Source organism: Sorex araneus, chromosome 1 (genome assembly GCF_027595985.1).
Source record: "Sorex araneus isolate mSorAra2 chromosome 1, mSorAra2.pri, whole genome shotgun sequence".
NCBI classification, from domain to species: domain Eukaryota; kingdom Metazoa; phylum Chordata; class Mammalia; order Eulipotyphla; family Soricidae; genus Sorex; species Sorex araneus.
In genome coordinates this window covers 447966136-448110314 of record NC_073302.1, presented here as the reverse complement: position 1 = coordinate 448110314, position 144179 = coordinate 447966136, and the positions used below count along the sequence as shown (strand labels likewise).

At 39.9% G+C, this 144179-nt stretch overlaps 1 protein-coding gene and 3 pseudogenes across 1 annotated transcript; all 4 read right to left on the bottom strand.

Moving 5' to 3' along the window:
- Positions 1-14866: 14866 nt before the first annotated feature.
- On the bottom strand, positions 14867-15754 carry LOC129403283 (GTPase IMAP family member 7-like). The gene has a single exon (XM_055129925.1). It carries the CDS (start codon positions 15752-15754, stop codon positions 14867-14869), a length of 888 nt encoding a protein of 295 aa, XP_054985900.1.
- A 33132-nt stretch (positions 15755-48886) lies between these two features.
- LOC129403281 (uncharacterized) lies at positions 48887-71570 on the bottom strand (annotated as a pseudogene).
- A 5246-nt stretch (positions 71571-76816) lies between these two features.
- Positions 76817-90071, bottom strand: LOC129403279 (craniofacial development protein 2-like; annotated as a pseudogene).
- Positions 90072-136874: 46803 nt separating this feature from the next.
- LOC129400810 (uncharacterized) lies at positions 136875-137623 on the bottom strand (annotated as a pseudogene).
- Positions 137624-144179: the final 6556 nt, after the last annotated feature.

Genomic DNA, 144179 nt, shown 5'->3' with positions numbered 1-144179 from the left:
GACACTTCATTTGACACTTCATTTTAAAATAAGTGTTAAATTATTCCACAGAAATAATTTAAAATCTAGAAGTTTACAAGCAAGACTATTTAGTGTTCCTTCCATATGAGCCATGCTTGGCTCTTGTCCAAGATATTTCACAACTCTTAAAGGACTTAGGAGAATTTTGCACATATTTTCATTTAGTAGAATGTATAACCCAAACCACATTTTGTGCATGACTTGGACACTAAACCTATATTTTCACCATAAATAACATAAGTGAGGTCAATTGACCTAGAAAGGAAAGGAATCATAAAACTTTAATAGTCTTACTAATTACAGTATTCCAAATAAAGATAAAAATTAAAATAAGAAAGAGTAAATGAATTACATATGATGGGTAGCAAAAGATGAAAGTATTTAAACTATAAAAAATCACACACTGTTGTGGATATAGCTTAACAACAGAAAGTTTCTGTTCAATCCCATAATTCTCTCTCTCTCTATCATACACACACACAGACATACACACAACATGCTTATACCATGACAATTTAGAATTGTAGTTAAAAGCTCTGTAAGTGACCAGAATGGCTAGAGTCTGGGTGTTACAAAATCAAAGAAATAGTTTCAAGAACTCAGTACATGTTTTGCATGCAGGAGACCCAGGTTCAATCACCAACATCACATGGCATCCCAAGCACCTGGAATTACTCCCAACCCCTGTATTCCCATATGCAGCCTCAATCCTCCACAAATTGGTGTTACTTTCTCTCAGAAATTCTCCACATTCTCTCAAATCCATATATATACTAATTCTTAGTAAATTATAACATCTCTGTAACTATGTAACCTAGAAATTCATGTCAAAATGGTGCTACTCCAAGAGCCTGAGATCTCTAGGGAAAGACCAACAGTTTTAGCCATGATGAGGTATTCCTGGAACAGCCTCACCACATTTAGTGAGGATCTTCTCTGTACAGCCACTGGCCATGCTGCTATTCCCTCATTTATTTCTTGTAGCAGTGTTAACTGATATTAAGAGGAGCATGATATGTGGCTTTCCTATATGCAAATAATGAGAGAGAAGAAAGTGACCTGAGAAAAGCAATCCCGTTCACAATTGCGCCTCAAAAAATCAAATACCTCGGAATCAGCTTAACAAAGGAGGTAAAGGACTTGTATAATGAAAACTATAAAACACTACTTCAGGAAATAAAAGAAGGACACATGGAAATGGAAAGACATCCCCTGCTCATGGATTGGAAGAATTAATATTGTCAAAATGGCAATTCTCCCCAAGCATTGTACAAATTCAATGCGATCCCTATAGGGATACCCTTGACATTTTTCAAAGAAATGGAGCAAGCGCTCCTGAAATTCATATGGAAAAATAAGCCCCCACGAATAGCTAAAGCAATCCTTGGGAAAAAGAAAATGGGAGGAATCAACCTCCCCAACTTCCAACTCTACTACAAAGCGGTAGTCATTAAAACAGCATGGTACTGGAACAAAGGCAGAGCGGCAGACCAATGGAACAGGATTGAATACTCCGACATACACCCCCAAATATATGATCATCTAATCTTTGATAAGGGAGCAAGAAATGTGAAGTGGAGGAAGGAAAGCATGTTTAACAAATTGCGCTGGCAAAACTGGACGGCTACATGCAAAAAAAAAAAAATGGGCTTAGACCTCCATCTATCACCATGTACAAAAATCAGATCAAAATGGATTAAAGACCTCAACATCAGACCAGAATCCCTAAGGTACATTGAAGATAAGGTCGGCAAAACCCTCGACGACATTGAAGCCAAAGGTATTTTCAAAGCTGACACGCCACTGGCTAAGCTAGTGAAAACAAAGATAAATAAATGGGACTATCTCAAACTAAGAAGCTTCTGCAACTCAAAAGAAACAGTGACCAAAATACAAAGACAATCTACAGAATGGGAAAGGATATTTATGCAGTACCCATTCGATAAAGGGTTGATAACAAGGATATACAATGCACTGGTTGAACTCCACAAGAAGAAAACTGCCAACCCGATCATAAAATGGGCTGATGAAATGAACAGAAACTTTTCTAAAGAAGAAATCCGAATGGCTAAGAGGCACATGAGAAAATGTTCAACATCACTAATCATCAGGGAGATGCAGATCAAAACAACAATGAGATATCATCTCACACCACAGAGACTGGCCCACATCCCCAAAAACAAAAGCAGCTGGTGTTGGCGTGGATGTGGGGAGAAAGGGACTCTCCTTCACTGCTGGTGGGAATGCCGACTGGTTCAGCCCTTTTGGAAAACAATGTGGACGATTCTCAAAAAGTTAGAAATTGAGCTCCCATTTGACCCAGCAATACCACTCCTGGGAATATATCCCGGAGAGGCAAAAAGGTATAGTAGAGATGACATCTGCACTTCCATGTTCATTGCCGCTCTGTTCACAATAGCCACAATATGGAAAAAAACAGAGTGCCCGAAAACAGATGATTGGCTAAAGAAACTCTGGTATATTTACACAATGGAATACTATGTAGCTGTCAGGAAACATGAAGTCATGAAATTTGCATACAAGTGGATCAACATGGAAAGTATCATGTTGAGTGAAATGAGTCAGAAAGAAAGAGACAGACATAGAAAGATTGCACTCATATGTGGAATATAGTGTAACTGAGAAGTACAAGTTGGCAACGATGCAACTTCTGGCAGATGTCTCTCTGGACTTAGTTACTAAAATACTAAATTATAGAAACCCAAAACTGAGAGGCCGCTAAGTGTGGTCACTCGACCTCATACCTCTTCATCTTCAGCAATGGAAAACAAATTATCTAATGCTTCCTTTTCAGCAGGTCTGACTTTAGGGGAGAGACTCTCCAAACAATAATAATGAGTTTTGTTGAAATATTGTATGCAATCAAAATGAAAGTAAAGTGAAATTTATTAGTTACACAGGCGGGGGTGGCTTAGGGTGGGAGGGGCTAGGGATGTGGGGGGGTTTGGGGTGTGAGGGGGCGGGGTGGAGCTATACTGGGATTCTTGGTGGTGGAATATGATCACTGGTGAAGGGATGGGTATTCGAGCATTGTATAACTGAGATTTAAACCTGAAAACTTTGTAACTTTCCACATGGTGACTCAATAAAAAAATAAATAAATAAATAAATAAATAAATAAATGTTCATAACAAAGGAAAAAAAAAAGAGGAGCATGATATGAACATTAGTTAAGCAAAATTTCACTGAAACTCTGCGATTTTTTTCTCAAAGAAAGAAGTAGAAAAAATAGGCTTTGGAAGAAAAAAATGAGCAAGATTTATTATAAATACTTATATCAGCCATGGACAGTGGGCTGGCCATAGGCTGTGGAAGTTCTAAAATACCAGTGACTAATGAAGGATTTGGTAGATGAAATAAAAAACTCAGTGGGTACCCTCAACAGTAGAATGACTACAGCCAAAGACAGAATCAGTGAGCTTGAAGATGAGCTGCAGAAAGCTTACAAGCAACAACAATGGAAAAGACCTCAAAATAGCTCTAGGGCAAATCAGAGAACTAGGGGCTGAATCCAAGAGGAACAAGATAAGAATCATCAGAGTACCAGGACGGAGAGGCAACATCAATGAAAAAACCACAATTAAAGAAATCATTGCTGAAAAGTTCCCAGAGCTGGAGAATGCACGGATCCAGATCCAAGGAGCCCGAAGGATGCCAACTAAAAGAGACCCTAATAAAAAGACTCCAAGACCTATCATAGCCACTGATAGAAGCACAATATTACAAGAAGCAAGATCAAAAAAGGAAATCACATACAAAGGAGCACCCCTTAGATTTATAGCAGACTTATCAGAGGAAACCTTCCAAGCCCGAAGACAATCTTGGGATATAGTGAAAAAAATGAAATAAATGCCTCACCAAGAACATTTTATCCGTCTAAATAAAAAAGGCAGGGTGGCCATACTAGTATTCAAAAACATAGATTTCAGGCTGAAAAATATTAGAAGAAACAGCAAAGGCCATTTTTTATAATCAAAGGATATGTACAGCAGAAAGAAATCACACTCCTAAACATATACACACTCAATGAGGAACAGCTAAATACTTAAAACAACTGATAATAGATTTTAAGGAGGACATTGGTAGCAACATAATAGTAGTTGGAGACTTCAACACTGCCTTATGACCTCTGGACAGATCAACAAGATTAAAATTCAGCAGGGAAACACTGGCTTTGAAGGAAGAAATAGAAGAGAGAGGGCTAATAAATCTATAAACGGCTTTACGTCCCCCCAAAAGAATACACGTTATTTTCTAGTACACACGGAACATTTTCCAAATAGTCCATGTCTGGGTCACAAAACATACCTCAATAGAATCAGGAAGATAGAAATTGTATCAACTATCTTTTCAGACCACGATGTACTGAAGAAAGACGTTAATCACGCACAGATGCAGAGAACCAAATTAAACACCTGGAAATTAAACAACTCAATGTTAAAAAAACAAGTAAGTCAGGAAGGAAATAAAGTAATAAATCAAGATATACTTGGAAACAAATGAGAATGAAGACATGAGTTACCAGAACCTGTGGGACACAGCAAACAGTCATGTTAAGGGGAAAATTTATAGCTCTGTAAGCATTTCTCAGGAAGGAAGAAAGGACCCACACAAATAACATGACTTCACAGCTCAAGATCTTAGAAAAGGACTAACAAAAGGAGCTCAAATCAGGCAGAATGAAAGAAATAATAAAACTTAGAGCAGAAATTAATGGGATAGAAAGGCAAGAAACAATCCAAAAGGTCAATAAAACCAAGAGCTGTTTCTTTGAGAAAATAAACAAGATTGATAAACCACTAGCAAGACTCACAAAGAAAGAGATAGAGAGAACCCAAATAAACCGAATCAGAAATGAAAAGGGGGACATCACAACAGAAACCAAAGAAATTCGAAAGATCATCAGAGACTATTTTGAAAGTCTGTATCCCACAAAACAAGAAAACCTGGAATAAATAGATAAATTCCTAGATTCCTATAATCTTCCAAGGCTGAACCAAGATTTGGAATACCTGAGTAGACCTATTACTATCAAGGAAACTGAAGCGGTAATCAAAAGTCTTCCCCCAAACAAAAGCCCCGGTCCAGATGGATTCTTCCAAACATTAAAGAGGACCTATTGACAGTAGATACAAGGGCCAGGAGGATTGCCCCATAGCTGGAGGACTGCTTCATGAACGGAGGGGAGAAGGCAGATGGAATAGAGAAGGGATTGCTAAGAAAATGATGGCTGGATGAATCAGTCAGGATGGGAGATGTGTGCCGAAAGTAGATAATGGACCAAACATGATGACCTCTCAGTTTCTGTGTTGCAAACCATAATGCCCAAATGGAGAGAGAGAGAGAGAGAGAGAGAGAAAGAGAGAGAGAGAGTTTATGGGAAATATTGTCTTCCATGGAGGCAGGGGGAGGGTGGGAAGGGGGGTATACTCGGGATATTGGTAGTGGGGAATGTGCACTGGTGGAGGGATTGGTGTTTGATCATTGTGTGATTGTAACCCAAACATGAAAGCTTGTAACTATCTCACGGTGATTCAATAAAAATTTTAACAAACAAAACAAAAAAATAAAAATAGAGAGGACCTATTACCAGTTCTTCTCAAGCTTTTTTAGGAGATTGAAGAAACAGAAATTCTCCAAACGGTTTCTACGAGGCACATATATCCCTAGCACCAAAAGGAAAACTACAGAGTGATGAACATGGACATGAATATCCTCAACAAAATATTAGCAAATAGAATCCAACAACTCATCACAAATGTTATACACCACGACCAAGAGGGATTTATCCAGGGATGCAAGGATAGTTTAACATTCAGAAATCAATCAACATAATCATATCAGCAAAAGAAAAGACAAAAACCGTATGATCATATCGGTAGATGCAGAGAAAGCATTTGACAAGACCCAGCACCTATTTATGATGAAAACTCTCAGCAAAATGAGTACTGAGGGAACTATCTTCAATATAGTCAAATCCATCTACCACAATCATATTATTTGTCACTTGTCATCCTCTTGATCTTTGATTTGCTTGAGTTGGTGCCAGTAATGTATCCCATCATCCCTGTCACATGCTAGTGTAGCCCAGTGGTAACTGCTTGATCCAGGAATACAAAAAGCCTCAAATCGATCATTCAGGGTTTTGACTAAGAAGTCTGACCATCTCGTAGGTGGGCAGCCACGCGGTTTTCTGACATCCCATGGAACCCAGTTGGTAAAAGCTTTAGTCCAGCAGTCGTCTCTAAATCGCATTATGTGTCCAGCACATCTCATTTTCGATGCCTTAGCAAATGAGACAGTGTAGCTGACTCTTGATCAGTGATGGAAGTCAGAACTCCGGAATCCTTCCCTCACTTGAGTGAAACGTGATATTCCAAGCATAGCTCTTTTGATTCCTCTTTGGGATACCCGAATTGCATTTCCATCCTGTTTTCATAGGGTCCAGGTCTCTGAGGCGTATGTAAGTGCAAGAAGAATCGTGGAGTTGAAAAGATATGCTCAGAGCCAGAGGTTCTTCATCCTCTTAACAACTTCTTTGATTGTCTTGAAGGTGATCCATGCTACTTTCTTCTTCCTGCGCAGTTCTTGTGCCAATTTGTTCCTCATGTTGAGTTCTCAACATAGGTACACAGAGCTGTTGCATTCAGAGATGTTTGTTCCTTTGAGAGCAAATGGGATGTCAAGGACTTGTCAGTTTCTCATTAACATTGTTTCATGAGATTCAGCTGCAGTCTGACCTTTCCATACTTGAGGTCAAAGTCCACCAGCATTTGTGACGCTTGGCTGTTTGGTGTTATGAGAACAATGCCATCAACAAAGCGAAGGTAGTGTAGTTTCCGACCATCTATCTTCACTCCCATGCCTTTCCTTTCCATTCCAGTCATCACATGACGTTCTCTAAGGTGGCACTGAAGAGTTTCGGTGTAATGATACCACCACACTAAAGTCCTCACTTTATGTCAATGATCACTTCCTTGTAGAATGGTGAAATCCTGGTGGTGTATCTGTAATACAGCTTGCAGAGAATCCTGATGTACTGAGTGTGAACTTCCTATTTGGTTAGGGCTTCGATGACTGCTTCAGTCTCAACAGATTCAAAGGCCTTCTTTAAATCAATGAATGTTAGACAGAGCAGCATCTTGACCTCTTGTGAAACTTCAATGAGTTTGGTCACTGTGTGGATATGGTCCATCATATGGAATCCTTTTTGGAACCCGGCTTGCTCACATGGTTGTCCTTAATCTACTATTCTGCATATTCTATTCAGGATGACACGAGTGAACAACTTGTAGATGACGAACACCAGGCAGATTGGGCAATAGTTGCTGATGTCATGGATGTCTCCCTTTTTTGTACAACAGAAAGGTCCTGCTGGTTTTCCATCAGGACTGAGCCTTGCATTCGAAAAGGTAGTGTGTGAAGAGCTGAGCCAGTGTATTGACGAGTACTGGCAGCAGATTCTTCAGGTGTTTGGGTCTGACTGTGTCTGGATTGGGTGCTGTATGTCTTTACTGATGAAATGCCATGTCGGATTCGGAAAGGAAGGACATTGGGAATGAAATATCCATCTTGGAGGAGTTGGTTTTTGGGCAGGTGGACGTGGCTATCAATGATATCCAACTAGAAGTCATGAATAATCCTCTTCATTGCTCTTCTGGATGATGTGATAGATCAATCAGGACATCAGAGGGCAGTCATCTTGGTCATGTATCTGGCAAAGGACAGGCAAACTTTGCAAATATTTCCCTGGCTTCTGCTACATCAGCCAACACTGCTGCTCTTCACTGTTTGAGGTCTTCCTTTGTCAATTCTCCACACAGCATTGCGAGCTCGGATATTAGCTTGTTATTACCTGAGGCTCGTTCCAAGCCACCTTGGCGAATTTGCTTGAGAGTTTCTGAAGACAGGCGTCTTTTGTGCCTTTCCCAATCTCAGCATTCCTTGTGCAGTCATGGAGGTGCTGAAACAGTCAATCCTATTCCTCGTCGATGTTGTCAATGATGGCATCTCCCCCTACTACCGAAATAGTGCCAAAGATCTCCCAGTTGGTTGTCATTCTGCAGTTCTCTCTTAAACTTAAACTTTGCAGACACTTCTCCCCTCTCTCTGAAGTCAAATTTTGCATGAAGGAGATGTTGGTCGGATCCCATTTCCAATGTTGGGACAACAGCGACATTAGTCAGTCAAAACCATTGATTGAATATGGTGTGGTCAATTTCATTGTAGAACTGTCCACCGGAGACTCTTATGTCCAATGTTTAGATTTGCCTTTCTGGAACTGTGAGTTACCATGGATGGCCTTGGTCAACATGATGAACTCAGAGAGTCTCTCACCCTGTTTGTTCCATTCTAGGCCATGGGTCCCGATGTGAATTTCTTTGGATGACCTTCTTGGTCCTATCTTGGCATTAAAATCACAGACGATGATTTTGTAGAATGTGTGGTATTCTTCACAGAACTTCTTCAGATCCACGTAGAACTTCTCAATTTCTTCTCAATCATAGTTAGATGTTGGTGCACAGACAACGAAGATAGAAACTGCTGGCAGTGAGCCACATCTGTTCAAGCATAATTGTCCGATTAGGGTTTTTAGGCATTTGAATTAATCAATGCTCATGGCCAAATTCTTGTTGACAAGGGCACAGATACCACCAATGCCTCTATTGTTGCATGTTCTGAGAAACAGTTTTCCAGTGTCAAAAATGACGTGATCGATGCCTTCTTGTCTCAGTCAGACCAATGATGTCGTACTTGATCTTCTGTGCTTGCACCATCAGGCCCATGTTGAAAGCTTCCGATGCCAGCGTATGTGCATTGAAAGTACAGACAGTTATTTTAGTTCTTCTTTTTGGAAGTCTAGTTCAGCCTTGAGATTTTAGTGTAAGGGGAATATGGCCCATTGTTGTTACTGTTTTTGGCATATCAAATGCGTCACGCGTAGTTTGCCAGGCTCTGCCATGCAGTCGGGATACTCTCGGTAGCTTTCCAGGTTCTCTGAGAGGGATGGAGGCTTTGGAAAGCATTATCCTCATGAGGAAAGATTAAGAATCTTCCCTCTAAGATCAGGGATGAGACAAGGATACCCACTCTTTCCACTTCTGTTCAATATAGTACTGGAAGTACTTGGAATAGTAGTTAGGAAAGAAAAAGATATTAAGAGCATCCAGATAGGAAAGGAATAAAGGAACTAAAGAAATCAAGCTTTCACTATTTGAAGATGATATGATACTATATTTAGAGAATCCTAAATCCTCCACCAAGAAACTCCAAGAAGCAATATACTTGTATAGTAAAGTTGCAGGCTAATAAAATCAATACTCAAAAGTTCATATCTTTCCTATATGCAAATAGTGAGAGAAAAGAAAGTGACATGAAAAAAACAATCCCATTCATAATCATACCTCAGAAAATCAAATGCCTTGGAATCAGCTTAAGTAAGGAGATAAAGGACCTTACAACGAAAACTACAATATATTACTTCACAAAAAAAAAAGAGGACAGAAGGAAATGGAATAACATCCCCTGCTCATAGATTAGGAGATTTAACATTGTCAAAATGGCAATACTCCCCAAAGCATTATACAGATTCAATACAATCCGTAGAAGGACACTCAGGAAATTCTTCAAAAAAATGAATCAAACACTCCTGAAATTCAGATAGAACAACAAATCCTCATGAGTAACTAAAGCAATTCAGGGAAAAAAGAAGATGGGGGACATCACCTTCCCCAACCTCAAAGTCTACTACAAACTTGTAGTAATTAAAACAGCATGATACTGAAACAAAGGAAGAGCTGCAGACCAATGGAACAGGGCTGAATATCCCTACCAACACTCTCAAATATATGATCATGTAATCTTTGATAAAGGAACAAGAAATGTGAAATTGAGCAAGGAAAGCCTGTTAAACAAATGGTGCTGACAAAACTGGACAGCTACATGCAAAAAATGAGCTCAGACCTCTATCTAACACCACCTACAAAAGTCAGATGAAAATGGATTAAAGATCTCAAAATCAAACCAGAATCCATAAGGTATATTAGAGACAAGGTGGGGAAAACCCTCCACGGCATTGAATCTGAAGGTATCTTCAAAGATGACATGCCACTGGCCAAGCAAATGGAAACAGAGATAAACAAATGGGACTACCTTAAGCTAAGATGCTTTTGTACTTCTAAAGAAACAGTGAACAGAATACAAAAGCAGTCTACAGAATGGGAAAAGATATTGACCCAATACCCCTCTGATGGACTGGAGCGATAGCACAGCAGGTAGGGCATTTGCCTTGAACACAGTCGACCTGGATTCATCTGACCCTCTCATACAGCCCAGCAAGCTACTGACAATATCTGCCTGCATGGCGGAGTCTGGCAAGCTACCTGTAGCATATTCGGTATGCCAAAAACAGTTACAACATGTCTCACAATGGAGTTGTTACTGGTGCCATCTCAAGCAAATCGCTGAACACTGGGAGGACAGTGCTACTGTGCTACCCCTCTGATAAGGGGTTGATATCAAGGATATACAAAGCACTGGTTGGACTCTACAAGAAAAAAACAGCCAATCCAATCAGAAAATGGGGCAATGAAATGAACAGAAACTTTATAAAGAAGAAATTTGAATGGCTAAAATGCACATAAAAATGCTCTTCATCACTAATCATCAGGGAGATGCAGATCAAAACAACAATGACATATCATCTCACACTGCAGAGACTGGCCCACATCCAAAAGAAAAAAAGTCACCAGTGTTGGCATTGATGTGGGGAGAAAGGGACTCCCCCTCACTGCTGGTGGTAATACCGACTTGTTACCTTCTGGAAAACAGTATGGACATTTCTCAAAAATTTAGAAATTGAACTCCCATTTGACCCATCAATACCACTGCTGGGAATATATCCCAGAGATGCAAAGAAGTATAGTCGAAATGACATCTGCGCTTGTATGTTCATTGCAGCACTGTTTACAATAACCAGGATTTGGAAAAAACCTGAGTGCCCCAGAACAGATGACTGATTAAAAAACTTTGGTACATCTACACAATGGAATACTATGCAGCTGTTAGAAAAGATGAAGTCATGAAATTTGCATGTAAATGGATCAACATGGAGAGTATCATGCTAAGTGAAATGAGTCAGAAAGAGGGACAGACATAGGAAGACTGCACTCATTTGTGGAATATAAATCAAAAGAATGGGTGACTAACACCCAAGGATAGTAGAGATAAGGACCAGGAGGACTGCTCCACAGTTTGGAAGCTGGCCTCACATGCTAGGTAAAAAGGCAGCTCAGATAGAGAAGGGACCACCAAGTAAAGGGTGCTTGGAGGCCCATGCATACTGAATGTAGACTATAGACCAAACATGATAGCCACTTAATACCTGCAATACAAACCACAACACCCTAAAGGAGAGAGTGAGTAAAAGGGAATGCACCTGCCACAGAGGAGGGGGTGGGGGGTGGGAAGGGGATGGCGGGGGAGATACTGAGAACATTGGTGGTGGAGAATGGCACTGGTGGAGGGATGGTACTCGATCATTGTATGACACTCTATCTTACAGTGATTCAATTAAAAACGTTTAAATAAAAGATATAGTGTCACATCACAATATAATTTTTATTGACCACCTATCACAGGGAGTGAAAGGAGAGCAAGAGGATTCAACTTGAATAACTATCCATTTCTTACCTCCTATTTAGATGGGTGTTAGAATCAGAAATATGTTGCAGGTTGTTTTTTTGTTTGTTTCTTTGGGTTTTGAGTCATACTCAGTGGTGTTCAGCGATCACTCCTGGTGGGCTTGGGGGTAACATGTAGGGATCAAACCCAGTATCTTGCAAGGCAAAGGCCTTACCTGCTGTACTATTGCGCTGACCCTTCTAGTTCTAACTTTTGGTACTTGAGAATGTGATCTTATTTGGAGTAGGGTCTTTGGCAGGTACTCAAGTCAAGATAAGGTCTTCAAGGTGGGCCCTCAGTCAATGACCATTATCATTGTAAAACAAGATAACTCTGGTATAGAAGTTTGAGCCACAGATCTGCCAGGGTTAAAGGTGGATGGAAGACTCCAGTGAGGGGGCAAATGGTCAAAACAAACCAGATAAACCACATGAAGAACAGAAGTAGGGTAACAGAAACAGCACAGAAGTCACAGATAATTAGTTGAGTTATTTTAAGTGAAGTCAATGATCACAGTAGAAGTATTAATTGATAAACTCGGGCAGCCTGTGAGTGGCGGGCACTGTAGAGCTGACTGAGAGCTTATTCCTGGCTCTGTGCGGAGGTCACTCCTGGCAGTGAGTGGGGGCTGTATGCTGGGCCAGGGCTCAAACAGAGGTCAACCCTGTGCAAGGCAAGAGCGTTAAATCCTGTGCTGTCTCTCTAGTCCCAGTCTGACATTTGGGATGGAGCCCAATTCTGCTCATTCATGTTTTTATATTTTTTGAGTCACAGAAGAGTTAAGAATCTCTTTAATATAGTTCCTCAATTTATCACCTTAATTACAACAATAATGGCTAATTAAATAATACTTGCTAATTAATTATTTCAATTGTATTTTCTGATTTTTAAGGCTAATTTGCTTTCAAAAACTACTGAGATCAGTTTTGCCTTCAACAACACTTACAAGAAAAAACTTATAGCAGCAGCCCTTCCCTCCCACAGACTACTTTTTCCTTTTTTTATGTTCTAGTACCCATCCCTCTATGGTGCCTGTTCTCACTATCAATGTTTCCAGTATCCCTGGAATGGAATATTCCATATTCCATATTCCATTCCACCAATCTCTGTGGCAGGCATATTCTAGTATTCTCCCTGTTTCTCTCCTTCTCGGTGTTATGGTTTGCAATACAAGTATTAAGCTGCCATCATGTTTGGTTCATAGTCTACTTTCAGCACGCATTTACCACCCCTAATGAGCCCTCCAACCATCCTTAGTGCTCCCTTCTCTATCCTAGCTGCCTTTTCCACCAACACATGAGATCGGCTTCCATCCTTCTGGCCCTTATCTCTACTATCCTTAGGTGTTAGTCTCCTATTATATTACTTTATATTCCATATATGAATGCAGTCATATGTGTAATATATATGGCACATACTATTTTTAAAATTGAAATATTCATCATTTCATACAGCACATAATATTTTATATATATATTAGTATTGATCCAACTATCACATAATATTAAAATTATATAAATGCATGTTTCTGTGAATAATATGCACATATGTAAGTGCATATAATCTCACATATACTGGTTTGTTTAGCCATATGAAATCAAATGTTACTAATTAAGAACTGAGTTATTTACATTTATATTATTTGTGTGAATGATGCTGTGAGCAACACAAAGGAAGGAAAATTTCCTAAACCATAGCACTATATCACCAAACATTTATGTAAAGACTTTGGCAGAGAAAGATCAGGCTAGAGAGAGAGGATTAGAGCCCTCCAGTCACTGTGCAGCCCTGATGCTAACGAGAAAGTATTCATTGTTATGGGAAGGTAAGATTCAGAGCCTCCGTGAGTTCAGGTAAATTACGTTTCTGTTTCACTCACTGATCCCTCACATTCTATGCATGTGCCATAGACTGTCCATTGCATTGGGTATTGACATACATGACATACATGATCTCTCGTTCCTGGTGTGGGAGCACATCTGGCAATACTCAGGGGCTACTCCTGGCTGAGCACTCAGGGATCACTCCTGGCCATGCTCAGGGGACCCGATGGTAAGTGCCTTACAACTGAACTTTCTCTCTGGTCCAGTCTCTTCATTTTTCAAAGCCTGTACCTAAGATTTATGGCACCCATCTGTGCTAACTTTGTAACTCTGTTGCCTCTAGAGGCCCTGGCCAGACCCTGGATCTTGCTAGGACCTTCCAGACTGAATCCCTGGTTAAGTGACAGCAAAGTGCGCCCTGACCCTGAGTGTAGAAGAAATCATCCTCTCTCTTGATCCTGTGACTGTAACCATGACTTGTTCCTCTCGCATCTCCTCAGGATGGGGGCAATGCTTTGTATTAGGACAGAGTGCTGGGAATCTTTTGTGCTCTTGTCTGACACAATGGAATGGGGTTTGTGGGTATAAATGTGATTATAGTCTGAGTCATTTGACAAGGGTCTGAGACCCCAACCCACAGTGCAGTGAGTGGGGCTGGTGTCATGTTTCCTGAGCATCTCTCCTATTTGGTTTTGGGGATCTCACTGAGTTCCGGTGGACATAAGTGCAACAACATGCGCATCTTCCCATGATCATAATAACAGTCAAAAGATGTAAATGCATGAGCTGTGAATATTATGCCTGTATGAAAAATACACTTAGTTGCCTATTTTTAAGTTTGTTTAACCATGTAAGCTCCTCAGTGACTGATGATTACAGGATGAGTTATCATCTGTATATGGATTAACTTAGTGAATGATTGTGTCAACAACTTAGGAGATAAAATTTAATAGTATATAACACTGTGTCAGTAAACATGTTTTTCCACCCCCAACGCACTCCCACCATCAACACGGGATCTTATATTGAAGGTAAGTGGAATTTTATTTTAGTAAAGAAAATAAAATTTTAGAAGTCTTGTTGAGTTTGGGAAAATTAAATTTCTTCTTTTCTAGATTAATTGATCTCTTCAGTAAAATACACATTTGGTAGAATGTTCAAGGATGCAGGATAGATGCAGACAACAACAACCTTTTGTTGCTTTATTCTCAGAAATCTACTACGGATATTAACTTCATATTGGGTCATTGAGTAAAGCATGTCACTAAAGAAAATTCACTCTAATTCTAGAACAAACAGAAGATAAACTGAAAATTATGTTACTTCTTTAAAAAAGGAAATAATTTTGAAACTATGTTACTAATCATATATAAAATATCATGAAATATGTTAATCCCAGCTTCCTCCCTTATATTTCTTATACAAGCAGCATGTTTTTCTTTTAGCAATTGTATATTTTGCTCCTTTTCTTCCTGTGGCTTATTGACATATTCTTTTTCTAGTAGTTGAATTTCGTTTTTCAATTGATCATCAAAAATTCTTATCAAGGACCTAGCCATCTTTTTCAGCCTTTCCTCTACATCCTTGTATATGTTGTCAGTGAAGTGGGTGTTGTTGTGGATCATTTTCTGTATCAGCTGCATCAGCTCCTGCACCTGAGCTTCCTTCTCAGCCTTTGCTGCTTTGTTGCTGAAAGCACAGTAGCGGCTCCCACACTCCTTGAGCATGTTTTTTAGGCTCACGTCAGCTTCATCTATGAAGTCAGGTAGGCTTCTGTCCTCTAACTCGTCTTTGCGGGTGAACACGACGATCATGTGCCTGGTGACCGACTCCCCAAAGAGAGCCTTGACCATGGCAAAGACTTTCTGCTCTTCCTCAGTGTAGCGGCCCAGGCTCAGCACCAGGATGATGGCGTGAGGGCCCGGGGAGGAGAAGATGATGCACCTGCTGATCTCCCTGCAGGTGGTGTCCAGCTTCTCCTTGGTGTCAAAGAGTCCCGGGGTGTCCACGACGAGAATGTCCTTATCTTTCCATTGCACGAAAGCTTTGTGGCATTTCTTGGTAATAGAGTTGGAAGATATTGTTGAAACAAATTTGTCTTCCCCAAGAATGGTGTTGGCTGTGGCGCTTTTACCACATCCGGTTTTCCCGATGAGGACAATCCTCAGGGCGTTGGATTGATGGTCGTCCAACAGAGAGTCATCCATGGTCCACGGCAGGTGTTGCACCTAAACATCACTTGACCTGAACAATAGAAGGAGAGATAAAAATGGTCCATCTTGGAAGATGAAAATTCAATCATCCCCTTTTCTAACTTATTTTCTTTCCTGAAAATTTCCCAAAATTGTCTCTAATATGCATTGATCCCAGTAAAGATAAAAGTAAGGCACTGGTCAATAACTATGAAAAAATGTAATAAAGTAGGGGCTCAAGAGATAGTACAGTAAAGTGTTTTCTTTGTATGTGTCTGACTAGGGTTTGATCCCTGACATCACATGTGGTCACTGAAGTTCTGTGCATAGAGCCAGGGTTAACACTTCCCCCAGCACAACCAACCCCCCCCCCAAGAAAAAAGTAGCTAACAAAATTTTCCACAAAACTTTTTTAATCCAGATATTTTCATGGGAAACTTATTTAAGCCACTAAATAACTGATCATTTCAATGCCACCTTATTGATCAAATGAAAACTAAGAAAGACATCCCACACATTCTGTGAAGTTGTGAATTATTGATCCCCAAAGTTAGACAAGTTTTTACCAACCAGGAGACACACACATGTCTCATGCTCAATAATGATACCCAAAAAATCCCTAAGGGCCAGGAGAGAGTACAGCAGTTTGGTTCCTGGCACCACAAACACTGCCAGGTGCAGCCCTGGACTGTGGAGCTGAGCAAGCCACTGTGGCCAGGAGCAGCCTCTGTACTGAGAGCCCAGACAGTGTCGCATCCTTGAGCGTATGCACTGAACCACCAGCCCAGTTAGTCCAGAGCATCAGTGAGGTACCCAGGCCTACTGAGCAACTCTCGGGAGGTCCCATCGAAAAAATCATTGAAAATTGTTAGACTAAAAATTCATTCAACTTTCTTCACTGTAATCTAGTTCAAAAACAGTAGGGTGATTCATATTGGAAAATTTTATAACACAATGCATTCCATTAATTGATTTTAATAACTTAGATTATTAAAATTAAAATTACCTAGATTACCTAGATCAGAAAATAAAATTGAGCTCCAGGCACCATCTCAGAGCATCAACAGCCTTGATCCAGAGACATAGCAGTGAATCCCGGAAGACAGCAGCTCACCAGAGATATCTCTGGAGCCCATACCGAGCCAATTCCACCTGGGCTCCTCAGATGGAGCGGGTGTGTCCTCTCCGCCTACTCCAGATGAAACCCCGACGGCCATGAGCTTCCAGAAGCAAAACCCAGGTAAGTGGGTTCCAGAACTAAGACTCCAGGCCACATGGCACAGTGGAAACCGGCCATCCTTCTCCATCTCCCCACCCACTTGGGGTCTTGGCTGTCACTGTCTCTGGGCACCATCTCAGCGCATCAACGGACTTGATTCAGAGACTCCAAAATGAGTCTCAAAATGGATTAGCTTTCTACAAAGATGTCTCTGGACCCCAACCATTTACATGTTTAGAATTTCAGAAGTGCACGGCAGCTTTTGCGGCTACACAACCTCTCGTGATGTTCATAATAAGCAATAAAAAAATAAATTATCTAGCACCTGCCCCCTGGCAGGCAGGTTTGAATGGTAGTGGGAAAATTCCAGCAAATCATAATGCCCCAAAGTATAGAGTTTTGGGTAAATTGTCTGCCATAGAGGCAGGGAGAGGACTGGGATGGGGGCAAGAGGGATACTGGGGACATTGTGGTAGAAAATGTGCACCGGTGGAGGGTTGGGTGTTCTATCATCGTATGACTGAACTCAAACATGAAAGTTTTGTAACTGTACCTCACAGTGATTCAATTTAAAAAAGAAAAAGAAAAGAAAAGAAAATTGAGCCAAATCAGTTTAATATGTTTTTGTGTAAATCACAATAAAATTTATACATAGGATCAATCAACAGTTCTCTATAAAATTTTATAAATATGCAAGTTAAAAATTGTGTACTTTTTTCAGAAGCTACACAGTCTCGTACAAAATACATGAGGAATAATATAAATCAATTTGGACAGTCAAGAAAAAGAAGCGCAGTGAAGAAAAACTAGATGCTGACAATAAGGCATTCTCATTTTTCTCAGTAAAGCAGCAAGTTGCTGATGCTTCAAGAAGAGAGACTGAAAGTCAGAAATATAATAAATTGCTTTTCCCATGTTTATTTCTGTTTGATTCTACCCAATTGTGTTACACTTACATTCACTGGGGCAGCAATGCACATCTGCAGGAAACAAGATTCACCAGACACCTCTAACCATGAATAAAAGGGGAAATTGTGGGAAGGAGCCAGAGTCATAGGACAGCAGGGAGGGCATTTGCCTGGCACACAGTGGACCTGGGCTGGATCCCCAGCACCCTGTATGGTCCCCTGGGCCCTCCAGGAGTGATCCCTGAGCACAGAGCTATGAGGAAGGTCTGAGCACCACCAAGTGTGGCCAGAGAACTCCAAAAAATTGTGTGAACTTCCTCTTTCCTTTCAAACCCTAAATGGATTTGAACGTAAAATGTAAAAATGACTCCATATAAATAAGAGAAGAAACAAAGGGAAAATTTTGGTAACTTGGGTATGAGGAAGTATTTCTAAAATATGATATAGATAATTAGGAAGCTTATAATTTGGATTATATCAAATTATAAAAAATGTAATGTGGCAAAAGCACAATAAGCAAAACATAAATTATAAACTAGAAAGAATGTTTTCTAGCTCAAATCAATAAAGGAAATTTTTTAGGCAGGTACTATAAATATAAAAAAATAATATACCAACACTGTGAGAGAAAATAAAGTTATTCTGATGGTAAGAGGTGGTTAGGAAAGTTCAAGAATGGAAACTGGAGCTAGTTTGATTTTGGAATTGTGTAGTTTGCATAATTACACAAGAAGAATTCCATAGAATTCTAGTAAAAATTAAAAGCAAATGAGAAAAGGTAATAATATTTTGAGTTATGGATTGCTTCAAAAGCATTAAAATGTAATGGTTCTGTTGCCCATCACTAGAAAATATGTAAGAAAAAAGTCTTCAAAAATTCTTAAGTAGTCTGTTTGTGTGTGTGTGTGTGTGTGTGTGTGTGAAATTTTTTAAAAAGGCTTAAAGCAGAGATCCCAGTAACAATGTACATCCCTAGTAATCTTCAAATGCCATTTCCCAAAAATTTACTCAAGCTCTTAGGAGCAAGTACTGATTCCAGGTCAGGGTCAGGAAAATGAGTTAAACCTAGATCATATTTCGGTCATACAGAGTTCCCACACCCATCCCTGCACCGGTGTATATTTCCCACTACCAGTGTCCCCAGTTTCCTCCCACCCACCCCCCAAGCCTGTCTCTATGGCAGGCACTATCCTTCTGTCTGTCCCTCTCTCTCTCTCTCTTTCTTATCCCCGCCCAAATCCCTCTGCTTTGGGGCATTATGGTTTGCAATATAGATACTGAGAGGTTATCATGTTTGTTCCTTTACATATTGAATCCATGTTAGAATAAAAATTCATCAAGAGAGGACAAAAAGTAATATTTGCACATTGTGGAAATGTAAATTACAACATTCTCTTACCTTGCCTTCCCTGTGTATTTCATATATTGGATAATAAAGACAGGACTTAAGACTTAAATGGAAGATCTCACTAAAAACAAACTTGGTGGTGTTGGAAGGTGGGGTTCAGGGCAAAGTGATACAAGTGTGAGTGCCCAACGCTGGTAGTGGGGGACGTGGATGCTGTCTTCAATATTGTAGTGGGGTCGGATGTACCCTATGTCCTAAAAAATGATGTTGGGGAAAGACATTTAAGAATGTTTAAAATAAATAACATTCAATTTGTGACAAAAATATTTTATTTTATTTTTTATTATATTTTTATTTTGATAAAGTTGTTCATGATTTATTACTTTCAATATTCCAACACCAATCCCAACATCATTGCTCCTTCCCACCACCATTATTTCCAGTATTCCTAACCACCACCCAAAGTCTGCCCCATAGCAGGCCCTAAATAATTTATCTTATGTTACTTGTTTTTTTTTAAATTTTTTTATTAGTTTATTTTTAATTAGAGAGTCATCGTGAGGGTACAGTTACAGATCCATACATCTTTGTGCTCATGCTTCCCCCATACAAAGTTCAATAACCCATCCCTTCACCAGTGCCCATTCTCCACCACCCGTAAACCCAACATCCCTCCCCCCCTCCCCAGACCCGTCTCCCCCCACCCCACCCTGCCACTATGGCAGGGAATTCCCTTTTGTTCTCTCTCTCTGATTAGGTGTTGTGGTTTGCAATAGAGGTGTTGAGTGGCCATTGTGTTCAGTCTCAAGTCTGTATTCCGCCCGCCTCAACCTTCCCCCACATGACCTCCAACCACATTTTACATGGTGGTCCCTTCCCTGAGTTACCCAGAATGAGAGACCAGCCTCCAAGCCATGGAAACAATCTCCTGGTACTTATTTCTACTATTCTTGGGCGTTAGTCTTATAGTCTATTATTCTATATTCCACAGATGAGTGCAATCTTTCTATGTCTGTCTCTCTCTTTCTGACTCATTTCACTTAGCATGATACTTTCCATGTGATCCACTTATATGCAAACGTCATGACCTCATTTTTTCTAACAGCTGCATAGTATTCCATTGTATAGATGTACCAGAGTTTCTTCAACCAGTCATCTGTTCCAGGGCACTGGGGTTTTTTCCAGATTCTGGCTATTGTAAACAGTGCTGCGGTGAACATATAAGTGCATATGTCACTTCGACTATACTTTTTGGCTTTTCTGGAATATATTCCCAGCAGTGGTATTGCTGGGTCAAATGGGAGCTGCATGTCTAATTTTTTGAGAATCATCCATACTGTTTTCCAAAAGGGCTGAACTAGCCGGCATTCCCACCAGCAGTGTAGAAGGGTCCCTTTCTCCCCACATCCTCTCCAACAGCGGTTGCTTTTGTTCTTTTGGATGTGTGCTAGTCTCTGTGGTGTGAGGTGGTATCTCATGGTTGTTTTGATCTGCATCTCTCTGACGACTAGTGATATAGAGCACTTTTTCATGTGCCTTTTGACCATTCGTATCTCTTCCTTGGTAAAGTTTCTGTTCATTTCTTCGCCCCATTTTTTGATGGGGTTGGATGATTTCTTCTTGTAGAGTTCAACCAGTGCTTTATATACCCTTGATATCAACCCCTTATCTGATGGGTATTGTGTAAATATACTTTCCCATTCTGTAGATAGTCTTTGTATTCTGGTCACTGTATCTTTTGCGGTGCAGAAGCTTTTTAGTTTAATGGAGTCCCATTTGTTGATCTCTGTTTTTACTTGATTGCTTAGTTCCGTGTCATCTTTGAAGATACCTTTATCTTCAATATCCTGGAGGGTTTTGCCGACCTTGTCTTCAATGTACCTTATGGTTTGTGGTCTGATGTTGAGGTCTTTAATCTATTTTGATCTGACTTTTGTGCATGGTGTCAGGTCGAGTTCTAAGCCCATTTTTTTGCATGTGATTGTCCAGTTGTGCCAGCACCATTTGTTAAAGAGACTTTCCTTGCTCCACTTCACATCTCTTGCTCCTTTATCAAAGATTAGATGATTATACATTTGAGGTTGTGTGTGGGGATATTCCACCCTGTTCCATTGGTCTGCAGCTCTGCCTTTGTTCCAGTACCATGCTGTTTTAATTGTTACCGCTTTGTAGTAGAGTTTAAGGTTGGGGAGGGTGATGCCTCCCATCATCTTTTTCCCAAGAATTGTTTTAGCTATCCGTGGGCGTTTATTGTTCCATATAAATTTCAGGATTGCTTGCTCCGCTTCTTTGAAGAATGTCATGGGTATCCCTATAGGGTTCGCGTTAAATCTGTATAATGCTTTTGGGAGTATTGCCATTTTGACAATGTTTATTCTCCCTATCCATGAGCAGGGGATATGTTTCCATTTCCTCATGTCCTCTTTTATTTCATGGAGTAGAGTTATATAGTTTTCTTTGTAGAGGTCCTTTACTTCTTTAGTTAAGCTGATTCCAAGATATTTGATTTTCTGGGGCACAATTTTGAATGGGATTGCTTTTTTCATGTCCCTTTCCTCTGTCTCATTGTTTGCATATAGGAAGGCCATGGACTTTTGGGTATTTATTTTATAGCCTGCGACTTTACTGTATAGGTCAATTGTTTCTAAGAGTTTCTTACTAGAGCTTTTAGGTTTCTCTAGGTATAGCATCATATCGTCTGCGAATAGTGAGAGCTTGATTTCTTCCTTTCCGATCTGAATCCTCTTAATATCTTTTTCTTGCCTGATGGCTATTGCTAATACTTCCAATACTATATTAAAGAGAAGTGGTGAGAGTGGGCATCCTTGTCTTGTCCCCGATCTTAAAGGAAAAGCCCTTAGTTTTTCTCCATTGATGACAATGCTTGCCCTAGGTTCGTGGTAGATGGCTTTGACTATCTTGAGAAAAGTTCCTCCAAAACCCATTTTGGTGAGAGTTTTTATCATGAATATGTATTGGATCTTGCCAAATGCTTTCTCTGCATCTATTGATATGATCATATGGTTTTTATCTTTACTTTTGTTGATTGATGGATTATGTTGATTGATTTCCGAATGTTAAACCATCCTTGCATCCCCGGGATGAATCCCACTTGGTCATGGTGTATGATATTTTTGATGAGTTGTTGGATTCTATTTGCTAGTATTTTGTTGAGGATCTTCGAATCGGTGTTCATCAAGGATATTGGTCTATAGTTTTCTTTGTTAGTGGTGTCTTTGTTTGCTTTTGGTATTAGGGAGATATGTGCCTCGTAGAAACTGTTCGGAAGGGTTCCTGTCTTTTCAATTTCCTGGAAAAGCTTGTGGAGAACTGGCAACAAGTCTTCTTTAAATGTTTGGAAGAATTCGCCAGTGCATCCGTCTGGACCTGGGCTTTTGTTTTTGGGGAGACTTTTGATTACAGTTTTGATTTCCTTGATATTTATGGGCCTATTGAGGTATTTCACATCTTCTTGGCTCAGTCTTGGGAGATTGTAGGAGTCAAGGAATTCGTCCATTTCTTTTAGGTTCTCTTGCTTCGTGGCATACAGACTTTCAAAGTAGTCTCTGATGATCCTTTGAATCTCCTTGGTTTCTGTTGTGATGTCTTCCTTTTCATTTCTGATTCGGTTTATTAGGGTTTTCTCTTTTTCTTTCTTTGTGAGTCTTGCTAGCGGTTTATCAATCTTATTTATTTTCTCGAAGAACCAGCTCTTTGTTTCATTGATTTTACGGATTGTTTTTCGGGTTTCCATATCGTTAATTTCTGCTCTAAGTTTTATTATTTCTTTCCTTCGATCTGGTTTGGGTTCCTTTTGCTGGTCCTCTTCTAAGATCTTGAGCTGCGAAGTCAAGCTATCTATATAGGCCCTTTCTTCCTTTCTGAGGAAGGCTTGCAGAGCTATAAATTTTCCCCTTAACACAGCTTTAGCCGCGTCCCATAGGTTCTGGTAGCTTGTGTCTTCATTCTCATTTGTTTCGAGGTATCTCTTAATTTCTTTCTTGATTTCCTCCGTGACCTACTCATTTTTCAATAGTGAGTTGTTTAACTTCCAAGTGTTTGATTTGGTCCTCCGCGTCTGTGCATGATTAACTTCCATCTTCAGTGCATCATGGTCTGAAAAGATAGTTGATACAATTTCTATCTTCCCAATTCTATGAAGGTATAGCTTGTGGCCCAGAACATGGTCTATTTTGGAAAATGTTCCGTGCGCCCTGGAAAAGAATGTGTATTCTTTCTTTTGGGGGTATATAGCCCTGTATAGGTCTATTAGCCCTGTCTCCTCCATTTCTTCCTTCAGGGCCATCGTTTCCTTGCTGAGTGTTGTTCTTGTCGATCTATCCAGAGGTGATAAGGCAGTGTTGAAATCTCCAACTACTATCGTGGTGCTAGTTATGTCCTCCTTAAATTCTGTTAGGAGTTCTTTTAAGTATTTAGCTGGTCGTTCATTAGGTGCGTATACGTTTAATAGTGTGATTTCTTCCTGTTGTACATATCCCTTGATGAATATAAAATGACCTTTGCTGTCCCTTCTGATCTTTTTCAGCCTGAAATCTATGCTATCAGATACTAGTATGGCCACCCCCGCCTTTTTTTTGAGGGGGCTGTTTGCTTGCAGGATTGTTTTCCATCCTTTGATTTTGAGTCTGTGTTTGTTCTGACTATTCAGATGTGTTTCTTGTAGGCAGCAGAAAGTTGGGTTTAGTTTCCGAATCCATTTTGCCACTCTGTGCCTCTTGATTGGTGCATTTAGCCTGTTAACATTAAGAGAAATTATTGTCATGGGATTTTGTGTCATTTTTCTGTAGGGTTTGTTGTTCTTATAGGTCTTTTTCCTTGTCTTATAGTAGCCCTTTGTGTCCTTCTTTTAAGTTTGGTCTCTAGTCTATGAAGTTCCTGAGCTGTTGCTTGTCCATGAAATAGTGTATGGTTCCTTCAAGTTTAACTGAGAGTTTAGCCGGGTAGAGTATTCTTGGTGAAGCATTCATTTCATGAAGTTTTTTCACTATATCCCACCATTGTCTTCGGGCTTGGAGGGTTTCTTCTGATAGGTCTGCTGTGAATCTGAGGGGTGCGCCTTTGTATATGATCTCCTTCTTTGATCTTGCTGCTTGCAGTACTGTGTCTCTATCCACGGCATCCCTCATTCTGACTATGATATGACTTGGGGATTTTCTAGTTGGGTCCCTTTTAGCTGGCACCCTTCGGACTCCTTGTATCTGGATGTCCGCATTCTCTAGCTCTGGGAATTTTTTAGCAATGATGTCTTTAATGGTGTTTTTTTCATTGGGATTGGTTCCGTGTGGTTCCGGCACTCCCATGATTCTTATGTTGTTTCTCCTGAGGTCATCCCCTAGGACTCTAACTTGCTCTAGAGCCAGTTTGAGGTCTTTTGCCATTATTTGTTGTTGCCTATATGCTTTGTGCAGCTCATCTTCAAGCTCACTGATTCTGTCTTCGGCTGTAGTCATTCTACTACTGAGGGCTCCTACGGAGTTTTTCATTTCATCTACTGATTCTTTTAGTTGTGTGACTTGTGTTCGTAGCTTTGAAATTTCTGCTCTCATTTCTTCCTGGATTATCTTGGTGGAGCGTTCCAACGCTGCATCCATATCCTCCCTTAATTTATTGGATGTTCTTTCCATAGTTGTGTTGAGTTCGTGAACCATCCTCACAATTTCATCTCTGAATTCTTTATCTGAGAGGAGGATGTGTTTCTGGGAGGTCGCTGGTGAGGTTAGTGAGATGTTTTCTTGGTTCTCTACTGGTGGTGGGGATTTTCTCTGTTTCTTCATGTTGTTATGGGCTTTACTGTCTGGAGCTCTCATTAGCTTGGGAGGAGCCTCAACTGAAGATTTTGCGCTATGCTCCTTTGACAGAGGACTGCAGGATGGAGATTTGTCAGGATCCGACGGCGGCGGTGGAAAGGTGCCAGGCAGGGTCTTCAGGAGAAGCCCCGAGCCGAGGCGGGCAGGGGGCGGGGAGGGGGCTTCTCCGCGCTGAGGCAGGCTCTCCAAGGGATTGCCTGTTTACCTGCAGGATGGAGATTGGTCAGGATCCGACGGCGGCGGCGGAAAGGTGCCAGGCAGTGGCTTCAGGAGAAGCCCCGAGCCGAGGCCTCTTATGTTACTTGTAATGAATAATTCACTAAAAATGATCAGAGAAGGTCATTTTTTGATGACCTTAGAAAAAGAGTGTGAAGATTGTTGTATCTCACCCTGGAACTATTAAGCCCTTGTGTAAGAGATTACTAACATGTTGTTACAGGGTAGGCCTTGTGTGATAATATTTTCTTAATCAAGATTGGTTAGTTTACATCCCATCCAATGTGTCTGCTACTCCTTTAGTATATTGGTGATGAAGAATTAGAGACTATTTGTAGTTGTGCATTCTAGGAATTCTAAACACTTTTTAAATTATTTTAAATATTGACTAGTGTATTAATAAAAAGTGCTTTTCTTGTATATTATTTACTACCTGATCTTTATTGTTTATTTTCCAATAATAAAAAATCATGTTTCACAATAAAAAAATAACATACAACATCCTGTCAAACTAATCCCCTTCCCTCCTAAACTATCTCTCATCCAGAAATTTGTAAGCAATATAAATATATTTTTGATGAATGTAATTTTTTTTTCTTTTTAGGGTCACACCCAGTGATGCACAGCGGTTACTACTGGCTCTTGCACTCATGAACTACTCCAGGCGGTGCTCAGGGGACCATATGGGATGCCGGAAATCGAACCTGGGTTGCGTATGTGCAAGGCAAACACCCTACCTGCTGTGCTATTGCTCCAGACCCTATCAATTATTTTTAAACATTGTCTGATTTTACTCAGTATTAAATAACACGTACTTCTAGTTTTCTTATGTTGTATCATAATATTTATATCAATAGAAAGCTATCTTGTGTTTCATGAAAATGTAATAGAAAACAAATCTTTCAAAACAATTTCAAGTGTGACGTTAGAGACTTACTTCCATTTCCTCAGGTATAACTGGAGTGAGCACCTCTGCAGAGCAGTAGCTGATGTCTCTGTGAACCTAACATATACAAAACCCTTTCCCTCACTCCCCTGCATTGTTCCTGATCTTTGTGCTGGACTGTTGACCATTGTTGCACAGGACTGCCACCTCTTCCTTTTCTCTCAGGACTTCAGAGACAAAAATTCATGAGGGGGGATTCACAAATGTATTTGCTTTAGGAAAGTTTATTCTTGAACAAAGCACCTCAAGCCCTCAACCCATATGGTGAATTCTCTGAGACTAAGCTCTTCTCTGCTTAATATTGGGGGGAATGAGGTTCCTAGAATTCTGATTTCCTCTGTCACTAATGACCTAGCATCAACAAGCTGTGATTCTGACACTTTTTTATTTTTATTGAATGAGAAACTCAAAAATAAATCTCTTAGAAGAGAGCATAGAATAACACTCCATAGATATGCCTCCAGACTCCTTGCTAGGCTGTCTCATCTAGGGCAACTTGGGTGGGGCTGTGGGGGGTTCCCACCCCCGTTCCCACCCCCGCCCCAACGAAGCCCCTCTTGGAGTCCAAATGCCTCCAGAACTCAATTTCCTCCATGCTGAAGGCTGCTTGTACATGCCCAGACAAGCCTCACCCTCACCCATGAGCAACATCTCTTACTTTATATCACTGATATTTCAAAGTAGCAGACCACATTTGATAGGTTTTTTTTTTTTTTTTTTTTTCTTTTTGGGTCACACCTGGCGATGCACAGGGGTTACTCCTGGCTCTGCACTCAGGAATTACCCCTAGCGGTGCTCAGGGGACCATATGGGATGCTGGGATTCGAACTCGGGTCGGCCGCGTGCAAGGCAAACGCCCTACCCGCTGTGCTATCGCTCCAGCCCCCACATTTGATAGGGTTTAAAGTAGAAGACAACCAGTCCAAGAGGTAAATATATACATTTATATATTTATATACATATACATATATATGTATGTATATAATATACACATATATAAAAAGCACACAAGACTCAATCTTTAATAACATGTTAGTGATCTCTCATAGGGGACTTAATTCTCCTGGGCAAAATGCAACAATCTTTACACACTTTTCTCTAAGAAAACTTTTTTGGGTCATTTTAGTGGATTATTTATAACAAGCAATACAAAATAAATTATTTTGGTTCTGCTTTGGGAGCAGGGTTTGGGGTTCAGCATGGAAGCATTCAAAATATGGTGGTGGGAAGGTGTAATGTGGTGGGATCCGTGTTAAAATATTAAATGTAATCAATTATTGTGAACAACTTTATAAAAATAAAATAAAATTGAAAAAGGAATATTCACCATAATTTTTAAAATGTATCAAACTTTCCTGAAATTTCATATGGAACAATAAGCCCCTAGAAATAGCTGAAGCAATCTTTTAGAAAAAGAAGATCAGAAGAATCACCTTCCTCATTCATATTCCTCTCATTAACTACAGAGCATTAATAACTAAAGCAGCATGATATTGGAATAAAAAGAGACCAGACTGGTAGATCAGTGAAATAGACATGAATATTCTGATACAGAAACTCAAATATATGATGGAGGATTAAGCAATATTGAGCAGAGCAAAGAAAGTTTCTTCAATAAATGGTGCTGGTGACCAACTAAGCTACAGTACTACCGATTTACACAATGGAATCATACACAGCGGTGAGGAAAGATAAATTCATGACATTCACTTATAAGTATCAATGGAGAGTATTATGCTAAGTGAAATTACTCAGAAAGAGAGGTACAGACATAGAAGTACTGTACTCATTTGATGAATATAAAATAACATAATATGAGCCTAACACCCAAGGACAGTAGAGACAAGGGCCAGGAAGATTGTTCCATGGTTGGAAGCCTGTCTTATGAGCTGGGAGAGAAGACAGCTGGAATAGAGAAGAGATCACTAAGTCAATGATTGTTGGAGAGATAGATCGGGTTTAGGAGATATGTGCTGAAAGTAGACTAAGGACCAAACATCATGGCCTCTTGGTATATGTAGTGCAAACCATAATGTCCAAAAGTAGAGAGACAGTAAAAGGGAAATTGTCTGCCATAGAAGAAGGGGGAGGGATGGAATGGGTGGGGAGGGATACTGGGAACATTGGTGGTGGAAAATGAACACTGGTGGTAGGATGGATGTTAGATTATTGCTTGACTGAAACTTAATCATGAGAGCTCTGTAACTGTACCTCACAGTGATTTAATAAAAAAAATAAATATTTAAACAAAAAACAAATGGTGCTTGGAAAACTAGGCAGTTACATGTAAAGAAAAATGAACTCAGACCTTTAACACCCTGGACAAAAGTCAGATAAAAATGGATTAAAGATGAAATAACCAGCAGAGGAACCCAGGTATGTGGGACCCATGGTTGAGATCTCCAAGCCTCACGAATCAGGACTGGGCCTCCTCCACCCAAATCCCCAATTTTCCAGTTGCTTAGCAGTCACTCCCACAAACTGCCCCGGTGCCATGTAATCTCATCAAAGGCCATGATCCAGAGACTATGAAACAAAGATCCAGGAAGCGAGTGATGTAGTATTTCCTGGAACATGCGGCCTCAATGTGCAACCTCTTATACTCTAGCCCACTGATGTACCTAAAGCAGCACACATGTGTTTGGTTTTTACATACTTGCTTGTATATGGGCTTAAATGTCCCCAGAATAAAACCAACAACATTCACACACTTCCCTCTTACTGTGGTGGGAAGATGCTCACTGGATATGGGGGGTATGAGAATACTATCTGTAATGAACTATTGTGAACTACTTTATGAAAATAAAATGTACAAAAATTGTAAAAAATAAATTAAAAAAATTAAAAAATAAAATGGGTTAAAGACTTTAACATTTAGCTGAGTCTATAAGTTACATGGAGGAAAACGTAGGCAAAACCCTCCATGACACTGAAGCTAAAAGCATCTTCCAAAAGGAAACATCACTGATCTAGCAAGTCGAAGCAAAGTTAAACAAGTGGAACTACATTTAACTAAGAACTTCTGTACCGCAAAACAAGCGGTGAACAAGATAAAAAGATAGCACACAGAGTGGGAAAATTATTTATTCAACAATACTTTGACAATGAGTTAATTTAAAGATACATACATAAGGCACCGGTAGAACTTTATAAGACATCCAACTCCATCAACAAATTGGGAGAAGAAATGAACAGAAAATTTCTCAAAGAAGAAATTCAAATGCACATAAAAATGTTCTACATCCCTAATCATCAGGAAGATACAAATGAAAACAATAGTGAGATATCATGTCACATGAGACTGGTGCACATAAAAATGATGAAGAACAATAAGTGATGGTATGGATGCAGGTAGAAAGGAACTCTGATTTACTGTTGGTGGGAATGCCATCGGGTCCAGTCTTTTTGTAAAACAATAACTCGAAATTGATATTCCATTTGGCCCCAAAAGACGACTTCTGTGAATATATACCCTGGAGGCCCCAAAACACACAATTATAATGTCATCTGCACTTCTGTGATCATTGCAGCTCTATTAACAGTAGTGAGAATCTGGAAACAAGCCAAGTGTCCAAGAACATATGACTGGATAAAGAAACTATGGTATATCATACAATTTAATACTCTGCAGCCAGAAGGGAAAATGAAGCTATGAAATTTGCTTACAAATGGATAGATGGAGAGTATCATGCAGAGTGAAAAGAGTCAGAAGGAGAGGGACAGGCATAGAATATCTGCACTCATTTGTGGGGTAAAAGAAAAACACAGTATGAGACTAATACCTATTAACAAAAAATCAGGGGCCAGCAGGAATGGTCCACAGTTGGAAGGTTGTCAAAAGCAGGGGTGAGTGGGCAGTTATGTTAGAGAAAAGACCACTATGATAATAATATTTGGATATGATCTGTGGTTAAACACTGAGTGCTGAAATTAGATAAAGGGATATATGTGATAACCTTTCAGTATCTGTGTTGCAAAGTTTAATGCTCAAAATTAAAGACAGAGAGAGAAGGAAAGTGCCTGCCATAAAGGCAGGTTGGGGTTGGGGCTAAGGGACAGGAGGGAAACTGGGGACTTTGCCAGATGGAATTGTTCATTGGTGTTGTGATATGTATTGGAACATTGTAGGGTTGATACCCAATTATGAACAACTTTGTAGGTGTGTATCTCATGGTGATTCAATAAAAACAAGAGAAATTATTTTCTGCATTTGTATCAGTCCTTATTCAAGTTTGTGATGACTGTTTATTATTTCCTCAATTTAAGTGAACTTCAAGAGCAGTTTTGCTCTGAAATCATCTTTGGGCAGTTAAAAAAGTTCTGTGCAGTTGAAGATTTTTCTGAATTTCTCTCTCCATTCATTGATGTAATGAATTTGTTCATATTTTCATTATTCCTCATAATATGCAGGTGCTAATGGAGGATCTCAGAGTTCTTGGGCTCCAAGCAAAAATATGGTGCTCCCACTTATGGTAGTAAGGTGGTACCCTGACTCAACTGATTTCTGGCAGCCTTATATGCTTTGAGAAGATTTCTTAAATTTTCACTATATTGAACTGATCTCTGTGGCACAGACTTTTGTGCATCCAGATAACAGCATGGGACGTTTTTGGTAACCAATGCCCTAGAGTTGCTCTAGTACTAAAGTATAGCTGCTCTGGGTTTTAGCACAGAGTTCATAGTTACTGATGTCTGGCAGCTGATGTGGTGCCATAATTCAACCAATACATGCAGTGACTCGATATTGTGGTTGTGGTTGCTGAACAGTTATTCAGCAAACTGATATGGATAAGTAATAGGTTCTTGGTTTTTTAACTGGCCTACACTAGTTTGTGTATGCATGCTTGGTTCCATGACTTGAAGGAGAGAACTCATATCAGGTATCTGTTTGGGTCTCAAGAATATTTGTTCCCAACAGCATATATACTGGAGACAAATTTACACCATGATAGATAATGCTACTTCCCAGTCTCTTTCTGACATAGTGGATGCAGACACAAAGCTGAACCTCTGAACACTTTTCACTCAATGACCTTCAGATTCAATCTTAAATTGGAAACACATCTTTAGTTCTGAGTTGACTATGGTTATAAACTTTTCAGATTATACCTCAGTTCTGAATCTCTGTAATGATTGCTCACTTTTTATTTAAAAGGCATAGTCACAGTCTTTGGATGATTTTACAAGTCCTAGAATTCTTTTTCAACTCAATGAGCTTTAGTACAAAACTCTTTTTGTTAAAAAAATGAAAAGAAACCCTTTGTGCTCAGCACACGGATACAACCCTATTGGGTGAGGTGTGACCATGTTTCCTTAGGCAATGATCCTGTTATGATGTAGTTGAGATTTTAACCCTGTTATTAGGGCTACCCTTCAGAATGACTTTTCCTTGTTCATTTTATTCATTACAGGAGCAGTAAGCTATCGTGTTGGTTTAGCAAGGCCTAAAGTGCCTATGTGTCTTCAACTCACCAAGTTCCAGGATAAAGTTAAATTTCTGTAAAACTTTTGCATTCAGCACCTTCCTGTATTTTATATCTAGTAAAAGTTTATCATTCCCTTTTTTCTCTTAGCCCCTGTTGATTCTATCTCCCTCCTAGGAGAAGTGTTCAATAGCCCTGGCCTTCTCTCTAATTCTGTATTGTACAGCATCAAATATACCTGAGGTGAAGGCTATGGTCACTAGAAAAATTTCTTAACAAGGCTCCTCATTGTATGCTGTGTTTGGTTAAATTTTATTCATTCTTTGGGGAGTGTGCACTGGTGGAGGAATGGGTGTTTGATCAATGTGAGATTGTAATCCAAACATGAAAGCTTGTAACTATCTCATGGTGATTCAATAAAATTTTAAAAATTAAAAAAAGAAAGAAATTTTATGCATTCTTTATGTTAATGCAACAATATTGATATTCTGTTGATATCACAGTATTGTCTTTTTTCCCATCTTGGTCCACTCTCACCCTTCAAAAATAAAGTACTCAATGTAAGCATACATTTGAAAGTTGTTATGTTCTACTTAAAGTGACATGCTATTAAATTAAGGTAGAAATTAATAAGTTAGGATAAATATTTTAGTCCCTAGAGAACCCATCCCAAAATAAATAAAACAAAGTGGGAGCATGTAGACAGAAGCAAAGTGTTATTAAGCCTGGGATTCTGGGTTCCCAGGCAGCAAGATGGACAGAGACACAAACATGATAATGCAAAAGCAGTAGGAGTTATATTCCAGTATACCAGGGTCAACTATCTCACCCACAGAGTGGTGTCTTGATAGCGACCCCGACTTCAGGCAGCAAGCAGTTTATATGGGGTATTATTACATAAGCAGTGCATGCCTTATTGTTTCAGAAAAAAATCTTACTTAGTTACCAAAAAATGTGTCTAGGGTAACAGTGGTTAGGCAACAATTAAAAAATAACTTCCAAATACCAGCCCTCCCTCTCTCCAGGTAATCAGACTAGTCCCTGGCCATGCCTTCCGGGGTTCCCCTAGTTCCCACGCGGCTGCCTGGGCTTCGGACATCCAGCAGCTGCTGCACCCCAAGACAGAATCAGAGACCTTGAAGATGAGCTGCAGAAAGCTTATAGACAACAACAAATAATGGCGAAAGACCTCAAAATGTCTATAGAGCGAATCAGAGTCCTTGGGGATGACCTCAGAGGAACAATGTAAGAATCACTGGAGTACCAGAAGCACAGGAAAGTAAAACCTATGAAAAAACACAGTGAAAGGCATCATTGCTAAGAAATTCCCAGAGCTGGAGAGGCAGGCATCCAGATCCAGGGAGTCCGAAGAGTACCAGCAAAAAGAGACCCAAATAAAAAAGACTCCAAGGCATATCATAGTCAGAATAATGGATGCTGTGGATAGAGACACAATTCTGCAAGCAACAAGGTCAAAGAAGGAAATCACATACAAAGGAGCATCCCTCATATTTACAGCAGACCTGTCAGAGGAAACCCTCCGAGACCGAAGACAATGGTGGGACATAGTGAAAAAACTCAATGAAATGAACGCCTCACCAAGAATACTTTATCCGGCTAAACTCTCACTCAAACTCAAAGGAACCATACACTATTTCTCGGGTAAACAGCAGCTCAGAAACTTCATAGATGAAACAAAACACCATCACAATAATCTCTCTCAATGTCAACGGCCTAAATGCACCTATCAAGAGACACAGAGTGGTAAAATGGATCCAGAAATTAAACCCAACATTCTTCTCCCTGCAAGAAACACACCTGAACAAATAGAGTAAATATAGACTCAAAGTCAAAGGGTGGAAAACAATCCCACAAGCAAAGAACTCCCTCAAAAAAGCTGGAGTTGCCATCCTAGTATCCGACAACATAAATTTCAGGTTGAAAAAGATTAGAAGGGACAGCCAAGGTCATTTTCTATTTATCAAGGGATATGTACAACAGGAGGAAATCACACTCTTAAACGTAAACTTACCTAATGAACGACCAGCTAAATATTTAAAACAACTCCTAACAGACTTTAAAGAGGACATCACTAACAGCATAATAGTAGTTGGAGAATTCAATACCGCCTTATCACCTCTGGATAGATCGACAAGAACAAAACTCAGCAAGGAAACACTGAATCTGAAAGAAGAAAAGGAAGAGAGAGGCCTAATCGACCTAAATAGGGCTTTACACCCCAAAAAGAAAGAATACACATTCTTTTCCAGTGCACACGGAACATTTTCTAAAATAGGCCATGTACTGGGCCCCAGAACATACCTCAATAGAATTGTAAAAATAAAAATTGTATCAACCATCTTTTCAGACCACAATGCACTGAAGATAGAAGCTAACCACACACGGACACAGAGAACCACATCAAACACCTGGAAATTAAACAACTCAATGTTGAACAATGAGTGGGTCAGGAAGGAAATCAAGGAAGAAATCAAAACATACTTAGAAACAAAGGAGAATGAACACACAAGCTACCAAAACATATGGGACACAGCTAAAGCCGTGTTAAGGGGAAAATTTATAGCTCCCCAAGCATTCCTCAGGAAGGAAGAAAGGGCCCATGTAGATAGCTTGACTTCACGGCTCAAGACCTTAGAAAAGGACCAGAGAAATGAACACAAACCAGATCGGAGGAAAGAAATAATAAAAATTAGAGCAGAAATTAATGACATGGAAACCAAAAAAGAATCCAAAAGATCAATGAAAAAAAAGAGCTGGTTCTTCAAGAAAATAAATAAGATTGATGAACCGCTAGCAAGACTCACAAAGAAAGAGAGAGAGAGTGAGAACCCCTTTAGGCCGAATCAGAAATGAAAAAGGGGACATCACAAGAGAAACCAAAGAAATTCAAAAGATCATCAGAGACTACATTGAAAATCTGTTGCTACAAAACAAGAGAACCTAAAAGAAATGGTTGAATTCCTTGATTCCTAAAATCTCCCAAGTTTTAACATAGAAGCCTTGGAATACCTGAATAGACCCATTCATATTAAGGAAATTGAAACTATAATGAAAAATATCCCCCAAAACAAAAGCCCAGGTCCAGATGGATTCACTGGCGAATTCTTCCAAACACTTAAAGAAGACCTTTTGCCAGTTCTCCTCAAGCTTTTCCAGGAAATTGAAAAACCAGGAACTCTCCGAAAAAGTTTCTATGAAGCACACATCTCCCTAATGCCAAAAGCAAAAAAAGACACCACTGAGAAATAAAATTATAGACTAATATCCCTGATGAACACCGATGTGAAGATCCTCAACAAAATATTAAAATAGAATCCAACAACTCATCAAAAAGATCATACATCATGACCAAGTGGGATTCATCCCAGGGATGCAAGGATGGTTTAACTTTCAGAAATCAATCAACATAATCTATTATATCAACAAAAGTAAAGATAAAAAACTGCCGCGGACCACCCAGTGGAGACCACCGACCACGGGGAACCAGGGTCGAAGGAATCAGGAGAAGTCAGGAATCGGCGGGGAAATGACAGACAGCCACACTATAAGCTGGTGAACTGCTGCAACTTTATTCTGCAAAGCTGTGCTTATATATTGTTTCTCCAAGGAAATAGCAATAAGCAGGGGATTACAACATCAGGTTACACCATTAGACCACTGCTTTGATGATTACAATACACCATTAGAACACTACTTTGATGATTATAATTCAGCAGAAAAATTATTAACGAAGTACAATACAGTATGAGCTAATTCCGCATATCGCTTCTGTGACCTCTTGTGATTTTCCTGGTTCTTTGAAATGTCTGTTTCGCGCCAATGATCACATCCGTGTCAATTTAGCATTAAGTGTTTAAAGCCCTTTCTCCCGTCAGAAATTTGTTATAATATATTGCAAAAGGTTTAAATAAACACCAGGGTTTTCTTCATCTAGCTAATCTAGCCATAAATGGGAGCTCTGAAAACAACCGTCGTTTCCCTTCATAGTTTACCCATCTATTCCCAATGTTGTCGTTAGTTCCTGTAAAAAAGGGGGGTGGATCTAGGTAATCTTTTACTGCAGGGGGGAGCAACGTGGCGGCAAAGTCCGCCATCGCTCTCCCACAAAATATTGTGTCCCTGCGGGGAATCTTAGCCAACTCTTCTTTCTGGGAATGTTTTTGTCTCACTATGCTGTGATTTCTGCAACACCTTTGTTTTTACTTTCATTTCATCTGTTGCCTTGATTTCCAAGAACAACTCTTTTTATCCTCAACCTTGTTTAGAAAAAACCCAATGAGGCGTCGCAGCATTCTACTATGCTTCTGAGACAGGTGCTTGAACAAAAGGAAAAGGGGGTTCCAGATATTAAGTCATCTAATTCTGGCCGGCCTGTGGTGTTGGCAACATCCTGACCAGGAAACGCTCATACTGTTCCAATACGAATGCACAGATAAGTAATGCACAGAAGAAAGGCACAGATAGTTAAGCTAAGGCAAAACCAAGGTTGTCTTGTGCTCCAGCAGTTTCTGGTGTCATCAGGATACGTGATGACCACAGATTGTAGGGGAACTGCCTGAGGCCCCGCTCCGGGGAGCTCCCACCTAAACCTCTCATCTGCAGACCTCCAGCGCAGCAGCATTTTGCTACAGCTACACAGGTGTCACAGCTGTGGGCGTAGCAAAAAACATATGATCATATCAATAGATGCAGAGAAAGCATTTGACAAGATCCAACGTCAGTCCATGATAAAAAACTTCACCAAAATGGGTTTTGGAGGAACTTTCCTCAAGATAGTCGAAGCCATCTACCAAAAGCCTACAGCAATCATTATCCTGAATGGGGAAAAACTAAGGGCCTTTCCTCTAAGCTCAGGCACAAGACAAGGATCCCACTCTTACCACTTCTCTTCAATATAGTACTGGAAGTACTTGCAATAGCTGTTAGACAAGAAAAAGAGATTAAGGGCATCGAGAAAGGAAAGGAAGAAATCAAACTCTCACTATTTGCAGACGATATGATACTATACCTAGAGAAGCCTAAAGCCTCTACTAAGAGACTCTTAGAAACAATAGACTTATACAGTAAATTTGCAGGCTACAAAATCAATACCCAAAAATCCATGGCCTTCCTATATACAAACAATGAGGCAGAGGAAAGGTACATGAAAAAAGCAACCTCATTCACAATCGTGCCCCAGAAAATCAAGTACCTTGGATTCAGGTTAATCACAGAAGTAAAGACCTCTACAAAGAAAACTATAAAATGCTACTCCATGAAAAAAAGAGGACATGAGGAATTGGAAACATATACTCTGCTGATGGATAGGGAGAATCAATATTGTCCAAATGACAATACTCCAGAAAGCATTATACAGATTCAAAACGATCCCTATGAGGATACCCATAACATTCTTCAAAGAAACGGATCAAGCAATCCTGAAATTCATATGGAACAACAAACGCCCATGGATAGCTAAAACAATTCTTGGGAGAAAGACAATGGGAGGCATCACCCTCCCCAACCTCAAACATTACTACAAAGCGGTAACAATCAAAATAGCATGGTACTGGAACAAATGCAGAGCTGCAGACCAATGGAAAAGGGTGGAATAACCCTACACACAACCCCAAATGTATGATCATCTAATCTTTGATAAGGGAGCAAGAGATGTGAAATGGATCAAAGAAAGCCTCCTTAATAAATGGTGCTGGCACAACTGGACAACCACATGCAAAAGACTGGGCTTAGACCTTGACCTGACACCATGCACAAAAGTCAGATCAAAATGGATCAAAGACCTCAACATCAGACCACAAACCTTAAAGTACATTAAAGACAAGGTTGGAAAAACCCTCCACGTTATTGAAAATAAAGGTATCTTCAAAGATGACACAGAATTAAGCAATCAAGTAGAAACAGATCAATAAATTGCGACTACATTAAACTAAAAAGCTTCTGCACCGCAAATGATACAGTGACCAGAATAAAAAGACAATCCAAAGAATGGGAAAGGATATTTACACAATACCCATCAGATAAGGGGTTGATATCAATGGTATATAAAGCACTGTTTGAAACTCTACAAGAAGAAAACATCCAATCCCATCAGAAAATGGGACAAAGAAATAAACAGAAACTTGCCCAAGGAAGAGATACAAGTGGCCAAAAGGCACATGAAAAAGTGCTCTACATCACTAATCATCAGAAAGATGCAGATCAAAACAACCATGAGATACCCCCTCACACCACAGAGACTAACACAAATGCAAAAGAATGAAAACAACCACTGTTGGAGAGGATGTGGGGAGAAAGGGACCCTTCGACACTGCTGGTGGGAATGCTCACTGGTTCACCCCTTTTGGAAAACAATATGGACGCTTCTCAAAATATTAGAAATTGAGCTTCCATTTGACCAAGCAATACCAGTGCTGGAAATTTATCCCAGAGAAGCAAAGATATATAGTCAAAATGACACCTGCACTTATATGTTCATCGCAGCACTGTTTACAATAGCCAGAATCTGGAAAAAACCCGAGTGCCCTAGAACAGATAACTGGTTGAAGAAACCTTGGTACATCTATACAATGGAATACTATGCAGCTGTTAGAAAAAAAATGAGGTCATGAACTTTGGATATAAGTGGATCAGCATGGAAAGTATCATGCTAAGTGAAATGAGTCAGAAAGAGAGAGACAGACATAGAAAGATTGCACTCATCTGAGGAATATAGAATAACAGAGTAGGAGACTAACACCCAAGAATAGTAGAAATAAGTACCAGGAAGTTGGCTCCATGGCTTGGAAGCCGGTCTCACATGCTGGGGGATAAGACAGCTCACATAGAGAAGGGAACACCAAGTAAAATGTGGTTTGATACCAGGTGCAGGAAGGGTGATGTTTGCTGAATGTAGACTGGAGACTGAAAACAATGGCCACTCAACACCTTTATTGATAACCACAACACCTAATTAGAGAGAGAATAAAAGGGAATACCCTGTCAAGGTGGCAGGTTGGGGTGGGAGGAGATGGGATCAGGAAGTGTGGGAGAGTTGCTGGCTTTATTTGTGGTGGAGAATGGGCACTGGTGAAGGGATTGGTTCTCAAACTATGTATGAGGGAAATATGAGCACAAAAATGTATAAATCTGTAACTGTGCCCTCCCGGTGACTCACTAATTAAAAAATAAATAAATTAAAAAAATAAGTTCCAGTATCAGTACCGATTTTATGATTACATAGACTTCTTTTAGGGTAAACAAAAAGCAAGTTCTGGGGCATTATGAAAATTTATCAATTGTGCCCACTTGCTGAGCCAAAGTACTTTCCCAGGTGGTTTTAGGTTTATTAGTTATACGTTGTTTTATTGCTTGGAAAACCGAATCTGTTTCAGTTCCAGGAACTGAACCTGAGGCCTACTTGATTTTTCTCATTTCTGCTGCTTATCATGGCATCAGTTTCGCCCATGCAGTGTAAATTTAACTCCCTCCATAACTATGATTGCATAATATTCAACTTATATTGACAGAGGATAATAACAGTGCCATAGATAAAGGGTAATCTTAAAAATAAATAATCCTAGAATATGATGTTAGACATGAATGTGTCAAGAACATAGAAACAGAGATCCTTCTTTTCACAAAATTTAGCTCATGATAAACCATGTTTAATAGTATTCTTTTATAGAATCTCAAAAAATTAAAAATTCGCTCAAAATTAATCACAGGTATTGATGTCAAATGCAAAATAAACACTTAAATATAACATTGAAAAAGTAAAATATATAGGTGATATGTTGCTTAAAGTAGACTTTTCAGATATACACTGAGTGTATACATGAGATAAATAATGGAAAGTTACATGAGTTAGATATATAGAAAGTTGGACTTCATTAAAATTCAAGCTGTTCTGGTTTCTTGAGCAGGTCACCCCACATGACTGTCTCTCCCAGAAAATGATCTGGAACTGGTAGGACTGAACTTCTCCACTAGAGAACTGGCAGGTGTAAGCAGGATATGAAACCTCTGTCAGCAACCAGGAAGGACATACTGAGACTCTGAAATCCATTAGGGAATCATCAAGTCTCTAACTACAGGAACAGGTGTGTGGATCCACCCATAGTTCATATCAGCACTGGGTGTGGTTTCCTGAACCAGCACAGGCAACAGCTCCAAGATAATCTCCCAGTGCTTATCTCATAAGGGTCATACGTTGGCGTCTCTCACTGAACTTTCACCAGGGAAGCCTGATTACCTCAACCACATTAAGCTAACAGTGTATCAGACCTAATTCCAATCAACACTCCTCAAAACTCCACAAAAATAACTGTTGGAGCACGAACAAATAGAAATAAATTCAGCCCAGCACCATTTGTTAAAGAGGCTTTTCTTGCTCCACTTCACATCTCTTGCTCCCTTGTCAAAGATTAGATGATCATACATTTGGGGTTGTGTGTAGGGATATTCCACCCTGTTACATTGGTCTGCAGCTCTGCCTTTGTTCCAGTACTATGCTGTTTTAATTGTTACCGCTTTGTAGTATAGGTTGAGTTTAGGGAGGGTGATGCATCCCATCATCTTTTTCCCAAGAATTGTTTTGGCTATCCGTGGGTGTTTGTTGTTCCATATGAATTTTAGGATTGGTTGATCCGTTTCTTTGAAGAATGTCATGGGTATCCTCATAGGGATCGTTTTGAACCTGTATAATGCTTTGGGGAGTATTGCCATTTGGACAATATTGATTCTCCCTATCCATGAGCAGAGTATATGTTTCCATTTCCTCAGGTCCTCTTTTATTTCATGGAGTAGCATTTTATAGTTTTCTTTGTAGAGGTCTTTTACTTCCTTGGTTAACCTGATTCCGAGGTACTTGATTTTCTGGGGCACGATTGTGAATGGGATTGCTTTTTTCATGTCCCTTTCCTCTGCCTCATTGTTTGTATATAGGAAGGCCATGGATTTTTGGGTATTGATTTTGTAGCCTGCAAATTTACTATATAAGTCTATTGTTTCTAAGACTTTCTTTGTAGAGGCTTTAGGCTTCTCTAGGTATAGTATCATATCGTCTGCAAATAGTGAGAGTTTGATTTCTTCCTTTCCTATCTGGATGCCCTTAATCTCTTTTTCTTATCTAATGGCTATCACAAGTACTTCCAGTATTATATTGAAGAGAAGTGGTGAGAGTGGGCATCCTTGTCTTGTGCCTGATCTTAGAGGAAAGGCACTTAGTTTTTCCCCATTGAGGATAATGCTTGCTGTAGGCTTGTGGTAGATGGCTTCGACTATTTTGAGCAAAGTTCCTCCAAAACCCATTTTGGCGAGGGTTTTCATCATGAATGGATGCTGGATCTTGTCAAATGCTTTCTCTGCATCTATTGATATGATCATATGTTTTTTATCTTTACTTTTGTTGATATGATGGATTATGTTGATTGATTTCCGAATGTTAAACCATACTTGCATCCCTGGGATGAATCCACTTGGTCATAGTGTAAGCACAACTGGACAACCACATGCAAAAAAATGGGCTTAGACCTCGACCTGACACCATGCACAAAAGTCATATCAAAATGTATTAAAGACCTAGACATTAGACCACAAACCATAAGGTTCATTGAAGATAAGGTCAGCAAAACCCTTCACGATATTGAAGATAAAGGTATCTTCAAATATGACATGCAACTGGCCAACAAAGTGGAAACAGAGATCAGCAAATGGGACTCCATTAAACTAAAAAGCTTCTGCACCGCAAAAGATACAGTGACCAGAATTCAAAGACTATCTACATAATGAGAAAGGATATTTACACAATACCCATCAGATAAGGGGTTGATATGAGTGGTATATAAAGCACTGGTTGAACTCTACAAGAAGAAATGTTGAGTGAAATGAGTCAGAAAGAAAGAGACAGACATAGAAAGATTGCACTCATATGTGGAATATAATGTAACTGATAAGGACAAGTTGCAACGATGCAACTTCTGGCAGATATCTCTCTGGACTTAGTTACTAAAATACTAAATTACAGAAACCCAAAACTGAGAGGCCGCTAAGTGTGGTCACTCGACCTCATACCTCTTCATCCTCAGAAATGGAAAACAAATTATCTAATGCTTCCTTTTCAGCAGGTCTGACTTTAGGGGAGAGACTCTCCAAACAATAATAGTGAGTTTTGTTGAAATATTGTATGCAATCAAAGTGAAAGTAAAGAGAAATATATTAGCTACACAGGCGGGGGGGTCTAAGGGTGGGGGGGCTAGGGGTGTGGGGGAATTAGGGGTGTGTGGGGGCAGGGTGGAGCTATACTGGGATTCTTGGTGGTGGAATATGAGCACTGGTGAAGAGATGGGTATTCGAGCATTGTATAACTGAGATTTAAACCTGAAAACTTTGTAACTTTCCACATGGTGACTTAATAAAAAATTTAAAAAATAAAATAAAAAATAAAATAAAATAAAATAAAGGTTAAATTAAAGGTGAAAGGTCAATTTCATCACAGAAAATAAATATGAAAGTATGAGAGCATGAATAGAAGATTTACAGGGGTGACAGTGCTAATATTGATTATCTAAATAAAGCAGAGATTATGAAGAGCCTTAATTTGTAGTCAAAAGCTATTGGCATTTAACTTCTAATTTATATTTAAGTTCTTATATATTCTATTACTAAAATTTGATTAACATTCCCAAAGAGCATCAATGTAGTATTGATTAATTATTATTCAGAAGTGTAAGAAACAAAATGTAAAGGCTTTAATAAAATCATGCAGATTTAAAAAAAAAAAAAGAAAACATCCAACCCCATCAGAAAATGGGGCAAAGAAATGAACAGAAACTTTCCCAAGGAAGAGATACAAATGGCCAAATGGCACATGAAAAAGTGCTCCACATCACTAATCATTAGGGAGATGCAGATCAAAACAACCATGAGATACCACCTCACACCACAGAGACTAGCACACATCCAAAAGAGCAAAAGCAACCACTGTTGGAGAGGATGTGGGGAGAAAGGGACTGTTTGACACTGCTGGTGGGATGCCAACTGGTTCAGCCCTTTTGGAAAACAATATGGAGGCTTCTCAAAATATTAGAAATTGAGGTCCTATTTGACCCAGAAATACCACTACTGGGAATATATCCCAGAGAAGCAAAAAAGTAGAGTCGAAATGACATCTGCACTCATATGTTCATCGCAGCGTTATTTACAATAGCCAGAATCTGGAAAAAACCTGCGTGCCCTAGAACAGATGACTGATTGAAGAAACTTTGGTACATCTATACAATGGAATACTATGCATCTGTTAAAAAATGAGGTCATGAACTTTGCATATAAGTGGATCGGCATGGAAAGTATCATGCTAAGTGAAATGAGTCAGAAAGAGAGAGACAGACATAGAAAGATTGCACTCATCTGTGGAATATAGAATAACAGAGTAGAAGACTAATACCCAAGAATAGTAGAAATAAGTACCAGGAGGTTGACTCCATGGCTTGGAAGCTGGCCTCACATTCTCGGAAAAAGACAGCTCAGATAGAGAAGTGAACACCAAGTAAAATGTGGTTGGAGGCCACTTGGGAGAAGGGTGATCGTGCTCAATGTAGACTAGAGACTGAACACAATGTCCACTCAACACCTTTATTGCAAATCACAATACCTAATTAGAGAGAGAGAACAAAAGGTAAGACCCTGCCACAGTGGCGGAGGAGGGGTTGGTGGTGGGGGTATGGGATTGTGGGGTGTGGGAGGGATGCTGGGTTTATTTGTGGTGGAGAATGGGCACTGGTGAAGGGATATGTTCTCAAACTTTGTATGGGGGAAAGATGAACACGGAAATGTATAAATCTGTAACTATACCCTCACTGTATCTCACTAATAAATAAATTAAAAAAGAAATTTAAAAAGTAATAAATTCAGCCCAAAGAACACATTCCTTAAATAAGTACCAGAATCTCCATTGCACAGAAGCACCAAATTGGAAGAGAATATTTTTGATTATGAAAGACCACTACCACAGAGTCCTCACTGACAGTGGGGAGACCCCGATAGTGTACTGGAAAGAATCACCCACAGACTGCCAGTCACCATGGGAAAACTGCACAGAAAACAATCACTAGAATTGGATGAAGATAAGAGCCCTTAAGTCCCAACCAGGAATGTTCAAATGTTAGAAGACAATCCTTCAACAAACAACTCCCTCAAAAAGTCCTGATTAGCCATACTAATATCAAACAATATACTATTCATGCTGAAAAGATTTATAAGATACAAGATAAGGACCCTTAAGCCCCAACCATAATTGTTCAAAGGTTGGAAGACAATCCTTTAAGCAAACAACTCCCTAAAAAAGCCCTGAGTAGCAGTACTAATATCAAACAATATATGATTCAAGCTGAAAAGTGTTATAAGAGACAAGATAGGAACTCGTAAGTCCCAACTAGGAATGTTAAATGGTTGGAACACAAACCTTCAAGCAAACAACTCCTTTGCAAAAACCTGAGTAGTAATCCTGATATCAAACAAATAGAATTCAGGCTAAAATGGGTTATAAAAAACTACTCAGGTAATACCTTAAAAATCAAGGGATATGTATATCAGGAATAAATCATATTCCTAAAATTATATAGGACATAATCTCTCTGAAAAAGATTTCAGAGGGAAATATTGAGGAATTTAACGACCTCAAAGAATCAATGTAATGGACAGGCCATAAAGTACTGCAGGATCTGAGAGAAGAAATCAGAAAATTACAAACGGAAATGTCAGAACTTAAAAAAATTGGTAGGTGAAATTTAAAAAAAAACTCAGTGGAAGACTTCAACAGTAAAATAACAGCAGCTGAGGACAAAGTCCAGTGAGCTCCATGATATGAGCAGAAAATATTCAGGAAAGAAGATGAAAAAGTACTCAAAATAATGAACAACAGACAAGAGAAATTTGGATTAAATTTAAGAGGAGCAACATAAGAATTGGCAGAGTCCTAGATGGACAAGAAGGTAATAAAGAAGTAATAGCCAAAGAAAACATTGCTAAAAAATTCCCTTAGCTGGAGAGCCCATGCATCCAGAATCAGGAAGCCTGAAGTGTAGCAGCTAAAAGAGAACCAAATAAGAAGATTCTAAGACATATCCTAATCAGAATTATAAAAATTATAGACAGAGATAGAACACTGAAAGTAGCAAGATCAAAGAAGGAAGTTGTATACAAAGGACCATCATTAAGACTTACAGCAGACCAACCAGAGGGGACCCTTGAAGCTTGAAGTGGGGGATAGTGGGCGGGAAAGAAATCAATAAAATGAACACTTCACCAAGAATACTTTACCCAGACAGACTCTCATTCAGATTTGAAGGAATGATACAAAGCTTCACAAACAAACAATTCAGGAACTTCAGAAACATGAAATTTTAAAAACTCAGTGGAAGACGTCAACAGTAGAATAACAGCAGCTGAGGACAAAATCAGTGAGCTCCATGATCACTATATCACAGTCACTGTCATCCTGTTGCTCATCAATTTGCTCTAGCGGGCACCAGTAATGTCTCTATTGTGAGAATTACTGTTACTTCTTTTGGCATATAGAATATGCCATGGGTAGCTTACCAGGCTCTGCTGTGTGAGCGAGATACTCTCAGTAGCTTGCCGGGATCTCCGAGAGGGGCAGAGGAATTGAACCCAGGTTGGCGGCATGCAAGGCCTTACCCACTGCGGTATCGCTCCAACCCACAATCTATAAGTCAAACTAAACTAAAAAATATTACATTTTATTTTCACCTATGTACAACATAGAGAAATTTGATATTGTCAATATTTTGTCTTAGAGTTTTCTACACTTAGCTCCGTGATGTGAGCAGAAAATATCCAGGAAACATAAGATGAAAAAGTACCCAAAATAATGAACAGCAGAAAAGAGAAATTTGGATTAAATTTAAGAGGCGCAACATAAGAATTGGCAGAATCCTAGATGGACAAGAAGGCAATGAAGAACTAACAGCCAATTTCAGAATGAGCTACTTTAAGATAAGACATACCCCACAAGCACACCAATGTTCTACAGAAAGATGGCACAAAACTCCATGACAATAATCTCTCTCAATATCAAACGTCTAAATGAACCAATAAAGAGAAAAAAGTGACAAAGTGGATTTCAAAAATTGAGTCCAGAGAGAAAATAAAAAGATTCCCAGAAACTTGATTACCCTTTCTGACTGAAGGTCTAGCAGCCCCAAGCTATATCTTACACCTTCTGACTTAGAATAAGCTCAGCTTCACATCTAAATTTAAAAAAAAATGATGAGCATTTGATTCTTTCCAGTTGGGACCAATCTTTGGTCTGAAAACTCTGAGGTGTTCTCAGAATGGGAATAATTATATCCCCCAACAGCCCTTGACACAAGAAAACTCAGCAACACCCACCCACACCTGTCATCTTACAGGCAGAGAAACGGCACAACATAACTACTCCAAAAGAACATGATACTGCTGAATTAGTAGACTAGACCAGGCTGAAAACTCTAGGACATATTCAGAATGGGGGCAAGCAGATTACCCTTTCTGCCAGAAAGCCCAGAATCCCAAGTCCAATACACTCTAACTTAGAAAAAGCCCAGCTTCACAACTGAACCTTCCCTGGTGACAAAATTGACCTAGATCTACAGTTCATTGATCATGTGGCCACATTTATGGCCACACAATGCTTCAAATTTTCAGAGTACTATCAGCCAGTAGGAATAAAGCATTAAATTGGGAAGTTTCATGGAAGACCACCAAGCTTAATGAGCCTAAACAATAACCCAGAAGGCTTGACTATCACTAACCAGCACAGAAGATCCTCAGACAATGGCCTTAGGAACATCGTTGTGAAATATAACAGTTGTCACAAATGGACTATACTTAGTCTCATATTTGATAATTCCATTTATTTCTGTGTTGTAACAAACACTGTCACTGTATCACTGTCATCCCATTGCTCATCTATTTGCTCAAGCGGGCACCAGTAAGGTCTCCATTGTGAGACTTGTTAGTGTTTTTGGCACATTGAATATGTCACAGGTAGCTTGCCAGGCTCTGAGGTGCGGGCGAGATACTCTTGGTAGCTTCCCAGGCTCTCTAAGAGGGGTGGAGGAATTTAACTTGGGTCAGCCGCATGCAAGGCAAGTGTCTTACCTGCTGTGCTATCGCTCCACAATATGAAGCAAATTTGATGTGTCTGCTAAGAGTCAGGCTGGGATGGCAGGTGTGAAACTGGGACATTGGTGGAGGCAAGGGTACACTGGTGGTGGGATTAGTGTTAGAACATTTAACACCTAAAACATCTGGATTCAAAACAAGTTAGTAAGTCGTGGCATTATTAAAATATTAAAGTAAAAATAAATGAGGATTTAAAAAAAAGATTTATCACTAACATATGCCTCAGAGATCTGGGCCCTACAAAAACAGGATGAGAACGCTATTTGGTATCCCAAAGAGGAATGGAAAGAGCTATGCTTGGAGTATCATGTTTCACTCAAGTGAGAGAAGGAATCCAGAGTTCTGACCTCCGTCGATGATCATGTTTCAGGGACGCTGTCTCATTTGCCAAGGTGTCAAAAATCAGATGGGCCAGACTCGTAATGCGATTTAGAGACGACCGCTGGACTAGAGCTGTTACCAACTGGATTCCATGGGAAGTCAAAAGAGCATGTTGTCACCCACCTTAAAACTTTTGAAGAGGACCTACTGCCAATTTTACACAGGCTCTTCACATAATAAGCAAGCATTCCAAACAGCCTCTATGAAGCAAATGTCACCATTACAACAAAAAGCAGACAGAGACACTACCAGATAAAAGAGAATTACAGGGCAATATCTATGAAGAACACAGCTTCAATGATCGCCAACAAAATACTAGCAATGGAATCCATCCTTGGGATGCAAGGATGGTTTAACATACACAAGTCAATCAATGTGATACATAATATCATATGGTCATATCAATAGTTCCAGAGAAAACATTTGACAAGATCTAGCACATATTCATGATGAAAAAAGAACTCTCAATAAAATAGAAGATGAAGAAATATTCCTCAAAAATAGTTAAAGCCTTGAGAGATTGTTTGGAGGTTCTAGCAGGGGAGCTCAGGCCACCCAATTCCTCCACTGCAAACCACAACACCCAAAAGGAGAGAGATAACAAAAGGGAATGCCTTGCCACAGAGGCGGGGTGAGGTGGGCGGTGGATGGGAGGGGCGGTGGGAGAGATGCTGGGATACTCAGTGGAGGAGAGTGGGCACTGGTGGATGGATGAGTGCTCTAATATTGTATGACTGAAACACAAGCACAAAAATATGTAAATCTGTAACTGTACCCACACAGTGATTAATTAATTAAAAAGTAATATATTAAAAAACTTTTTGCCAATTTTGAAAAAAAATAGTTAAAGCCTTTTGACACAAATATTATACTTAATGCAAACATTATACTCTGTGGTAAATACCTGGGAGTATTCTTCCAAGATCAAGCTAAAAACAAGCTCTTCCACTTTCATCATTTCTATTCAAGATAGTATTGAAAATATTTGGCTCAGCAATCAGGAAAGAAAAAATATATTAAGGTCATTCAGAAGGAAAAGAATTCAAGCTCTCACTAGCTGTGGATGACATGATACTATACTTAGAAAATCATAAAGACTACAAAAAGGCTCCTAGAAAAAACAGATTTGAATAATAAAGTGTTAGTATACTAAATCAAAAAGCAAAATTTTTACTTTTGTGACTTTTATGATGCAAATAATGTAGTAAAAAAGAGAAACTTTTTTAAAATCCACAATGAATCTAACAAAATCAAGATATAGAAATCAACTTAACAAAAGAAGTGAAAGATGTATAGAAAGAAAACTACAAAATACTATAACAAGAAAGAACAGAGGGTCTGACTAAATTGAAATATATCCACTGCTTGACGATTGGGAGGATTAACATTTTCAAAATGGCAATACAACTCAAAAAGCTATGCAGATTCAAAGTGGTCCCTATAAGGACTCCCATGACATTTTTCAAAGAAATAGATGAAATACTCATGAAATTCATATTGAACAATAAGCCCTCCCACAAATATCTAACATAATCCTTAGGAAAAAGAAAATGGTAATGGGTGGTATCATTTACCAAACTTCAAACTGCACTACAAAGCAAAAGTAATTAAAACAGCATGGTAGTGGGAAAAGGACAGACTCACATATTAATGGAATAGAATTGAAAATCCAGAGACAGGTCCATAGGTATATTGTCAGTTAATCTGCAACAAAGGAGTCAAAAATATGAAATGGAAAGAAAACTTCTTCTACAAATGGTACTGGATAAACTGGTGGTGGCCACGTGTACCCCCAAAAAACAAAACAAGAAAGAAAGAAAGAAAGAAAGAAAGAAAGAAAGAAAGAAAGAAAGAAAGAAAGAAAGAAAGAGAAGAAAACTGCTCAGACCTCTTTCTAATGCCATGCACAAAGACCAAATCATAATGAATTAAAGACCATGATCACTTTTATCACTTGTCTTCCCGTTGATATTCGATTTCCTCGAGCGGGAGCCAGTAATGTCTCCATTTGTCCCTGTCGCGTACTAGTGTAGCCCAATGATATATGCTGCTACAGAGACAAGAAGTGCCTCAAACTGTTCATTCAGGGTGTTGATGAAAAAGTCTGAACATCTCATTGGTGGGTGGCCATGTGGTCTTTTGACGTCCCATGGAATCCAGTGCTTTACAGCTCTACTCCAGCGGTTGTCTCTGAATCGCATTACATGTACAGCCCATCTGATTTTTGATGTCTTGGCAAACAATATAGCATCCATGATTCTTGACTGTCGATGGAGGTAGGAATTCCAGATTCCTTCTATCACTTGAGTGAGACGTGATACTCCTAGCATAGCTCTTTCAATTCCTTTTGGGATACCCGAATAGCGTTCTCATCCATTTGCGTAGGATCTGGGTCTCTGAGGTGTAGGGTAGTGCAGGAAGAATGGTGGAATCGAAAAGATGTGCCCGGATTCGGAGTTTCTTCATTCTCTTAACCACTTCTTCAATGTTCTTGAAGGCGTTCCACACTGCTCTCTTCCTCCTGAATAGTTCTGGAGCTAAGGCATTTCTCATGTTGAGTTCTTGACCCAGGTACACATAGCTGCTGCATTCAGAGATATTTGTTCCTTTGAAAACAAATGGAGCTTCAGGGACTAGTTCGCTTTCCATGAGCATTGTCTTGTTGAGATTCAGCTGCAGTCCGACCTTTCTACACTGGCGGTCCAAGTTGGCCAACATCTGTGCTACGTGGCTAATGTTTGGCATTATGAGAAAGATGTCATCAGCAAAGCGGAGGTGGTGTAGTTGCTGACTATCTTCACTCCCATTCCTTCCCATTCCAGTTATCTCATGATGTTCTCGAGGGTGGCGCTGAAGAGTTTTGGTGAAATGGTATCACCCTGCCGAACCCCTCTCTTTGGTTCAATGATAAATTCCTTGTAGAAGAGTGAAACCCTGGTGGTGAATCCGTAATAAAGTTCGCAGAGGATCTTGATGTACTGAGTTTGAATGCCTTGTTTGGCTAGGGCTTTGAGGATCGCCTCAGTCTCAACAGAATTGAAGGCCTTCTTTAAGTTGATAAAATTGAGACAAAGTGGAACTTCAATGACTTTTGTCACTGTGTGTATAGTCAATTGTGCTGAACACTTTTCGGAACCCAGCTTACTCTCATGGTTGTTATTCATCTAGTGTTCTGCTTATTCTATTCAGGATGACACAAGTGTACAACTTCTGGACGACAGACAGCAGGCAGATTGGGCAATAGTTGCCAATGTCATGAATGTCTCCCTTCTTGTACAACAGAATGATCCTACTGGTTTTCCACTGGGACGGAGCCTTGCTTTCACACAGGTAGCGTGTAAAGAGACAAGCCAACGTATTGAGGAGTACTGGAGGCAGATTCTTCAGGTGTTCCTGTCTGACCTTGTCTGGACCGGATGCTGTACGCATCTTTACCAACAAAATGACATCTCAGATTTCAGAAGGAAGAACTTTGGGAATGACATATCCATCCTGCAGAATTTGGTATGTGGGCAGGTGGACATGGCTGTCAAAGAGATCCAAGTAGAAGTCGTGAATAATCCTCTTCATTGTCTTTCTGGAAGATGTGATAGATCCATCAGGACATCGGAGAGCAGTCATCTTTGCCTTGTAGTTGGTTAAGGACAGGCTAGCACTGCAAATACTTTTCCCAGCTACTGGTGCATCAGTCAACACTACTGCTCTTCTCTATTTGAGGTCTTCCTTTATTGCATCTCTGCACAGCTCTGCAATCTCAGATGTTAGTTTGTGGTTGCCTGAGGCTCGTGCCAAACTACGTTGATATATGTGCTCGAGAGTTTTCAAAGACAGGCGTCTGTGGGTTTTTCATTCTTGGTATTCTTCGTGCAGTCATAAAGGTGCTGAACCAGATGATGGTATTCCTCGTCGATGTTGTCAACAATGGCATCTTCCCATGTTGCCACAATAGTGCCAAAGAACTCCCAGTTTGTTTTCATTCTGGGATTTCCCTTATTAAACTTAAACTTTGCAGACCTTTCTCCCGTCTCTGTGAAGTAGAATTTTGCATTAAGGAGATGGTCGTCTGATGCTGTTTGAAATTTTGGGACAATAGCGACATTGGTCAGGAAAAACCTTCGATTGAATATGATGTGGTCAATTTCATTGTGGAACTGTGCACCGGAAGATTCCCATGTCCAGTGTTTAGATTTGGCCTTCTGGAACTCTATGTTACCATGGATGGTCTTAGTCGACATAATGAAGTCAGACAGTCTCTCACCCTGTTTGTGCTATTCTAGGTCATGGCTCCCAATGTGGATTTCTTTAGGTGACTTCTTGGTCCTATCGTGGCGTTAAAATTGTGGTCTTCTTTATAGAACTCCTCCAGCTTCATGTAGAACTTCTCAATTTCTTCTTCATCATAGTTGGATATTCTGTACATATACGATGAAGATAGAAACTGCAGGCAATGAGCCACATCTACTCGAGCATAATCATCCGATTCGGGTTGTTAGGCATTCAAATGAGTCAATACTCATGCCAAGTTTGTGCTGAGAAGGACACCAATGCCACCGATGCCTCTGTCGTCGCATATTCCGAGGAACAATTCTTCTCCAGTGTCGAGAATGGCAGGATGTGGTTGATGTCGTCTCGTTTTGGTCAGACCAGTTATATCGTACTTGATCTTCTGTGCTTGCACCATTAGGTCCTCAATAGATGCCTCTGATGCCAGAGTATATGCATTGAAAATACACTCATTTTAGTCTTTCTTTGTTTTGGCAGTCTAGTTTGTCTCTGAGATTTTTTTCACCCTCTCCTTGCTCGTCTTTCTTAATACTTCCGTTTTGGGGGCTCTTCTGGTATCAGATGAGTGAGGCTCATTGTTGTTACTGTTGTTGGCATATCGAATACGCCATGGGTAGCTTGGCAGGCTCTGCTGCGGGGTACTCTCGGTAGCTTGCCGGACTCTACAAGAGGGATGGAGGCTTTTCAGGTGGCCTTCAATCACCCGTAGAGGTGTTCCCACGGGTCAATGGTATACATACACAGTGGAATACTAATGACTTTAATAAAAGTTTAACTATGTCCCTCTGTGATCAGGTACAAAACAAGGATGTCCAATCTCTCCACTCTTATTCAACACGGAGTTAGATGTCCTGGGAACCAGCTTCAAAAAGATATGAGAGTCTTGCAGGTTAGTGGACTAAAATGGGTGCCATCTCCTCTGTGCCTGCACCTTCCCCCAACCCCTCTGTCTCCTTTCAGACCCTGACTCCCACCCTGCATGAGCACTGCCCACCTAGCCCCTCGCCACCCTCCAGTGCCGCCACGTCGGTTCGCTCCCTCCCTGCGGCCAACCGGCCACATTGAGGTAGTGGGCGTGGCCTCAACAGAAGTGGGTGTGACCTCCTTCTGAGCCGCACATATTTTCAGAATACCAAGCAATTATTCAGTACATCTCAGTGCTCATCACCTATATCCCCGAGTATCATCTTAGCTGTCCCAAAAATTGTTCTCAAATAGGTTGCTAGCTAATTCCAATTTTCAAAAGTACCAACGAATATAAGCGGCTCTGCAAGCCACAGCTAAAGGAGCCCACTCTCAAAAAGCATCACTTGAAGCATCACGTAAATAATAGAGGAACATCAGAGAGGGACGTGTTCTAGAGGGGGTTAGAAGAAATTGATCACCACTGACCAAGCATATTCAGAATCATTTTTTGCAACCAGAGGTGAACTCAAAGGTCCCTCTTCCATACCACCACAACAATATGAAGAAACAGCGCAAAGCACCGCCACAAGGAGAAGATGATGAAAGAAGTCCTGATGCCTCAATAGACGTTTCCTACAAACTTGAGCTCTCCGATAAAGAATTAAAAGGTGATATCCTGAAGATGTTCAATGAACTCAATGAAAAAATTGACAAGTTAAAGGAGGACCTGGCAGAAATGATACAACAGACAGCCAAGAAATTACGGGGAGAAATGAGAGTAGAAATTAAAAAAAAAATCTGAGAAAAGGAAATGTCACAAATAAAGGATTCGGTAGATGAATTAAAAAACTCAGTGGGTGCCCTCAACAATAGAATGACTGCAGCAGAGGACAGAACCAGTGAGCTTGAAGATGAGCTGCATGCAGCCTACAGACAACAACAATCAATGGGGAGAGATCTCAAAATAGCTCTAGGGAGAATCAGAGTCCTAGGTGATGATTTCAAGAGGAACAACATTAGAATCATTGGACTACCAGAAGGACTGGGAACCAACCCCAATGAAAAAGCAACAGTCAAAAAAAAAAGTCATTGCTGAAATGTTCCCAGACATATTGGATAGAGACACAATATTGCAAGCAGCAAGGTCGAAGAAGGAAATCACATACAAAGGAGCACCCTTAGATTCACAGCAGACCTATCGGAGGAAACCCTCCAACCCCGAAGGCAGTGGTGGAAAACAGTGAAAAACTCAATAAAATGAATGCTTCACCAAGAATACTTTATCTGGCCAAACTCTCATTCAAACTTGAAGGAATCGTAGAATATTTTACAGATAAAAACAACTCAGGAACTTCATAGACTCCAAACTAAGCCAAAAAGAAGGTCTAACGGGCTAGTGTAAGACAAGAAAAACCTCCATAAGCACAACAAACATTTACAGAAAGATGGCACAAAATCCCATGGCAATATTATCTCTCAATATTAATAGTCTTAATTCACCAATTAAGAGAAACAGACTGGAAAAGTGGAATCAGAGACTGAACCCAACATTCTGTTGCCTGCAAGAAACACATATGGATAGCCAGAACAAACACAGACTCAAAGTCAAAGACTGGAAAACAATCCTGCAAGCAAATAACTTTCTCAAAAAAGCTGGGGTGGCTTTACTACTATAAGACAACATAGACTTCAGGTTGAAAAATATTAGAAGGGATAGTAAAGGCCACTTTTTATTAATCACGGGATATGTACAGCAGGAAGAAATCACACTCCTAGACGTGTAAGCACCCAATGAGGGACCAGCTAAATACCTAAAACATCTGCTAAGAGACCATAAGAAGGACATTGTGAGCAACACAATAGTAGTTGGAGACTTAAATACGGCCCTATCACCTATGGACAGATCAAGAAGATTTTAATTCACCAAGGAAATACTGGCTTTGAAGGAAGAAATAGAAGAGAGAGGGCTAATAGCTCTATACAGGGCTTTATATGTCCCCCAAAAGGAATACATATTCCTTTCCAGTCTATACGGAACATTTTCCAGAATAGACCATGCGCTGGGCCACACAACATACCTGAACAGAATTAACAAGGTAGACATTGTACCAGCAATCTTTTCAGACCATGATGCACTGAAGATAGAAGTTAATCATGGACAGATGCAGAAAACCAAATCAAACACCTGGAAATCAAATGGCTCGATGTTGAACAATGAGTGGGTCAGGAAAGAAATCAAGGAAGAAATCAAAAGGTACCTGAAAACAAATGAGAATAAAGACACAGCTACCAGAACCTGTGGGACGCATCTAAAGTCGTATTAAGGGGGAAATTTATAGCTCTGCAAGGATATCTAAGGAAGGAAGAAAGTGCCCATATAAAAAAACTTGACTTCACAGCTCAAGACCTTAGAAAAGGACCAACAAGAGGAGCCCAATCCAGGCAGAAGGAAATAAATAATAAAACTTAGAGCATAAATTAATGACATGGAAACCCAAAAGACAATCCGAAAGATCAATGAAACCAATAGCTGGTTCTTCGAGAAAATAAACAAGATTGATAAACCATTAGCAAGACTCACAAAGAAAGAGGGAGAGAGAACCCCTATAGGCCGAATCAGAAATAAAAAGGGGGACATCACAACAGAAACCAAAGAAATTCAAAGGATCATCAGAGACTACTTTGAAAATCTGTAAGCCATTAAACAAGAGAACCTAGAAGAAATGGATAAATTGCTGGACTTCTATAATATCTCAAAGCTGAACCAAGAGGACCTGGAGTACTTGAATAGTTGTAATACTATCAAGGAAATTGAAACGGTAATCAAAAGTTTTTCCAAAAACAAAAGCACAGGTCCAGACGGATTCACTAGCGAGTTCTTCCAAACATTTAAAGAGGATCTATTGCCAGTTCTTCTCAAGCTTTTCCAGGAAATTGAAGAAATAGTAACCCTCCCTAACAGTTTCTATGAGGCACATATCTCCCTAATACTAAAAGCAAATGAAGACACCACAAAAAAAAAAAAAAACTATAGGCCAATATCCCTGATGAACACAGATGCAAACATTCTCAACAAAATATTAGTAAATAGAATTCAACAACTCATTAAAAAGATCATACACCTCCAGCAAGTGGGATTCACCCTGAGGATGCAAGGATGGTTTAACATCCGGAAATCAATCAACACAATCCATCATATCAACAGAAAAAAAACATAAAAATCATATAATCATATCAATAGATTCAGAGAAAGGATTTTACAAGAGCCAGCACCAGTTTATGATAAAAACTCACCAAAATGTGTATAGAAGGGACCTTCCTCAATATAGTCAAAACCGTTTATCAGTAGCCTATGGCAAGCATCATCCTCATTGGGGAAAACCTAAGAGCCTTCCCACTGAAATCAGACACGAGACAAGGATGCCCACTCTCTCCACTTCTATTCAATATAGTACTTGATGTACTTGCTATAGTGATTAGGCAACAAAAATATATTGAGGGCATTCAGGAAGGAAAGGAAGATATCAAGATCTCACTATTCGCAGGTGATATGATACTTAGAGAACCCTAAAACCTCTACCAAGAAACTCCTAGAAACAATAAACTCATATAGTAAAGTTGCAGGCTATAAAATTAATACCCAAAAGTCCATGGCTTTCCTATATGCAAATATGCAGGTGTTAGAAAACTTGAAGTCATGAAATTTGCATATAAGTGGATCAAGATGGAAAGTATCATGCTGAGTGAAATTTGTCAGAAAGAAAGAGACAGGCATAGAAAGATTGCACTCATATGTGGAATACAAAGTAGCTGAGAGGTACAGGTTTGCAATGGTGCAATTTCTGGCAGATATTTCTTTTGACTTAGTTACTAAAATACTAAAATACAGATATCCAAAACAGGTGGCCGATAGTGTGGCCACTCGGCCTCATATCTCTTTATTCTCAGCAATGGAAAACAAATTATCAGATGCTTCATTTTCAGCAGGTCCGACTTTAGGGGGGAGAAACTCCAAACAATAGCAGTGAGTTTTTTGTTGAAATATTGAATGTAATCAAAGTAAAGTGAAAGTAAAGTGAAATTTATTCATTACACAGGCGGGGTGGGGGACTGGGGAGGTGGGGGGAGGGGAGACGTATACTATGATTTTTGGTGATGGAATATCTGCACTGGTGAAGAGATGGGTGTTCGAGCATTGCATAACTGAGACTTAAACCTTAAAACTTTGTAACTTTCCACATGGTGTTTCAATAAAAGAATAAATCAATTAAAATAAAAAAATAAAAATACAAAAACAAAAGAAGTAAAAATTAAAAAAAAAAACCGATATGGGAGACCTGTAGCACTGTCACCCTGTTGTTCATCAATTTGCTTTACCAGGCACAGGTAAAGTCTCCAGTTTGAGACTTGTTGCCACTGTTTTTGGCATATTGAATTCGCCAAGGATAGCTTGCCAGGCTCTGCCATACGGGCAGATACTTTGGTAGCTTTCAGGGGCCTATGAGAGGGACGGATGAATCAAACCTGGGTCACCCTTATGTAAGATAAATGCTTTACCCGCTGTGCTATCGCTTCAGTCCTATACCATGATAATTTTAAATCATGGAAGAAAGAGATAGAAAGCCTTAGGAAATGGAAAAGATACCCCATGTTCATAGATTTGAAGAATTAACATTATTTAAAATGATTATTTTATCCTAGTCATTATATAGACTCAATCCCAATCCAAACTCAGACGACATTCTTGCAGGATCTAAAAAACTCAACAATAAAGTTTGTGTGGAATCAAAACAGACCATGAATAGCCACTCAAAAATAACAAATTGGGATGCACTTCATTATCTAATTTGGAGCTTTTTTATAAAGTTATAATGATCAAAACTACTTGGTATTAGAATAAAGTTAGACCGTATGATCAGAATTGAGTGTCCTATGATCATCATGATCATCATCATCCCGTTGATCGTCGAATTTCTGGAGCGGTCTCAGTAATGTCTCCATTCGTCCTAGTCAGGAGAATGAGACCCAGCATTGCTACTGGTTTTGGCATATAAATACACCATAGGGAGCTATGCGAGACTCTCCCATGTGAGCAGGAAACTCAGTATCTTCCAGATTCTTCCAGCGGGAGAATTAGGCTATAAGATGTCGCATGGTTCCAAAGTGGCCGTGTGTTTGCGGGAGCTTGAATTTAAATGTCTGGGTGTTGGCCACTGGTGGGATTAATGGAGCCAGTGTCAGTCCCTGGGTGTGACCGCCCAGCTATGCGAAACTGGGAGATCTGAGTGGAAGAGGTCCAGTCCCGATCTGAGCAGGTTTGAAGGTTTCATCCCCAGGTCCCACACACCTGGATTCCTCTCCCGGTACCTTCATGCATGAGGCCCGTCTGAGCATGGCTGTGGCTAGGCTCTGGAGGTCTCTGGAGGTCTTTTATCCAATAATAAAATCCCATATATATGGACAGTTAATTTTTTTTAAAATTTATTTATTTTTAATTAGAGAATCACCGTGAGGGTACAGTTACAGATTTATACACTATTTGTGCTTATACTTCCCTCATACAAAGTTCAGGAACCCATCCCTTCACCAGTGCCCATTCTCCACCACCCGTAAACCCAGCGTCCCTCCCACCCTCCCCAATCCCATCTCCCCCCCACCCCACCCTGCCACTGTGGCAAGGCATTCCCTTCTGTTCTCTCTCTCTAATTAGCTGTTGTGGTTTGCAATAAAGGTGTTGAGTGGCCGCTGTGCTCAGTCTCTAGCCCTCATTCAGCCCGCAACTCCCTTCCCCCACATGGCCTTCGACTACAATGTAGTTGGTGATCGCTTCTCTGAGTTGACCTTTCCCCGGAACGTGAGGCCAGCCTCGAAGCCATGGAGTCAACCTCCTGGTACTTATTTCTACAGTTCTTGGGTGTTAGTCTCCCACTCTGTTATTCTATATACCATAGATGAGTGCAATCTTTCTATGTCTGTCTCTCTCTTTCTGACTCATTTCACTCAGCATGAAACTTTACATGCCCATCCACTTAACTACAAAATTCTTGACCTCCTTTTTTCTAACAGCTGCATAGTATTCCATTGTATAGATGTACCAAAGTTTGCTCAACCAGTCATCCGTTCTGGGGCATTCGGGTTTTTTCCAGATTCTGGCTATTGTAAACAGTGCTGCGATGAACATACATGTGCAGATGTTGTTTCGATTGTCCTTTTTTGCCTCTCTGGGATATATTCCCAGCAGTGGTATTGCTGGGTCAAATGGGAATTCAATATCTAATTTTTTGAGAGTCGTCCAAATTATTTTCCAGAAGGGCTGAACCAGTCGGCATTCCCACCAGCAGTGAAGAAGGGTCCCTTTCTCCCCACATCCTCTCCAACAGCGGTTGCTTTTGTTCTTTTGGATGTGTGTTAGTCTCTGTGGTGTGAGGTGGTATCTCATGGTTGTTTTGATCTGCATCTCTCTGATGATTAGTGATGCAGAGCACTTTTTCATGTGCCTTTTGGCCATTCGTATTTCTTCCTTGGTAAAGTTTCTGTTCATTTCTTCGCCCCATTTTTTGATGGGGTTGGATGTTTTCTTCTTGTAGAGTTCAACCAGTGCTTTATATACCATTGATATCAACCCCTTATCTGATGGGTATTGTGTAAATATCCTTTCCCATTCTGTGGATAGTCTTTGTATTCTGGTCACTGTATCTTTTGCGGTGCAGAAGCTTTTTAGTTTAATGTAGTCCCATTTGTTGATCTCTGTTTTTACTAGATTGCTTAGTTCCGTGTCAACTTTGAAGATACCTTTATCTTCAATATCGTGGAGGGTTTCGCTGACCTTGTCTTCAATGTACCTTATGGTTTGTGGTCTAATGTTGAGGTCTTTAATCCATTTTGATCTGACTTTTGTGCATGGTGTCAGGTCAAGGTCTAAACCCATTTTTTTGCATGTAGTTGTCCAGTTGTGCCAGCACCATTTGTTAAAGAGGCTTTCCTTGCTCCACTTCACATCTCTTGCTCCCTTATCAAAGATTAGATGGTTATACATTTGGGGTTATGTGTAGGGATATTCCACCCTGTTCCATTGGTCTACGGCTCTGCATTTGTTCCAGTACCATGCTGTTTTAATTGTTACTGCTTTGTAGTAAAGTTTGAGGTTGGGGATGGTGATGCCTCCCATCATCTTTTTCCCAAGAATTGTTTTAGCTATCCTTGGACGTTTGTTATTCCATATGAATTTTAGGATTGCTTGATCCATTTCTTTGAAGAGTGTCATGGGTATATTTATAGGGATCGCATTGAATCTGTATAATGCTTTAGGGAGTATTGCCATTTTGACAACATTGATTCTCCCTACCCACGAGCAGGGTATATGTTTCCATTTCCTCATGTCCTCTTTGATTTCATGGAGTAGCGTTTTGTAGTTTTCTTTGTAAAGGTCTTTTACTTCCTTGGTTAAGCTGATTCCGAGGTACTTGATTTTCTGGGGCACGATTGTGAATGGGATTGCTTTTTTCATGTCCCTTTCCTCTGTCTCATTGTTTGCATATATGAAGGCCATGGATTTTTGGGTATTGATTTTGTAGCCTGCAACTTTCCTGTATAAGTCTATTGTTTCTAAGAGTTTCTTAGTAGAGGTTTTAGGCTTCTCTAGATATAGTATCATGTCGTCTGCAAATAGTGAGAGTTTGATTTCTTCCCTTCCTATCTGGATGCCCTTAATCTCTTTTTCTTGTCTAATAGCTATCGCAAGTACTTCCAGTACTATATTGAAGAGGAGTCGTGAGAGTGGGCATCCTTGTCTTGTGCCTGATCTCAGAGGAAAGGCCCTTAGTTTTTCCCCGTTGAGGATAATGCTTGCCGTAGGCTTGTGATAGATGGCTTCGACTATCTTGAGGAAAGTTCCTCCAAACCCCATTTTGGCGAGGGTTTTCATCATGAAAGTATGTTGGATCTTGTCAAATGCTTTCTCTGCATCTATTGATATGATCATATGGTTTTTATCTTTACTTTTGTTGATATGCTGGATTATGTTGATTGATTTCTGAATGTTAAACCATCCTTGCATCCCTGGGATGAATCCCACTTGGTCGTGATGTATGATCTTTTTGATGAGTTGTTGGATCCTATTTGCTAGTATTTTGTTGAGGATCTTCGCATCGGTGTTCATCAGGGAAATTGGTCTGTAATTTTCTTTCTTAGTGGTGTCTTTGTTTTCTTTTGGTATTAGGGAGATATGTGCTTCATAGAAACTGTTTGGGAGAGTTCCTGTTTTTTCAATTTCCTGGAAAAGTTTGAGGAAAACAGGCAATAGTTCTTCTTTAAATGTTTGGAAGAATTCGCCAGTGAAACCATCTGGGCCTGGGCTTTTGTTTTTGGGGAGGTTTTTGATTACAGTTTCAATTTCCTTAACATTGATGGGTCTATTCAGGTATTCCAGGTCTTCTTTCTTCAGTGTTGGGAGATTGTAGGAATCAAGGAATCCATCCATTTCTTTTAGGTTCTCCTTTTTTGTGGCGTAAAGACCTTCAAAGTAGTCTCTAATGATCTTTTGAATCTCAGTGGTTTCTGTTAGGATGTCCCCCTTTTCATTTCTGATTCGATTTATTAGAGTTTTCTCTCTTTCTTTCTTTGTGAGTCTTGCTAGCGGTTTATCAATCTTATTTATTTTCTCAAAGAACCAACTCTTTGTTTCATTGATCTTTCAGATTGTTTTTTTGGTTTCAATGTCATTAATTTCTGCTCTAATTTTTATTATTTCTTTCCTTCGGTCTGGTTTGGAGTCCTTTTTCTGGTCCTTTTCTAGGGTCTTGAGTCGTGAAGTCAAGCTATCTATGTGGGTCCTTTCTTCCTTCCTGAGGAATGCTTGGAGTGCTATAAATTTTCCCCTTAACACAGCTTTAGCTGCGTCCCATAGGTTTTGGTAGCTCGTGTCTTCATTCTCATTTGTTTCTAAGTATCTTTTGATTTCTTCCTTGATTTCCTTCTTGACCCACTCATTGTTCAACATGGAATTGTTTAATTTCCAGGTGTTTGATTTGATTTTCCGTATTTGTGGGTGGTTAGCTTCTATCTTCAGCGCATCGTGGTCTGAAAAGATGGTTGATACAATTTCTATTTTTCCGATTCTATTGAGGTATGTTCTGGGGCCCAGTACTATTTTTGAAAATGTTCCATGTGCACTGGAAAACAATGTGTATTCTTTCTTTTTGGGGTGTAAGGCCCTGTATAGGTCTATTAGGCCTCTCTCTTCAATTTCTTCATTCAGAGTCAGTGTTTCCTTGTTGAGTTTTGTTCTTGTGGATCTATCTAGAGGCGATAAGGCCGTATTGAAGTCTCCTACTACAATTGTGCTGTTAGTGATGTCCTCTTTGAAGTCTGTTAGGAGTCGTTTTAAATATTTAGCCGGTCGTTTGTTAGGAGCATATACGTTTAAGAGTGTGATTTCTTCCTGTTGTACATATCCCTTGATAAACAGAAAATCATCTTCGCTGTCCCTTTTGATCTTTTTCATCCTGAAATCTATGTTGTCGGATACCAGGATGGCCACTCCAGCTTTTTTAAGGGGGTTGTTTGCTTGGAGGATTGTTTTCCATCCTTTGACTTTGAATCTATGTTTACTGTTTGTTCAGGTGTGTTTCTTGCAGGCAACAGAATGTTGGGTTTAATTTCCGGATCCATTTAGCCACTCTGTGTCTCTTGATAGGTGCATTTAGGCCATTGACATTGAGAGAGATTATTGTGATGTGGTTTTGTGTCATCTTTCTGTGGGATTTGTTGTTCTTATGGGGCTCCTCCTTGTCTTACAGTAGCCCCTTTAGACCTTCTTTCAAGATTGGTTTTGAGTCTATGAAGTTCCTGAGCTGTTGTTTATCCGAGAAATAGTGTATGGTTCCTTCGAGTTTGAGTGAGAGTTTAGCTGGATAAATTATTCTTGGTGAGGCATTCATTTCGTTGAGTTTTTTCACTATGTCCCACCATTGTCTTCGGGCTCAGAGGGTTTCTTCTGACAGATCGGCCGTAAATCTGAGGGGTGCTCCTTTGTATGTGATTTCCTTCCTTGCCCTTGCTGCTTGCAGAATTGTGTCTCTATCCATGGTATCCGTCATTCTGACTATGATATGCCTTGGGGGCTTTTTATTCGGGTCTCTTTTTGATGGTACTCTTCGGACTCCTTGTATCTGGATGCCTGCCTTCTCCAGCTCTGGGAATTTCTTAGCAATGATATCTTTGACTGTGTTTTTTTCATTGGGGTTGCTTCCCTGCGGTTCTGGTACTCCAATGATTCTTATGTTGTTCCTCTTGAAGTCATCCCCCAGGGCTCTGATTCGCTCTATAGCCATTTTGAGGTCTTTGGCCATGATTTGTTGCTGTCTATAAGCTTTCTGCAGCTCATCTTCCAGATCACTGATTCTGTCTTCGGCTATAGTCATTCTACTGTTGAGGGCATCTAGTGAGATTTTTATTTCATCTACTGATTTCTTTATTTGTGAGACTTCCGTTCGAAGGTTTGAAATTTCTGCTCTCATTTCTGCTCTCATTTCTTCTTGTATTTTCTTGGTAGACCGTTCCAGCGCTTCATTCATCTCCTTCCTTAATTTATTGGATGTCTGTTCCATATTTGCTTGGAGTAGGTCGACTCTCCTCCAGATTTCCTCTCTGAATTGTTTATCTGAGAGGTCGTAGATGTGAGAAGCCCCTGTTGAGGTTTCTGGTATCTCTTCTTCCCCCTCTCTTCGCGGGGGGGATTTTCGCTGCTTCTTCATATTATCACGGAAGTGTAGAGTTGGAACCTTATAGTTATTTATTCCTCTTCCTTTTTGTGGGAAGAAGGGGCTCCGATTGTGCTAAACTTCCCTTATTCACTGATAGCTTTTATACTGTCAGCCTAAGGTAATGGCTATTTTGCGTAAGTGTTTGAGATCGCAAAAGTGTGTTTTCAAAGGAATACACAGTACCGATTGAGCTGAGGTAGCAAAGAATAACTGCGGGCGCGTTAGTGGCCGCCGCTCTGAGAGGAAGCCACGCCCACTTTTAGACCACGCCCACTAAGACACAGGCCACGCCCCCAGTGTCTTCCTGTTGATGGGGGGACGGGAGGGCGTGGCCAAGGGATGGTCCTCGTACCTGATGGACGTGCGCAGTTACAAGCCGGTTCGGGAGACGGGTGCGCAGGGCGAGCAGGGAGTGACTTCAGAAACTCGGGGGACGCAGACGGCAGCGGGAAGTGGGGGAAAGGGGTGGACAGTTAATTTTTGATAAGAGAGCTAAGAACATGAAATGGGTAAAGACAGTCTTTTCAACAAATGTTGCTGGGAAAACAGTCTATGTGTAAGAAATTAAAGCTAGATTCATATATTACACCTCACACAAAACTCAATTAAAAGTGGATGAAGGACCTCAATATCTAATCACTTGTCATTTATATCACTTGTAGTCCCATTGATCTTCAATTTGCTTGAGCGGGCGCCAGTAACATCTCCATCTGTCCCTGTCACGTGCTAGTGCAGCCCAATGATATCTGCTTGCTCCAGGAACAGAAAGAGCCTCAAATTGTTCATTCAGGTATTTGACGAAGAAATCTGACCATCTAGCTTGTGGGCAACCACGAGTTCTTCTGATGTCTCATGGAATCCAGTCTGTACCAGCTCTAGTCCAGCGGTCATCTCTGATTTGTATTACATGACCGTCCCATCTGATTTTTGATGCCTTGGCAAATGAGACAGCATTCCTGATTTTTAACTGTTGACAGAGGTCAGAACTCTGGCTTACTTCTCTCACTTGAGTGAGACATGATATTCCCAGCATAGCTCTTTTGATTCCTCTTTGGGATACCTTAATAGCATTCTCATCCTGTTTGTGTAGGGCCCAGGTCTCTGGGGCATATGTGTAGGAAGAACAGTGGAATCGAAAAGATGTGCCCGGAGCCTGAGGTTTTTCATTCTCTTAACCACCTCTTCGAAGCTCTTGAATGCATTCCACGCTGCTCTCTTCCTCCTATGCAGTTCTGGCACCAAGTCATTCTTCATGTTGATTTCTTGACCCAGGTACACATAGCTGCTGCATTTGGAGATGTTCATTCCATTGAGAGCAAATGGAGCTTCAGGGACCATTTTGTTTTCTTATGAACATCGTCTTGTTGAGATTCAGCTGCACACCGACCTTTCCACATTCATGGTCGAAGGCGGTCAGCATTTGTGCTGCTTGGCTAATATTTGGTGTTATGAGAATGATGTCATCAGTGAAGCAGAGGTGGTGTAATTGCCGACCATCTATCTTCACTCCCATTCCTTCCCATTTTAGTCATCGCATGATGTTCTCAAGGGTGACACTGAAGAGTTTTGGTGAAATGGTATCACCCTGCTGCACCCCTCTCTTAACATCAATGATCACTTCCTTGTAGAATGGTGAGATCCTGGTGGTGAATCCAAAATACAGCTCGCGGAGAATTTTGATATACTGAGTTTAAATGCCCTGTTTGTTCAGGGCTTCGATGACCACCTCAGTCTCAAGAGAATAGAAGGCCTTCTTTAAGTAAATATCTAATCAAAAATATAAAGTACATTGAGTAAAATATGTGTATAATACTTCAAGATTTGAACCTCAAAGGTATCTCCAATGATCTGATACCACTGACAAAGCGACAGAATGAGAGATTTTTAAATTGGACTATATACAATTAAAGACTTTCTGCATGAAAAAAAAACACTGATTAAAACTAATGAACAACTCAGCGGGTAGGGCGTTTGCATTGCATGCGGCTGACCCGGGTTCGAATCCCAGCATCCCATATGGTCCCCTGAGCACCGCCAGGGGTGATTCCTGAGTGCAGAGCCAGGAATAACCCCTGTGCATCGCCAGGTCCGACCCAAACAAAAAGCAATAAAATAAAATAAAATCTCGGGGCCGGAGAGATAGCACAACGGGTAGGGCGTTTGCCTTGCACGCGGCCGACCCGGGTCCGATCCCCGGAATCCCATATGGTCCCCCAAGCACTGCCAGGAGCAATTCCTGAGTGCAAAGCCAGGAGTAACCCCTGATCATCGCTGGGTGTGAGCCAAAAAAGCAAAAAAAAAAAAAACAAACAAAAAACAAAAAAACTAATGAACAACTAATTGGATGCAAAACTGTATTTGATGCATAAGATAAATGTTTGATATCCAGAATTTATAAAGTACTCACAAATATCAACAAAAGAAGTCTCACCAGTGACTCAATTAAAAAAAAAACAATTAAAACTGTCTAAGAAAATGGAGAGAGGAAAACAAGAGTATGGTGAGTAGGCATATGAAATAACTCTAAGCATCACTTATCATCAAAAAATCCAAATCAAGATTACAATAAGATACAATATCATACAAATGAAAATGACACATATCAAAAACAGTAGGAAAAATCTGAGCTTAGTAGGGTTGTGCTCAGAAAGAAACTCTCATCCACTGCCGAAGGAAATGTTGCCTGGAAACTGGTATGAAGAATTCTCAGTTAACTAAAAATTTAACTACCATATGACCCAGAAATTCCACTTTGTAGCATCGATCTCCAGAACATAAAAATACTCTCTCAAAATGACTTCTGTACACCTTTATTGATTGGTACACTCAGTACAATAGCTAAGATATGGAATCAACTTAGGTGTCCATGACAGATGAATAGATTATGAAGACTATTCTTCATAATATTATGTGGTATAAAAAGATTATGTCATATATATATATACACAATGAAATACGATGCAGCTGCAAGAATTGATGAAGTCACAAAATTTGTTCCAACCTGCTCAGAACTGGTAATTATCATGTTGAATGAAGTTATCCAGAAGTAGTTTTCTAGACAAGAATGATCTCATTTATTGGAGGTATATAAAATACAAGATGAAAAAAATGTACTGTAGTAAATATGAGGGGCACCTATATCATTATTGATCCCAGTGTTCAGAGAGGAGGACAGATAAGGAAAGAAATCAAAGAGGACAGAATTGAATGGGAAATATTGGGTGAGCTAGCATCAGGGCTTCAGCAGTACTGGTGATATAGGTGAGTGATTCAGTCATATATCACAAACACAGACTTAGCAATACAGAAACATAAAATCTAAATTGGAACCACTGGAACTTTGTAACATGCTTGTCAAATTGACAAGGAGGGAATGGGGTTTGAGTTGGGTGGTTAGGAAATATAGAAAGACTGGTGGAGGGAAGTTATCACTGATGGTATAATTGGTGTTGAAATATTATATGTGTTACACTCAACTATGAATAACTTTGTTATTTAATTCAAAAGATAAAAATCTTACAATTTGCTATTATATGGATGGATATTGAGAGTGTCATGGCAGAGGGGGATTGAACAACAGGATCTTTGGGATAATGCGGGAGCAACACAAATACTCATGTTATGACTCTGGTTACACAATGTTTATGATTGAAACTCTACCACTAAAAGTTTTATAAAGCAGAATACCAAAAATAAAGATTAAAAACATTCTTCTACTATAATCATATGAAGACATTTGCTATAATAAGCCATGACTAAATGAAACTTTGGGTGGATAGGGACCTATTTTTAAAAGTCATCTTTTAAGCCAATACTGGATATGATAAAAATGAAACAAATAAGCCTCTATGCTCATTCATGTCAATAAGTTCACTCAATATTAATAGACTGAACTCTCCCATCAAAAAGCTTGGAGATACTGGCTCTATCAGGAAATGTCACTGTCACTGTCATCCCGTTGCTCATTGATTTGTTCGAGAGGGCACCAGTAACATCTCTCATTGAAAGACTCATTGTTACTCTTTTTGGCATATCCAATACGCATGGGTAGCTGGCAAAGCTCTGCCATGCGGGCTTGATACTCTCAGTAGCTTGCCGGGCTCTCCGAGAGGGGCGGAGGAATCGAACACGGGTTGGCCGCGTGAAAGGTAAAAGCCCAACCGCAGTGCTATCGCTCCAGCCCTGTATCAGGAAATAAAATTCTAAATTCTTCTGCTCAAAAAAGATATTTTGAAATCACATGATCAACACATGCTCAGTGAAGCAATGAGATACAATCATATAATCCCATAATCAACGACAGAAAGCAGGGACAGTTATGCTTGTAGCAGATCAAGTAACTTCAAACAAAGGAAATTAGTAAGAAATAGGGATAGCCACTACATCCTAGGAAGAATTTGATAGACCAATGGGAATTGACACTCATAACATATATGCACGGAATGAAGGGACAGAAAAATTCGTAATGCAATTGCCAATGAACTTAAAAGGCTTTGAGGGCAACAAAAAGTAAATGTAGATTTTAATACCACACTCTTATCTTTGGAAAGATCAGGTAGAATATCATTAAGGAAACAAGAACTCCGATTATAGAATGGAAAGTACTGGGACTGATAAACCTATATTGGGCCTTACACATCCAAAATGCTGAATATTCAGTCTTCTCTAATGCCCATGAGAATTACTCCAGTAATACATATGCTGGGTCACAATGTAAACATTCAAAATGTTTCAAAAATAGATACTATGTTAAGTACTGGACTAGAGTAATATTTGTCTTGCACATAGCCGACCTGGGTTCGATTCCTCCGTACCTCTCGGAGAGCCCAGCAAACTGCCGAGAGTATCTCACCCCCACAGCAGAGCCTGGCAAGCTCCCTGTGGCATATTCGATATGCCAATATCAGTAACAAGTCTCACAATGGAGACATTACTGGTGCCCGCTCGAGCAAATCTATGAACAACAGGATGACAGTGCAACAGTGCGACAGTTAAGTATTATCTCAGAACACAATGTCAGGAATGTAAGATTAATCATCAAAATAGCATAACTAATAGGTTAAAAGCATATAGGGAAACTCCCAAACTTGGAAACTGAATGATGCATAATAAAAAGCTAATTGATAAAAGAGAAAATTTAATAATTAAAAATATTTATCAAAAAAAGCACATGAAAAACACAAGCTATGAGAATTTATAATCAAAGCAAAAGTAGTACAAAGGAGAAAACTCCAATACAGGCACACATCAAGTCAGGAAAAAATCTCAAATTAATCACCAAATCATAAATCTGGGCAACTAAAAAAAGAGCAACAAGATAATTTCAAAGTCAATAAAAGAACAGAAGATAAGAAATAAATGCTCTAGAAATCATAACATTATAAAAGGTAAATGAAAGTAGGAGCCTGTGCTTTGGAAGACTAAAGAAAACTAAAAAGCCCTTAGCTAAACTCAAAAAAGAGAGTAGGAAAGAGAAAGGACTAAATATGTCAAATTAGTCATGGAAGGAAAGGAATCAGAACACCTCAGAAATGAAAACGAAATTGGGATGAATAACTCTATATGTCCAAACTGGAAAACCTAGATTAAATGGCTGAACTATTAGAAACATGCAACTTTCTAAGATTGAATCAAGGTGAAGCAGAGATCCTGACAGAACAATCTCAAGACAGGAAATTAAAACAATAATTAAGGGACCAGAGAAATAGTAGAGCCGTTAGGGAGCTTGCTTGAACTAAGTTTGATTCCTGGCATCTCATCTTATTCTTCAAGTTTTCCAGGAGTGATTACTGAGCACAGAGCCAAGAGTAACCCCTGAGTATCACTGGATATGAACACCATACATACCAAAAATTTTAACAAAACAGTAATTTAGGGGCTGGAGCAATAGCACAGCAGGTAGGGCATTTGCCTTGCACCCGGCCAACCTGGGTTCAATTCCCAGCATCGCATATGGTACCTTGAGCTCTGCCAGGAGTAATTCCTGAGTACAGAGACAAGAGCAACCCTTGTACATTGCCGGGTATGACCCAAAAAGCAAAAAAATAAAAAAAAACACAATAATTTAAAACTCCCCAAGAACAATAGTCAGGTCTAGATGGATTCACTAGTGAGTTCTACAGGAGCTTAAATGAAGTACCACTTATACTTCACAACCTCTTCCAAAATGTCAAAAAACAGGACCTATGCCAACAGCTTCAAAGAAGTTTCAAAGAATACAGCTTTACCTTAATACCTAGAGCAGGAAAAGATATTACTAAAAACATATAATATTTATCACTTGTATCACTTGTGTCCCATTGATCTTCGATTTGCTTGAACGGGCACCAGCAATGTCTCCATTTGTCCTTGCCATGTGCTAGTGAAGCCCAATGATATCTATTCGCTCCTGGAACAGTAAGAGCCTCAAACCGTTCATTCAGGTTTTGACGAAGTCTGACCATCTCGTTACTGGGTGGCCACACGGTCTTTTGACATCCTGTGGAAACAGTTGGTAATAGTTCTAGTCCAGCAGATATCTATGAATAGCATTACATGTCCGGCCCATCTAATTTTTGATGCCTTGGCAAATGAGGCAGCATCCCTGATTCTTGACCGTCGACAGAGGTCGGAACTCCGGGTTCGTGGTCTCACATGAGTGAGACGTGATACTCCTAGCATAGCTGTTTCGATTCCTCTTTGAGATACTCGAATAGTGTTCTCATCCTTTTTGCATATGGTCCAGGTCTCTGAGGCAGACGTTAGTACAGGAAGAATGGTGGAATCGAAAATATGTGCTGGGAGTCAGAGGTTCTTCATCCTCTTAACCATTTCTTTGATGCTCTTGAAGGTGTTCCATGCTGTTTTCTTCCTCCTGCACATTTCTGGCATTAAGTAGTTCCTCATGTTGAGTCTTTGGAAACTCTCAAGCTCATTTGTCAATGTATTTTGGCGTGAGCTTCAGGCAACCATCAGCTAACATCCGAGCTTGCAAAGCTGTGCAGAGATGTGATAAAGGAAGACCTCAAAGAGAGAAGAGCAGCAGTGTTGGGCAATGTGGCAGAAGCCGGAAAAAGTATTTGCAATGCCCACCTATACTTCGCCAGCTACAAGACCAAGATGACTACCCTCCGATGTCCTGATGGATCTATCAAATCTTCCAGAAAGGCAATAGAGAGGATTATTTACAACTTCTACTCAGATCTCTTTGACAGCCATGTCCACCTGCCCACATACCAAATTCTGCAGGATAAATATGTTGTTCCCAAAGTCCTCCCTTCCAAAATCCGACATGCCATTTCGTTGGTAAAGATGCATACATCACCCGGTCCAGACAAGGTCAGTCCTGAACACCTGAAGAATCTGCTGCCAGTACTCATCAAGACACTGGCTTGGCTCTTTACACGCTACCTGTGTGAATGCACAGTTCCATCCTAGTGGAAAACCAGTAGGACCGTTCTGTTGTACAAGAAGGGAGACATCCATGACATTTGCAATTATTGCCCAATCTGCCTGCTGTCTGTCCTCTACAAGTTGTTCACTCATGTTATCCTGAATAGAGTAGGCAGAACACTAGATGAAGGACAACCATGTGAGCAAGCCAGGTTCTAAAGGGGATTCAGCATGATGGACCATATCCACACAGTGACCAAAATCATTGAAGTTTCTCGAGAGTTAATGATGTCGCTCTGTCTAACGTTCATGGATTAAAAGAAGGCCTTCGATTCTGTTGAGACTACAGCAGTCATTGAAGCCGTAGCAAACAGGGCATTCAAACTCAATACATCAAGATCCTCTGCAAGCTGTATTGTGGATTCACCACCAGGATCTCATCATTCTACAAGGAAGTGATCATTGATGTAAAGAGAGGGGTTCGGCAGGGTGATACCATTTCACCAAAACTCTTCAGTGCCACCCTCCAGAACGTCATATGACGACTGGAATGGGAAGGAATGGGAGTGAAGAGAGACGGTCGGCAATTACACCACCTCTTCTGCTCTGATCACATCGTTCTCATAACGCCAAATATTAGCCAAGAGGCACAAATGCTGGCCGACTTTGACTGCGAGTGTGGAAAGGTCAGATTGCAGCTGAATCTCAACAAGACGATGCTCATGAAAAACGAACTAGTCCCTGATGCTCCATTTGCTCTAATGGAATGAACATCTCTGAATAAGACTTATACCCCTGATAATCATTGATGCAAAAATCCTCAACAAAATCTTAGCAAGTCAAACTCACAAATGTATTAAATGTATTATACACATAATGATTCTGGAGTATACATCCTGGGATACATAGATGGTTCAATATGCAAATAAACTAATGTAGTACACCATATCAATAAAAGGAAGGGTAAAAGCCTACAGTTATATTAGTTAATAAAAATAATTTTTTTGCATTATCCAGCACCTACTTTGCAGTTCTGGTGCCGAGTCATTCCTCATGTTGAGTTTTCGACCCAGGTACAGATAGCTGCTGTATTCGGAGATGTACGTTCCATTCAGAGCAAATGGAATGTCAGGGTCTACTTTGTTTTATTATGAGTATTGTTTTGGTGAGATTCAGTTGCAGTCTGTCTGACCTTTCTGCACTCGCAGTTGAAGTTGGCCTGCATTTGTGCCACTTGTCTAATATTTGGCATTATTAGAATGATGTCATTAGCCTAAGTAGAGGTCTTGTAGTTGCCGACCATCTATCTTCACTCTGATTCCTTCCCATTCCAGTCTTCACATGACATTCTCGAGGGTGGCACTTCTTTAAAGGCCTTCTTTAAATCAATGAACATTAGACAGAGCAGCATCTTGATCTCTCAAGAAACTTCAATAAGATTGGTCACTGTGTGGATATGGTTGATTGTGCTATATCCTTTTCGGAACCCAGCTTGCTCAGATGGTTGTCCTTCGTCTAGTGTTTTGCCTATTCTGTTCAGGAAGTAAGAAAGGCACACATAAATAATTTGACTTCACAGCTCAAGAAAGGACCAACAAAATGAGCCCAAACCAGGCAGAAGGAAAGAGATAATAAAATTTAGAGCAGAAATCAATGACACGGAAACCTGAAATACAATCTAAAAGATCATTGGAACCAAGAGCTGATTTGTTGTGAAAATAAACAAGGTTGCTAAACCACCCCACTTTGTGCGCGGGCCCCCGGACCCCATCTCCAGCCAGCGTCCAACGGGCAAGGACGCCCTCCCCTTGCCACCGCTGACCCTGTGCTTCCTGCTTCCTCATCAGTTGTGCCTGGCCAGAAGGGGTGTTAGTGGGCGTGGCCCCGCTGCAGTGGGCGTGGTCTCGGGGGGTGGCAACAACTTACATAGTCGCAGTTATTTTCCCCTGTTCTGGTATACTCGACAGACGTCTCAATCCCCATTAACTAACTTTGGGGAGGTCTCCCAGTTACCTCAAACACACAATGGTAAATTAACTACTAACCTACTCCAATTGCACCAAAATATCAAAAACCCACAAAAAGAGAGATTAGCCCTAGTAAACTTGAAGGTTCCATCTCCATGAAACTGTGACAGCATGAAGAAACAGCGCAAATCCCCACAGCACGGAGAAGATGAAGAAAAGAGTCCAGAAACCTCAGCAGAGTTTTCCCACAAATATGATCTATCTGATAAAGACTTCAGAGAAGAAATTCTTAGAATGTTCATCAAACTTAAAGAAATGGTGGACCAACCAGTGAGAAAATTATCGGAAGAAATGAGAGCAGAAATAGGAAAGCCACATTCAGAAATGTTATGAATAAAAGACACTGTAGACGAAATAGAAAACACAGTGGGAGCGCTCAACAGTAGAATGGCTAAAGCTAAAGATAGAATTAGTGAGCTGGAAGATGAGCAACAGAAAGCCCACAGGCTACAACAAACAATTGGAAAAAACCTTAAAATAGCTTTAGGGCAAATCATAGACCTAGAGGATAATGCCAAGAGGAATAACGTAAGAATCATTGGAGTTCCAGAAGGACAGGGAGGTAACCTTAATGAGAAAGCCACAGTTAAATAAATCATTGCTGAAAATTTCCCAGAGCTGGACAATGCAGATTTTCAGATCCTAGGAGCCCAAAGGGTGCCAGCTAGAAGAGACCCTAATAAAAAAAACCCCAAGGCATATCATAGTCAGAATGATGGATGCCATGGATAGGGACACAATACTTCAAGCAGCAAGGTCAAAAAAGAAATAACATACAAAGGAACACCCCTTAAATTTACAGCAGACTTGTCAGATGAAACCCTCCAAGCCAGAAGACAATGGTGGGAGATAGTGAAAAACTCAATGAAATGAACGCCTCACCAGGAATACTTTATCCGGCTAAGCTCTTGCTCCAACTCGAAGGAACCATACACAATTTCATGATTAAACAACAACTAAGGAACTTAATACACTGAAAACCAAACTTAAAAAGAAGGACTAAAGGGGCTCCTGTAAGAAAAGAAAAACACCTACAAGCACAACAAACTCCTACAGAAAGGTGGCACAAAACTCCACGACAATAATCTCTCTCAATGTCAACGGTCTAAACGCACACATCAAGAGACACAGAGTGGCAAAATGGATTCAGAAAGTGAACCCAGCATTCTGCTGCCTACAACAAATACATCTGAATGGTCATAGCAAACACAGACTCAAAGTCAAAGAATGGAAAGCAACCCTGCAAGCAAACAACTCCCTCAAAGAAGCCGAGGTGACCATACTAGTATCGGATAATATAGATTTCAGGTTGAAAAGGATTAGAAGGGACAGAAAAGGTCATTTCTTACTAATCAAGGGATACATACAGCAGAAAGAACTCATACTCTTAAACGCATATGCACCTAATGAGGGACCAACTATATATTAAAACAACTGCTAACAGAGTTTAGAGAGGACATAGCTAGCAACACAAAAGTAGTTGGAGACTTCAACACCGCCTTATCACCTCTGGATAGATCAACAAGATCAAAACTCAGCAAGGACACACTGGCATTGAAGGAAGAAATAGAAGAGAGAGAGTTAATAGATCTATACAGGGCTTTGCATCCCTATCAAAAAGAATACACATTTTTTTCCAGTGCACACGGAATGTTCTCCAAAATAGATCATGCACTGGGTCACAAAGCATACCTCCATAGACTCAGGAAGATAGAAATTGTATCAACTATTTTCTCAAACCATGATGCACTGAAGATAGAAATTAAACATGCACAGACGCTCAGGACCTAACCATATACCTGGAAATTAAACAACTCGGTGTTGAACCATGAGTGGGTCAGGGAAGAAATCAAGAAAGAAATCAAAAGGTGCCTGGAAACAAATCAGAATGAATATATCTCGGCCAAGGTGCCACCCAGCACCCAGGCCAGAGGGGTTCCCCTGGTAAGCGTTAGGACTGAATCAGAAGTGGGTCTTTAAGTCGGCTCAGACACTGATGTGGTCAAATCCCTCCTGGGCACAATGTGTAATGGGGCTGTGGTCTCCAGTTATTTTCCCTGTCCCAAATGCTCTGGACTCACATCTCAATTGCCATTACCTGATTCTGAGGAGAACATCTTGGCTATTTCAATCATATTAGAACAATAGTCCAGTAGCTTATTCCAATCTTACCAAAATAATAGTGAACACAAGAAATTGAACAAGCCTAAAATAAAAGAACATACCCTCTGAAGCTTTGCTAGAAGCATTACATAAGTCACAGAGGAACAAAAAAGAGGAAGGTAGTATTCTAGAAAGAGAAAATAGTAACCACTATGGGCTCATCCAGAATCCTTCTAGTAATGAGATGTGCACACTAATATTGAAATGGAAGGTCCCACCTACATACTACCACCACAAGATGAAGAAACAGCACAAATCCCTACCACATGGAATGGATGAAGAAATAAGTCCAGAAGCCTGAATAGGGTTGACCCACAAATACAATATCTTTGATGAAGAATTCCAAGATAAAATGCTGAGGATGATCAATAAACTCAAATAAATGGTGGAACAGGCATCCAGTAAATTAAAGAAGGGCATGAAAGAAACAGTGAAATAGACAGACAATAAAATATAGGAAGAAATGAGAGCATAAATAAGAAAACTACAAAGAGCAGCATCACTAATACAGGATATGGTAGATGAAATAAAAAACTCAGCACAGAGAAAGGGATCCTTCTACACTGCTGGTGGGAATGCTGACTGGTTGAGCCTTTTTAGAAAACAATATGGATGCTTCTCAAAAAATTAGAAATTGAGCTCCCATTTGGCTCAGCAATACCACTGCTGGAAATATATCCCAGAGAAGCAAAAAAGTATAGTCTAAATGACATCTGCACTTATTTGTTCATCCCAACACTGTTTACAATAGCCAGAATCTGGAAAAAACCCCGAGTGCCCAAAAACAGAAGACTGGTTAAAGAAACTTTGGTACATCTATACAATGGAATATTATGCACCTGTTAGAAAAGATGAAGTCATGAACTTTGCATATAAGTGCTTCAACATGGAAAGTACCATGCTAAGTGAAATGAGTCAGAAAGAGACAGACATAGAAGGATTGCACTCATCTGTGGAATATAAAATAACAGCAAAGGAGACTAACACCCAAAAATAGTAGAAATAGGTAGGAGGAGTGTGACTCCATGGCTTGGAAGCTGGCCTCACATTCTGGAGTAAAAGGCAGTTCAGACAGAGAAATGAACACCAAGTAAAATGTGGTTGGAGATCTCGTCTGGGAAGGGAGATGCGTACTGAAAATAGACTAGAGATTGAACACGGTGGCCATGCAATATCCCTATTGCAAACCACAAAACCCAAAGGAGAGAGACAACAAAAGGGAATATCCTGCCACAGAGGTTTGCCACAGAGGTGGGGTGTGGGGGGGGTGGACTTGGGGAGTGGGAGAGATACTGGGTTCATTTGTGGTGGAGAAAGGACCCTGGTGCAGGGATGGGTTCTCGAACTCTGTATGAGGGAAACACAAGCACAATAATATGTAAATCTGTATTTTAACCCTCATGGTGTTTCACTAATTAAAAAATAAATAAATTAAAAACGGTGCTAGTAAACCTAGATAACAGCTTGTAAGGAAATTAAAATAGATCTTTATCTCACACAATTCACCAAAAAAATTTCAAGTGGTTGAATGATCTAGCGATCAGATCAAAAATCATAAAATGCATTGTGGAAAACATAAGAAGACCTTGCCATCATCTGGACATCAAAGAAGGTTTTAATTACATGATTTCTTTGGGAAAGTTAACAAAAAGAAAAATAAATAGGTGGCCTCCGATGCAGCATACCTAGAAAATAGACTCATGGAACTGCAAGAACCACCCATCTCGGCCAAGGTGATGCGCGCCGAATATAGACTAGAGACTGAACACAATGGCCACTCACCACCTTCATTGCAAACCACACCACCTAATTAAAGAGAGAAAAAAGGGAATACCCTGCCACAGTGTCAGTGTTGGGTGGGAGTAGATGGGACTGGGGAGGGTAGGAGGGATCCCTGGTTTACTGGTGGTAGAGAATGGGTACTGGTGAAGGGATGGGTTCTCGAACTTTGTATGGGGGAAACTTGAGCACACAATTGTATAAATCTGTAACTGTACCTTCAAGGTGATTCACTAATTAAAAATAAATATATATATACATATATATATATGGTAAGTAGAGTGACAAAAAAATAAAATAAAAACCTCAGTGGATGCCCTCAACTCACTGACTCAATGACTACAGCCAAAGACAGAATCTGTGAGCTTGAAGATAGCTGCAAAGAACATACAGGAAACAACATACAATGGGGAAACACTTCAATATAGCTGTAGGGGAAGTCTCTGACCTAAGGGACGAACACAAGAGGAACAACATAAGAATCATTAGAGCACCAAAAGGACAAGGATGTAACCCCAATAAAAACCAACAGTTACAGATATCATTGCAAGATGGTCCCAGAGCTGGAGAAAGCAGTCATCCAGATCCAAGAAGTCCAAAGGGAACCAGCTAAAAAAGACCCTAATAAAAAGACTCCAAGACATTTCATAATCAAAATGATAGATAGCACGCATTGAGACACAATACTACAAGCAGCAAGAACAAAATAGGAAATAACATACAAATGAGCAACACTTAGATTTACAGAAAACTTACTGGAGGAAACCTTCCAAGCCCAAATACAATGGTGGGATATAGTGAAAAACCTCAATGAAATGAACCTCTCAACAATATTACTTTATCCAGCTAAACTCTCACTCAAACTATAAAGAATGATACATTATTGCATGAATAAAAAACAGCTCAAGAACTTCATAGACTTAAAACCAACCTTAAAAGAAGGACTAAAGGGGCTACTGTAAGACAAGAAAAACCCTTACAAGCACAACAAACCTCTAAAGAAAGCAGCACAAAACCTCATGACAATAATCTCTCCTAATGTCAATAGTAAAAGTGCACCAATGCAGAGACACAGAACGGCAAAATTTATTTAAAAACTGAACCCGAAATTCTGGTGCCTACAAGAAACACATCTAAACAGTCAGAGAAAACACAGACACCAAGTCAACGGATGGAAAACAATCCTTCAAGAAACAACTCCCTCAAAAAGCCACAGTGGCCAAACTAGTATCTGACAACATAAATTTCAGGTTGACAACGTTTGGAAGGGACAGCAAAGGTCATTTTTTAATAATCAAGGGATAGGTACAGCAGGGCAAAATCAGACTTCTAAACATATACACAGCCAATGAGGGAACAGAAAAATACTGAAAACTATTTCTAATAGATTTCAAGGAGGACACTGGTAGCAACACAATAGTAGTTGAAAAACTTCAACATAGCCTTAACACCTCTGCATTGATCAATAAGATTAAAACTCAGCAAGGAATTACTTGCTTTGAAGGAAGATACAGAAGAGAGAGGGCTAATTGAGGTATACAAGGTCTTCCATCCCCCACCAAAAAAAAAAACAAACAGAATACAACATTCTTTTCCAGTGCACACAGAACATTTCCCAAGATAGACCATATGCTGGGTCACAAAATATCCCTCAATAGAATCAGGAAGATAGACATTGTATCAACTATCTTTTCAGACCACAATGCATTGAAGACAGAAGTTAATGACACAACCGTGAAGAATCAAATCAAACATCTATAAATTAAACAATTCAATATTGAACAACGAGTGCGTCAGGGAGAAAATCAAGCAAGATATCAAAAGATACCTGAAAACAAATGATAATGAAGACACGAGCTACCAGAACCTATGAATCACAGCTAAAGCAGCGTGAAGGGGAAAATTTATAGCTCTGCCAGCATTTCTCAGGGAGGAAAGAAAAGTCCACATTAATAATTTAACTCACAGGTTAAGAAAAGGACTAACCTCCTTTGTATATGATGTCCTTCTTTGATCTTGCTGCTTGCAGTATTGTGTCTCTATCCACGGCATCCATCATTCTGACTATGATATGCCTTGGGGATTTTCTATTTGGGTCCCTTTTAGCTGGCACCCTTTGGACTCCTTGTATCTGGATGGCCGCATTCTCTAGCTCTAGGAATTTTTTAGCAATGATGTCTTTAATGGTGTTTTTTTCATTGGGATTGGTTCGTGTGGTTCCGGCACTCCCATGATTCTTATGTTGCATATAAGTGGATCAGCATGGAAAGTATCATGCTAAGTGAAATGAGTCAGAAAGAGAGAGACAGACATAGAAAGATTGCACTCATCTATGGAATATAGAATAATAGACTATGAGACTAACACCCGAGAATAGTAGAAATAAGTACCAGGAGGCTGTCTCCATGGCTTGGAGGCTGGTCTCTCATTCTGGGCAACTCAGAGAAGGGAACACCAAGTAAAATGTGGTTGGAGGTCATGTGGGGGAAAGATGATGCGGGCCGAATATAGACTAGAGACTGAACACAATGGCCACTCAACACCTTTATTGCAAACCACAACACCTTATCAGAGAGAGAGAACAAAAGGGAATACCCTGCCATAGTGGCAGTGTGGGGCGGGGGCAGATGGGACTGGGGAGGGGGGGAGGGATGTTGGGTTTACTGGTGGTGGAGAATTGGCACTGGTGGAGGGATGGGTTATCAAACTTTGTAAGGGAGAAATATGAGCACAAAAATGTATAAATCTGTAACTGTAAAAATAAATAAATAAAATAAAATAAAAAAAGAAAAGGACTAACCAAAGGAGCCTAAATAAGGCAGAAAGAAAGAAGGAATAAAACTTAGAACAGAGGGGCTGGAGAGATAGCACAGCGGGTAGGGCGTTTGCCTTGCACGCGGCCGACCCGGGTTCAAATCCCAGCACCCCATATGGTCCCCTGAGCACGGCCAGGGGTAATTCCTGAGTGCAGAGCCAGGAGTAACCCCTGTGCATCGCCAGGTGTGACAAAAAAAATAAACTTACAACAGAAGTTAGTGACATGGAAGCCCCCAAAAAATCCAAAATATCAATGAAACCAAGAATTGATTATTTGAGAAAATAAACAACATTGAAAAACCACTAGCAAGACTCACAATGAAAGAGAGAAAACTCTAATAAGTCAAATCATAAATGAAAAGGGAAACCAACAGAAACCAAAGAAATTCAAAAGATCATCAGAGATTACTTTGAAAGTCTGCATGCTACGAAAAAAGAGAACATTGAAGAAATGGATAAATTCCTGGCTGGATTTCTATAACCTGCCAAGAGTGAAAGAAGAATTGGAATATGTATTAGTATTAATGAAATTGAAACTGTTATCAAAAGTTTTCCCAAAAACAAAAGCCCAGGTCCAGATGGATTCACTAGCAAATTCTTCCACTTAGAGAGGAGCTATTGAAAATTCTTTTCAAGCCTTTCCAGAAAATTGAAGAAAGAGAAACACTCTCAAAAAGTTTCTAGAGGCAAATGTCACACTAATATCAAAAGCAAACAAAGACACCACAAAAAAGAAGATTACATGCCAATATCCCTGATGAACATGGACGCAAAGATCCTCAACAAAATAGTAGCAAATATAATCCAACAAGTTATCAAAAAGATTATACACCATGACCAAGTAGAATTCATCCTGGGGATGCAAGGATAGTTTGACATTAAGAAGTCAATCAGGCTCCCTTTTTCAGGTTAGTGGAGTGAACGGGCGCCATCCATCTGCGCTTGCAGCTCCCCCACCCCTGCACCATCTTCCTCAGACCCTGGCTCCACCCTTTCTGAGCAACGCCCACCTAGACCCTCATCACCTTCCAGCGCCGGCCCACTACTCCGCTTCCTTTTTCAGCAATATGAAGAAATAGCGCAAATCCCCGCCACAAGGGGAGGATGAAGAAAAGAGTCTTGTTGCATCAGTAGACCTTACCTACAAACTGGAGCTCTCCGATAAAGAATTCAAAGGTGAAATCCTCAAGATGTTCAATCAACTCAATCAAAAGTTTGACAAGGTATTCGTTACATTAAAGGAGGACCTCACAGAAACAATACAACAGACAGCTGAGAAATTACGGGAATAAATGAGAACAGAAAGAAAAAACCTACAGAAGGAAATGTCACAAATAAAGGATTCGGTAGATGAATTAAAAAACTCAGTGGGTGCCCTCAACAATAGAATGACTGCAGCAGAGGACAGAATCAGTGAGCTTGAAGATCAGCTCCAGGCAGCCTACAGGCAACAACAATCAATGGGGAGAGACCTCAAAATAGCTCTAGGGAGAATTAGAGTCCTAGGGGATGAATTCAAGAAGAACAACATTAGAATCATTGGACTACCAGAAGGACAGGGAACCAACCCCAATGAAAAAGCCACAGTCAAAAAAATCATTGCTGAAAAGTTCCCAGAGCTGGACAATGAAGACATCCAGATTCAAGGAGCCAGAAGGGTACCAGCTAAAATAGACCCCAACAGAAAAACTCCAAGACATATCATAGTTAGGATGATGGATGTAACAGATAGAGACACATTACTGCAAGCCTCAAGGTCGAAGAAGGAAATCACATACAAAGGAGCACCCCTTAGGTTAACAGCAGACCTATCGGAGGAAACCCTTCAAGCTCGAAGGCAGTGGTGGGAAATAGTGAAAAAACTCAATTAAATGAACACTTCACCAAGAATACTTTATCCGGCCAAACTCTCATTCAAACTGGAAGGAATTATACAATATTTTGTGGATAAACAACAACTCAGGAATTTCATAGACTCTAAACCAAACCTAAAAGAAGGTCTAAAGGGGCTACTATAAGACAAGAAAAACCCCTACAAGCACAACAAACATTTACAGAAAGATGGCACAAAACCCTATGACAATAATCTCTTTCAATGTCAATGGTCTTAATTCACCAATTAAGAGACACAGACTGGCAAAATGGATTCAGAGACTCAACCCAATATTCTGCTGCCTGCAAGAAACACATCTGAATTGCCAAAACATACATAGACTCAAAGTCAAAGGATGGAAAACAATTCTGCAAGCAAACAACTCCCTCAAGAAAGCTGGGGTGGCTTTACTAGTATCAGACAACGTAAACTTTAGGTTGAAAAAGATTAGAAGGGATAATGAAGGCCACTTTTTATTAATCAAGGGATGTGTACAGCAGGAAGAAATCACACTCCTAAACGTGTATGCACCCAATGAGGGGCCAGCTAAATACCTACAACAGCTGCTAACAGACCTTAAGAAGGACATTGTGGGCAACACAATAGTAGTTGGAGACTTCAACACCACCCTATCACCTCTGGACAGATCAAGAAGATTAAAACTCACCAAGGAAATAATGGCTTTAAAGGAAGAAATAGAAGAGAGAGGGCTAATAGATCTATACAGGGCTCTATATCCAAAAAAAAGGGAAAACACATTCTTTTCCAGTGCACATGGAACATTTTCCAGAATAGACCATGCGCTGGGCCATGCAACATACCTCAACAGAATCAACAAAATAGACATTGTACCAGCTATTTTTTCAGACCATGATGCACTGAAAATAGAAGTTAATCATGGACAGATGCAGAAAAATAAATCAAACACCTGGGAATTAAATAGCTCGATGTTGAACAATGAGTGGGTCAGGAAGGAAATCAAGGAGGAATCAGAAGGTACCTGGAAACAAATGAGAATGAAGACACGAGCTACCAGAACCTGTGGGACGCAGCTAAAGCTGTTTTAAGGGAAAAATTTATAGCTCTGCAAGCATATCTCAGGAAGGAAGAAAGGGCCCGCATAAATAACTTGACTTCACAGCTCAAGACCTTAGAAAAGGACCAAAAAAAGGAGCCCCAACCAGGCAGAAGAAAAGAGATAATAAAACTTAAAGCAGAAATTAACAACATGGAAACCCAAAAGACAATTTGAAAGATCAATGAAACCAAGAACTGGTTCTTCGAGAAAATAAACAAGATTGATAAACCACTAGCAAGACTCACAAAGAAAGAGAGAGAGAGAACACTTATAAGTCGAATCAGAAATGAAAAGGGGGACATCGCAACAGAAACCAATGAAATTCAAAAGATCATCAGAGACTAATTTGAAAATCTGTATGCCACAAAACAAGAGAACCTAGAAGAAATGGATAAATTCCTGGATTCCTATAATCTCCCAAGACTGAACCAAGAAGACCTGGAGTTCCTGAATAGTCCTATTAACATCAAGGAAATTGAAATGGTAATCAAAAGTCTTCCCAAAAACAAAAGCCCAGGCCCAGACGGATTCACTAGCGAATTCTTCCAAACATTTAAAGAGGACCTATTGCCAGTTCTTATCAAGCTTTTCCAGGAAATTAAAGAAACAGAAACCCTCCCAAACAGATTCTATGAGGCTCACATCTCCCTAATACCAAAAGCAAACAAGGACACCACACACACAGAGACTGGCCCACATCCCAAAAAACAAAACAACCAGTGTTGGCGTGGATGCTGGGAGAAAGGGACTCTTCTTCACTGCTGGTGAGAATGCCGACTGGTTCAGCCCTTTTGGAAATCAATATGGACGATTCTCAAAAAATTAGAAATTGAGCTTCCATTTGACCCAGCAATACCACTCCTGGGAATATATCCTGGAGAGGCAAAAAGGTATAGTAGAGATGGCATATGTATTTCTATGTTCATTGCAGCACTGTTTACAATAACCAGAATCTGGAAAAAAACAGAGTGCCCCAAAACAGATGACTGGTTAAAGAAACTCTGGTATATCTACACAATGGAATACTATGTAGCCGTCAGAAAACATGAAGTCATGAAATTTGCATATAATTGGATCAACATGGAAAGGATCATGTTGAGTGAAATGAGTCAGAAAGAAAGAAACAGACATAGAAAGATTGCACTTATATGTGGAATATATTGTAACTGTGAAGTACAAGTTGCCAATGATGCAACTTCTGGCAGATATCTCTCTGGACTTTGTTACTAAAATACAGAAACCCAAAACTGAGAGGCCGCTAAGTGTGGTCACTCGACCTCATACCTCTTCATCGTCAGCAATGGATAACAAATTATATAATGCTTCCTTTTCAGCAGGTCCAACTTTAGGGGAGAGACTCTCCAAACAATAATAGTGAGTTTTGTTGAAATATTGAATGCAATCAATGTGAAAGTAAAGTGAAATTTATTAGTTACACAGGCGGGGGCGCTAGGGGCGTGGGGGGGTTAGGGGTGTGGGGGTGCGGGGTGGAGCTATACTGGGATTCTTGGTGGTGGAATATGTGCACTGGTGAACGATGAGTATTTGAGCATTGTATAACTGAGATTTAAACCTGAAAACTTTGTAACTTTCCACATGGTGACTCAATAAAAAATTAAAATAAAAAATATACCATTACCATTAAAAACATCTGATATACAAAAAAAGAAGTCAATAAACATAATTCATCATATCAACAAAAATATAAAACCATATTATCATATCAATTGGTTCAGAGAAAGCATTCAAGAAGATCCAACATCTGTTTATGATGAAAACTCTCAACAAAATGGGCATTGAAGGAACGTTCCTTAATATAGTTAAAGCCATTTACCACAAGCCTGTGACAAACATAATTTCCAATGGGCAAAAACTAACAGCCTTCCCTGTAAGATCAGGGACATGACAAGGATGCCCACTCTCACCACTTCTATTCAATATAGTACTGGAAGTACTTGAAATAGCAGCTAGTCAAGAAATCCAGATAGGAAAGGAAGAAATCAAGTTCTCACTATTTGAAAGTGATATGATAATATATAGAGAGAAATCTAAAGCCTCTACCAAGAAGCTTCTACTATCAATAGACTTGTATAGTAAAGTCTCAGGCTATAAAATCAATACGCAAAAGTTCATGGCTTTCCTATATGCAAATAATGAGAGAGAAGAAAGCAATATATAAATATAAATCAATCTTTATATATATATATATATATATATATATATATAAAGCAATCTCACTCACAATCATGCCTCAGAAAATTAAATACTTCAGAGTCAGTTTAAATAGGGAGGTAAAGGATCTGTACAAAGAAAACTAAGAAATGCTACTTCAGTAAATAAAAGAAGACATGAGAAAATAGAAACACATCCCCTGCTCATGGATTGGGGGGATTAACATTGTCAAAATGGCAATACTCTCCAAAGCATTATACAGATTCAATGTGATACCTAAAAGAATACCCATGTCATTCTTCAAAGAATTGATCAAACACTCCTGAAATTCGTACGCAACAACAAACCCCCCAAAAAGCTAAAGCAATTCTTGGTGGAAAAAAGATTGGAGTCATCACCTTCCCCAACCTCAAACTCTACTACAAAGTGATAATAATTAAAACAGCATGGTATTGGAATAAAGGCAGAGCCGCAAACCAATGGAACAGAGTGGAATATCCTTACACACATCCTCAAATATATGATTATATAATCTTAGATAAGGGAGCAAGAAACATGAACTGGAGCAAGGAAAACTTCTTTAGCAAATGGTGATGGCAATTCTGGACAGCTACATGGAAAGCAATGGGCTCATATTTATACCTAACACCATGCACGAAAATAAGATCAAAATGGTTTAAAGACCTCAACGTCAGACCAGAATCCATAAGGCACGTCAAAAAAAGTTGGGCAAAACCCTCCACGGCATTGAAGCTAAATATATCTTTAAGGACAAAACACCATTGAACAAGCAAGTGGAAACAGAGATAAACAAATGCGACTATCTTAAACTAAGAAGCTTCTGTTCCTCAAAATAAACATGACAAGAATATAAAGACAGTCTACAGAACGGGAAAGGATAGTCACCCAATACTTTTCTGATAAGGAGTTCATATCAAGGATATACAAGGCACTGGTTGAACTCTACAAGAAGAATACATCCAATCCCATCAGAGTGATGAAATGAATTGAACAGAAGCTTTCTCAAAGAAGAAGTCTAATTGGCCAAAAGGCACATAAAAATGCTCTTCATCACTAATCATCAGGGAGATGCAGATCAAAACAACAATGAGATATCATCTCACACCACAGAGATGGCCCACATCCAAAGTAACAAAATAAACTGTTTTGGTGTTGATGTGCCAAAAGGGGGACTTCCCTTCACTGCTAGTGGGCAATGCCAGCAAGTTCAATCCTTCTGGAAAACAATATGGACATTTCTCAAATAATTAGAAATTGAGCTCCCATTTGACCCAAAAATAACACTTCTGGGAATATATCCTGGAGATGCAAAAACGTACAGTAGAAATGATATCTGTACTTGTATGTTTATTACAGCACTATTTGCAATAGCCAGAATCTGTAGAAAACACGAGTGCCTGAAGACAGATGATTGAATAAAGAAAATTTGGTACAGCTACAAAATGATATATATACAGCTGTTATAAAAGATGAAGTTATGAAATTTGCATATAAGTGGATCAATAGATCAACATGGAGATTATCATACTAAGTGAAATGAGTGAAAGAGATAGTGATAGACATAGAATGACTGTACTCATTTATGAAATATAAAGTAACATTAATGGGAGACAAACACCCAAGGCTAGTAGAGATATGGGCCAGGAGAATCGCTCCATGGCTTGGAAGATGGCCTCACATGCTGGGGGGAAAGGCAACTGAGATAGAGAAGGGACTATCAAGTAAATGGTGCTTTGAGGGCTCATTCAGGATGGGCGATATGTGCTAAAATTAGTCTATGGACTGACCATGATTGCAAGATAACATTAGTTTTTCCTTTCTGCCTTTCCACGGGGAGCTTAGGTTTACTGTGTTACTCCCATCACAGGGCTCCTATCCCTCTATGTTTGTTTGTAACCTCTTTCTTTGTGCTCTGTTAACTTGTAAATTTTGCTTTTCTCTTCTTAAGTTCTTTGCATAGTTAATATGGAGTAATATCCTTTTTGTATAGATACAGGATAACAGTTAATGTGATGCTTTTGTAACTTAGGAGTTTATTGACTCTGAATGATATTCACTCCTGGGCATCTGTTCTCTAAATTTAAGCTTCAGTTGCCCTTACTTCCTAGCATCCCAATAGCAGGGTCCTGATGAGGGACTGGATGGACCCAGGGCAAGCAGTGAGCTACTCTGGCAATGCAATTGGCAAAGAGCCATAATAATTAACTATAAGTTAAGAGCATGGTCATGGAAAAATTCTGTCACGATCCAAAATGTAACATCAAGATAAGGACCACGCTAAGGTTATGAAAGATTAATCTGAACTGAGCACTGTAGTCTGAGAGCTATAGCGAGATATCCCCAGAAGAGTCACCCTACAAGCTCAGTGTATCTCTTACTGTGTCCATATAGAATAACTAATATTAAGAAGTAGAATTAAGATGTTAAATAAGATGGCAATTAAGTTATTGGAATAAGATGAGGAGAAAAAATTTTGGGTGGTATTTCCCTCCCTTGCACCTAATTGGCAATCAGAAAGGGCTTTTTATATGTCGGTTGTGTTACTGACAGGGTGTGGTGTCTACCCTCAATGTGATAAGAGAATGGGGAGAGAGACTAGGGCAGAAATTTGGAGCATGGAGATACTAGCAAGAAGGACAGAGGGAGCAGAATGTAGGGGGGGGGAATGCAGGAGCAGGCACGTGGAGAGACGAGAGTCATGGCTGTGAGAGGAAGAGTGGAGAGATGAGTGTGAGAGATAGGAGGAGACAGGAACTAGAGGTAGTGTGAAACTAGAATGTGGAGCTCAGTGAAACTGGAACAGGTGCGTGGGGAGAATGGACTAAATGGCAACTTGTCATCAACCAGTGTAGTGGCCTGGTTTCCTCCTTCATCTGCCCATGGCATTGGCAGTGCTGGGTTGGGGGTGGCCCGAGTCCACCACACACGGGCAGCAAAAGAGAGCCACACGGGGTTACATAGCCCTCCAGAGATTACACACATGATGGCCACTTAGTACCATATTGCAAAATATAACACCCAAAACAAGAGAGAGAGAGAAAGAGAGAGAGAGAGAGAGAGAGAGAGAGAGAGAGAGAGAGTAAAAGGTAATGTGCCTGCCACAGAAACAGATGGAGATGAAGGGGCAGCAGGAGGGAATATTAGTGGTAGAGAACGGGTACTGGTGGAGGGATAGGTACTCAACCATTGTATGACTAAAAAGTAGTCATGAAAGTGTGTAAGTTTGTAATTGTATCTCACTGTGTTTCATTAAAAAACTAATAAATAAATAAATAAATAAAAATAATAAAAATAAGCAGGTGAGACTATCTGAAGTTGAAATTTTTAAACATAACAAATAAAGTGTGCTAAAGACAACCATTGGCTTGGAGAAGATAACTGCATACAACATAAAAAGAAAACTAATTTTTAAAAATCAATTTAAAATTTCACAAAACAAAACAACACAAACAATGCCACTGAAAAATTTGGAGAAGACACAAATAAATACTTCCGCAAAGGATATAGGAATGGTCAGCACACACATGAAAATGCATTCATTATCACTTAGAATAAGTGGGAAAAAATCAAAATGGCAATGGTAAATTACTTCACACCAGTGAAAGGGAATATATCAAAACACATGAAAATAATAAATGTTGGCTGGGGTGTGGGAAAAGAAACTATTCTTCACTATTGGAGGGAATGTTACTTGGCCTGGCCTCAAAGAGAAAATATGATTTCTAAAAACATATATGTACATAAGACTATAGTTCACATTTGATCCAGCTATGCCACCTTACACACCAGTGAGTAAGTTACTTGCCTTGAACAAAATCAACTGAGAATCAATCCGCACAACCACATATAGTTGCAGAACAGCAATAAGAATGATCCATGAACACAGAACCAAAAGTAAGCATTGAACAAAGCTAGATGTGGCACAAAATACAATAACATATTTTATTAGAGCATATATATGTATATATACACACATGCTTATATATACACGCGTGCCCTGTACATTCCTGGTGACAGATTGTTCAGGTGCTTGGGTCTGACCTTGTCCAGACCAGGAGCTGTACGCGTCTTTACCAAGAAAATGGCATGTCAAATTTCAGAAGGGAGGACTTTGGGAATGACATATCCATTCTGCAGAATTTGGTATGTGGTCAGGTGGATGTGCCTGTCAAAGAGTGTCAAATAGATCTGAGTAGAAGTCATGAATAATCCTCTGCATTGCCTTTATGGAAGATGTGATAGATCCATCAGGATGTTGGAGGGTATTAATCTTGTTCTTGTAGTTGGCGAAGAACAGGCGAGCGTTGCGAATACTTTTCCTGGCTTCTGCTGCATAGGCCAACACTACTGCTCTTCTCTCCTTGAGGTCTTCCTTTATCGCTTCTCTGCATAGCTTTGCAAGCTCAGATGTTATCTTGTAGTTACCTGAGTGTCATGCCAAACCACGTGGCAAACAAGCTTGAGAGTTTCCAAAGACAGGCATCTGTGACTTTCTTCACTCTCACCATTCTTCAAGCAGTCATGGAGGTGCTAAACCAGACAATCGTATTCCTCACTGATGTTGTCAACGACGATATCTTCCCACGTTGCTGCAATAGTGCCAAAGAGCTCCAAGTTGGTGGTCATTCTGGGAGTTCCCTTCTTAAACTTAAACTTCGAAGAACTTTCTGCCTGCTCTGTGAAGTAGAATTTTGCACGAAGGAGATGGTGGTCCGATCCCGTTTGGAATTTTGGGACATCAGAGGCATCGGTCAGGCAAAACGTTCGATTGAATATGATGTGGTCAATTTTATTGTGGAACTGTCCACCAGGACACTCCCATATCAAACGTTTTGATTCGGCCTTCTGGAACTGTGAGTTACAATGGATAGTCTTGGTTGACATGAAGAACTCAGTCTCTCACCCTGATCATTCCATTCTAGGCCATGGATCCCAATGTGGAGTTCCTGGGGCAACCTTCTTGGATCTATCTTGGCATTAAAATCACCAACAATTATCTTGTAGAAGGTGTGGTCTTCTTTATAGAATTTCTCCAGCTCCATGTAGAACTTCTCAATTTCTTCTTCATTGTAGTTGGATGTTGGTGCATAGAGAGTGAAGATAGAGACTGCAGGCAGTGAGCTACATCTATTCAAGTGTAATCTCCCGATTAGGGTTCTTAGGCATTTGATTGAATCAATTATAATGGCCAAGTTCGTGTTGACAAGGACACCTACACAACCGATAACTCTGTTGTTGCATGTTCCGAGGAATAGTTCTTCTCCAGTGTCGAAATGATTGATGCCTTCACATTTTGGTTAGACTAATGGTGTACTTGATCTTCTGCGATTGCACCATCAGGTCCTCGATGGATGCTTCCAATGCCAGAGTACATGCATTGAAAGTGCAAACAGTGATTTTAGTCTTTCTTCGTTTTAGGATTCTAGTTCATCCCTGAGATATATTCAGCCTCTCCTTGCTAATCTTTGTGGGCTCCTTCGGTTACAGGCAAATGAGGTCCATGGTTGTTATTGTTTTTGGGCATATCAAATACGCCATGAGTAGATTTCTGGGCTCTTCGAGAGGGAGGGAGGCTTTTAATAAAGCCTCCAATCGCCCTTATTAGTGTTCTCATGTTTTACACCATACTGGAACTCCATCATATATGGTGCGAGAATTATGGAAAATGGGTATTGACTTATGGTGTGTTGTGTGGCTTTGATCTGGCCACATGGTCCAGAGACTGGCCTGGAGCATTGTGGTGGCTGGATAGTTTAGTAATCATCAATACACCAGTAATCATCAATACACTGGTTCGTCTCATCACATGCTACCTATCTGAATGAAATGTTCTGTCTCAGTGGAATACCAGCAAGACTGTTCTGTTCTTCAAGAGGGAGACATACACGAAATCGGCAACTATCACCCAATCTGCCTGTTGTCTGTCATCTACAAGTTGTTCACTCATGTCTTCCTGAACAGAATAGGCAGAACACTAGATGAAGGACAACCATGTGAGCAAGCCAGGTTCTAAAGGGGATTCAGCACAATCGACCATATCCACACAGTGAACAAACTCATTAATGGTTCGGGAGAGTTCAAGATGCTGCACTGTCTAACCTTCATTGATTTGAAGAAGGCCTTCGATTCTGTTGAGACTGAAGTGGTCATTGAAGCTCTAGCCAAACAGGGTGTTCAAACTCAATACATCAAGATCCTCCGCGAGCTGTATTATGGATTTACCATCAGGATCTCACCATTCTACAAGGAATAATCATTGATGTAAAGCGAGGGGTTCGGCAGAGTGATACCTTTTCACCGAAAACCTTCAGTGCCACCTCCTAAAACATCATGCGGCAACTAGAATGGGAAGGAATCAGAGTGAAGATAGACGGTTGGCAACTACACTTCCTCTGCTTAACTGATGACATCGTTCTCACAACACCAAATATTATGGAAGCGGCACAAATGCTGACCGACTTCGACCGCGAGTGTAGAAAGGTCAGAATGTAGCTGAATCTCAACAAGACAATGCTCATGAAAAATGAACTAGTCCCTGAGGTTCCATTTGCTCTCAATGGAATGAACATTTCTGAATGCAGCAGCTATGTGTACCTGGGTCAAGAACTCAATAAGAAGAACGACTTGATGCCAGAACTGTGCAGGAGGAAGAGAGCAATGTGGAACTCCTTCAAGAGCCTCAAAAAAGTGGTAAAGAGGAAGAAAAATCTCTGACTCTGGGCACATCTTTTAGATTCCACTATTCTCCCTGCATTTACATATGACTCAGAGTCCTGAGCCCTTCGCAAACAGGATGAGAACGCTATTCAGGTTTCCCAAAGAGGAATCGAAACAGCTTTGCTAGAAGTATCACGTATCACTCAAGTGAGAGAAGGAATCTGGACTTCCGACCCCTGTCGACGGTCAAGAATCGGGGAGGCTGTCTCTTTTGCCAAGGCCTGGAAAATCAGATGGGCCAGACATGTAATGTGATTCAGAGATGACTGCTGGACTACAGGTGTTACCGACTGGATTCCACGAGACATCAAAAGATCGCGTGGCTGCCCAACGATGAGATGGTCAGACTTTTTCCTCAAAAGTCTGAATGAATTATTTGAGGCTGTTCCTGTACCTGGAGTGAAAAGATATCATTGGGCTACACTAGCACGCCACAGGGACAAATGGAGACGTTACTGGCAGCCGCTCGAGCAAATCAAAGATCAACGGGATGACAAGTGATACAAGAACATTTCAACTCAGTAAAATATCACCTCACTATGGTTCACCGCCTCATCTTGGCAGGGGAGGGCAACTGTGCCAACCGGCAAGGAGTGAACCAACAGATGCTACCCAGATATATAGGCAAGTGCGTGTTTGTCAGCATGGAGATCATTACAACATGCCAGTCAACCTAACACTTGAATTCAATAGACTGTGGGCACCTGTAACGGCAATTAGAGGCCACCCTAAAAGCCTCCATTCCTCTCTGAGAGCCCAGAAATCTAACGTGGGTTTACTGCCTGCAGGGCTGAGCCCTGCAAACTATCCGTGGCATACTCCATATGCCAAAACCAGTAACAATAAAGGATCGCAGTCCCCTGAGTCTGCAATACGGCAGTGTTGAGAAGGACAAGCAAGGAGAGGTTGATAAAATTTCAGGGCCGAACTAAGCTGCCAAAAAGAAAAAAAGACTAAAACAAATGTTTGAACTTTCCACTTAAGTACACTGGCATTGAAGCATCTGTCAAGCACCTAATGGTGCAAGCGCAAAAGATCAATTATGACGTCATTGGACTGACCGAGACGAGAAGGCATAGATCACATCACACCGTTTTCGACACTAGAGATGAACTGTTCCTCATAACATGCAGCAGTAAAGGCATCCTTGGTGTTGGTATCCACATTAACAGGAACTTGGACATGAACATCAAGTCGTTTGAATGTCTAACAGCCTAAATCATATGCTTATGTTTGAATAGATGTGGCTCATTGCCAGCAGTTTCTATCTTCGTCATCTATGCGACAACATATGACTACAATAAAGAAGAAATTGAGAAGTTCTACATGGAGCTGGAGAAGTTCTATAAAGAAGACCACACCTTCTACAATGTCATTGTTGGTGATTTTCATGCCAAGATAGAACTGAGAAGGTTGGCCGAAGAACTCCACATAGGAACCCATGGCCTACAATGGAACGAACAGGGTGAGATATTGTCTGAGTTAATAATATAGACCCAAGACCATCCATGGTAACTTGCAGTTCTAGAAGGCTGAATCTGGGACATAGGAGTCTCCAGTGGACATTTGCACAATGAAATTAACCACATCATATTCAATCGATGGTTTTGCCTGACTGATGTCGCTGTTGTCCCAAAATTCCAAACTGGATAAGACCACTGTCTCCTTTGTGTGAAATTTTACTTAAGGAAGAGGGGAGAACAAACTGCAAAGTTTAAGAAGACAACTCCTGGAATAACCACCAACTTGGAACTCTTTGTCATTATTGTGGCAATATGGGAAGATGCCATCATTGAAAACATTGACAAGGAATACAATGGACTGGTTTAGCACCTCCATGACTTTGTGAGGAATGTTGAGAGTGGGCAAGCCACAAAAATATGCCTGTGTTTGGAAACTCTCGAGCTCATTAGCCAAAGTTGTTTAGAGAGAGCCTCTAGCCATCGCAAGCTAACATCCGAACTCATAAAGCTGTGCAGAGAAGCAATAAAGGAAGACCACAAGGAAAGGAGAGCAGCAATGTTGGACAATGTGGCAGAAGCAGAGAAAAGTATTCACATTACCTGCCTGTCTTTCGCCAACTCTAAGACCAAGATGACTGCCCTGTGATGTACAAATGGATCTATCACAACTTCAAGAAGGGAAATAGAGAAGGTTATCCATGACTTCTACTCTGTTCTCTTTGATAGCCATGTCAAACTGCCCACATACCAAATTCCTCAGGATGGATGTGTCATATTCAATGTTCTCCTTTTCGAAATCTGACACATTTGGTTGGCAAAGAATTGCATAGCACCTGGTCTTGACATGGTCAGACCCGAACACCTGAAGAATCTGCCACCAGTACTCGTCAAAACACTGGCTAGACACTTCATATGCTACCTTCTGACCCAATGGAAGACCAGCAAGACTGTTCTGTTGTATAAGAAAGGAAACAACCACAACATCAGCAACTATTGCCCGATCTGCCTCTTGTCTGGTGTCTACAAGTTGTCAACTCAAATCATCCTGAATAGGATTGGCAGAACACTAGATGAATGACAACCATGCAAACAAGCCTGGTTCTGAAAAGGATTCAGAGCAATAGACCATACCCACACAGTTACCAAGCTCATTGAAGTTTTACAAGAGTTCAATATGACACTCTACCTAGTGTTACTTAAACTAAAAGAAGGCCTTCATTCTGTTGAGACTGAAGTGGTCATCAAAGCCATGGCCAAAAATGCGTTCAAACTCAGTGCATCAGGATCTTCTATGAACTGTATTATGAATTCAACACCAGAATCTCACCATTCTGAAAGGAAGTGATCATCGATGTAAAGAAAAGGGTTCAGCAGGGTGATACTATTTCACTGAAACTCTTCAGTGCCACCCTCGAGAACATCATGCAATGACAGGAATGGGAAGGAACGGGAGTGAAGATAGATGGTCAGCAACTACACTACCTTCACTTTGCTGATGACATCATTCTGACAACACAAAACATTAGCCAAGAGGCACAAATGCTGGCTGATTTCGACCATGTGTGTGGAAAAGTTGAACTGCAGCTGAATCTCATGAAGATGATGTTTATGAGAAACTATATCTTGATGTTCCATTTGCTCTCAACAGAATGGACATGTTTGAGCGCAGCAGTTATGTGTACCTGGGTCAAGAACTCAACATGAAGAACCACCTGGTGAGAGAACTGCTTAGGAGGAAAAGAGAGGCATGGACCACCTTCTTTTCGATCCCACCATTCTTCCTGCACTAACATATGCCTCAGAGACCTGGGCCCTTTGCAAACAAGATGAGAACACTACTCGGGTCTCCCAAAGAGGAATCGAAAGAGCTAAGCTTGGGTTATCATGCTTCATTCAAGTGAAAAGGAATACAGAGTTCTGACCTCCATTGACGTTTGAGGACCAGGGACACTGGCTTGTTTGCGAAGGTGTCGAAAATCAGATAGGCCAAACACATAATGGGATTTGGAGATGACCACTGAACTAGAGCTGTTACCAACTGGGTTCCACCACATGTCAAAAGAACGCCTGGCCTCCCACCGATGAGATGGTTGGACTTCTTTGTCAAGACCCTGAACAAATGATTTGATGCTCTTCATGTTCCTGGAGTGAGCAGATGCCATTGGGCTACACTAGCACGCAGCAAGGACATATGGATAACCACTCAAGCAAATTGATGAGAAACGGGATGACAAGTGATACAAGTGTAATATCCAGAAATTGAAATCAACCCAAATGTTCAAGAACATATCAATGGAAAAAATGTTATGGGATATGTACATATACCACAAGAGAAAAAATTAAGTCATGCTTTTCAAATCTGGTTCAAAGAGATTAAAATGTATCAAGCTGTTTGAAATAAGCCAGAAGAATAAAGATAATACAGGATTATAGCACTCACAAGTGGTAATTAGAGAATCAAAACACATGCATATTATTAATAACTTTAAAACTGGAATGGATATATACAGACATGAGAGTGCCCAGTTTGGGAGAGGGATGATTTGAATGATTTGATTTACTGGAAGTGCCACAGGAACATAGGTGTAAGGTCTCAAGCACATGGGCGATGCAAAGGGAAGTAATAGCACACACCAAAACCAATATTATAATTTAACAAATAATGGGGAGGGAAAAGAGAAAATATTCATTGGACTGGAGGTGACATAGGGATGGTGAAAAAGTTATGATCAATTTTGTGGAAAGCGAAGGCCATATCTTTGCTCATCAGCACTCAAAATTTCAGTGCTATTGTTACTCTACTATCTAAACTATAGTAAAAATAAACAAATTTATCACTGTCACTGTCATCCCATTGCTCATCGATTTGTTTGAGAGGGCACCAGTACCGTCTCTCATTGAGAGACTTATTGTTACTGTTTTTGGCATATCCAATATGCACAGGTAGCTTGTCAGGCTCTGCTGTTTGGGCTCCATACTCTCAGTAGCTTGCCGGGTTCTCTGAGAGGGACGGAGGAATCGAACACGGGTTGGCAGCGTGAAAAGAGAAAGCCAAACCGCTATGCTAATTTAAAATGAGAAGAAAAATCTGGTTTGAAAATAAATTGTGGATAGGCAGATATCATCTGAGCATATCTTGAATTAGGATTTAAGTTACTTCCTGGACTGTTTTATGAGGGGAATTTAAACCAACAGTTTATCGATCTTGCTTATTCATTTTTATTATATTTTATGTACAATAGCATTGATGCTCTAGTATTAACATATACAGTTGCCTCGCCTTATCACCACAATAGTGTCCCAGACAGAGACACTCCTCCAATACCTTTATAATAATAACAGCCTACTACACCCAACACACACACACACACTCACACACAAACACCTCTTTCTTGGTATTATACATTTTGTAATTCAATGAGAAAGCTTTTGTTACTATTTAATAATGACTATTCCATTGTCTTATTTCACCATTTAACATAAGTGACTTATTTGTTATTTGTTCTTCTCCCTTTGGCTTATTTTCCAGAACATGACATCCTCCAGTTCCATCCAAGTTACAGCAAACTAAAAGATTTGAACTTATTCTCTGCATAGAATTCTATTGTGTATAAACACTACAGCTTCTTGCTTTTGTATCCATTCATCTGCCAGTGGGCATTTGAAGCGATTTTCTGTATCTTGACTGGTGTTTCAAGTGCTGTAATAAGCACAACCATGCATATAACATTGTAAAAATGATATATTTGTGTTGGAGTATAGCTCTAAACATTTTAGGATAACATTGGTTTGTCCTTCCTCCCTTGCCACAGGGAGCTTAGATTTAAATGCTCTGGAGACACTCCAGTTCCTCTGTTTATCTGTAAACTCTTCTCTGTGCTCTCTTTCCCAACCAGTTAATCACCTTTTCCCTAATCAGATTCTCTTAACTTGTAAGATAAGATCCTTCTAGGACATTGAACTTGTATTGTAAGTTAAGTATTGCTTTTCTCTCTTTTGTATAGTTTACCTTAAAGCAATGTCCTTTCTGTATGGACACAGGAAGACAGTTAACATTATACTCGTGTAACTTGGGAGTTAATTGACTCCGAATAATATTTACACCTGGGCATCTGCTTCCTTGACTCAGTTGCCCTTAGTTCCTGGCACCCCAAAAGCAGGGCCCCGACGAAGGGCTGAAAGGACCCAGGGAAAGCTACCCTGGCATTGAAATAGGCCAGCCAAAGAGCCACAATACGCAACTATTAAGTTGAGGACATGATCATGGACAAATACTTTTATGATCCAAAAGTCACGATGAGATTAGGACCCTGCTAGGGCTGTGGTCTGGAATGTATAGTGTGATATCCTTAAGAAGAACCAAATTTTAAGTTTATATCTCTTACTGTGCTCTTACAGGATGACATTGCTAGAAATATTAGAAGTAATTGGATTACTAGGTGAGGAGAGATGAAAGGGACACCCTTGTTTGGATCCCACCCCTGAGCAGATGTCCTAGTAATCTGTAATAATCTCCTTAGATGAGATTTTGTCCTTGAGTAGTGGTATTACTCTCTTTGTTGATTTGTTAATGCTCTGGCCCACCTTTATGTTACTGCCCTATGTGATTGATATATAAACTAAGACTGTAAGATCTGGGGGAGAGACAGAAGCAGAGGGGAATGGAGATTGGAATAAAAAAAAACTACAATTGATACTGACTAGCCTGGCACTCATTCCTTCCTTCGCCTGCCCATCCCATCAGGCTCCCATCAGCAGGCTGTGAGAGAGATAGAGCCCCTCAGTTCTTTTGTAAACACACATTTTTGTGTTTGAAGTATGAATATGAGTGGAATCATTATTTCATGAGTATTTTTTCCTTATTTGTTTTTATAGGAAGTTACTTTGCTTATGCAGATTTCTGAAAGAAAATGGAATTTGCCACAATACTACCAGCAGTGTATTTATCTTTACATAGCAAGAGGTCCAAATGTAAAGTGCAATCAGTAAATGGCCATGATTGTCACAATATGTTGGATACTTTAAGGGATACCCTGGTTTGTTTAAGGAAAAACTCCTGATTTTTCTAATTTTTCTCCCAATTTGACTTTTTGAAAATGAATATAATAGTTAACAAAGTATCATTCTGGTGGATATAATGATTGATTAAACTTGAAGACACGTTTATGTTAGGAAAAAAGTAAGAAGTTATGACTTGGGGTGTTTTCCATTGTGATGATATGTCTGGAAATGACCACACCAGAGGAGATCCAAAGGTATTGAAACCTGAACTAAGATTAAAGACAGAAATAACTAACAAAGTACCATGGACATAGAACATGACCAAACAAAGATTAATTGAATAACCACCTGATAAATGTAAATGGCAAACTACAAAGTTTCTAAGTTTTCAAATGACAGTCTCTACTAATTTCACACAAATATGAAAGGTAGTTTCTCCAAGACACATGATTCTCATATTTTTCACATTCATTTAAAACATACTGATTATATTATCTATCAAATTATATTGCATTCTCTATAATTTGAATCAAAGAATAAATATGTAGTAGAATGTGGTAATGATAGTAATGAAATTATCATCTTTGTCATCACCATAGTCCTCCTCCACCTTCACATCCTCCTCCTCCTAAGCATCTTCACCATTATCTCCTCTATAAAAATCTTGCTATTTCAGTTTTGACTCCAGGTCTGAGTCACTTACATGTTTAAACAACAATGCATTGGTTTTCCTGCATATCTGAGAACCGTGTATGAGTAGTCACTTAGTTAGAGAGTGGAATAGGAAGTATAAAGAGGCCTGAAAACATTTTGTATCTGACAAATACACTTTATTGATAGTGTGGATGTTTTCACTGCTGTAAGCATACATGGAATTATATTTTTGTTCCGTAAATAGTGTAGTCATTCTCTGCCTGTCTCTCTTCATAACTCATTTCACTTAGCATGATACTCTCCATGTTGATCCACATATATATGGGGATACTTATATATATAAAAGTGGATCAACATGAAGTTGATAAATATATACATATATAAGTAATATAATGAGTCTAACACCTAAGAATGGTAGAGACAAGGTTCAGGAAGATCGCTCCACAGTTTGGAAGCAGGTCTCATGTGCTGGGGGAAAAGGCAGCTGAGATAGAGAAGGGACCACTAAGTAAATGATGGTTGGAGGGCTCCCTTGGGATGGGAGATGCATGCTGGAAGTCGATTATGGGCCAAACACGATGGCCACTTAGTACCTGTATTGCAAATCATAACACCAAGAAGGAGAGAGAGAAATTAAGAGGGAATGTGCCTGCCATGAGGCAGGGGTGGGGAGAGGTGGGGGATGTTGGGAGAATACTGGGGACATTGGTGGTGGAGAATGGGCACTGGTGGAAGCATGGGTACTCAAACATTGTTTGACTGAAAAGCAATCATGAAAGCTTATAAGTCTGTAAGTATCTCACAGTGATTCATCAAAATAAAAAATTATATAAATTTTAAAATTTTAAAAACAAAAATTATATTTTTAAAATGTCTCAATGTGGGCAGTTTAATTTATGGCAGCAATGATTATTCATATTTCTGGATCGGTGAAAATTAAACTACTGAATTGAATCACCAGCCAACAGTAGTTGTGGGTTTTATTAACTGAGCCACTTTTTTTCTAAGAGTTTTTTCACATATAATATGTTGGCACTCCATACCAAATATTTGTGCAGGTTGGTTATTTTTTATGATTCACACGTATTTTCCATCACATTTATCTTGTTCTTCTTTTAATTGTTTACTTATTTCATGAGATATAAATGTTGCTGACCATTTTTATTTCTTTCCTTATTGCTTTAGACTAATATAATACTGATAACTTTTATTTCTTTCCTTGTAACTTGTTGGATATCAACCCTAAGTGCTTTAGGCTTTATCAGTGAATTGCCCATTTCCTCCTCCCAGAGAAGCTTACCATGCCCTTGATAACATCCTTAATTTAGCCAAAGTCTATCTTCAACCTCCCCTTTGTGTTGGATATTAACCCTAAGTGCTTTAGGCTTAATCAGTGTATTGTCTCCTTTCCTCCTCTTAGAGGAATTTATATTACCCTTGCTAGCATCCCTGACTTAAAGTTTATTTGTAATCATTTGTAATCTTTCCCTTGTATTTTACCTCGCATTGTCACAGTCCCCCATGTTAATCTCGATTGCTTGTAAACAAAACTTTCTAGTAATTCTGAACTTGTATTGATACTGCTTTGTATTTGAAATGCTGTATATTTGTACTTGCTTTTCTGTTTCCCCTATAGCCTTTTTATATGTTACCATTGAGCAATGTTCTTTGCTTAAACACAGAAAGACCATTATTGCTATGCTCCTAATATTTGGGAGTTGATTTACTCTGAAATATATCTGCTCCTGGGCATAATTATTTGATCATAACTACTTGGCTTAGGTTTTCATTTATGTAGTTCCTGATACCCCAAAGGGGAGATCCCACTGTGGGACTGGGATGGCCCGGGATGAGTGGCAAAACTACCCGGCAGTGAAATGGAACATTCTAGAAAGCATAAATGCATGGTTTTCATGCAAACTGTTACAACTTTAGAGACAGGACCCCACTGGGGAAGGACTAGCTGAACTGGCCTGAGGACTTAGTCTGGGATTTATGTTAAAAGACTTGCTTGCACTCAGAGCCCAGACAACCAATTGTTTAAAGCCTTGTTTGCTCTCAGGCCAGAGAAATAAGTGTTGGGATCTTTGTCTCTTGCTGTGTTTATCCAAAGAACTGCTAGTATAGTTAACTTATACAATTAGAGGGAAACATAAAAACAATACAGTTGTCCCTGGGAGACAGTGTGTCTCCTTGAGTTGATCTCCCTAAAAGAATTTTCTCTGCCAAATGTATATCTATGTAAATGACCATCACACCTGTGCTGACCTCAACCCCTTCAGATGTTCTATAAGTATGCTAGCAACTCTGCATTAAATGGGCCATTTTCACCATCTGACTGTGGTCCCCAGCCTCCCAGTCTCCCTGTTTCTCTGTGTCTCTGTTGGGGGTCCCTGAGGAGGTGGAGAGGCAGCTCAGGGCTATAGAATGCACACAGGTGTGCAGCAGCAGCAGCAGCCACCCGAGGATCATCTTTTCTTTTTTGTAATTACACGGTAACTGAAGACATTACTCATGTTTTTATTTCTTTATTATATTCCAATATGTTATACAAAGTTTAAATTGTAAAATCTGCTGTAGCTAATCACATAAATTATGATTTTCAATATCTATAGTTCTGAAAATCTTATTATGTTTTGTTAAGGTTGAAGAGACCTCGAGCAGATCTCTACCCAGGGAGGCGAGAAGAGAGGAACGAGACCGAGGCAACTCTTTCTGCAAATGCACGGGGTATATTCAAGCCAACATGCCGGGACCCTACAACTACAGAGCCGAGGGTCTCGAACCCAAAAACCAAACAGTTTTTGTACCCTTTTGGAAGAAAAAAGGGGAAATAACATATATTGGAACAAAGGGAATTACACCTATTGAATCAAAGGGAATTACACCTATTGGGCCAAAGGGAATCACACATAGGTCACTTAATTTGCTAATCTCAACACTTGTTAACTGTTAACTGTTTCCTCGCAAATGTTTGCTTACAGTTCCTAGAGCAGTTTGTTGGCCCATTTGGTGACAGTTTCCTGCCCAGTGGTAGGTCGTGAAAACATCTTTCAAAGCAGCCAAGCAGTTACAAAGGCAAATTTAACCCTTAATCTGCCCTCCTCTTCAATACATCTCTCAAAGCAGCCAAGCAGTTACAAAGGCAAATTTAACCCTTAACCTGCCCTCCTCTTCAGTTTTATATGAAGCAAGAGATATTTAAAACATTTCAGCATACTTTGGTTTCTCTCCAGAAAGCATAAGACTTTCACCTTGGGGAAAATATTATTTCACCTATTGCCAAGCACATGGTATTTTATTTATTGAAATTTTAGTTACACTTTGGTTTGTAAATCTACCTATGTCTCTCAAGCCTACAAAAACATTAGGGCATTATTAAGGAGTCAAATGGGGAAAGCATTAGTAAGTGTTTCTGTGTACTGAAAACAGATGACTACAAATTGTGAGACAGTCTACATGTGTACATAAGCTTAAGCTTATCAAACATTGAAAAAATTGTGATTAGAATGTTTAAATAAAAAGTTTGTTAGAATTTAGAGTGGCTACAGTTGTGTTAAAGTTTGTGATATTGACAAAGTTTCTACACACCAAAGTGCCCTTGACCCACCACTGTTATTAATTTTCTTTGGTTATTATTCCAGCAATGACAGAGAGTTGCACATTAACTGTTCAATTCAGATGTGGCTTTCTTTAGTTTCTTATTTGGTTACTGACACTGAAAACACCATTTCATGAAGTATCCCTCTCTGTACTACACAGCTATTTCAGACCATTTTTATCCTGGTGAATAAAATTTGATAGAAAGCATGTCCTACCACACTGTTGACTCTTATTTGCCTTCCCCAATCTTGAGTCTCTTGCCTATACTCTGGTTTTCCTTCTTTAATCAATCTCACATATTTTATAATTTACAAATGTTTCCACTTTTCCCTTAAACAAAGACCAGAGATCTGAGTCAATCTTTACCTGCTATTTTCTGATGCAGATAATTCCAAAGAACATTTCCTGGTATATAAAGGGTCCAGTGAATATTGGTTGAAAAGTAAAATATCATTATCATCATCATCATCATCATCATCATCATCATCATCATCATCATCATCATCATTACCATCATTCCATTGTCAGTTTTCTCAAGCACTCTCAGTAACTTCTCCATTAATCCTAGCACTGAGATTTTAGAAGCCTCTCTTTACTCGACCTTTCCCTAATGGTGCCACATTGGAGGCTCTTTCAGGGTCAGGGGAATGAGACCCATCATTGTTACTGGTTTGGGCATATAAATACGCCACAGGGAGCTTGTCAGGCTCTCTCATGTGGGCAGGAAACATTCAGTAGCTTGCCAGGTTCTCCAAGAGGGAGAACTAGGCTATAGGATGTCTCGCAGCCACTTCCGGGAACTTGGTTTTATAGTCTCTAGATGTTGGCTCTTGATGAGACTGCACAGCACGAGGAGCAGTTTGTGGATGTGACAGCCTAGCTATTGGAAAATGGGGAATCTGGGTGGAAGAGGCCCAGTCCTTATCCGAGCAGGGTTGGAGATCTCAGCCCCGGGTCCCGCACACCTGGGTTCTTCTGCCGGTTCCTTCAAGTGAGAGGTTTGTCTGAATATGTGGAGAGGGGCCTTGAGCATGGCTGTGGCTGGGTTCCGGAGGTCTTCAGCTGCTGCGGCTCTGCTTGGGGCAGGGAGGGAAATTCAACACACCGACTTCGAGGGGCCTTGGTGAAGACAGCATCCCATATGGTCCCCCAAGCACCACCATGAGTAACTTCTGAGTTCAGAGCCAGGAGTAACCCCTGAGCATCGCTGGGTGTGACCCAAAAAGAAAATAATAATAATAATAATAATAATAATAATAATAATAATAATATGATAATTCTGGGATTAGGTACATGCCGTGCTCACAGAAGTGCTGCCACAATTCCCAGACTTACCCGAGCCCTGAGCACAGGAGGTCAATAGACCAGCCTGGGGGCTTGCAGTCAGGGTACAAGCTCCAGACCAGCTACAGAACATCCCAAAAATAATAAAGGCATTTTATATTACATTAATCAAAAAAGCATATCTCCAGCAAAAGAATGAGGCTACTGTGCAATCTGATAAAGACCCAAAGCAGGTTCAGGAGAGGAGAGGGAGGAGGAAAGAAGGCGGCGAGGAAGTCTCCCCATCACCGGAAAGAGGAAGCCCGGCCCTCACAATCCCCAAACATCTATAAAAAAGTATCTGGGAACCAGGCTCAAGCATCTAAGCATTAATAAACAATGGAGACATCTTAATCACAGGGCAAAGTTGATTATCTTTGTATCAACAATAGTAATGCATCAACTAGAAGCCTTTCCACTTAGTGTTTGCCACAGGTTTGCACATAATTCCCCTCATTCAGAATTTGAAACTTTGAACAAAAGGGAAAGCCATGCCACTGAAGTGGGGTGGGGAGGAGAGAGAAGGGGGAGAGATGAGACTGGGGGGTGGGAGAGATACTGGGTTCATTGGTGGTGGAGAATGGACACTGGTGGAGGGATGGGTGCTCGAACATTGTATGAGGGAAACACAAGGATGAAAATGTATAAATCTGTAACTGTAGCTTCATGGTTATTCACTAATTAATAAATAAATGTATTTAAAAATGATATGCAATATGCATTCTTTATAGTTAGCGAATAATTCAGCTTCATATGATTTCCTGACTTATAAAGTAAGAACATTTCCCCTCATGCATCTCTAAAATACAGTTACATATCTGAGTAACAGTAACAAAACATTGCTTTAACATGGGAAGTAACAATAATTCTACTAGATTTCTATGTATAAAATGTAACTTGTCTTATGAAAGTAAAATAAAACTAAATAATAAAAAACTTAAACTCTCTTCAACAAAATTTCAAAGAGATACAATTTGTCTTGTAGCTACTCATTTGTAAATAAAATGGCTTTATTTAACTAAAAAAAGTTATTCATAGTTGATTTTTAGACATACAATGTTTCAGCACAGTTCCTACCACCAGTGTTACTTTCTCTCCACAACTATTTCCAGGCTTCTTCCTGTATATCCACACTCCAGCCTTCCATCTTGGCAGGTACTGTCAATATATAGTTGTTAAAATCTGGGCTCATGATTTCAGTGCTGTTGACTATTATTGGATATTTAGTTATATTATTCCATAACAATACTCATATACTTAAATCCCCTTGATTTCTATCCACCATTACTTCTTTTCCCCACTCCACTTAATTTCTCTCCTGCTCCTCTCTGTACTCAGGACAAGGTGAATCTAGGCATCCCTGTTTTAATACCATTGCATTCTTTCACCAGTTCTTCTAAATACTACATACAAGTGATATCATCCTGTGTTTGTCCTTCTTCTTCTGGGTAACTTCATTCAACATGATGTCTTCCAGTTCCATTTGTGTTGCATGAAATTGCATGATTTCATCATTTCTAACAGCTTCATAATAGCCCATTGAAAATATATATTCTATCTTCATGATCCACTTCTCTGTCTTGGATATCTGGGTTGATTCCAAATCCTATTTTTCTGAATTCTGCAGAGAATAATAGTATTCATATATCCTTTAGAATGAATGTTTTTCTGTCTGGAGACAGATTCCCAAAAGTGGTTTTGCTGGGTAGTATGACAGCTCAATTATAAGCATACTGTTTTCCATAGGGATTTACCACACAACATTCACATCAGTAATGGATGAAATTTGTCACCACATCCTCAACACACTATATTCCTAGTATTGTTTTTTTTTTTATATGTGCCGTTCTCTTTGATGTAAGATTGTATCTCATTGTTGTCTTGATTTGGATTTACTTAATAATAAGTGATGATGCGTGAATTTCTAAGAGAAATAGCATGGCTGATGTGGGACTTGAATGTTCAGTGACAGAACCATTCCCCTGCCCAGTCCATGGTGATGGATAGATAAAGGACTGGGGAATGGAGAAACAGGGTCACAGGCTGGTAATCAGTTTATTTCTCTCTCCTCCCCAGCATAGTCCAAACTCTCCCCTTACACCATAATTGTAGTCATACTTTTAATCGTAGTCCCAGTGAGCATTAGTTCAATCATACTAGTCCTCATCATAGTTCTCGACTTTGTAATATTCCTCTTCCTTCCTTGTCTTGTTGTAGTCTCATAATACTTATTTCTTTTTTTTATTTTCGTGAATCACCATCAGATACAGTTATGACTTACAAATTTTTGTGATTATTTTCCAATCAATGTTCATGAAAATCCTTCTCTTTCTAGTCTTTTTCTAGTCCCATCATTCTCAACTTCCACTTATCATCATCATCTAGTTATCTTCTTTCTCATATTCATCTTTCTAGTTTGTCTAGTCTTTTTCTCATCCCCAATTACACGTTACAGCATAGTTATATAGAAATCACAAAGGGTGGGCACACATAAGTGAGGTTGAATATTGGCATAACAACAAACAGAAGTAAAGCCACTCCTTCAGAAGATTAACTCAAGGAAAAAATCTGAGGGTTTGACACTCCAGATTAATAGGAGATCCACTCAAGGGCAGAATTCCATCTAGGGTGTATTGCTTTCTCCTTTCCTCAGCTAGTAATTCATTTAAACAATTATAGTGAATTTACTTCTTATAATATTTCTAGTCATTTTGTATGAACACAATAAGAGATATATTAAGCTTAAAGTTTGGCTCTTCCTGGGGACATCTTGCTATATATTCCAGACCACAGTCCTCAGGCCAGTTTTGTCTTTCCTAATCCCACCAGGGTTCTTATTTAATTACTTCTTTTTGGGTCATGACTGAGTTTGTTCCATGCCCATTCTCTTAACTTATTATACTTATGGTGCTTTGCTTGTCTCCTTTCCATGCCAAGGTAGCTTACAGCTTTCCCTAGGTCCACTGAGTCTATTTGTCAGGACCCTACTTCTGGAGTGCTAGAACTAAGGGAAACTAAAGCTTAAGTCAAGTAAATACGAATACCTGGGAGTATATATTATTTAGAGTCAATTAACTCCCATGTTACAAAAGCATGTCATCAACTGTCTTCCTGTGTCTGTACAAAAATGACATTTCTGAATAAACCATACAAATAAACCATACAAATATAGGAAAGAGAAAAGCAATATAGGATTAATGGTGCTTGATGGAATTGTGTGTGACTCGGGCACTGTTGTGGGAGTAACTTAATAAACCTAAGATCCCTGAGAGGATCAAGGACAACCCAATATTATTCAACAATGATGAGCATTATTTTCCTTATTCTGTTTGGCCACCCGTGATCTTCCTTAGAGATATTTCTGTTCATTTCCTTGTTTCATTTTATGAAAGGGTTTTTAAATTTTTATTGTTGTTGTTTAATATTTGTGAATACTTTATCATAGATATTAATCCTGGTATGTTGAATGCAAATACTTTCATCCATTTAGTTAAGTTAGCTTTCTTAGTTTTAGTGCATGAGTGCATTTTTTTTTTTTTGCTTTGCAGTAACTTTGTAATTTGATGCAGTCCCATTTGTTTAGCTTTGATTCTGTAGCCTGATTCTATAGCCTTTTCCAAAGGCATTGTATCTTTGAAGACTCCTTTGAGGCCTAGGTCTTGTAGAGTTCTGCCTTAATTTTCCACTTCAAACATGTGAGCTTAAGCCATGATCAGACACAAAAAGAGGTATTAACTAACCCAAGTGAGACTCTGTTTAAAAAATCCTGATAGATTTAGGAAACTGATGAGTTGTAACCATCTTCTTCCTTTTCTCCTTGCTTCTTTTGTCTCTTACAGAGTTTTAAATTCTTGCTCTTATGACTATAGTTCTCCAACAAAGAGTAATCCGACAAAATCAGATATCTACAAGACTTAAGTTCCCATAGATAGGAACCCAATATCTTTCCCCCTTCCATCTCTTTGCTTCTCCCTGTAACTCCACTTCTAATAGTTTTTCTTCCTTTCTATGTCCAGGAATGCAAGTAGGAGACATAGAATTCAAAATAAATTAAAAATATAATAAATATAAAGGGTAATGCCTGATTTTAAAAGACTATATATATGTGATATCTAGATAAATGTTATATGAATATAATACTTATAGAGATCAATGGGTCTTAAAATTTAGAGTCAGATCCATACTTAAATCATGAATTTATTTCCACAATTGCTAAAATATCACCATTGATAAAATAAAAGCATTACACCAATGTTGAAATATCTAAGTATTTATATTGAAAATGATAAACCAAATACCCTCCCCAAGCTGAGCCCTGGAAGCCAAGAACCTCCAGAACCCAACTACAGCCATGCTCACTCTTATAATGTAGCCCAATGATGTACCCAAAGTAGCATACGTTGTTTGCTTTTTAACATGAGTGCTTATAATCTCTTATATAAGGGTTTTTATGGCTCCAGGATGAAATACAACAATCTTCACACACACACACTTTCCTCTTATAGTAGTGGGAAGATGCATAGTGGTGGGATTGGTGTCTGAATATTATCTTTAATAAACTATTGTGGGCAACTCTTACAAATAAAATTTAAAAATTTAAAAATAATAATAATAATAAACCAAATCCTATTTCAAATTATACCATATCACAGTCACTGCCACTGTCATCCCATTGCTCATCGATTTGCTTTAGCAGGCACCAGTAACGTTTACATTGTGAGACTTGTTGTTACTGGTTTTGGCATATCGATTATGCCGCGAGTAGCTTTCCGGGCTCTGCCATGTGGGCGAGATATTCTCGGTAGCTTGTCGAGCTCTCTGAGAGGGGCGGAGGAATCAAACCCGGGTTGGCAGAGTGGAAGGCAAACACCCTACAGTTGTGCTATTGTTCCAGCCCTCAAACAAAAATTAAATAAAATAAAACCAAACTTAAATAATAAAAGGTTAAAATTCAAGATATATAAATCACTGGTAGAACTTTACAGGAAAATACCAACCAATCACATCAGAAAGAAAAAAAGATATGTAGAAATTTCCTCAAAGAAGACATAAAATGGCAAGAAAACTCTTGTCATAAAAAATGCTCTGAACCATTTATCATGGGGAAAATGCAAATCATAATGAGATATCATCTCAGACAACAGAGATTGGCACACATCAAAAAGATCAAAATTATCTAGCTTTGGCTGGAATGTAGGGGGTTAAAAAGAACCCTCATTCACTGCTGGTCAGAATTTTTACTCTTCCCATTTTTTTGGAAAACAATATGAACATTATTCAAAAAAGCTAGGAATTGAGCTTTCATATGAGCCAGCAATACTACTCCTAAGAACATACCCCAACCGTCCAAAAACAAAATCCAGAAAAGACATCTGCACTGCTATGTTCATTGCAGAACTAATCACAATTTCAAAATCTTTGAAATAAACAAGTGCCCAAGAACAGATGACTGGATTTAAAAAAAGACTATGATACATCTATACAATGGACTTAAGAAAAGATGAAGTCATGCAATATATATATATATATATATATATATATATATATATATTACTGTATTTGGGATATGAGTACGCCATGGGGAGCTTGCAAGAAGGCTCTCCTGTGTGGACAATAGACTCTTGATAGCTTTACAGGTTCTCCATGAGGGAGAACAAGGCTATTAGATGTTGTGCGGCTGCTTGTGGCCATGTGCTTCCAGGAGCTTGGTCTTATAATCTCTGAATGTTGGCCGTTGGTGGGATAACACAGCGACAGGGGCAGTTTGTGGGTGTGGCTGCCAAGCTACTAGAATATGGGGGGGGTCTGTGTGGAGAAGGCCCAGTCCCAATCTGAGCAGGCTTGAAGATCTTAGCTCTGGGTCCCACACACCTGGCTTCCTCTGCTGGTCTCTTCATGCGTGAGGCTCGTCTGAAAGTGTGGAGAGTGGCCTTGAGTATGGCTATAGCTGGGTACCCTAGCAGTAACAATGCTGTGAACCAAAGTGTCTTCAAGTGAAAAAAAAAGGTGCCTGTCACAGAGGCAGGAAGAAGGGTGGGATGGAAACGAGGGTCACTGATAGAGGGAAGTGTACACTCATGAAGGGATTAATGTTGGAACATTAATTCAGGCATACATTTCTATGTGTGTCTGAAATGTAATCATGAATAACTTCTTTGCAATTCATAGTAACTTAATAAAATAAAACTACCTTTAGAAAATATGCTCAAAATCATGTTAATTCATCTGTGGGATATAAAAAAATCATAGTATGAGATTAATACCCAAATATAGCAGGAAAAGGGCCAGGGGAATTGGTTCATGATTGGAAGCCTGCCTGAAGTGTGTGGGGAGAGGGCAGTTGGGATAGAGAAGGGACCGCTATGACAATGAAGGTTGGAAGTGGTCACTCTGGATGGGAGCTGCATGGAGTGATGGATGTTGAAATATTGTATGATTAAAATCTGACCTGTTTTTATCTTTAACCTCTCCTTTGTGCTCTGCTTCTCTTGTTAATCATTCATGTACCTAAATCAAACCCTGTAATTTGTAAGGTCATATCCATCTAAGAATTCCGGATTTTGTAGTTGTAAGGTAAATAATGTTTTGCTTTTTCCCTAATGCATTTTCCATGACCATTGCTCCCAGTATCCCTCCCACTAAGAGCATCCCATCCCACAACCTGCCTATGTGACAGGCACCTTCCTTCTTACTCTCTCTACTTTTAGTCATTATGTTTTGCAATACAGATACTGAGAGGCCATCATGATTGGTCCTTTATCTACTTTCAGTGCACATATCCTATTCGAAGCAATCCCCCCAAGCATAATTGACTTAGTGGTCACTTCTCTATCCCAATTGTCTTTTCCCCCACCACATGATGCAGGCTTCCATGATAAAGAGCTTCCCTGGAAGGAAGGACTTTATATATGTTGATTGTGCTATCTCACTTATGTGCATTTGCTACTCCAGAGGATTGGATGACAACTAAGGCTCTGAGACTGGGGATTGGGAGAGTAGCATGTGGGAAAGTAGGAAACCGAATGAAGGGCAGTGTAAAACTAGAATGGGATGCTCAGTGAGATTGAAATAGGTGCATGGGGAGAATGAAGTAAATGGTTGGATGGAGATTGGAAAAAATGGTGACTGACAACCAGCCTGGTGGTCCTGTTCTCTCCTTCATGTGTCCTGCAGTGGCAGACTGGGGTGATGGAGCGGCTTATGGCCACTGAACACATGTGGGGAGAGAGTGCCCACACTTTTTTAAACAAAAAGCCAATAAATACACACACACAAAAAGTTTCAACTTAAGGAATCTTCAAGAAAAATTGCATGTGAAAACCTGAGATACAACATTACTTTTATTAAGAAGACTAACACTAAAAAACATTTACAATGCCAAATATGGGCTAGGGTATGCTTTCATGGATTAAAAAAAAGAACCAAAAATAAGTGACATATTTCAGGAAAAAATAAACTGTGTCTTGTAGGATAACATTGGGTTTGTCCTTGTTGCCTTGCCATAGGGAGCTGACTGAGTCCAATATTTACTCCAGGCAACTGCTTTCTCAACTCAGTTGCCCTTAGTTCCTAGCACTCCAAAAGCAGGGTACTGGCGAGGGAAGGAATGGACCCAGGGCAAGTTGTGAGCTACCCTGGCATCGAAATGAGCCAGGCCAAAGTGCCACAATACTCAACTATAAGTTGAGAGCATGGTCATGATCCAAAAGTAACGATGAGACTAGGACTCTATGGGGTTATGAAGACTAACCTGGCCTGAAGACAGTGGTCTGGAATATATAGTGAGTTGTCCTGAGGAAGAACCAAACTTTAAGTCTGATATATCTCTTACTGTGCTCATACAGAATGACATTGCTAGAAATATTAGGAGTAAATATACTATAACTATTTAAGTGGATTGCTAGCTGAGGAAAGAAGAAAGTGACACACCCTGGATGGGATCCTGCCTTTGAGCTGATCTCCTAGTAATCTGGAGTGATCTCCTAAGGTGAGATTTTGTTAATTTCCTGGAGGAGTGGTCTTATCCTCTTTGTTGATTTGTTAAAGTTCAAACCACCTTTGTGTCACCACTCTATGTGATTGCTATATAAACTAAGATCATAATAGAAGAAAGGAGAAGACACAGAAGCAGAGCACAAAGCAAAAGAGAATCAGGGAGTCACCAGAGACAGAAGCAGGGGAAAGAAAGAGCACAAAGTGAGTGAGAATCAGTATCAAAGTCAGAGTCAGAAGTAAGAGCGAGTGGGACTCCAGAGACTGAAGCAGAAAGGCTCGAGAGAGAGATCAGAAGAAGAGATATTGGAACAGACCAGAAGAGAGACGACAGAGAAAGAGAGAGGTCAGAAGAGACCAGAGCAGAGAATATAGAAAGAGACAGAGATACAGAGACAGACAGAAGAGACCACAGCGGCACACACAGAAGCAGAGCACAAGGAGGAGTCATCTGGATCTGGTTCATACAGCGGCTCGAGAGCACAGAACGCAAGCAGCAAGAGATCTAGAGTGCCAATCAGACAGCCCTGAACAACATACATAACATCACCCCTTCTGTGCGCGCTTATATGTTTTACAGCGTCTAATAAAGTTAAACATTCAAGTCAACTATCCTACTCTTAAAAGTCAGATCAAAGTAGATTAAAGACCTCAATATCAGACATGAATCTATAAGGTTCATAGAAGAAAATGTAGGCAGAAATCTCCATGACATTGAAGGTAAAAGCATCTTTAAGGATGAAACAGCCATCCTTGCACGTGGAAGCAAACATAAACAAATGGGACTACATCAAACTAAGAAGCTTCTGCAGTTCAAAAGAAACAGTGACCAAAATACAGAAAGAGCCCACAGAATGGGAAAGAATATTTACCCAATACCCATCTGATAAGGGATTAATATCCAGGATATACAAGATACTAGTAGAATTGTATAAGAAAGAAACCTACGGGGGCTGGAGCGATAGCACAGCGGGTAGGGCGTTTGCCTTGCATGCAACCGACCCGGGTTTGATTCTCAGCATCCCATATGGGCCTGTTCTCTAAGATCAGGCACGAAACAAGGATGCCCACTCTCACCACTTCTCTTAAATATAGTACTGGAAGTACTAGCAATAGCCATAGGCAAGAAAAAGATATTAAGGGCATTAGGATAGGAAATGAAGAAATCAAACTCTCACTATTCGCAAAAAATATGATACTATATCTAGAGAACCCTAAAAGCTCTCCTAAGAAACTCTTACAAGCAATTGACCTGCACAGTAATATTGCAGGCTATAAAATCAATACCCCAAAATCCATGGCATTCCTACATGAAAACAATGAGACAGAGGAAAGGGACATGAAGAAAGCAATCCCATTCACAATCGTGCCCCAGAAAATAAAATACCTTGGAATCAGCCTAACTAAGGAAGTAAAGGACCTCTACAAAGAAAACTATAAAACGCTACTCCATAAAATAAAAGAGGGCATGAGGAATTAGAAACATATTCCATGCTTATGGATAGGGAGAATCAACATTGTCAAAATGGCTATAATCCTCAAAGTATTATACAGATTTAACGCGATCCCTATAAGGATACCCATGGCATTCCTCAAAGAAATGGATGAAGCAATCCTGAAATTCATATGGAACAATAAACACCCACGGATAGCTAAAACAATCCTTGGGAAAAAGATGATGGAAGGCATTGCCCTTCCCAACAATAAACTTTACTACAAACGGTAACAATTATAACAGCATGGTACTGGAATAAAGGCAGAGCCACAGACCAATGGAACAAAGTGGAATAATCTCTACACACAACCCCAAATCTACAATCATTTAATATTTGATAAGGGGCAAGAAACGTGAAGTGGAGCAAGGAAAGCTTCTTCAACAAATGGTGCTGGCATAACTGGACAACCACATGCAAAAGAATGGGCTTAGACCTCGAACAGACACCATGCACAAAATTCAGATCAAAATGGATTAAAGACCTCAACATCAGACCACAATCCATAAGATACATCGAAGACAAGTTTGGCAAAACCCTTCACGATATTGAAGCGAAAGGTATCTTCAAAGATGACACAGAACTAAGCAATCAAGTAGAAGCAGAGAGAAACAAATGGGACTATATTAAACTAAGAAGCTTCTGCACTGCAGAAGACACAGTGATCAGAATTCAAAGACAATCTACAGAATGGGAAAGAATATTCACCCAAAAGCCATCTGATAAAGAGTTGATATCAAGGGTATATAAAGCACTAGTTGAGCTCTACAAGAATAAAACATCCAACCCCATCAGAAAATGGGCCGAAGAAATGAACAGAAATTTTTGCAAGGACGAGATACGAATGGCTAAAAGGTACATGAAAAACTGCTCTGCATCACTAATCATCAGGGAGATGCAGATCAAAACAACCATGAGATACCACCTCACACCACAGAGACTAGCACACATCCAAAAGAACAAAAGCAGCCGCTGATGGAGTGGATGTGTGGAGAAAGGGACCCTGCTACACTGCTGGTGGGAATCCCCACTCATCCAGCCCCTTTGGAAAACAATATGGACACTTCTAAAAAAATTAGAAATTGAGCTTCCATTTGATCCAGCGATACCACTTCTGGGAATATATCCTGGACAAACAAAAAAAGTACAGTCAAAATGACATCTATATTTATATGTTCATCTCGGGACTGTTTACAATAGCCAGAATCTGGAAAAAAACCCGAGTTTCCAAGAACAAATGACTGGTTAAAGAAACTATGGTACAAAAAAAGAAACTTTGGTGCATCTATACAATGGAATACTATGCAGCTGTTAGAAAAGATGAAGTCATGAACTTTGAGCATAAGTGGATCAACATGGAAAGTACCATGCTAAGTGAAATGAGCCAGAAATAGAGGTACAGACATAGAAAGATTGCACTCATCTGTGGGATATAAAATAACAGAGTAGGAAACTAATACCCAAGAATACTAGTATATAATACCAGATGGTTGGGTCTATAGTTTGGAAGCTGTCCTCACATGCTGGAGGAAATTCATCCCAGATAGAGGAGGGAACACCAAGTAAAATGTGATTGGAGATTCCATGTGGGAAGGGAGATGCATGCTGAAAATAGACTAGAGACTGAACATGACAGCCACTCAATGCCCCTGTTGCAAACTACAACACCCAAAAGGAGAGAGAGAGACCAAACTGGGATGCCCTGCCACAGAGGTGGGGTGGGTGTGGATGTTATTGAGGGGTGAGAGGGATAGTAGAGTCATTGGAGGTGGAGAATGGACATTGATGGAGGTATGGGCTCTCGAACATTGCATGAGGGAAAGACAAGTACAAAAATATGTGAATCTGTAATTGTATCCTCACTGTAACTCACTAATTAAAAAATAAATTATAAAAAAATGGGGAGAAGAAATGAACAGAAGTTTCCTCAAAAAAGAAATACAAATGGCCAAAAGGCACATGAATAAATGTTCCACATCACTATTCATCAGGGAGATGCATATCAAAAGAACAATGAGATATCATCTCACACCACAGAGACTGGCAAACATTCAAAAGAACAAAAGCAACCAGTGCTGGCGTGGATGTGGGGAAAAAGGGATGCTCCTTCACTGTTGGTTGGAATGAAGACAGGTCGAGCCCTTCTGGAAAACAATATGGACAGTCCTTCAAAAACTAGAAATTGAGCTTCCATATGACCCCGCAATACCACTTCTGGGAATATATCCTGAGGATGCAAAAGAGCACAGTAGAAATAATATCTGTACCTATATATTCATTGCAACACTGTTCACAATTGCCAAAATATGGAAACAACCGGAGTGCCCTAAAACATATGACTGGTAAAAGAAACTTTTGTACATCTACACAATGCAATACTATGCGGCTGTTAGGAGAGATTAAGTAATGAAATTTGCTTATAAATGGATAACCATGAAGAGTGTCATACTAAGTGAAATGAATCAGAAAGAGATGGGCAGACATAGAGGGACTGCACTCATTTGTGGAGTGTAGGGTAGCATCACATGAGGCTGATACCCAAGGAATGTAGATGCAAGGGCCAGGGGGATTGCCCCATAGCTGGAAGACTGCTTCATGAGCAGAGTGGATAAGGCAGATGGAATAGAGAAGGGATCACTAAGAATATGATGGCTAGAGGAACCAGTTGGGATGAGAGATGCATGCCGAAAGTAGATAATGGGCCAAACATGATGACCTCTCAGTGTCTGTGTTGAAGCTATAATGCCCAAAAGTAGAGAGAGAACATGGGGATTATTGTCTGCCTTAGAGGCAGGAGGAGGGAGGGAAAGGGGGGCTATACCCAGGATATTGGTGGTGGGGAATGTGCACTGGTGGAGGGATGGGTGTTTGATCATTGTGAGATTGTAACGCAAACATGAAAGCTTGCAACTATCTCACGGTGATTCAATAAAATTTTAAAAATTAAAAATAAACTATCCTACTCATGCATTCACATGGAAATGCATCAAAAATGACTCGTATGGATCTATGGTTATTTATAATATTTGTATTAGAGACAACTGAGCATTGAACAGCTGATGGCTGAATAAATAATGTATCCATACTATTATGAATCAAGCTGTGGCCTGGCTCAATCTTCCAAAAATAAGATATCTTGAAGTTTTAACTTCTGAAACCTCAAAAAGTGTTTATACAAAAACTGAAGTTTTTTTGAGGGGATCAAAGAGATAGTATAATGGGTAGATTGTTTTTCTTACACACAGCTAACCTCAGTTTCATCCCCAGCACATGGTTCTCAGACATCACCTAGGTTGGTCCCTCCATGCAGAGCCAGTAACCTCTGAACACTGCCACATATGGCCCAAATTTCCTTCCAAAGAAACTACAGTTTTTATAAAGTAATTTCAGTTGTAACTAGTTGACTAAATCATACTGGAGATTAGTTAACTTTAATCTAATATGCCTATTATCTTTATAAGAGGAGAACGTATTTGACATCAAGGTATTATGCTAGTTTATGGTTCCATAATATACCTGGCCATACCAGAAGAAAAGAATAGGAAGTACCTTCTTGCTGACTCTCTCCAGGGCCTAGGGTAGAGTAGCCTTGCATGCACCTCAATATGATAACTCCAGTATCCAGAACTGGAAAACATTAAGTGTCTGTTGTTTTGTTAATTCAACCTGTTGGGGTTTGTTTCAAAGCTAGTAAGAAACAGCTTGTAATAATAGGAAGCTTTAATCATTATTTATAAGGAACAAAATAATATGTACCAGGAACCATGGAATTAGTACTGCAAGTAAGGCACTTCCTTTGCAATGCTTCCAACCCAGGTTCAATGTCTGGCACCTCACATGGTCCAGAGATTCCTGAACCAGGAGTAAGCCCTGAGCATAGCCAAATGTGACCCAAAACATAAGCAAATTATATGTGTGTGCGTGATTTTAACATATAACTATCTATGTGTAGAAAAAGAAATATCAAAACTATATGGATAAATCATAAAAGACGAAAAATGTCATCAGCCACAAATATCACATATAAATCCTTACTTTCATGTGAAACCCAAGAACAAGCAGTACAGTAACAGAAGGATGATGCTAGACATTTTTTTTTCACAAAATCTCTTCTATTCTCTCCAAAATTTTGGTAGATATTGGGATCATTCCATTTCTACCATACCATCTCAATGAATAAGTAATACTCTTGTGATTCACTTGTACTCAAACACTTCTTTTCTGACTATGCCATAAGCACTTTTCCCCTCCTCAGATCCTTCTCATTTTATCATTTTACAATTGTACCTGCACATATAATGGTCACTTCTCTAAACATAATTGTGAAGTAGGGAAAATATGTGACTTTTTTCTACATGAAATGGTTCTGGCAAAGGACTAGAGGAAAGCAAATTCATGGATATCTCAGGCTGCTCATTGAAAAACTTTTCAGTCTAATGGCTGAGTCAAGAGAGCTGGCTACCAAGCAGGATGATATTCTACCAAAATACAACATTGATAGATACCCACTTACGAGTCTGTAGCAAGAGTATTAGTAATAAGAAGATTTACTAAACTTCTGTAAAGTAGATAAATGAATGATGCATTGAGATGGGATATTCAAAGTCAACATGATTCCAGAGTTACTGTCAATGGGGTGATTTACATAGGATCACCTGGAACACTTTGGGAAGAAATGAGATTCAGTTTAAAACTTATCAACTAAATAAAAGTTTTAAACAGAGAACCTGAAAGGGGAATAATTAAAGATGTGTATGATGTAAGATACAATTGATTTCATAACTCCATCACATACCCCTAACCCAAAACCATAAATTCTACAGATAATGTCAATGGAGAACATGTATAGGAAACTACTACTGCTTTTGGTATCTTGATTTTTTCCTTAATAACAATTTGTCCTCTCCATTATTTCAGGATAAATCTGCTATGATCACCTGTATCTGAGATATGAATATTTCAGACAGATTATTATGATGATTAAATGCACAATGTGAAAAATAAATTTATTCATAAATACACAAAATGAGAAACAACATTGAGTATCACTTCACTGTATCACTTGTCTTCCCATTGATGTTCGATTTGCTCGAGTGGGCGCCACTAACATCTCCATTTGTCCCTGTTGCATGCTAGTGTAACAAAAGATATCTGCTCACTCCAGGAACAGGAAGAACCTCAAATCGTTCATTCAGGGATTTGAGGAAGAAATCTGATCAGCTTGTTGGTGAGCAGCCACGCTGTGTTCTGACGTCCCATGGAATCCAGTCAGTAACAGCTCTCATCAAGCGGTCATCTCTGAATCACATTACATGTCCGGCCCATCTGATTTTTGATGTCTTGGCAAATGAGACAGCATCCCTCATTCTTGACCATCAACAGAGGTCAGAACTATGGATTCCTTCTCTCACTTAACTGAGACGTGATACTTCTAGCATAGCTCTTTTGATTCCTCTTTGTGATACACAAATAGCATTCTCATCCTGTTTGTGTAGGGCCCAGGTCTCTGAGGCATATATTAGTGGAGGAAGAATGGTGTAATCGAAAAGATGTGCCCAGAGTTGTAGGTTCTTCCCCCTCTTAACCACTTCTTCAATACTCTTGAAGGCTTTCCACACTGCTATCTTCCTCTTGCGCAGTTCTGGCACCAAGTCCTTCCTCATGTTGAGTTATTGACCCAGGTACAATAGACACTGCATTTGGAGATGTTTGTTCCATTGAGAGCAAATGGAACATCAGGGACTACTTCGTTTTTCATTAACATCATCTTGTTGAGGTTCAGCTGCAGTCCAACCTTTCCACACTCGTAGTCAAAGTTGGCCAGCATTTGTGCCGCTTGGCTAATGTTTGGTGTTATGAGAACAATGTCATCAGCAAAATGGAGGTGGTGTAGTTGCCTACCATGTATCTTCACTCCCATTCCTTCCCATTCTAGTCATCTAATGACGTTCTTGAGGGTGGCAATGAAGAGCTTCAGTGAAATGGCATTGCCTTTCCGAATCCCTCTGTTTACGTCGATGATCAATTCCTTGTAGAATGGTGAGATCCTGGTGGTGAATCCGCAGTTTGAGGTGGATCTTGATGTATTGAGTTTGAAAACCCTGGTTGTCTAGGGGTTTGATGACCACTTTAGTCTCAACACATTCAAAGACCTTCTGTAAGTCAATGAATGTTAGACAGAGCGACATCTTGAACTCTCGCGAAACTTCAATGAGTTTGGTCACTGTGTGGATTTGGTCAATCATGCTGAATCCTTTTTGGAACCCAGCTTGCTCTCATGGTTGTCCTTCATCTAGTGTCATGCCTATTCTATTCAGGATGACATGAGTGAACAACTTGTAGATGACAGACAGCAGGCAGATTGGGCAATATTTGCCGATGTTGTGGATGTCTCCCTTCTTGTACAACAGAACAGTCGTGCTGGTTTTCCACTGGGACAGAACCTTGCATTCAGACAGGTAGCGTGTGAAGAGCTGAGCCAATGTATTGATGGAGGCCGCCCTAAAAGCCTGCATCCATTTCAGAGAGCCTGGCAAGCTACCGAGAGTACCCTGTCCTCACGCAGTGCCTGGAAACCTACCCGTGACGTATTCTATATGCCAACAACAGTAACAGCAATGGGTAACATTTGGGTAAGAGATCAAATAAGATTGGATCAATATTAGCAGAAAAATAGCTGAAAGATATCTATTAGTTAAAGAAAAAATTAAACAATTAAAACTAAAGCATCTACATAGTAATGGGCAACAGATATGTTTCTATGAGCAATTTCTCTGAGATTCAACTGAATGAACTCTCCCAGAAAAAAATCGAGTGACTGGATGGATCAGGAAACAATATCTAACTTTTGGTGCTTACAGAATAAATACAGACTCAGAGTGAAAGAATGAAAAACAGTTATACAAGCCAATGGGAAGTAGATTTTAAAAAGCAGGAACAGTTATAATTATATGAGACCATGTTACATTAGAACAAAAGAAAATAAATATCTGGTTATAGACATTACTTACTGGTGATGAGAACAATAAATCAGAAATTATTATAGTTGCTAACTCTTAACAACATATATGTGTCACATGAAAGGGAAGAGAGCTTTAGGAAATTTGGACTCACAGACCAAAGAGACACAGTAATGGAAACACAACAGGAATGGGAGATTTTGACACCCCACTTTTATCTTTAAACAGAATAGCAAAAGTGATATCAGTAAAGCCTCGAGGACCCAAAATGATGAATTGGAAAAATTAGAATCAAATGGTATATAGAAGCCTTTCACCCTCAAAGTGCTGAATATCCATTCTTCTCCAGTACACATAAAACATTCCCAACATAAACCACATAATAGGGCATAACTCAAATATACATAGAATTAAAGAACTAGGTAGTTAATCAACTATCTTCTCAGATAACAATGTTATGAAGGTAGAAACTGAGCATAAGTGAAGGTGGGGGGGAATCCAATACTTGGAAATGGACTAAAATGATGCTAAGTAACAACTGTTTCTGGGGGTATTGTTTCTCCAGCAGGCCAATCTGTATCTGTGGGGCGAGTGCATCAGCAGCCTATTGGTGCCTTTCAGACTACCAGATACCCTAAAATTGCTGCTGTGCCTTTGGCCAGACCCCAGCAACTTGGGGCCAAATTTACCAAGAAATTAAACAGCCAAAAATTAGGTAGGTGGGAGACACACCCATAAACCACCTCTGGCTCAGCTATTTAAGTCATTTGTTGGTCTTATTTCAAAGACCCATATATCTCAAAAAAGATAAAAAGACCACTAAGTTAGGGCCTGTAGCACGAGGTAGGTGGGAACCCATGACTGAGAGCTCCAGTCACACTTGGATCAGGACTGGGCCTCTTCCCCCCAGGCCCCAAATTTTCCAGTAGCTTGGCAGTCACACCCACAAACTGCCCTTCTCCCTGGGCACATTGTTATCTCATCAATGGCCAAGACCCAGGGACTATAAACTTAAACTCCCAGAAGAGATCGCCATGCCACAGAATGTCCTGACCCTGTGCCAGGCTGTCTTCACCAGGGCACCTCAGAGGGGGGCGGGTTGAGACTCCCTCTCTGCTACAAACAGAATTCTGGCAATTGAAAACCCCCAGAACCCAACAGGCTTCATGCCCAATGCTCAGAAGAGCCTTACCCAAGGGGGCATGAGCCTCACCCAAGATGGGATGTACCTCACCAAAGAGCGCATCACCAGGAAAATCCATATATGCAGGAACCCATGACTGAGATCTCCAGGCCCACTCAGATCAGGACTGGGCCCCCTCCCCCCAGGTCCCCAGTTTTCTAGTAGCTTGGCAGTTACACCCATAACCTGCCCCTGGGGCCTTGTAATCTCATCAGTGACTAAGTCCCAGAGACTATAAATAAAGCTCCCAGAAGAGAAAGACACAGTATTTTCTAGACATTATATTCTATCCATAACAAGCAGTACAAAAAATCATCTAGCATTGCCTTTTTGGCAGTTTTCAGTGGTGGTGAGACTGGTGTCAAAATATAGAATGTAACCAAAGTAGAGAGAGAATATGGGGGAAATTGTCTGCTACACCTACAGGGAAGAATTAGAATGGGTGGAAGGTGGGGGGGGTACTGAGGATTTTGATGCTGGAAAATTTACACTGGTGAAGGAATGGGTGTTTGATGATTGTATGACTGAAGCTCAAACATGAAAGCTTTGTAACTATCTCATGGTGAATAAAAAAAGGGGGAGATATTAAAATAATAAAATAAAATTAACATTGAGAATAGAATAAAAATAGCAATGTGGAGTCCATGCCAAATTCAATCAGCTTAATCAGTGGCTGAATAAATAGCAATACTCCTATATTATCACTGTATTATTGTCATCCAATTTTTCATCAATTTGCTTGAGCAGGTGCCAGTAACGTCTCCCTTCATCCCAGCCCTGAGATTTTAGCAAACTCTCCTTCCTTGTCTTTTCCAATGAATGAAGGCTCTTTCAGGGTCAGGAGAATGAGACCTGTTATTGTTACTGTTTTTGGCATAGTGAATAAGCCACGGGGAGCTTGTCAGGCTCTGCCATGTGGGCGGGATACTCTCAATAGCTTGCCAGGCTTTCCCAGAGGCATATATAGTGGAAGTCAGCTCCTGGGATGGGGTCTCTTGTGATGGATAGGGTTCTCACGCTCCCTTTCTCAGACATCCGGAATGGACACCGGTGTGGAGTCTGGTGGTGTGGTTATGGGAGCCTCAATTTATTCTCCCTTCCAGAGGAAGCAGCCATCATGGATGCTCCATACTGATTCAATTAAAAAAATATTTTTTTATGGGGTGAAGAAATGAACAGAAACTTTACCAAGGAAGAAATACGAATGGCCAAAAGGCACATGAAAAAGTGCTCTGCATCACTAATCATCAGAGAGATGCAGATCAAAACAACCATGAGATACCACCTCACACCACAGAGACTAGCACACATCCAAAAGAACAAAAGGAACCGCTGTTGGAGAGGATGTGGGGAGAAAGGGACCCTTCTTCACTGCTGGTGGGAATGCCGACTGGTTCAGCCCTTCTGGAAAACAATTTGGACGATTCTCAAAAAATTAGATATTGAATTCCCATTTGACCCAGCAATACCACTGCTGGGAATATATCCCAGAGAGGCAAAAAAGTACAATCGAAACAACATCTGCACATGTATGTTCATCGCAGCACTGTTTACAATAGCCAGAATCTGGAAAAAACCCGAATGCCCCAGAACGGATGACTGGTTGAGGAAACTTTGGTACATCTATACAATGGAATATTATGCAGCTGTTAGAAAAAAGGAGGTCAAGAATTTTGTAGTTAAGTGGATGGGCATGAAAAGTTTCATGCTGAGTGAAATGAGTCAGAAAGAGAGAGACAGACATAGAAAGATTGCACTTATCTATGGTATATAGAATAACAGAGTGGGAGACTAACACCCAAGAATTGTATAAATAAGTACCAGGAGGTTGACTCCATGGCTTCGAGGCTGGCCTCACGTTCCGGGGAAAGGTCAACTCAGAGAAGCGATCACCAACTACATTGTAGTCGAAGGCCATGTGGGGGAAGGGAGTTGCGGGCTGAATGAGGGCTAGAGACTGAGCACAGCGGCCACTCAACACCTTTATTGCAAACCACAACAGCTAATTAGAGAGAGAAAACAGAAGGGAATGCCCTGCCACAGTGGCAGGGTGGGGTGGAGGGGAGATGGGATTGGGGAGGGTGGGAGGGACACTGGGTTTACGGGTGGTGGAGAATGGGCACTTGTGAAGGGATGGGTTCCCGAACTTTGTATGAGGGAAGTATAAGCACAAAAGTGTATAAATCTATAACTGTACCCTCACGGTGATTCTCTAATTAAAAATAAATAAATTAAAAAAAATATTTTTTAAAATGTCATCAGGGGTTCCCGCCAAACGGGGTCCGGACAGCGTGCAGCTGCCCTGCCCCGTGCCCTGCACGTCCCGTCTCCCGATCCAGCTGTCTAACTGCGGCCTGCCCATCCAGGTGTAAGAAATCAGTAGGAACATCAAAACTGAAAACCAAGAAAAATATCAATAGCCCAAAGACATGAAAGTACCGTCACAGACCATCGGCCACGCCCTCCCGTGCCCCGCTTCCCACCGCCTGGAGTCCCGAGAACCTGCAGCTGCCCCAACCCGTGTCCTGCGCGTCCCATCTCCTGACCTGACCCCCTAACTGCGGCCAGCCCTCACAGGTACCTTCACAGACCCTCGGCCACTTCCTCCCGTGCTGAGGTCTTCCCGCCTGGCTCTTTAACAGGAAGACACTGGGGGCGTGGCCTGTATCAGTGCGAATGGTCTAAAAGTGGGCGTGGCCTCCTCTCGGAGCTGTGCCACGTAAGCGGCCGCAGCTATTCTTTGTTATCTCAGCACAATAGTTATTGTCTATTGCTTTGAAAATCACTTTAGCCATCTCAACCACTCATGCAAAATATCCATTAGCTTAGTTTCACACTACAAAAGCTGTCAGTGAAGAAAGGAAGTTTAGCACAATCAGAGCCCCTCCTTTCCACAGCAAGAGGGAACAGGAATAGATAACTACAAAATTCCAATTCTATACTTCCGTAACAATATGAAGAAGAAGCAAAAATCCCCTCCACCAAGAGAGGGAGAAGAAAAAATTCCAGAAACATCAATGGGGGCTACTCAAATCTACGACCTCTCAGATAAACAATTCAGAGAGGAGATCTGTAGGAAATCGACTTACTCCAAGCAACCATGGAACAGACATCCAATAAGTTAAGGGAGGAGATGAATGAAGCACTGGAACGGTCTACCAAGAAAATACAGGAAGACATGAGAACAGAAATCTCAAACCTACGAACGGAAGTCACACAAATAAAGGAATCAGTGGACAAATTAAAAATCTCACTAGATGCCCTCAACAGTAGAATGACTACAGCTGAAGACAGAATCAGCGACCTGGAAGATGAGCTGCAGAAAGCTTATAGACAACAACAAATCATGGCCAAAGACCTCAAAATGGCTATAGAGCGAATCAGAGCCCTGGGGGATGACTTCAAGAGAAACAACATAAGAATCATTGGAGTACAAGAACCGCAGGGAAGTAACCCCAATGAAAAAAACACAGTTAAAGACATCATTGCTAAGAAATTCTCAGAGCTGGAGAAGGCAGGCATCCAGATCCAAGGAGTCCGAAGAGTACCAGCAAAAAGAGACCCAAATAAAAAGACTCCAAGGCATATCATAGTCAGAATGACAGATGCTATGGATAGAGACACAATTCTGCAAGCAGCAAGGTCAAAGAAGGAAACTACATACAAAGGAGCACCCCTCAGATTTACAGCAGACCTGTCAGAGGAAACCCTCTGAGCCCGAAGACAATGGTGGGACATAGTTAAAAGACTCAACGAAATGAATGCCTCACCAAGAATACTTTATCCGGCTAAACTCTCACTTAAACTCGAAGGAACCATACACTACTTCTCGGATAAACAACACCTCAGGAACTTCATAGACTCAAAACCAAACTTGAAAGAAGGTCTAAAGGGGCTACTGCAAGACAAGGTGGAGCCACAGAAAAACAACAAATACCACAGAAATATGACACAAAATCCTATCACAATAATCTCTCTCAATGTCAACGGCCTAATTGCACCCATCAAGAGACACAGAGTGGGAAAATGGATCCGGAAATTAAACCCAACATTCTGCTGCCTGCAAGAAACACACCTGAACAAACAGAGTGAACGTAGACTCAAAGTCAAAGGATGGAAAACAATCCTGCAAGCAAACAACCCCCTTAAAAAAGCTGGAGTGGCCATCCTAACATCCAACAACATAGATTTCAGGTTGAAAAAGATTGAAAGGGACAGCGAAGGTCATTTTCTGTATATCAAGAGATATGTACATCAGGAAGAAATCACACTCTTAAACATATATTCACCTAATGAGCGACCAGCGAAATATTTAAAACAACTCATAGCAGACTTCAAAGAGGACATCACTAACAGCACAATAGTAGTCGGAGACATCAATATGGCCTTATCGCCTCTAGATAGATCGAGAAGACCAAAACTCAACAAGGAAACACTGACTCTGAAAGAAGTAATTGAAGAGAGAGACCTAATAGACCTATACAGGGCCTTACACCCCAAAAAGAAAGAATATACATTCTTTTCCAGTGCACACGGAACATTTTCTAAAATAGACCATGTACTGGGCCCCAGAACATACCTCAATAGAATCGAAAAATAGAAATTGTATCAACCATCTTTTCAGACCACGATGCGCTGAAGATAGAAGCTAACCACTCACTGACACGGAGAATCAAATCAAACACTTGGAAATTAAACAATTCAATGTTGAACAATGAGTGGGTCAGGAAGGAAATCAAGGAAGAAATCAAAAAAATACTTAGAAACAAATGAGAATGAAGACACGAGCTGTCAAAACCTATGGGATGCAGCTAAAGCCATGTTAAAGGGAAAAATTATAGATCTCCAAGCATTCTTCAGGAAGGAAGAAAGGGCCCACATAGACAGCTTGACTTCACGACTCAAGACCTTAGAAAAGGACCAGAAAAAGGAACCCAAACCAGATCGAAGGAAAGAAATAATAAAAATAAGAGCCAAAATTAATTATATGGAAACCAAAACGACAATCCGAAAGATCAATAAAACAAAGAGCTGGTTCTTCGAGAAAATAAATAAGATTGATAAACCTCTAGCAAGACTCACAAAGAAAGAAAGAGAAAGAACCCTAATAAATCGAATCAGAAATGAGAAGGGGGGCATCATAACAGAAACCAGTGAGATTCAAAAGATCATTAGAGACTACTTCGAAAGTCTATATGCCATAAAACAGGAGAACCTAAAAGAAATGGATGGATTCCTCGATTCCTACAATCTCTCAAGACTGAACAAAGAAGACTTGGAATACCTGAATAGACCCATCAATGTTAAGGAAATTGAAACTGTGATCAAAAACCTCCCCAAAAACAAAAGCCCAGGCCCAGATGGTTTCACTGGCGAATTCTTCCAAACATTTAAAGAAGAACTGTTGCCTGTTTTCCTCAAACTTTTCCAGGAAATTGAAAAAACAGGAACTCTCCCAAACAGTTTCTATGAAGCACACATCTCCCTAATACCAAAAGCAAACAAAGACACCACTAAGAAAGAAAATTACAGAAAATATCCCTGATGAACACCGATGCAAAGATCCTCAACAAAATACCAGCAAATAGGATCCAACAACTCATCAAAAAGATCATACATCACGATCAAGTGGGATTCATCCCGGGGATGCAAGGATGCTTTAACATTCGGAAATCAATCAACATAATCCACCATATCAACAAAAGCAAAGATAAAACCATATGATCATATCAATAGATGCAGAGAAAGCATTTGAGAAGATCCAACATCCTTTCCTGATGAAAACCCTCACCAAAATGGGGTTTAGAGGAACTTTCCTCAAGATAGTCGAAGCCATCTATCACAAGCCTACGGCAAGCATTATCCTCAACGGGGAAAAACTAAGGGCATTTCCTCTGAGATCAGGCACAAGACAAGGATGCCCACTCTCACCACTCCTCTTCAATATAGTACTGGAAGTACTTGCGATAGCTATTAGACTAGAAAAAGAGATTAAGGGCATCCAGATAGGAAAGGAAGAAATCAAAGTCTCACTATTTGCAGACGATATGATACTATATCTAGATAAGCCTAAAGCCTCTACTAAGAAACTCTTAGAAACAATAGACTTATACAGTAAAGTTGCAGGCTACAAAATCAATACCCCAAAATCCATGGCCTTCATATATGCAAACAATGAGGCAGAGGAAAGTGACATGAAAAAAGCAATCCTGTTCACAATCGTACCCCAGAAAATCAAGTACCTCGGAATCAGCTTAACCAAGGAAGTAAAAGACCTCTACAAAGAAAACTATAAAACGCTACTCCATGAAATCAAAGAGGACATGAGGAAATGGAAACATATACCCTGCTCGTGGATAGGGAGAGTCAATGTTGTCAAAATGGCAATACTCCCCAAAGCTTTATACAGATTCAATGCGATCCCTATAAGGATACCCATGACATTCTTCAAAGAAATGGATCAAGCAATCCTAAAATTCATATGTAACAACAAACGTCCAAGGATAGCTAAAATAATTCTTTTGAAAGAGACGATGGGAGGCATCATCCTCCCCAACCTCAAACTTTACTCCAAAGCAGTAACAATTAAAACAGCATGGTACTGGAACAAAGGCAGAGAAGTAGACCAATGGAACAGGGTGGAATATCCTTACACACAACCCCAAATGTATGATCATCTAATCTTTGATAAAGGAGCAAGAGATGTGAAGTGGAGCAAGGAAAGCCTCTTTAACAAATGGTGCTGGCACAACTGGACAACCACATGCAAAAATATGGGCTTAGACCCTGACCTGACACCATGCACAAAAGTCAGATCAAAATGGATTAAAGACCTCAACTTTAGACCACAAACCATAAGGTACATTGAAGACAAGGTCGGCAAAACCCTCCACGATATTGAAGATAAAGGTATCTTCAAAGGTGACACAGAACTAAGCAATCTAGTAAAAACAGAAATCAACAAATGGGACTACATTATACTAAAAAGCTTCTGCACCGCAAAAGATACAGTGACCAGAATACAAAGACTATCCACAGAATGGGAAAGGATATTTACACAATACCCATCAGATAAGGGGTTGATTCAATGGTATATAATGCACTTGTTGAACTCTACAAGAAGAAAACATCCAACCCCATCAAAAAATGGGGCGAAGAAATGAACAGAAACTTTACCAAGGAAGAAATACGAATGGCCAAAAGGCACATGAAAAAGTGCTCTACATCACTAATCATCAGAGAGACGCAGATCAAAACAACCACGAAATACCACCTCACACCACAGAGACTAGCGCACATCCAAAAGAACAAAAGCAACCGCTGTTGGAGAGGATGTGGGGAGGAAGGGACCCTTCTACACTGCTGGTGGGAATGCCGACTGGTTCAGCCCTTCTGGAAAACAATATGGACGATTCTCAAAAAATTAGATATTGAGCTCCCATTTGACCCAGCAATATCACTGCTGGGAATATATCCCAGAGAAGCAAAAAAGTATAATCGAAATGACATCTGCACATGTATGTTCATCGCAGCACTATTTACAATAGCCAGTATCTGGAAAAAACCCGAATGCCCTAGAACAAATGACTGGTTGAGGAAACTTTGGTACATCTATACAATGGAATACTATGCAGCTGTTAGAAAAAAAGGAGGTCATGAATTTTTTATTTAAGTGGATGGGCATGAAAAGTTTCATGCGGAGTGAAATGAGTCAGAAAGAGAGAGACAGACATAGAAAGATTGCACTCATCTATGGTATATAGAATAACAGAGTGGGAGACTAACATCCAAGAATTGTAGAAATAAGTACCAGGAGGTTGACTCCATGGCTAGGAGGCTGCCCTCACATTCTGGGGAAAGGGCAACTCAGAGAAGGGATCACCAACTATAATGTAGTCGAAGGCCATTCGGGAGAAGGGAGTTGCGGGCTGAATGAGGGCTAGAGACTGAGCACAGTGGCCACTCAACACCTTTATTGCAAACCACAACAGCTAATTAGAGGGAGAGAACAGAAGGGAATGCCCTGCCACAGTGGCAGGGTGGGGTGGGGGGAGATGGGATTGGGGAGGGTGGGAGGGACGCTGGGTTTACGGGTGGTGGAGAATGGTCACTGGTGAAGGGATGGGTTCCCGAACTTTGTATGAGGGAAGCATAAGCACAAATGTGTATAAATTCGTTACTGTACCCTCATGGTGATTCATTAATTAAAAATAAAAAAATAAAAATTAAAAGAAAATGTCATCAGGGATTGAGCGATAGCACAGCGGGTAGAGTGTTTGCCTTGCACACAGCCAACCTGGGTTCAATTCCCAGCATCCCATATGGTCCCTGGAGCACCACCACCACCACACACTAGGAGTAATTCTTGAGTGCATGAGCCGCCAGCAGTAATCCATGTGCATCGCCAAGTGTGACCCAAAAAGGAAAAAAAAATGTCCTCAAAAGTAGTGCATGTTAGGGCCATAGTGATATTATCACAGATAGGGCACTAGCCTTGCAAGCTGGTCACCTGAGTTTAACCCCGGGAATCCTATATGATCCTCTAAGTCCTCTGGCAATGACAATGATCACTGAGTGCAGAACCAGGAGTAAACCCTGAGCACTGCAAGGTATAACCAAAAACAAAAACACAAAAAACGATGTAAGTACAGTGGGTAATATACCATTGCCTTATATGCAGCTGATGTGGGTTTGATCCCTGGCACCCACTTGGCCCCTGAATACTGACAGGAGTAATTTCTGAGTACAGAGTCAAGAGGAACCCCTGAGTATTGCTGGGTGTGATCCAAAAAGCCTCCCCACCAAAAAAAAAAATAGAAGAAAAGGTGTGAAAAAGACAACCTGAGCTTATCATCATCTTTAGTTCTCATTTCCTGTGATTTTAGGTATCATGGTGAAGCAGTAGTACTCCTCATTACTACAATTACCAACTATTATTTCATTGATAATTTGGGGGAGGTTCCCACCCATCAGTGCTTGGCACCCCCGTCTTATTGGGTCACACTTGGTGATGCTCAGGTGCTAGAGCTGAGGATCAAACCTAGGCCCCCTGCATGCAAGCATGGCATTATCCATTTTTTAAAATTAAAAGTGCCAGCTGCTTTCCAAGCTTTATTTAGTCTGATAAATATGAAAAAAGACTAGGGAGGTAGGGACACTGGGAAGGGAAAATTTTGGAATCTACTGTATCTTGATTAAGAAAATCAGTGTGCTTATGAAAAATAAAAAAAAATCAGTGTGTTTATAAAAAAATCTAGCCTGGACTCCTCTATTATAAAAAATAACAACTGTATTAAAGAGGAACTCAAAGAAGAAATAAAAAGACTCCTAGAAATGAATAAGAATAAGGAAACAGACTATTAGAGATTATGGGGCACTGTAAAGCAATACTAAGAGGTAAATCCATAGCTATACAGGGTTACATTAGGAAATAAGAAACACTCAAGTCAACAACCTAAACACACATCTTAAAAACCAAGAAATGAATTCCAAAATTAGTAAAAGGAAAAATGAAAATTATAGGAGAAATCTATGCGAAATTAACCAAGAAAACAATATAGAGTCAATAAAAACAAGAGGATAATTTCTTCCAGAGAACAAACAAGATGAATAAACAAGATGGCTACATTAATGAGGATAGCACTGTATCACTGTCATCCCCTTGTTCATAGATTTACTCGAGTTGGTACCAGTAGCATTTCCATTTGTCCCTGTCATGTGCTATCATAGCCCAATGGTGTCTGCTCACCCCAAGAACACATAGTGAGACTTGTTGTAACTGTTTTTGGTATATCGAGTATGCCACGAGTATCTTGCCAGGTTCTACCATGTGGACAGGATACTCTCAGTAGCTTGCCAGGCTTTCTGAGAGGGACAAAGGAATTGAACCCAGGTCGGCAGCATGTAAGGCAAGCGCCCTACTCACTGTGCTATCACTCTAGCCCTTAAATAAAATACCAAAATAAATTAAAGCAGAGATAAAGGGGGGAGATTGCAATAGAATCCTCTAAGATACAAAAGACATGAGGTAAAAACCTCTCTGACAGTAAGCTGAAGAACACTTTACTCTGCCAGGAGAAAGATAGTTCTCCTTAAATTTTGGGGCCTTCTGAATTCCTGAAGTCTTCCTGCACCTGTCCTAATAGAATATAAGAATACCAATTAATGAGCAGATGCTAATGTGTCCTTGCTACTATTATACTTCATCAAACTAATATTCTCTAAGTGAAGATGGGAAATTACAGGCTCTCATTAGTGTCGGGATACCTAAAAAATTCCTGGCAGTGAAAGGAGAGAAACTAGGCCTACAATTGTATGTCCCACTGAAATATCCCAAGTAAGAGGCATAAATCGTATCCTGTTAGTGTAAATAGTGCATCAGATCAGTATTGAGATAGTCAGAAATTTAAAGCTCTATTGATAGAAAAAGACCAACGTGCAAATGAGTCTTCTAATTTCTCAAAATTCTGAAGCCTGGATGAGGAGACCAAAAATCAAAACTACATTGGAAATAGACAACCCGCAGAAATGGAAAGTAAGTAATCATCGGAAGATAAATTCAATGAACTTAAAGAAGAATTTGAGTTGAAATTCAAACTGTGAAAAAAAATCCATAAAATTAGTATTGAAGAAGAAAAAGAATAGAATAGCAAGCCACAGAAGCAGAATTTTAAACATGGAATACTATATCAGCAATCCTGAAGACAAAATGTAACTCATTAATAATTAAGTGACAAAATAAGAGAAAGAAAGAGTAAAAATGACTCATGCAATAACAAAAAAGGTCAGAATTTCCCTCAGTCTTTGGAGGAAGATTTTTACACAGATTCAAGAAGCCAACAAGTATGCATAGAAACAGACTCAAAGAACAACACCAAAGCACATCATAATCAAAATGGCAAAAGGATAAAGATAGACTACTTAAAACATCAATAGAGAGGAAAAACCTTAAATACAGGAAAATAACACATGTAGCACGACAGATCTTCTTTATGAAACCATGCAAGCAAAAAAAAATTAAATGACATATTAAAAGTACAGAATGAAAATATAGCAATACATATCTGAATGAAAACATGTTCGGCTCCAGAGTACACTATCCTATAAAATTGCTATTTGTATTTAAGGGAGATTAATAAAAAAAATTACACAGAAAAAGAGAAAGAGATTCACTACAACTAAGACAACCCTGCAAGAATTACCAAAAGACCACCTATAAAAGAAAAAGGCAAATAAAAAAACAACAACAACAGTTAAACCATACAGAGAAAAATGGCAACACAGTCCTTTCTATCAACAAAAAATATTAGTATATTAATAAACTCTCAGTGGACTAAACTCCTCTATTAAAAGCATAGAGTGACTGGATGGATTAGGAAACAAAATCTATTTGCTGTTTACAGGAAACACACCAAAATTTACAGGATAAACACAGACCAAGAATGAAAGGATGGAAAACAATCCATATATGGAAAACAAAAACTAGTAGACAAAAATTTAAAAACTAGGCCAAAGTAATGATACAGCAGGGAGAGCATTTGCCTTACATAAAACAAGACTTGGGTCACTCTCCGGCATTGCATACATTCACCTGACACCTTCCAGAAATGATTCTTGGATGCAGGGCCAAGAGTTAACACTAAGCACCAAAAAATGGGGCCAAAAAATAAAGCAGACAAAATAATTGGACAGTCATGCTTAAAACAAATAAAATTCCATTTACATAAAGATACATACACAATTTAAGAAGAAATCAGTTTAATCTCTTCCTATCTAGGTAAAGGCCCAGTGGGGGTGGCATCCAGAGCCAGACAGCCTAGCATAGGAAGAACCTGTTTTTAAGCCCAGATCTCTGGGGGATGGGAACCCAGATGGACCACATAACTAGCAACCGACTTTCAAGGATCTGCATAATCTCTCCCTATCAATGTGCATGCCCTGTGGGGGTGCCATCTGGAGCCACTGCTACTAAATTAACTGCAAATTATTTTCCCCCTCCATATTCCATAGGAATGATAAATTACCCTTTTATGTGGAACTTTCACTAGGACAGCCTGAGGACCAGAAATGCAGTAAGCTAATAATTCATTAGCCCCATCTCAATTGATATTACAATAAAAACACAACACTACCAGTGAGTGTGAAAGTCAAAACTATACAGGTCACAATGGTAAAGCAACACAGAAGCCCACTAAGCTTAGTTAGTGAAGAAAACTAGCCTCAGAAGACCCAGCCAGCAGTGAAGTGCTAGACAACCACTCTGACAAGGAATTTAGAAGGAAACTCCTGAGAATGCATAGGGAACTAAAAGAAAGAATGGAACAAACCAACAATCAAATACAAGAGGGTATAGAAATGGGGAAAATGCAAAAATAATTACAAACAGAAATGACAGATCTGAAAAACCTGGTGCGTGAATTAAAAAACTCAGTGGAAGGCCTCCCAGCAGAGTAACAGCTGCTGAAGACAGAATCATTGAGCTACAATATGAAGAGCAGAGAATCTCCAGACAATAGTAGAATATGGAATAGAGACTCACAATGAACCAACATATGTCAAGAGAAAATCAGGATGAAGCCAAGAGGTATAAGATACGAATCATTGGAGTCCCAGAGAGACAGGAAGAAAACCCTGATGAAGAAGAAACTGTCAAAGACATCATTACTAAGACGTTCCCAGAGCTGAAGAGAACAGAAGACCAGATTCAGGAGGGCTGGAAGATACTGGCTAGAAGAAATCCATAGAAAAATACTCCAAGACACATCCTGATCAGGATTATGAAAGCCTTAGACAGGATTTAGACAAGATTCTGAAAGCAGTACCTGATAAGGGATTAATATCTAGGATATACAATACACTGGTAGAATTGCACAAGAAAAGAAACCTCCAACCCCATCAAAAATGGGGAAAAGGAATGAACAGAAGCTTCCTCAAAAAAGAAATGCAAATGGCCAAAAGGCACATGAAAAAAATGCTCCACATTGCTAGTCTGCAGGGAGATGCAAGTCAAAACAACAATGAGATATCATCTCACACCACAGAGACTGGCACCCATTAAAAAGAACAAAAGCAACCAGTGCAGTACTGGCATGAATATGGGGGGAGGATGTTCTTTCACTGTGGGTGGGAATGCCGACTGGTCCAGCCTTCCTAGAAAACAATATTTTTTAAAAATATCGTTTAATGGGCATTAAACAATATTGGACATTCTTTACCTTCCATATAAACCCACAATACCACTTCTGGGAAAATTTCCCAAGAGATATTTATGTGCAAAAAAGCACAGTGGATTCTGTTCAATATAGTACTGGAAGTACTTGCAATAGCGATTAGGCAAGAAAAAGATATTAAGGGCATTCAGGTAGGAAAGGAAGAAATCAAGCTCTCACTATTCGCAGATGATATGATACTATACCTAGAGAACCCTAAAACCTCTACCAAGAAACTCCTAGGAACAATAGACTCGTATAGTAAAGTTGCAGGCTATAGAATCAATACCCAAAAGTCCATGGCTTTCCTATATGCAAATAATGAGAGAGAAGAAAGTAACATGAGAAAAGCAATCCCGTTCACAATTGCGCCTCAAAAAATCAAGTACCTTGGAATCAGATAAACAAAGGAGGCTCACTCCAGGAGCAGGAAAAACCTCAAATTGTTCATTCAAGGTTTTGACAAAGAAGTCTGAACATCTCTTTGGTGGGAGGCCATGAGGTCTTTTGACATCCCCGTGTAATCTGGTCGGTAATAGCTCTAGTCCGGGGTAGTCTCTGAATCGCATTACACGTCCGGCCCATCTGATTTTCGACGCCTTGGCAAATGAGACAGCGTCCCTGAGTCTTGATCGTCGATGGAGGTTGGAACTCTGGATCCCTTCTTCCACTTGCATGAAACGTGATTCTCCTAGCATAGCTTTCTGATTACTCTTTGGGAGACCCTAATAGCTTTCTCATCCTGTTTGCATAGGGCCCAAGTCTCTGAGGTGTATGTTAGTGCAGGAAGAATGGTGGAGTCAAAGATGCTCCTAGAACAGGAGGTCTTCATCCTCTTAACCACTTCTTTGATACTCTTGAAGGCGTTCCACGATGCTCTTTCCACACTGTGCAGTTCTGGCTCCAAGTTGTTTCTCATGTTGAGTTCTCGACCCAGGTACACATAGCTGCTGTATTCGGAGATGTTCATTCCATTGAGAGCCAATGGAATGTCAGGGATTAGTTCTTTTTTTCTTTTTGCTTTTTGGGTCACACCCAGCGATGCTCAGGGGTTACTCCTGGCTTTGCACTCAGGAATTACTCCTGGCAGTGCTTGGGGGACCATATGGGATGCCGGGGATCGAACCCGGGTCGGCCGCATGCAAGGCAAACGCCCTACCCGCTGTGCTATCGCTCCGGCCTGGATTAGTTCTTTTTTCACAAACAACATTTTGCTGAGATTTAGTTGCAGTCTGATCTTTCCACACTTGCAGTCGAATTCAGCAAGCATTTCTGGCGATTGGCTGATGTTTGGCATTATGAGAATGATGCCATCAGCAAAGCGGAGGTGGTGTAGTTGCCGACCATCTATCTTCACTCCCATACCTTCCCATTACGTCATTGCATGATGTTCTTGAGGGTGGCACTGAAGAGTTTCGGTGAAATGGTATTGGCCTTCTGAACCCCTCTCTTCAGCAGAGGTTCAGCTGCAGTCTGACCTTTCCACACGTGGTCGAAGTCAGTCAGAATTTATGCCGCTTGGCTAATGTTTGGCGTTATGAGAACGATGTCATCAGCAAAGTGGAGGTGGTGGAGTTGCTGACCGTCTATCTTCACTCCCATTCCTTCCCATTCCAGTCTTTGCATGACATTCTCGAGGGTAGCACTGAAGAGTTTCGGTGAAATGGTATTACCCTGCCAAACCTCTCTCTTTACATCCATGACCACTTCCTTGTAGAATGGTGAGATCCTGGTGGTGAATCTGTAATATGTTTCGTGGAGGATCCTGATGTATTGAGTTTGAATGGCCTGTTTAGATAAGGCTTTGCTGACCGCTTTAATCTCAACAGAATCAAAGGCCGTCTTTAAATCGATGAATATTAGACAGAGCGGTATCTTCAACTCTTATGAAACTTCAATGAGTTTGGTCACTGTGTGGATATTGTCGATTGTGCTGAATCCTCTTTGGAACCCAGCTTGCTCTCATGGTTTTCCTTCATCTAGTGTTCTGCCTATTCTATTCAGGATGACTTGAGAGAACAAGTTTTAGACAACAGACAGCAGGCAGATTGGGTGATATTTTCTGATGTCATGGATGTCTCCCTTCATGAACAACAGAAAGGTCCTGCTGGATTTCAACTGGGACGGAACCTTGAATTCAGACAGGTAGTGTGTGAAAAGCTGAGCCAGTGTATTGATGAGTACTAGCAGCAGATACTTCAGGTGTCCACATCTGACCTTGTCTGGACTGGGTGCTTTATGCCTCTTTACCGACAAAATGGTGTGCTGGATTTCGGGAGGTAGGATTTTGGGAATGACATATCCATTCTGCGGAAGTTGGTATGTAGGCAGGTAGACGTGGCTGTCAAAGAGATACAAGTAGAAGTCGTGAATAATACTCTCCATTGCCCTTCTGGAAGATGTGATAGATCCATCAGGACATCAGGAGGTAGACATCTTGGTCTTGTAGTTGGCGAAGGAGAGGCGAGTGTTGCGGATACTTTTCCTGGCTCCTGCTGCACTGGCCAACACTGCTGCTCTTCTCTCCTTGATGTATTCCTTTATCGCATCTTTGCACAGCTTTGTGAGCTCGGACGTTAGCTTGTGGTTGCCTGAGGCTCTTGACAAACCATGTTGATGAATGAGCTCGATAGTTTCCAAAGACAGGCGTCTGTTTTTTAGCTTTCTCACTCTCGGCATTCTTCGCACAGTCATGGAGGAGCTGAACCAGTCGATCATATTCCTTGTCAAAGTTGTCAAGGACGGCACCTTCCCATGTTGCCTCTATAGTGCCAAAGAGCTCCCAGTTGGTGGGCCTTCTTGGAGTTCTTTTCTTAAACTTAAACTTTGCAGACCTTTCTCCCCTCTCTTTGAAGTAGAATTTTGCATGAAAGAGACAGTGGTCCTATCCTGCTTGGAATTTTGGGAAAACTGCGGCATCGGTCAGGAAAAACCTTCGATTGAATATGATGTGGTCAATTTTGTTGTTGAACTGTCCACCAGGAGACTCCCATGTCCAACTTTTAGATTCAGCCTTCTGGAATTGTGAGTTTCCATAGATGGTCTTGGTTGACATGATGAACTCAGACAGTCTCTCGCCCTGATCATTCTATTCTAGGCCATGGGTCCCAATGTAGAGTTCTTCGGGCGACCTTCTCAGTTCTATCTTGGCATTAAAATCACCAGCAAAGATCTTGTAGAAGGTGTGGTCTTCTTTATAGAACCTCTCAAGTTCCATATAGAACTCGATTTTTTCTTCATCATAGTTGGGTGTTGGTGCATAGAGGACAAATATAAAGACTGCTGTCAGTGAGCCACATCTACTCAAGCATAATCATCTGATTCGGTTGTTAGGCATTCAAATGAATCAATGCTCATGGCTAAGTTCACGTTATCAAGGACACCAATGCCACCAAAGCTTCTGTTGTTGCATGTCCCAAGGAACAGTTCTTCTCCAGTGTCGAAAATGGCGTGATGTGATCAATGGCTTCTCATTTCAGTCATAACAATGATGTATTACTTGATCTTCTGTGCTTGCACAATCAGGTCCTCTATGGATTCTTCCGATACCAGTGTTCATGCGTTGAAAGTACAGGCAGGCATTTTAGTTTTTCTTCGTTTTGGCAGTCTAGGTCGTCCCAGAGATTTTTTAGGAAAATAGATTTTTCCAACTTCTTATAATTGTCAATTGCATGTTGATCTGTTAAATACTATGATCAATAATATGCAAGTGTCTGATACTCATATTGTCAGTAATGAATTAACTATTTTTAAGTTGTATATTTATTACACTTTAGGTAATTATAATAGTGTTAGGGTTTATAGTATTTAGTACAAAAATATCGTATCCCACCACAACTAGAGCTCCCAAGAATATTAATTGCTGTCATTCTCATTTTGGCATTCTTTCCCCAAGTTACTTCCAACCACTGCTTAGAAATTAGTTTTGCATTCTACATTTGAGTTTTCTCATCGTTATACACTTTCCATTCAATTACTTTTTCTGTTATATAAATGAGTGAGACAAATCTGGTATTTGGCCTTCTCCACTTGATTTATTTAATTTAAAATGATATTTCCCAATCCATTTATGCTGCAACAAATAGCAGAGTTTCCTCTTTCTTACATCTTAGTAGTTTTCCATGGCTTCTTTATCCACTGATCTTCTATCAGAAATTTGGACTTTTTCCATATTCTGATTATACTACTCACTGACATAACCATACCCATATGCGTACATCTTTTCAAATTAATGTCTCTGTGTTTTGGGGGGGGGTAGATGGAAGAATTGGAGTTCCTTGCCATTGAGAGAGTTCTATTTTAACTTTTTTTATTAGGTTTTGTGCCATACCTAACTGCACCCAGGGTTACTCCTGGTTCTCTGCTCAGAGATCATACCTGATAGGACCAGGGAGCAAATGCGTGCTGGGTATCTCTCTAAAAACAGCTGCATTCAAGCAAGAACTTTGTCCTCTGTATATTTAGACCTTCTTGGAAGACTACATCATGACTACAGAGCCACAGTAATAGCCAGGAGACTTACAGACCCATATAGCCTATTATCTCTGCACAGATCTGCCAATCTGTAAAACCAGTGTTTAGACTACTTATTTTCATCTAAGAAACAAAAGAAGAAAACATTCATTCTGCATGTTTTAATAGTAAACTGGAATTCCAGACTGGTTGCACAAAACATTTCCCCACAGCCCTCCAAAGTTTAAGCTAAAGAGCCATGACGAATTTTCTTACTTACTTCAGCATCCAAAGGAAGTATAGCTAAGAAAGGAATAACAGTGGAAGTGAAAGCAAAGCAATGAAGAAAGACAAGGCAACTGTTCAAAACCACTTGTATGCCTGAATCTAGACTTGTTACGAATCAATTATTTATAAATAAAACCTGGGATGTAAAATGTAATATAATAATGATGTATCTAAAACTAAGTAACTCCATGGGACCAAACAATTCCATTCCCATTTTTAACAGTTTTTACATTCATTCTCAAATTGTTTTCTAAGTTCAAATATGCAATCTTTATAAATACCTCTTGCATCCTCTTGTCTCCTGCCAATTCCCTATTTGAGGAGTTTGGTCCTGCCAGGTCCAGTTCATTTTCTGGGAGAGGAAAGTCATGTTGGGTGACCTGCTGAACAAACCACACCTTCAGATTTTAGACAGTTTGAATTTAAATGAAGTCCAACTCTACGTAGCTAACTCATGTAACTTTCCATTACTATCTCATGTGTACACTCTTAATGTATATCTGAAAAGTCTATCTCAAGCACTATATCACCTCTATTTTCTCCAATGTTATACATGTTTGTTTTGCATTTCATGTCAATATATGTGATTAATTTTGAGCTAATTTTATTTTTTTGAGATTCTGTAGCATAATACTTTCAAAAATGATATCTCATGATCTACTTTTTGTGAAAGAAAGGATTTATATCTCTATATTTTGTCATGTTCATGTCTAACATAATTTTCTAGCATTATTTATTGTTAGGACTACCCTTTATCTATGACATTGTTGTGATCTGTCAATTTAAATTGATTTTAATGCAATCATAGTAATGGTGGGAGTTAAATTACACCTTCTGTTCATGTGCTCCAACTTTGTTTTATTTAGTTTTTTGGTGGGTTCCCTCAGGACTAAAATATTTATTTTTTCTTATAATTTTCTACTTTAATTTAATATCATGCCACTTCAAGTACAACATAACAAATTTTCAAATGTATACTTACATTGAGTACTTTGATTTGAAGGGAGGGATTGGACCAAGATGGGAAAAGAGAACAGTACTGTGATATCCACAGAATATTATTACTGTGACATGAACAAAAAGAATGAATAAAAGTGAAATGAACACAGTATGCCATGAGGGACCTTGCTAAGAAAATTTTCTAGTGACCATAGCCTTCAAGTAAGGGACTTTTGATGCTGTACAATACAGAACTAGAGATAGGGTCAGAGCTTTTAAGCAATTTTTCTATGTGGGGTATAGGTTAAACAGGGACTTAAAGAGAAAAGGAAATATAAACTAATACTGAACATAAAATAGCATTCTAATGTAGGAAGGTGCCGAATGCAAAGGTTTTACAGAACTTCAGCTTTAGACTGGAACTTGGCAAGTTGAAAACACTTAGGCACCTTAGGCCTTGCTAACCCCAACGCAGTGGCTTGTCTCTTCTGTAATGAACAAAACGAATAAAGGAAAGTCATTCTGAAGCCCTAACAATAGGGTTTCAATCTCCACTGCATCATTACAGGATCATTGGCTAAGCAGACATGGCCACACCTAACCCAATAGGGTTGTAGCTGGGTGCTGAGTGCAAAGGGTATCTTTTCTTTTCTTTTTTTTTTAACTTTTGCAATAGTACAAAAGGAGTTTTGTACTAAAGCTCATTGGGTTGAAAAAAATTCTAGGACTTCTTGGGGCCGGAGCAATAGCACAGCGGGTAGGGCGTTTGCCTTGCACGTGGCTGACCTGGGTTCGATCCCCGGCATCCCATATGGTCCCCCAAGCACTGCCAGGAGCAATTCCTGAGTGCAAAGCCAGGAGTAACCCCTGAGCATCGCTGGGTGTGACCCAAAAAGCAAAAAAAAAAAAAAATTCTAGGACTTGTTCAATTGGCCAAAGGGCATGACCACACATTTTTAATAAAAACTGAGCAACAATTACAGAGATTCTGAGAGGAGGTATAATTTGACAAGTTTGTAACCATTGTCAGCTCAGAAGTGAAGATTTGTTTCCAATTTAAGATTGAATCTGGAGGACATTGGATGAAAAGTGTTCACAGAGGTTCAGCTTTCTCTCTACATCCACTTTGTCAGAAAGAGGCTGGGTTAAAAGGCACATGAAAAAATACTCTTCATCACTAGTCATCAGGGAGATGCAGATCAAAACAACAATGAGATATCATCTTACACCACAAAGACTGGAACACATCCAAAAGAACAAAAGCAACCAGTGTTGGCGAGGATGTGGGGAGAAAGGGACTCTCCTTCACTGCTGGTGGGAATGCCCACTGGTTCACCCCTTTTGGAAAACAGTAAGGATGATTCTCAAAAAATTAGAAATTTAGCTCCCATTTGACCCAGCAATACCACTTTTGGGAATATATCCCAGAAACACAAAAGAATATAATAGAAATTGCAACTGCACTTGTGTGTTCATTGCTGCACTGTTTGCAATAGCCAAAATCTGAAAAAAAAAAAATCTGAGTGCCAAAGAACAGATGACTGGTTAAAGAAATTTTGGTACATCTACACAATGGAATACTTTGCATCTCTTAGAAAAAAACATGAAGTCATGACATTTGCATATAAATGGATCAACATGGAAAGTATTATGTTAAGTGAAATGAGTCAGAAAGAGAGTGAGAGACATAGAAAGATTGCACTCATCTGTGGAATTTAAAGTAACAGAATGGGAGACTAAGACCCAAGAGTAGTAGAGAAAAGGACCAGGAAGTCTCCTCCATGGCCTGGAAGACGGCCTCAAATGCTGGGGGGAAAGGCAGCTCAGATAGAGAAGGGAATACCAAGTATAAGGTGTTTGGAGAACCAACTCGGGTTGAGAGATGTGACTCAAACGTAGACTATAGATCGAACACAATGGCCACTCAATGCCTCTAGTGCAAGTTACAACACGCAAAAGGAAAGAGAGAACAAAAGGTAATGTCCTGCCACAGAGGCAGGGTGGGATGGGAGGAAGGGGGTTGTGGTAGTGGGAGGGATACTGGGATCATTGGTGGTAAGAATGGGTACTGGTATAGGGATGGGTACTTGATCATTGTATGACTGGAAAGCAAGCACAAATTTTGTAAGTCTGGAACTGTATCTCATGGTAATTCACTATTAATTTTTTTAAAGAAGAAAGAAGATGGGAAGTAGCAGTGTCTATCACAGTGTAAATTTGTCTCCAGAATGTATGCTAATGGGGATAAATATACTTGAGGCCTAAACAGATAACAGATACCCTATATATGTGTCCTCCCATTCAAGTCATGGAAGCAAGCAGACATACCCAAACTAGTGTAGGCAAATGGAAAAACAAAAACCCTACTATTTGTCCATATCAGCTTGCTGATTAACTGGCCCATATGAGACAACCTGGTGAGGGCTCTGGAGTCAACTCTATGTAGTGTCGTTGTGTCCTGTCTTCCAAAAGATTTATTGTTAAGCCTTTCATGAATATCCTTATAGGGGCTTCATTGAATTTGTATAATGCTCTGGGGACTATTGCCATTTTGGCAATGTTAGTCATCCAAGTCCATGAACAGGGGATGTGTCTCCATTTCTTCACATCCTCTATTATTTCTTGAAGTTCTGTTTCATAGTTTTCTTTGTATAGGTTCTTCACCACTTTTTTGAATTTGATTCTGAGGTACAATTGTGAAAGGGGTTGTTTTTAATATCTCTTTCTTCTCTTTCATTATTTGGATAGAGGAAAGCCATGAAATATTTTGTAACCTGCTACTTTACTATACAAATTATTTACTATTGTTTCTAGGAGATTTTTAGTAGAATATTTAAGATTTTCTAAGTAAAATGTATCATCTACCAGTAGTGAAAGTTGTGGGATCTTCTATTCCTATCTGGATGACTTTGATATCCTTTTATTGACTAACTGCTATGGCAAGTAATTCCAGTATTATAATGAACAGAAGTGTTTAGATTGGGTGACCTGGTATTATTGTGCCTGATCATAGAGGGAAGCCTTTTCATTTTCTTTACCATTGAGAATAATGTTTGGTGTCTACTTCTGGGAGATGGCTTTGTCTATATTGATGAACATTCTGTCAATTCCCATTTTGTGGTTGGGTTCTGGAGATTTGTATCATGAATGGTTGGTAGAAATCCAAGTACTTTCTCTGAATCTACTGATATGAGCATATATGATTGTATAGTTTTAATTTGTCTTTAATTAATATGATATATTATGTGGTTTGACATCAGAATGTTAAACTATTCTTGTATCCCGGGGATGAATTCTACTTGGTAATGATGTATGGACATTTAGATGACTCATTGGAATCTATTTACTAGAATTTTGTTAGGGATTTTTGCATTTTTGTTCACAAGTGATATGGGAATACAATTATCTTTTTCTGTGTTGTGTCTCCATCCGTTCTTGGTAACAGAGTGATAATTGCCTCATAGAGACTTTCAAAATGTTTATGTTTCTTAACTTTCTTGGGAAAGCTTAAAAACATTGACAGCAGGTCATTTTTTTTTCTTTTATTGAATCACCCTGAGATAGTTACAAGATTCATGTTTGGGATACAATCTCACAATGATCAAACACCCATCTCTCCACCAGTGCACATTCCCCACCACCAATATCCCAGGTATTTCACAACCTCCCTCTGCCTCTATGGCAGACAATATTCCCCATACTCTCTCTCTACTTTTGGGCATTATGGCTTGCAACACAGACACAGACACTGAGAGGTCATCATGTTTGGTCCAGTATCTACTTTTGGCATGCATCTCCCATCCCAACTGGTTCTTTCAGCCATCATTTTCTTAGTTATCCCTTCTCTATTCCATCTGCCTTCTCCCTTCCACTCATGAAGCAGGCTTCCAGCTATGGTGCAATCCCCCTGGTCCTTGTATCTACTGTCCTTGTGCGTCAGCCTCATGTGATGTTATTCTATACTCCACAAATGAGTGCAGTCTTTCTATGTCTGTCCCTCTCTTTCTGACTTATTTCTCTTACATGATACTCCCCATGTCTATCCATTTCTAAGCACATTTAATGACTTTATCTCTCCTAACAGCTGCATAGTATTCCATTGTGTAGATTACCAAAGTTTCTTTAACCAGTCATCTGTTCTAGGGCACTTGGGTTGTTTACAGATTTTGGTTATTGTGAACAGTGCTGCAATGAATACATAGGTACAGATGTCAGTTCTACTGTGCTTTTTTGCATCCTCGGGATATATTCCCAGAATTGGTATTGTGGGGCCATATTGGAGCTCAATTTGTAGTTTTTAAAGGACTGTCTATATTGTTTTCCAGAAAGACTGGACCAGTTGGCATTCCCACCAACAGTGAAGGAGCGTCCCATTTCCCCCACATCTACGGCAGCACTGGTTGCTTTTGTTCTTTTGAATGTATGCCAGTCTCTGTGGTGTGAGATAATATCTCATAGT

What these genes read in the sequence shown, in the direction of transcription:
- LOC129403283 (XM_055129925.1), bottom strand. Translation starts at nt 15,754, where the DNA reads ATGGATGACTCTCTGTTGGACGACCATCAATCCAACGCCCTGAGGATT.